The sequence below is a fragment of the Labeo rohita genome, chromosome 19 (assembly GCF_022985175.1).
Source record: "Labeo rohita strain BAU-BD-2019 chromosome 19, IGBB_LRoh.1.0, whole genome shotgun sequence".
NCBI classification, from domain to species: Eukaryota; Metazoa; Chordata; class Actinopteri; order Cypriniformes; family Cyprinidae; genus Labeo; species Labeo rohita.
In genome coordinates, this window is record NC_066887.1 from 23,951,286 (window position 1) to 24,095,464 (window position 144,179).

At 35.6% G+C, this 144,179-nt stretch overlaps 5 protein-coding genes and 1 gene segment (V, D, J or C); 3 read left to right on the forward strand and 3 right to left on the reverse strand.

Annotated features, from left to right (window-relative positions):
* Positions 1-943: 943 nt before the first annotated feature.
* Positions 944-18,242, reverse strand: LOC127182371 (transmembrane protein 74). Of its 2 annotated transcripts, none has more exons than XM_051137657.1 (4): positions 18,191-18,242; positions 16,300-16,413; positions 5,374-5,501; positions 944-4,446 (listed from the first exon to the last, which is right to left on the reverse strand). In XM_051137657.1, exon 4 carries the CDS (start codon positions 4,394-4,396, stop codon positions 3,542-3,544), a length of 855 nt encoding a protein of 284 aa, XP_050993614.1. In that variant the 5' UTR covers positions 4,397-4,446; positions 5,374-5,501; positions 16,300-16,413; positions 18,191-18,242; the 3' UTR covers positions 944-3,541. The 2 variants fall into 2 exon arrangements, with proteins under 2 accessions (XP_050993614.1, XP_050993613.1); XM_051137656.1 differs by lacking the exon at positions 18,191-18,242 and adding an exon at positions 17,120-17,244.
* On the forward strand, positions 17,347-21,967 carry trhrb (thyrotropin-releasing hormone receptor b). The gene is made up of 2 exons (XM_051137655.1): positions 17,347-18,405; positions 19,686-21,967. The coding sequence occupies exons 1-2, from the start codon at positions 17,632-17,634 to the stop codon at positions 20,109-20,111; spliced, it is 1,200 nt and encodes a 399-aa protein (XP_050993612.1). The 5' UTR covers positions 17,347-17,631; the 3' UTR covers positions 20,112-21,967.
* Positions 21,968-34,003: 12,036 nt separating this feature from the next.
* Positions 34,004-59,384, reverse strand: nudcd1 (NudC domain containing 1). Its single transcript, XM_051137567.1, has 10 exons — positions 59,130-59,384; positions 58,607-58,761; positions 55,952-56,140; positions 55,309-55,498; positions 54,254-54,442; positions 46,049-46,256; positions 42,905-43,049; positions 41,752-41,877; positions 34,737-34,893; positions 34,004-34,591 (listed from the first exon to the last, which is right to left on the reverse strand). Exons 1-10 carry the CDS (start codon positions 59,242-59,244, stop codon positions 34,305-34,307), a joined length of 1,761 nt encoding a protein of 586 aa, XP_050993524.1. The 5' UTR covers positions 59,245-59,384; the 3' UTR covers positions 34,004-34,304.
* Positions 59,385-60,388: 1,004 nt separating this feature from the next.
* pkhd1l1.1 (PKHD1 like 1, tandem duplicate 1) lies at positions 60,389-115,569 on the forward strand. The gene is made up of 81 exons (XM_051136317.1): positions 60,389-60,428; positions 60,775-60,888; positions 61,016-61,093; positions 61,224-61,368; positions 62,650-62,752; positions 62,847-62,904; positions 62,991-63,084; positions 63,175-63,228; positions 63,319-63,392; positions 63,480-63,522; positions 63,621-63,691; positions 63,786-63,896; positions 64,075-64,164; positions 64,610-64,875; positions 65,021-65,112; positions 65,237-65,396; positions 65,557-65,692; positions 65,848-65,991; positions 67,385-67,539; positions 67,683-67,793; positions 67,961-68,119; positions 68,226-68,344; positions 70,077-70,240; positions 70,481-70,647; positions 70,855-70,990; positions 72,173-72,327; positions 72,468-72,590; positions 73,154-73,259; positions 73,355-73,462; positions 73,923-74,087; positions 74,897-75,018; positions 75,897-76,029; positions 78,827-79,019; positions 79,179-79,321; positions 79,480-79,584; positions 81,147-81,335; positions 81,990-82,160; positions 82,286-82,503; positions 84,466-85,441; positions 86,392-86,640; positions 87,803-87,952; positions 88,857-89,031; positions 89,861-90,017; positions 90,596-90,752; positions 90,836-91,045; positions 91,373-91,502; positions 91,809-92,050; positions 92,442-92,578; positions 92,835-93,864; positions 94,268-94,459; positions 95,330-95,481; positions 97,175-97,334; positions 97,466-97,652; positions 97,752-97,840; positions 97,946-98,100; positions 98,182-98,311; positions 98,402-98,520; positions 98,689-98,818; positions 99,757-99,930; positions 100,139-100,242; positions 100,335-100,458; positions 101,751-101,872; positions 102,152-102,242; positions 102,711-102,859; positions 102,971-103,093; positions 103,194-103,305; positions 103,393-103,509; positions 103,626-103,791; positions 105,227-105,276; positions 105,894-106,966; positions 107,165-107,243; positions 107,315-107,348; positions 107,777-108,092; positions 109,923-110,103; positions 110,196-110,353; positions 111,753-111,888; positions 112,002-112,343; positions 112,430-112,584; positions 114,586-114,732; positions 114,847-115,000; positions 115,095-115,569. Exons 2-81 carry the CDS (start codon positions 60,822-60,824, stop codon positions 115,307-115,309), a joined length of 13,977 nt encoding a protein of 4,658 aa, XP_050992274.1. The 5' UTR covers positions 60,389-60,428; positions 60,775-60,821; the 3' UTR covers positions 115,310-115,569.
* A 2,223-nt stretch (positions 115,570-117,792) lies between these two features.
* On the forward strand, positions 117,793-120,528 carry gdf6b (growth differentiation factor 6b). Its single transcript, XM_051137302.1, has 2 exons — positions 117,793-118,150; positions 119,311-120,528. Exons 1-2 carry the CDS (start codon positions 117,793-117,795, stop codon positions 120,198-120,200), a joined length of 1,248 nt encoding a protein of 415 aa, XP_050993259.1. The 3' UTR covers positions 120,201-120,528.
* A 21,651-nt stretch (positions 120,529-142,179) lies between these two features.
* On the reverse strand, positions 142,180-142,716 carry LOC127181536 (Ig kappa chain V region 120-like). The segment is given in 2 exon segments: positions 142,180-142,484; positions 142,602-142,716. Coding segments are annotated over 2 exon segments (351 nt in total).
* Between the last annotated feature and the right edge of the window lie 1,463 nt (positions 142,717-144,179).

Here is a 144,179-nt window from a genome sequence, read left to right on the forward strand (position 1 = left end):
GATACCCTTAAGTAAGTGTTCTAACGCAAACAGACACACGAGGGGCTGTTAAAACACTCATGTATGTGCTGTCACGTTGAAATGGGATGAAAAGAACACTGGTGTCAGGAATCTTTGCTGCAGTGCTGGTGTATAGCGAGGGATAATCTGATCCGGCCCTCGGTAAGCGTTTCTTATACGGACCGCACTCCTCAGCAGAAGCACCAACAGAGCCTATTGCTTGCTCAAAGCCTCATGAGCACATTTTTTTTCCCCCTTGACCTGCAACCTGAAGCTTATACGCCTAGATTTTGCTCTGTTGTTAAAATCTTTTGATCATTTAGTCATCCTTATGTTGTTCCAAACCTGTATGACTTTTTTTCTTTACTCTTAAAAACAAAGGTTCCAAAAGGCCCCCGAAACCTTTCAGTCAACAATTCTGAAAAGAACCTTTTAACACTTTTTGTGGAACAAAAAGGTTCTATGGATGCTAAAGGTTCTTTGCCAATTAAGTTGTTAAACATTACTATATATATATATATATATATAATATATAATATTTTTCACAATTATTTTTAAAAAATATATAACTGCAAACAGCGTTTACTGGGATTCAAGCACTTTAAGGCATTTAAGCAAATATTGGAAAATACATATTGTTTAGCAAGTCTGTAACCACCAAAATCAATAATGAAAATTTTTCAAAATAGAAAAAAAAAAAAAAAAAAAAAAGCATTTTTGGCAAATACAGGTAATTTGCCATAAAAATAAGATGTGTTTTAAACATTTATGACTGTTTCTTTATATATATATATCTGTTATTAATCGATTAGATACTATTTGATTTGTATGCTCCCCACCCCCCCTTCCCCACCCACCATACACACACAGACATATGCGTACACACATAGAATCACAGAAACATGAATATATACACAGGAGTTATCTGAATGGACTTGTAATGTTGGCTATTAGTATATATGTTTGTTTGTCCAATCTATATCTGGCACATTTAAATATTGTCACATTCTTTACTGACTATTATAATTTTTTTCTCTCTTTTTTTGTTATATGTGTTATATGTCTAAGGGATTCTGTATTTGGTACATGTAAACATTATCACATTCACTACTTGCATAATAATAATAATAATAATAATAATAATAGCAATAATATTTAAAAAAACATTTATGACTGTTATAGTGCCAGCGGTGGTCCGATCCCCTTAAAACTTTGCATGCTTGTGTAGAATCACTGGTCACACGTGCTTCGCAGGTTTTGTGAAGTTTTGAGTTTTCCTTTAGGCTTTATAGGATTTTGGGTAAATTTGGACAGGTCTCTTTTCTAAATGACCCCGTTATAGCCTCCCACAGGGTATATTTTAACATAATTATTGACCTAGAGAGTCCAGAGAATTGTACTGCAGTGTTTTTTTTTTCCAGATCGAGTGAAAAACTTACGACTAGTTCACAAAAGTAGGTTTTATTATCTTCTTAATCATTTAACAAACGATTTGATTGACAGCACTGGTAGAGGCAAAGTTGTCCATAATGAGGAGTTTTGTCATATGATGAATATCACGCGTATGTGCAGAAAAAAACATCCAACGTATAATCGTTTACACCCTTTGAAAAATGCGATATCACCCCCCAGTGGGAGATTTCTTTCAAATTTCTCTCACACCTTTGGGGCTATGAGTCGAACAGGCCCACTGAGTTTCGTTCTGATCGGCCTCTGTTTACCTTGTCTAACGGGTGCTTGCAATTTGTCAGCCAATGGCGGACATGTTTTTTTAGATATGAAAATGTCCTTATAGACACGTGTGGCACTTTGAACCAAGACTGTGCACACCAATTTCCATGTTGAAAGGACATATGGTTGCGCAGATATAGCCATTTTACTAAAAGTGACCCTCAAAAAAAAAAAAAAAGTGACCCTTTCAAACTTTTTGGCGAAATTCACTGATTTGGTTCCGATTAGATGAAAAAACTAGGACTAGTTCGCAAAAGTAGGTTTTTACAAAAATGTGAAATCCCCAAAAAATTTTCCAGGCTCACGATTGAATCTGATGACATGTGTTTTGTCTGCCACGAGCCAAAGATTCCAATGACATAAGACACTTGAGCCTGCAACTGGTGGTTTAGGAGTTATGGGTAATTTTATTCTTTTGTTCGCTGTAGTGCCCCCGTCAGGCCGATTGGGACAAGCCTTGGTCACATTGTAGGTGGCAAGAGTACTACCATTCCTCCAAGTTTCAAGTCTCTATGACTTACGGTTTGGTCTGCACGATCAGTTTCATGTGGAGATTGCTGATCTGTGACCATTCTAACAATTACGCGCTTGATCCCCTAAATAGTAATAATTATTATTTTTTTAATCCATAAAATGTTGTTTTGGACCAAGTTGACTTCCACTGTATGCACAAAAACAGTTCTTTAAAATATTCTTTTGTATTTTGCAAAAGAAATAAAGTCATGCAAGTTCAGGAAACAGTAAAAGATCTTCAGGTCTTATTTTTGGGTGAGCTATTCCTTTAACATTTTGATTTTAACCTTGTGCAATTGGTTTGTCAGCTGACTTAAATATGAGGCTGTTTCAGGTTAATTCTCTTTACTTGTTTCTGACAGCTTGTGCTTTGGGGGATGAGAACCTACACAATGGTTTTATGTGCCTTTTGCTGCGGTCTGCATTCTGGATTCTGTTCTTTCGGGTCATTACGTGTTATGATGTGTGACTCTAATGGGGTTAGTTGCTATTGGGAAGGAGAAACATAGAGCAGTCATTTCCCATGAGACTCCTCTAGTATGCGGGCACACTGATGAGAGAGAAAGAGAGAGAGACATCTGCTCACACATTTCCTACATCCCATGTGCATTAAAAAGCACAGATATTCTCTAAATAAACTAAGCTCACAAAAATTAGTTCAAAACCTCCCTGGTGTGCATTCATGTTACCTGTGCTGTTGTAAAGCTGTGCATTTTAATGCAAATGCGAATGCAGATATATAGATTTGACTGGCTCCGGAGGCATTGGAATAAATCTTTGTCCCTCCTGATTGGAGAGAGGTTTTCATACAATGACTGATGATTAAGTCAGCTGTCAGACACAGACTGCCAAACCAAGCCCAAATAAATAAATAAAATAAAGAAAAAAGTCTTTTTCTTTTCCATTGTGACAACTGGCTAAAAACGACACAAATGCACATTTGGCAATGTAGCTGAGTGGTCCTATAATAATAAAAAGCCCAAAGAAAATGAGGCTTATATAACTGCATTTGTAAAGCATGCTGTATATTTACATGAACATATGCTTTGCAAAAATGCACAGACTCACACATATATATTTTTCACATAAACAGGACTCAAGTCCATGTTAGTGTGTTACATTTTTTATAGATGTAACATTTAATTGTCCATTAAATCCAAAGCAAAAAGTGTAGAATTTGAACCTGATTGGACCCTTAAAATTACTTTAGTTGTAGTCACGTTTATTTGACTTGGGTTTGAAGTAAATTTAGATGTTATTACATGAACTATTGTTTTTGTAAGAAGCTGAATCAGCTTCAACTTAAGACTTCAACAGGACCTTCATCTTCATCAAGGGACAAAAGCGAAGGAGCACCTGTTGGGCTCGCGCCACTTCTAAAATTCATAGAGCCGTAAAGTCTGGCTTGGTGCTTGGAGTAAGCAAATGCTTGTCTCCTGATCATCTCCCCTTTATACATGGAGATCATCAACAAAGTTGACAGCACCACACCTCCGAGTGTGAGGAGGCACAGTCCTGCAATCACACACCTGTCCAGGTGAGCGCCCACCCGGGCGTTCTCTCTCTCCAAGCGCTCCATCTCCCGGGCAGAAACGGTATCGGGATTCACCTTGACGTCACGTGGAACCGTATAGGAGATGACAACCAAGGAAATCCCAGTAACTAAAAAAGTAACAGCACCTATAAATCCATAATCCACTGACTTCTCCGATGAATCCACCATGAAATCGTCAACTGACAGCAGGGAGCATTCTGGGGCGCCTTCTTGGAGATCTTTGGATGAATTCCAACTGAAGTTGTCATAGTTGGTCTCCTCTGCTAACAGCTGACCGTCTTTTTGCTCAGCAAAGTCAGCCACACCAGGAAAAGCTGTTTCAAACTGCTCGTCGTAACATACCTCAACTTCTTCATCAAATCCCCATTCATTGAGTTTGCAGAGCCGTCCAATTGGCAGAGTCGCTGTCCATGGTTCTGAAAGCCTGTTCGCCTCATTAACATTCTCCTCCAGATACGCCTGGCAGCACTCTTCATTGGAAAGAGCCCTTTCATCTGCACACACTGAGTGATGACTTTGCTGGTGTTTTAGGGACCAGTCAAGGTGATCCGTCTGGACAGCGTCTTGACCACAGAAGAGGACTTTAAGATCAGCCATTTGAACTTCTATTCATGTGTTTGTCTCATAGCATGTTGGCTATAGCATCCCTGCAGTGTAATGAAGAAGACTAGAATTTATACAGGGGATAAAACCATGCAAAAGAAATATTTTTATTAACACAAACATTTTGAGGGGAAACAGCTTAATTTCATGTCTGGTTTATAGTGTAATTTGTCAGAATGTTAATGGCAAAACTGGTATCAACAGAAATAGCAGGTTCTATTGTTTACCTTAAAATATAACATCCTTAAAAGAGAGACAAAAAGAGAAATGTAATGTCTGACCAGATGGGAAGGGGTTGCAACATATTTCAGTGGACTTGGACACACAAAGATAAAACAATGTATAGGTTAGTTAGTAACTAATACACACTGTGTTGTGTTTTAAGCATTTCAGTTAAAACGTCTTTGTCAAAAGATGTTACAATCCATAGCCTACAGTTACAACTCACCCTAGTAACCACACCACTGATTATACTTGACTTTTACATTGTTTACACATAAGTTATACATTTCTTAACTAATTTGAAGCAGGCAAGTCATGTGTGACAATATCATATCAAAGTTTGCATAAAAAACTGAGTTACAAATAAGATTTGTAACACGACGCCTATCCTACACGTCTTATTGTAAAATCGACCTTCGATATTCACAATTTAATAACAAAAATATTTTCAGTTAAAAGGCGAATACTTACTTTCGATGTTTAGAATTAGTATTTAGGTTCATATATCGACCGAAATGTTTTTAAAAGTGCGTTTTAACCAATTAACAATACTTGTAATATTTAATCTGAAGAGCTAAACAGAGCGTGAACAAAAGAATAGTAAAGCGTTTCCTGGTTTTCCGTCTTAAAAAAAAAAAAGTAGTCAGCATGACAAGCACGCGGGAAAAGATGTTGCCCATCTCATATTTCAGTTGTTGTGCCGTCTTTTTTGTCGCCCTAAACTCACAGAAAATAAAGGCATCGCCTACCTTCTCCGAGCAGCGCCTCGCTGGCATTCCTGCAGGGCTAGCGCTCCGTTAATTAAGGGAAGCTCGTCCTGTTCCACCCGCGCGCCGCGCTCAGGTCGCTTCAGTGCTCCGTGAGCCTCTAAGACAAGCTGCACAGACGAGGAGAGGAGGAGAGAAGGGAAGAGAGGGAGGTTTACTAGTGTCGTGGGGGAAATGAAGTCTGATCAAACACTTTCATGCTGTTCTCCTCGTGAAATTTATGTCTGTGACGCACCCTATACAGATTGCATGCCCAAGCTGTGTCCTAAATTAATTATCCTAGAAAATAAACATCATTAAAATTCTTGAAAATACAATTTAGAAAACATCCGATGACGCCAATCCGCTGCAATGAATCTTTGATTGCTTTTTCATAATACAATGGCACAATACACTATGAAATCTCTTATTCTAAATAATTTTGAATGATTTTTTTTTTTTTTTTAAGTCAGTTGTGTATAGACCCAAACCTTAACGTTTTGGCTTCAAAAGAGCTGTTTCCAATGTTATTGCCAAGGGTTAATTAAAAAAAATAGAGTTAATTTATCATATTTATCTATACTGGCTTATATTGTTGTCACAGTGGAACCTGCTTATTACCCAAATATATGGGTAAAACTATTATATCTACACTTATATTTACATATAATTGCAATATGTGTGCATAGGGAAGATCAGTTGTCACAAGAGCTATATCTTTAGACTACATTTTGAGCATATACATATGTATATGTGACACCGGGGCAAGTTGTCACACTTTCTGTACTAAATGTTCTTGGTATGTTTGTTTCATATTTGAAAGTCAGTGTTTCTCAAAGTCTTGGCTTCAAAAATGTTGTTCCCAATGTTATTTCCAAAAATATCCAGTTTATTTAACACATAATGGGGTAAGTTGTCACAGTATAACCTGGTTATTGTCCAAATATATGACTATCAATTATAAATGTATTATTGTAAATTTGAGTATAGGGAATATCAGGCCTACTTGTTGTCACAAGGTCTGTATCTTCAGATTTTGAGTCTATTTGCAATACATGTGCATGTGAGACCGGGGCAAGTTGTCACACTTTTTATATTTAATATTTTTGTATGTTTGTATTTTTGAAAGTCAGTTTCTCACACAATCCTTAAAGTGTTGGCTTCAAAATCGTTGTTTCCAATGTTATTTCCAAAGGGAAAAAATTAAATATGCAGTTTATTTAACACATTTTAACCTGGGGTAAGCTGTCACAGTGTAACCTGCTTATCGTCCAAATATATAACTATTGATCCTAAATATATCATTGCAAATATGAGTACAGAGGTGAGATCAGGCCGACTTGGCACAGGGGGAAGTTGTCACAAAGTTGAAATCTTTAGATTTTGAGTTTACTTACAATACATGTATATGCGAGACCGGGGCTAGATGTCACACTTTTTATACGTTTATATTTTTTATACGTTTATATATTTTGTGTACGTTTGTTTTATTTTTAAAGTCAGTGTCTGGCACACACCTTAAACTCTTGGCTTAAAAAATGTTGTTCCCAATGTCACTGCCAAGAGGAAAAAACATACAGTTTATTAAACACATATTAACCTATAGTGGGGTAAGTTGTCACAATGTAACCTGCTTATTATCCAAATATATAACTATCAATCCTAAATATATTGTTGTAAATATAGGGAAGATCAGGCCTGGAAGATCATACATACACACATTATGACAGTTCAGTAGAATTACTACTGTCTTTTTCTGAACAAGCACAAGCTCATGATGACCCCCTTCCTCTTCACTGGCATGATGCCAGCCAGCATAACGTATGTTTAGGCGGCCATAGGTCATAATTAGAGTGCGCCTCAATGATTTTTCAGTGAAAGCTCAACGCGTACTGATGCAACATTCTGCTAGCGCATTGAATTAAACAAGACTGGTGACATCGGCTGGTTAAAACACATGAAAGACATTGTTATGCTCCAGAGGCTGAAACATTACTAGAGCGTAAACTGTGAAATTGACATTTATGAGAATTTGCCCCCTGTGTGTTCAGATCTTACTGTCTCTCGCTACCATGGGCTACACATTGCATTAGGATGACTTGAGAAAGGAGCAGCAAGTGCACATAGATGTCTCAATAAATGACAGCTGAGATGGCCTCTATTCAAAATCAACCATGGGAGATGCAATGCTCACAGTTTATTCAACAAAGCGTAAACATCACAGAACATTTCAAACAGTCGGTTCACACATGCTTGTAAGCATGTGCTTCATCATAATGTACAGTTGAGGTCAAAAGTTTACATACACCTTGCAGAATCTGCAAAATGGTAATTATTTTACCTAAATAAGAGGGATCATACAAAATGCATGTTATTTTTTATGTAGTACTGACCTGAATAAGATATTTCACATAAAAGGCATTTACATAAGAGACCCAGTTCAAACGTTTACATACACTTGATTCTTAATACTGCGTTGTTACCTGAATGATCCACAGCTGTTTTTTAGTGATAGTTGTTCATGGTGTCCCTAGTTTGTCCCTGAACAGTTAAACTGCCGGCTAATCTTGAAAAAAAAAATCCTTCAAGTTCAACAGATTCTTTGTTTTTCAGCATTTTGTATTTGAATCCTTTCCAACAATGACTGTATGATTTTGAGATCCATCTTTTCACACTGAGGACAATTGAGGGACTCATTTCCAACTATTACAAAAGGTTCAAATGCTCACTGATGCTCCAGAAGCAAAAACTATGCATTAAGAGCCAGGGTGTAAACTTTTGAACAGAACGGAGGTGTACATTTTTCTTATTTTGCCAAAATATCATATTTTTTAATTTAGTACTGCCCTTCAGAAGCTACAAAAGATAGTTACATGCTTCCCAGAGAACAAAATAAGTTACATTTACCCTGATTTTCAAATTTTTTTTTTTTTTTTCCTGATTCTTAATGCATCGTGTTTCCTTCTGAAGCATCAGTGAGTGTTTGAACCTTCTGTAATAGTTGCATATGAGTCCCTCAGTTGTCCTCAGTGTGAAAAGATGGATCTAAAAATTATACAGTCATTGTTGGAAAGGGTTCAATACACAAAAATGCTGAAAAACCAAAGAATTTGTGGGACCTGAAGGATTTTTCTGAAGAACAGCGGGCAGTTTAAATGTTCAGGACAAACAAGGGACTCATGAACAACTATCACTAAACAAACAAACAAACAAAAAAAAAAAAACAGCTGTGGATCATTCAGGTAAAAACACAGTATTAAGAATCAAGCGTATGTAAACTATTGAATGGGGTCATTTTTATACTACTATTATTTTCTCTTGTGGACTATATATAAACATATTTTATGTGAAATATCTTATTCAGGTCAGTACTAAATAAAAAATAACATGCATTTTGTATTATCCCTCTTATTTTGGTAAAATAATTACCATTTTGCAGATTCTGCAAGGTGTATGAAAATGTTTGACCTCAACTGTACATATTGCAGAAAGTGCTTGTTTTCACCTTCTGACATGAACACCTGAGACAAAAAATGAAACAAAACAAAACAAAGTACCTTAAACAGATTTGGAGAAATTTAGTGTTACATCACATGCTCACCAATGGATCCTCTGCAGTTAATGGGTGCAATCAGAAATGAGAGTCCAAACAGCTGATAAAAACATCACAATAATCCACTTGACTTCAATCAATCAATTAATATCTTAAAATAATGGAATAATGGAATTGTTTATTACAAACATGCTGCTTTCCCTTTCTTTAACTTCAAAACTATTGCTTCTGACTAAAGCACATCCATAATTTATAATAACGTTTCCTGACCCGTGAAAAAGTCCATCATCCGTCGTCCACTCACCTTAAAATCCACCAACATATTTGTTTAGAGCTGTTTGGACTGTTTACACTTTTGCTCAATCTGTACACATTTCTCACCTAATTCAGACAAGAGCACTTTTCACTGCAATATTATGGATAAAAGACTCATATTGTAGCTGGGAGCAATGGTTTGATTTTAAAAACAGCTTGATGGAGTTATTTATTACAAATAACACTCAACTTTTCATTTCACAAGACAATAATTGATAAACTGGAGTCGTGTGGTTTACTTGTGAATTATTGTGATGTTTTTATCAGCTAGTTGGACTCTTTTGACGCAACCCATTTCTGACTTGGAATATTAAATATAATATCAACCAAATCACCAATCACTCTAAGTAAAGGAAAAAACCTCCTGACATTACAAGAAAATCAGTGAAAACTTACAACAAAATAAAATTGGCAAACAATGCAGCCATATTAATTATTAATTTCTCAGTGCATACTGGGAAGGTAGCCAATGGGGCTGAATTACAAAACTTTTTTTTCAGCATGAACTATGATTGTTCATAATAGAAAAGCAGCTTTGAGATGCATTACATGTGCTGCTGACAGTTTGTGAGCAATCTAAGAAAACTTTTTTGGGTTATGTTGCGAATTATTTATTTGATCTAAGAATAATCATTTTACAGAACATTGAGAAAAACATGTTTTCCATCTGCACACAGTATGAAACGTGGGATCGTCTTTCAGAATCGGAAATTTATCGTACGCTTGACATTTTTCAACCAGACAGAGAGTTTTATATCCAGCAGCTACTGTCAGTTACATCTTATTTGAGAGCACAATCCTAAAGATTGTTTGGAACTTGTAAGAGTAGGATGTGACACTTTATTTCCCACTGCGTTATGTGTTTTGTTTATCTGCTGGTGTCTGATGTGGCATTTCTGCTGATGGATCTTTTCTGTAATATGGGCTGTAGCAGAGCACAGCTAAGAATAGCTATGGAGGAGCCAGCATGAGACATTTAAGGCTCCAGCCCTTCTGTTCATAAGGGACAGGCACACAAAAGCGACCTTTTGTCTCTGGAAAGTTTTGACATAACCAGATTCATTCTGTGTATGTGCATGTGTGTCTCTCACAATGGAAAGATACATACTTGTGCTTTTTAGAAAGATATCATGTGCTTGCCCTGTTTTCTTTTGTTTTGTTTTTTTTCTGGAAAATATTTATTATGACAGATTTGAGACTGATAAGACAAGACACATTCAATGTACCCTAACTACCCCCAAGGGCCAGGAATAGTAGTTTTACAGTAATATTAGCAATATTAGTGATTGTATTTGGACATGTTACAAATATAACCAGCATTAAAAAAACATAGACACCTCAAAACAACGTGTTTTAGTTATTCAAAACATCTAGGTTTTGATATATAGCCTAGTGTGTAATGACAATGGACTTATTCTTGATACACTAGACTAGCAGCATGATTTTTTTGTGTAAAACATTCATAAAGCCATTCTGACATAAACTTTTGAATTCATGAAAATGTTTGTATTTTCAAAATGTCATCTGGAACGAAAGAAATGTACACCTGCTTCCTACAACGTGTAAATGGTATGAAATACCAGAGACCAGCAATGTAAAGCACCGCTCCAGTTGGACAAGACTTCCACGTTCAGAAAAAGATAGATATGTTTTTCATGTCTGTAAGGCAAGTATACACAAAGTTTCACGCTTAAGTTCACAGATGGGGACGGCAGAAAGTGCCTTCTGTTTACTTTATTTTACAAAAGCACAACATTTCGTTGTTATTGTGAGTGCACACAATATTGTGAGTCTTTATTGATTCAAAAGATGTATTACTTTCATCAGTGTGACCAAAAATGAGGGAGTATTATAAGAGCAAGTGACCGCATTGGCGCCTCCATCTGTAATACGGTGAGCGCGCTACTATTCAGCTTCCACGCTCCGCATAGACACTTCAATAGCGTACATTTTTCTAGGTTAACATTAGATTGAGCTGCCATGTAAAGTTGGTACAACATATATCTTTCAGATGAAAAGCCATATTTGTTGATGAATGATAGGTGAGCGTTTGGATGTCCTGGCCGATGTACTATATTACCATATAAACCAGCTGTTAATGATCTGTCCGTCATGGACTGCATGACTTCGCCACTTCGTGTGGAATTTTTTTCTGTGACTAAGCGACTAATACAATTTTGGTCGACCAAGCCTCTTCTCATCTACTAACGGTTAGCTGACTATTAGGGGGCAGCCCTACTTATAACTGCATTTTAATATTCTTTAATATTCTTCAAAATGATATACTAGTAATATGTTACTTGTTACGTTAGAATCATAGCAACCAAAGCTTTTCAGCTGGAAAAACACTGTGCCAACCAGGTGCCACCAACGCATTCTCAAGTGTCACCACCTGGCCGTTTTCATAATTGCATCTGCCGATTTCAGCTGGCTAAAAACACTTGGTGGACAGACATTAATTGAATATTTATTGATATATAAATATTTGAATATTTATAGATATATAATATTTATGTATGCTAGAGCCAAACCTGAGAAGGGAGTCCAGAAGATTCCACAGACTTCCTGGACACATAATTTATGTAGCTGTGATTCATAGACAGGGATTATTAAAATTGTGAATGAGCATGCAAGCGTGTCCTATTTACAAATGTTTGGAACAGAGTGTTTTTACGACGCATCATCAAGCGGACATATTGGCGACACAAAACCTAAACAATGCCACTGAATCGAATTAAACTGCATATTTAGCTGATTATTACTGCTGAAAATAGTCAATTATCGCCATGTCTTGGGCTGCACTAATCGGTTGGACCAGGAAAAACATTTGGAGTTCTTTAGACTGCCAAAAGTTATAACAAATCAAGGAGAAAAGTGCAAAAAGGTGGTATCTTTACCACCTATTAACTTTAGTTTTTCAAAATATCGCACCCTTTCCTGCTTACTAAGTACTTCTCTATATGATTTAGAGGCTTCTACACATTTTTTTTTTCTGTGGTTTAGACAGCATTAACAGAACAATGTATTCAGTAGTACATTAACTGCAATCCATGCTGTTGTTTAACATACATACAGTATCTATGGTTGTTTACATACGAGTATCTCCAATATGGCCACGCATTCAGGTAATAAACTGACTAAACCATGACGTAAATGCAAACCCTCTGTTCATTAACATATACATAACAAGCGTTTGTGAATCCGGACGAGAGTTTTTGGGAAGGTCTGTTTTACGAGAACAGTACTCAGAGTCTGTATCTACTCATGTATTCACTTAGGTTTAATGAGTGAGGCACAAAGTGTGCATTTAATAAATACATAATAATAAATAATACTAATAGTATTATAAAATAGTAATAATACTGACAAATTCTTAGTTTTCTAAGTTGCACATTCCCTCTTGTAATAAAATAAATGCGCCCAAACTATGGTCATATAAGGGCTTTTTGTAATATGAGAAAACCGCTCTCTCCACTTGCTACCTTTCGCACCAGATCTTGTCAGAGAGTATGTGCAGAAAGATCATTGAGTAAAGAACGGTTACATTCTCAAAACCAGGTTGAACATTTTTTTTTATATACAAGCATTCTACTATTTCTAACCTCTCATTTGCTAGCTTTCATATATGCATATACAGTATATATTTTGTCATTCTTATTACTTAGTTAATATGTATTACTTATTTTACTTAGTTAATATGTAATAATATGAAGTATATTTCATGCTACTAGGAGTACATTTAGTAGAAATATATTTTAATGTATCATGTGAGGTTTTACAACAAATACGCATGAATGTAAGGTTAGTGAATAACTCTACTCAGATGCTTCAGCTATACATTTCTTCATTATGTGCATTTCCAGTTTAATAATATCAACTTTAGCTAGACAAACAATAAGCCAGGCTACATGATACATCATCAAATACATTTTTTGTTGTTTTGGCTTGGTGTGCAAGGGTTTCGTTACGAGGCTGCAGAGCAGTTCTTATACTTTACAAGCCCTCCGGGCTTCCCCTGGAACAGAAAAGGGTCGAACCAGAGAGTGCTGTTAATGTCTGGCCTTGAGTCATGACTCTGGTGGGACTCTGCAAGACCATGCAGGCACTGGGTCTCTGCTTTTGGCTTCACTTATTTCTCCTGTAAATGGCCCTAAAAGAGCCTTTAACTCCAAGACCCACTTTATACACTTGGACCTGTTTTACAACCCAGGCGACAGCTGCTGAATTATTGGAACAGTAACATATTCAGCTACCGATGTGAAGCAATAGCGTAATGAGAACATTAATTTAAAATAAGTGCTTTCTGTTCTAATGATACTACAGTGAGATTATGTTAAATGTTAAATAATTTGCATTACAGCAAAAAAAAAAAAAAAAAAGATTTTTAAAACACAATGGTCATTTAATTTTCTGGCTGGAGCTTTAACATTAAAACACGAGCAATCTAAAAAATAGTTAACCCATGTTAGATCATCTATAGAAAAAACTGAGAGAACAAAAAAACTGAAAATATGCTCAGTTAAGCAAAGAAAAATAGGCCTAATGTCTGTAATTAAGGTCTAAATAATAAAAAAAAATTCAAGCAAGAACTTCTCTATTAACATAGCCAGGACTATCAGACTACTAAAGAAACTGGCACTCATGATCAAAAAAAAAAAAAATTAATTAATTACTGTAAGTACGTATAGTAGTAAGTAGTTTATTTTTAATTTAAAAGTTCTCTCACTCTTTCCTCTTTTTCTGTATCCCATCTCTGTATCTAAGCTGTAATCTAGTTCACAGCTTCTTAAAACTTGTACTGTGTACTCTAAATATTTTTGACTCTTATGACAAATTGCCAACTTGGTATTCCTCATTTGTAAGTCACTTTGAACAAAAGTGTTTCCTAAATGAATAATGTACATGCAAAAGCTGAACAAAATAGCATTTTAGGGTTTCCCTCTGAGCACATGCTAGAGTGAGCAATTTGAATTATTAATTTTTAGATGTACACTTACGGTTTAAGGTTGCTTCTAATAACATCTTTTTGTGAATTTTAAGTATTTTGCAAGCTTAACACTTAAAGTTTTATACATGAACAAAAATGAAATCACACAAAACATCACATCGTTCCTCAAAACCTTCTTTTGTTCTCACTCCAAAATGATGTCACTTCCTGGATTATTTCACATGGAAAATACAAAAATAAGTATATTAAGACTTATTATGTTTGACTTATTATGATGACTGAAATACAAAGATAAATGCTGTCAATAAATAAATGCTTTATATTTTCAGCCTTGTACAATAATAACATGGGTGCATAAACATTGAATTAAAAGCATGTACAGTGCATTTAGGTCTCATTCATGGGCAGTTCCTTTCTTTGACACAAGGTAGCAGCAAAGCACAAAAGTGGAGCTGAATTTCTCCATCCATGTGCATTATGCTGCTTTGCCAGACACTAAACATCATTTGCATTTTAAGTAGTCTTCATTTCACGCATTCTACAAGAGGGACGTAATTTTAAAACGCATAGCATTCGTCAGTCTATGATGGTAAAGATCATTTAAAAACGTCACTATGTTTTAAATGACAGATCTAAGAATACAGATCAATCAATTTGGACATAATTGTGACTTTGTCCCAGCGGTGCCACTCCACCAGCTAATTGGGTTGTGAACTCCTCTCTCCGTTTCCCTTGGAAACAGACCCCTAAATAAATGCTGAAGTGGCTTGGCACGATAAGGTCTCTTCTGTCTGTATGCCATAACCACAGTTGGTGAGGAGGAGAGCTTTTCTCATGTTCATAATAGAGCAACTGTGCTGTCCCACATGAGTCAATTTACTCTTACAAAGAATTAAAGAAACCTTACATGGCTGTTAAAATAGCTGCCAAATGAGTAAAAAATAAATAAAAAAGAGGAAGAGAAAAAAAGAATTATTATCACGATATGTTACATAATCTAATGTTGTTTTTTTAACTATTTGTTCTCATAATTCAATGTGGGACCACAACAGTGTATAAAGAATAAAAAATATATAAATATCCACCTTTTTTTTCCCATAAGAGTGGGCACGGCCATTTGTACATTTTATCGGTCTGGGTTCCGGTCTCATCCGCATCCAGCTATTTTTAGCTGTACAAAACAGCTAGTTTTGCTGCTTGATATTGCAGATTAGTGTGTCTTACCATATAACGTTAATGTATTATCTTAATTGTGAACATACACTGGTTTGTAGTGCAAAGCTGGTGTAAGTGCTTAAGCTGGTTCTTAGGTGGGCATGAGCTGGTTTAAGCTGGTCCTAAACTCAGGACCACTTTAGGACCATCACATGACCAGCTAAGGACCAGCTTAAACCAGCTCAAACCAGCATCCATGCTTCAAAACCTACCAGCATATGCTGTTTTTTTCAATAGAGATGTTATTGATCTTCTCGTTATTTCCTTATAGCAGCTGATGAAATGGAAGTCTCACCCATAGGCTTATTTACACGTTGAAGAAGTAGATAATGTACAAGCTCTGAATTTATTATTCACAAATTTGTCATGCAGACATTTTCTCTCACATGCACCTGGTAATAATTCAGAGACGTGATGTGATTAAATTTCACTGGGCAAATTGAAGACAGCGACCTACGACTGAGAGATGTTTCACGCATTAACACTGTCATTCATGTGTCACCTGGAAAAAGTTCCTGTCTAAGCCAGATGAAAAGATCTCTCGGCCTACATATCATATGCTTAGCTATTTATTTTCTAACAAAGCCTACCTAAAATGAAATTTAAATTGGTTTTGACTAAAGAGGAGTCAATTCTGCACTGAACATTTCTTATTTCTTGGTCACAGTGCCCTGGTTTGTTATATCCAGCTTTTACATTTTATGTGAATGCCTTTTAATCAGTGGAAAATAAAAGCAGTTGGCTCCTCGGGCCTTTCACATTAAATTTAACCATTGTCTCTAATTTATGGATACATTACTTAAACTTTAATGTTTAATAGAATCTGAGAAAACAAATATATTAGCCTTTAAAAGGGATAGTTTAGCTAAAAATGAAAATTCTGTCATTAATTACTCACCCTCATGTCGTTCCAAACTCGTAGGACCTTCGTTCATTGTTCATTAAGATATTTTTGATGGAATCCAAAAGCTTTCTGACCCTGCATAGACAGGAATGCTACCACGTTGAAGGCCTAGAAAGATAGTAAGGACATAATTTAAATAGTCCATGTGATGTGGTTCAACCTTAATTTTATAAGGCTACGAGAATATTTTTTGTGCACAAAGAAAATAAAAATAACTACATTATACAAGAAATTCTTTTCTTCTATGCCAGTCTTCACTGCGCATTCAACCACGACGCAACTCTTTTAATGTTTAAGTAAAACTACATCGAAATCAAGAAAATGGTACTTTTCTACTCAGAAATTGCTAGTAAATTTACTTAGTAAATTGGCAAAAATAGGACAGTTTACATATAAACGTGTCGTAGCCTCTTTTTTTGCACAAGTATTTAGAAACTAATTTTAAGATAAGCCTAAAGTTACACAGATGATCGACAGAAGTTTTGTGTGGGATGAACAGACGCTTGGGAACCGAAGTCGCCTTGAGGTAACCACAGCAACAAGCTACTGAGTATTTTCCGACAACAAAATCTGTCATTGAAATATTTAAAATATGAAAACAAAAATGTACTTTGAGGTGTTTTGTTTAAAACGTATTCAGAACAGCTTAGACTTATCAGGCAACAAATTACGTCAGATTTCCTACTGTCGGAAATTCCTTAAAAGGTCTTAATTCCCACACTTTATACAGATGTGGAAAAAGTAGCCTTTTGTATCCTGAATCAAGTCACAAATGTACATGAATGAGACAGACATAAACAAGTTAAATCTTTACCTTATCTTTCAATCAAAACTTGTGTCGCACTACAGTGACACAGAGTAATAACAGGATCATAAAATCTCTAAAAAATATTAACCAAGGTCATAGAATAATGTACAAGACTCGAAATATTATGCCAGGTTTTACTTGACTAAACTGTATGCGTGCGTAAAACGCCCCCTTTTCTGATCACGCAGCCAAAGGCGAGACTAAATTCAGCACCGTGTTCAGGAGATCCATCATCTGATCTACAGCAACAGCAGAGAGCACATCTGTCTTCAGTCTAATCTATTACATTTAGAGGAGAATCAACCCTGAAAATCGATTGTGTGATTTATCTTATGATTTAATATTGTGGATGAATGTAAATTAGTTTTTTTTTTCTGACGACCAAAAACTAAAAGAACTGAACTAGCAAATCAAGCACAAGGAAAGTTCTAAAAGGGATGAACCGCAGTTAATTATGTCAACTCAACGGAATTATTTTTAAACAGATTTTTGAAAGAACTTTTGGAGAATTTTTGAGAATGGAGAACTTAACATCTCTCAACGAGACTCTTGAAACTTGGACTGACCGCAGTGTCGAATATAAGGTGATCAGCGTCCTCATAGTTTTCATCATATGCGCTCTCGGGATAGTTGGAAACGTGATGGTCATCCTGGTGGTCCTCACCACCAAACATATGCGGACCCCGACCAATGGCTATCTAGTTAGTTTGGCTGTCGCAGACCTGATGGTGTTGATCGCAGCCGGTCTGCCAAGCATAGCGGACAGTTTGTTCGGTTCATGGATTTTTGGACACGCGGGGTGCTTGTGCATCACATACTTCCAGTATCTCGGAATCAACGCATCCTCGTGCTCCATAACAGCGTTTACTATAGAGCGATACATCGCTATATGTCACCCGATCAAAGCGCAGTTTTTATGCACGCTCTCGCGGGCAAAAAAGATTATTATTGGAGTTTGGGTTTTCACGTCGCTTTACTGCGTAATGTGGTTTTACCTGTCCGACATCCAACAGGTGCTCTACAAAGATGTGACTATAATAACGTGCGCTTACAAAGTGTCCAGAAATCTTTACCTACCCATATATTTTTTCGATTTTGGCATCTTTTTTGTTCTGCCTCTCACTCTTGCTACTGTCCTGTACGGCCTCATTGCGAGAATCTTGTTTCTTAATCCTCTTCCGTCGGACCCTAAAGAAGACAAGAACGGGCATGACAACTTTTCCAAAGCTCAAAAGAACAAGATGAAGAATTCGAGCCGCTGTTCCAGCACCACTGCAGCATCCAGAAGACAGGTGAGTGGATCCTCATAAGTATGACAACTTTTAGGTTTGGAAACAACAAAATATGATTTAAATGTAGACACAAATGTTTGTTCTTCATTTCATGAATTCTGCAAATGATTTGTGATTAAAATACAGCAAAACTCTACATTTTATTTGTTTTGCAAGTCTTTTTTGCAGGTTAGATGAAATCATAAATTAGAGGACAGACCAGCCGTCCATATAGATAGACAGACAGACAGTCAGATGGACAGATAGACAGATAGATAGATAGATAGATAGACAGATAGATAGATAGATATAAAAATAGATAATTAGAGGGAGGGATGTACAGACAGAGCACAGAGATAGATAGATAGATCGATAGATAGATATATAGATAGATATAGACAGATAGACAGACAGACAGACAGACAGAGAGAAATGATAGTCAGATAGACAGGTAGACAGACAGAGACAGACAGACAGAGACGGACAGATAGATAGATAGATAGATAGATAGATAGATAGATAGATAGATAGATAGATGGACCGACAGACAGACAGACAGAGATAGATGATAGTCAGATAAACAGACAGACAGAGATGGACAGACGGACAGATAGACAGACAGACAGATAAATAGATAGATAGATAGATAGATAGATAGATAGATAGATAGATAGACAGATACACAGATAGACAGATGACAGACAGACTAGCAGACAGACAGACAGATAGAGAAATAGATGATGGTCAGATAGACAGACAGACAGAGATAGATAGATAGACAGACAGACAGACAGATAGATGATAGAGAGATAGATGATGGTCAGATAGACAGACAGACGGACAGATAGATAGATAGATAGATAGATAGATAGATAGATAGGCAGACAAGCAGACAGACAGACAGACAGACAGACAGATAGATAGATAGATAGACAGACAGACAGAGAGATGATAGAGATAAAAGATAGTCAGATAGACAGACAGACAGACAGACAGACAGTCAGACAGACAGATAGATAGATAGATAGATAGATAGATAGGCAGACGGACAGAGAGATGGATGATAGATAGACAGATAGATGGACAGAGACGGATAGATAGATGATAGTCAGATAGATAGATAGACAGAGTCAGATAGATAGATATAGTCAGACACATAGACAAATCTATCTATCTATCTTCTATGTCCATCCGTCCGTCTGACTGACTATCATGACAAAAACAGATTGTGAGACATTATGTTTTACATTGATCTAACTTATGAGTTTCATAAAACTGTTACTGTGATTTCTTCATAAAAGGTTACAAAAATGCTGGCAGTGGTGGTTATTCTTTTCGCTGTGCTTTGGATGCCGTACCGCACTCTGGTGGTGGTCAACTCCTTTCTGCAAGAAGCCTACCTCGACACCTGGTTTCTGCTGTTCTGCCGCACATGTGTCTACCTCAACAGCGCCATTAACCCTCTTATCTACAACGCCATGTCTCAAAAGTTCCGCGCCGCCTTCAGAAGGCTCTGCCGCTGCGGACGCAACGCCCAGGCGAACAAGGCAGCCTATAGTGTGGCACTAACCTACAGTGTTGCCAAGGAAACGTCAACGGTGGAAAGCACAGGGCATTTTTCAACCGAGATAGATGATTTGACACCGACAGACGAGCTGTTTCCTGATAAGAAGCTTCTGTATCCAGAGGACTGTGACTTTAGGAAGGAGACTTTCAGTCAGGCCTGATAAACTCACAACAGCTACACACACCATAAATCTCTGAGTACTAGCGATCTATCGTAACACTACACATCGAACTGCAGGGACTGCACTTTGAAATATTCACTTTATCTTTATTTAAAAAGTCACAGTCGAATTCATCTTCCTGTCTCGCTCACTTGCCAAACAAGCAACTCCTCCTGAAACCACCATTACAAGTTGCACAGTTGCATTATCTGCTGGAGTCATGATTCTTAATTAAAATCGCAGTGTACTGCATATGTAATGCGAGGTAAACTAAAGTACATATTGATCTGAAAATATCTTTAGGGGTTGCCATTATGATTAATGAGTGGCCTTTTCCCCCTACAGACCCCTGGGAAAAAATGCTGAAACTGCTTTATTCTGCAGTTGCAGTTGTTTCAAGAATGTTCAAACTGAGTTAACTTAGTTTACTCCCACTGTATATAAATATATATTTATATAATACACAATGCTTTCCATCTAAACGTAAAATGGAAGCATAGACAATTTTTTTCAACATTGCGACTAAAATTACCTAAATAAATTTAGACTAGCTGCACGAGCGCCTTTTTATGTAAATTGAATGTAAATAAGCAAATGAACGAATGCATGAATAAAAAAGATTTACATCTAGAGTATTTATTTATGTAAGATGTTTTTAGTCAAGCCATTCTTAAAGCTGAATGTATTTTATGTGCCATAAGCACCATCAACTAGACAGGGTTGCCAGATCTGTAAAACAAAACCAGCCTAATTGCTAATAAAAACTAATCCAATCATATTTTTTTCCATGGTTTTCCATGGTGGAAGTGAGATCACTTTAACCTGTGGGCTAAAAAAGTGTGTGACAACAGTGTAAAAGTAGCCCAATTCCGTTGGAAAATCACAGACTTGACAACACTGCAACTGGAAATGCACAAATAATCACTGTTTCCTCACGTTTCCCCTTGACTGCCATTGGTTGTTTAAAACAAATAGTCCCACCCCAAACTCACACTATTGGTTGAACCAGACGCCAGAGTGTACTGTAAAGACTTTTAGGTGGAATCAACCAATGAATGCCTTACTTATATTTATTAAAAGACGTTGCTCTGCACATTAAACTGATATAGAAAAAATATTTTAACATGTATTTTAAATATAATAAACAAGACACTTTCGAGTACAACTTATATTAGAAGTAATTGAATGTATGAAATAGTCTAATGAATGAATTTTTCACCATCGTTCACTCTCTTGTATCACAAATGGGTAGACGGCATATGATTGTATTTGTGAATCATCTTTGCTAATAAGCTAAATCCTACCACTCATCAAAAGAAGTTGCTTATTTTCTTTATCTTTATTACAGCTGACTGTGTATTCAATTATTCTACATGAATATGTTGTGTTTTAGGTTTGAATATAATATCTTAGTGTTGTTACTGTAAAAAATGCTCTGTTTTGTTTCGATGACTAGTCATTTTTGGTGTCAATGAATAGGCTATTTTAGTGATAGTTTAGTGAAACAGAGGTTTTTAGAAAGTTATATGGGTTTGAATCTTGTCTCTTCACACTGAAAAGTTTCAAGTGTTTTGTTAATGCATATCATATATAATTTTAAAACTCCGTTCTGCCTGAAACAAATGTATAAAGTGTTCAGTATGTTTAATTGTGCTGTAATTGTTGTCTGAGTTTGGTAAATGCTTGCCATTATACTTGATATACTTGAGTATTCTATACGGAATCATTCAATCAAACACGTTAGTATCCATATTATAACTATTATATGTGCAGTTTTGCATTTGTGTTATAATCCAGGGTTTAACTGAAACAGTCTAAACAGATATTTTAAAGCCTCTTTCTGAATAAAATAAATGTACTGGCTTATGAAAGACTCCTTTTTTTTAAAATTCATTATTATGCATTGTCTTATGATAGCGGCGGTTTCTGAAAATCTTTTTTGATTTGCATGAATTTTCAAACAGCGCTCTGCATAATGCTGCGCTGATGTCTAATTGGTCTATTTAAACATAATTATTCTCTGCCAAGCACATTTCTACTGCCAGATGAAGTTAACTTTCAGAAAAAATGCTGCTCCTAAGTACCAGCATTCATACAAAACGCCCAGCTAATCAATTCGACATTGTGGCAAACGGATGAAAGGACAAAGCAATATTTTAAAGACTGACCACCGTGTTCGTATACTGGCAAGCTCAGCAGAAGAAACACATATAAAATATTAAATATAATTCATTAAGTGCAATGTCACCTCAAACCTAGGAAGTTGGCCAGTGACATTCAATACTGTGCCATTTGTCCTTGATTCAGTATATTGGGAAGAACATTACAACTGCATTATCAAATTACATTCTAGTGAACACCCTAGAGATGTTCTTGTGCTCAAGTAGATTTAAAGGGATAGTTCACCCAAAAATGAACATTACCCCATGGTTTACTCACCCTCAAGCCATCCTAGGTGTATACTTTCTTCTTTCAGTCGAATACAATAGGCGTTGTATTTTCCCATTTTCTCCTCCAACTTCAAAAATTATCCTACATCGGTACAGAAGTACCGACCAAGGGTTTACAAAGTGAGCATGCAAAGGAGATCAAACACCTTTTACTAAAAAAAAGGAAAAACAGCGATGTAGGGCAGTTTTGAAGTTGCTTTGAAATTTTAGGTTAAAAAGTATATAAATTGTCTTTTTTTTTTTGTAAGAAAATAACCGATCGTTCGGCTAGATAAGACACTTCTTCCTCGGCTGGGACCGTTTAGATCCCTTTGAAGCTGCATTTAAACTGCATTTTGGAAATTCAAACTCAGGGGCACCATAGAAGTCCACTATATGGAGAGAAATCCTGAAATGTTTTCCTCAAAAAACACAATTTCTTAACGATTGAAAATAGAAAGACATAAACATCTTGGATGACAAGGGGGTGAGAAATCTGTACATTTTTGTTCTGGAAGTGAACTTCTTTAATAAAGGCCATTTGAAGTGACTCAATGAATTTTCGTAAAAAAATATCCATATTTAAGACTTTATTAACTGTAATCTCTAGCTTTCGCCAACTATCGTACACATTCATGAGACAGTGACGTTTCAGCGGATGGCGCATGTAAGCGAGAAGTGATAAATGAGGAAGCACAATGGGCAAAACAAAACACCAGTCATGAATTACACATACAAAACAACGATTTGTAAAGAAAAATATCAGAGATTTCGATATAAGCCAAGAGAAGACTGGTTTTGCTCTTCTGCAAAACCATAAACGCTACACCTAAATCCTGCGTCATCCGTTAGAACGCCACTCTCTCATCAATGTGCGTACGATAGTTAGTGGAAGCAAGAGATTAGGGTTTATGAAATTTTAAATATGGATATATTTATTACACAAACACACTGATTTACTTCAGAAGGCCTTTATTAACCCTCTGGAGCCATGTGGAGTTTTTATATACTTTTTATAATGGATGGATGCACTTTTTTTTGCTTCAAAAGCTCAACAGCTATTCACTGCCATTATAAAGCTTGGAAGAGCCAGGACATTTTTAACATTTTTAAATGCAACTGATTGTATTTGAATAAAGTCGTATACACCAAGGATGGCTTGAGGGTGAGTAAATCATAAGATAATTTTCATTTTTGGGTGAACTATCCCCTTAAAAAATACTGGGTAGGGTTTAATCAGTTTCGGTTTAATCAAATTAAACTTTGACACAAAATTAATCTCATCTAATTCATCTAGTGTTGATTGGACACCATTGTTCTTCAAAATATCTTCTTTTGTATTCTGCAGAAGAAAGTTATACAGGTTTGGGATATGTAAGGTTAAGTAAATTATGACAGAAATTACATTTTTGGGTGAACTATGACTTCTGAAATTTTGAAATGTATAAAGTGCCAAAACAATTTTGCTTGATACAAGTCTTTTGGAAACTTTGCTTTCTGCTCATGTAAAAGGTCAAAGCTATTTTACCTCTTGCAAGTGATACATTTTCTGTTTGTCCCTTTAATTACCTCTGCTTTTACCTTTTCTTTTTCTTCTTTGCACAATATTATCCACATATTATGTCCCCAGTCAGGTAATACAAGATGGTTTTAAACTTTGATTCTGCTTGTAATGAGAGTAATGGCCCTATCATCATTTAAACTTCAAATTATCTCAGACTTCATATCAGAAGTTGAAGTAAATTCGTTGTCAGATTATTCAACTCCACTGAATAAAATAAGGCAAAATTACCACAATTACACAGCATTATGGTGATTGTGTAACCATGACTACAAAACAGCAGCCAAAATATCATGCACACTGACCATTTGATGTCTAGACTTCGCCTAAATTAAAATGTGCCATTTAAAATATCAATTGCAAACACTGACATGCATTTAATCCTGCAAAACAACATCAAAAAAATAAGTGGAAAAACTGAAAAGGCCTGAAGTCAAACTGTCATGCTGTCTTCAGTCAGAATGAAAAGAAAACAGAGCAAGTGACCATCCAGAAATATGAAAGTTACAAGTACCATTTACTTTATATGTAAGTCAGTTCACTTGGTGGAAACATTGGAAAAGGGGACTTACTTTTTCCCTACACTGTAAAAACAGTTTAAGTCAACGTAAAATAATTTGTTACCCTGCTGCCTTAAAATTTAAAGTTCAGTCAACTAAAAAAAGTTTAGTCAACTTGAAATGTTAAGTTGTACTAAGTGACAACTATTTGAGTTGATCCAGATTAAAATTTTAAGGCAGCTGGGTAACAAGCCCAGCTTTTAACCCTCAAACACAGAGACAGCCGCCCGCGGCTAAAAATAACTATTGTTATTAAATATCTGATAACTTTTGAACCGCTCATCCAATCCGAATGCTTTAAAAAGTGTTCTCCGGATTCTCCGCTTTTTTCCTGTTTGTCTCATTTGGATATTCAGATTCTCCATAGTGAACGTGATTACGTCATCACATTTTGATGGCATTGATTGGTCAGAGGAAACCAATGCATTTCGTTCCTCTCAGCCAAGCAGGAACCATTGTTGACGCTTAGTCCCACCCCCATTCCCAGATTGGTTCAAAATGTCATCTATACAACCAATAAACATAGTTTTTGGACTTTTGAACCATCAATTAGCATGTTTCTCTGGAAGTTTGAACAAACTCAAAGTGAAAGTAAAGTACGTCGTGCGTGCATGAAAACAAACACAAAATAGCACATTTGCATGACAGCACTCTCTGAAAAAGCACAGAAAAACACACGACAGAGCACTTTGACACAAAACAAAACAAAAACAAGGATGAAACAGCAGTACATATCCGATTATGCGCTGGAATTTGTTTTCACGTCGCTATGTGCTGTCCAGGTGAAATGCGAATACAGCCAGTGGATCAATCCATTTGACTGTTATATTATGGTAAATCTTCTCATATAGTTTATAAAGATCATTTGTACTGTTTTTTTTTTTTCTGTTGCACTCTGCATATTTTCTCTCATTTTGTGTGTAGTTTGTGAATCATTTGCACTGTTTGTATATGTGCTGCACAAGGCCATTTGTGCAATGTTTTCACTACTTGCTGCACTGTTGTTGCACTGCTTCCGTTTCTTGTTCATACTCTGAAAATATATTTCTCTGAAAAAAACATCACCTTTATTTATTTATTTATTTATTTTACTGTGTTTTCTTATTACATAACACTGTTTCCATTTACTTTACTTTCTAAACATTTTTGAACATCTATATCATCAATAAACTAAATAGACCTCTTTTTCACTGAAAAGCACCTATAACAATATTGTAATAAATGGCTATAACTTGCTTGGGGAATGTTATATGTCCATAAAATTCTATTTTGAAGTGTAAAACAGCCAAATATAACTTTCTAAAAAAAAAAAAAAAAAAAAATCCAAACTTCATGAGTTTCTGTTTGAGTGCATAGTAAAAAACCTGTTGCTTGTGATTTTCTTAAAATTTGGGAAATTCATTAATTCTTAGAGAAGACAAAAGGAAAATTGGGCCTTTGAATTAGTTCTCCTGTTTACAATGATATATAGCACTTGATGCTGACTGCTAGAATAGGTCTGAAACAACAAAGAAAAGTGCAGGCGTGTCAGGTGCCCCGAAAATGTCCTACATTGTAAAAAACAATTTGTTGAGTCAACTTAAAATAATTCGTAACCTGGCTGCCTTAAAATTTTAAGTTCAGTCAACTCAAAAAAGTTTATTCAATTTGAAATGTTAAATTATAAGTGACAACTTAGATATTTGAGTTGAATCAACTTAAAATTTTAAGGCAGCTGGGTTACTTACCCATCTGTTAAGTTTAGCAAACACAAATATCTAAGTTGTTACTTAGTACAACTTAACATTTCAAGTTGACTAAACTTATTTTAGTTGACTGAACTTAAAATTTTAAGGCAGAAGAGTAACAAATTATTTTAAGCTGACTCAACAAATTGTTTTTTATTTTTTAAGGGTTAACTAAATTTTTAGTTTAGTCAACTCAAATATCTAAGTTTTCTTTTACAGTGTACAGTTACTGGTGTGTTTTCTTTCTTTATTTTTCTACAAGAGGTCCATCTCTTCCAGACTGTATCTGATAATGATGACATTTACAAATAAGTAAGCAAAATATTAAAGTGGATATCAAGCATTTTTGTTGCTTTTATAGAAAATATATAGCTTTTGTCCATGAGGAACATACGTGTTAGTTTTCAAAACAGCACGAAGAGATTTCATTGAGCAAAACCATTACTCTCAGCATTGTGCAAAAAAACAGGGTCCCATAATGGTGACCCACTCAGACGTCATCTCACTTCCTGTCCACTTTAATCTGTCATTTGTGAGACGATGGAAAAAGGCCTCTAGTAGACATAACTAGCTTCATGCTGTGCATTCCAACATAAAATCTAGGACAAAAGAAATCTACACACGCTTCAACAACAGCATATATGACCTTCAGAATATACTGTAAATTACACTCATTAAAGCGTAGCTCTAAATATAAACCTACAACCAGCAATTGTGCAACCTGCTCACTATAGTCTTTCTAACAGCTTTTAGACTTGTTGAGAAAGCCATAATTTGAAACATTCAGTTTGATATAATTAATCACTGTGCTACAATCTCTCTGCCCTGCAGACCACACACCTCCTGTCACTGTCCTGCATTCATTATAATGGGAACAGGCTAATTTTGTCACATCCCTTTACTCGCTTGCATACGTAGACATGTAAACCTACCAATGGCAGGTCACATTTTACACCAAAATGTAAACATATTTGCAAATCAAATAATTAATATTGAAATAATAAATAATGTATTTATAAATAATTAATTATCAAATTACATGTTACATAAATTACATAAATATTTATAAATTATGCAAAAAAAAAAAAAAGAATTGACTAAAAATTATACATGTACATTTATATGTAATAACATTTCTTGCAAATAAAATCACAATGCAAAACATAATAATTATTATTATTAAAATAAAGTTTTAATAAAAAAAAAATGATATTATTGATTGATATCCTTAAAACAGCCTTGGACATTGTTTCTTGACATTCATCCAAGAATGTTACATCTCAAGTGGAACCTCTTTAGTGTTTCGGTCTACATCCAACAAGATGCTATTAAAACATTAAATCATTTCATTACACAAAACACTGTGCCAAAGCCCACAGTTTTGTTCAATGTCATTGTTCCCCTTTGTTCACACATTTTCTCCCCAGACGTAATCATTTACAAAAGATATGATCTGTTGGAGGAAAAAAGGACTGTAATTATATTAACTTGGCTTTGGTGTCACCTATAAAAGCTTTGATGAAGTTGCATTCTCTCTTTTTTTTTTTTTTTAACCACAGAACAAGACCTTATTTTATTACACAGAATATTCAGTCTGAAATTAATAGGCCAGAAAATAAGTTGTTCTTGAGATTAATACATCCATTACAGCTTTTTCATACCTCATTTATTCCTGCTTCTCTCTTTTCATCTTTCTCATCAATTCATAGTTTTTCCTCCTCGCTCTTTCCCAAAAACATCTCACATCTAAAATAACAATTTATTATGACATGCAGTTTTATAACCCAGAGCAAATCAGCTCATTTTTAAACCGCAGCCAAAAGTACAAAATAAGAGAGTTTATTTTATGAGCTAGACCACCAAATAACTCAAAGGTCTACTGGACTAGAAGATTCTTGTATATGATTGGCTTGGATTTCTGAGTAAATTGGACATAAAATATCAAGACAAGCACAGTCTGCTTAAATAAGCTATTCTGAGAACACTCATAAATTTCCCCAAGAAGAATTGCTTAATGTAAACCACAGCTCAAACAAAAGATCTCAGAACACTTAAGTTGTTACTTGGAATTGCTACTTAAATTTTAATATTTACAGGATAATTTTTAAGCGCATTATTTAAGCAGACTGTATTCGGCTACTGTTGTGACAAAAATCCAAGCAAATACAAAAAGGCGCACATATTTTTATCCTATGTTATGTATATGATCATCTAGTTAAACCTTATCAAAACTGTGTCATAATCACGTTTTCAACTGAAAGAAGTCTTTTATGCTCATTAAGTCCACATTTATTTTATCAAAAATACAGTAACTTATTTAATAACTGACCACTAATAATTAGAATTTCTGGAGGATCATGTAACACTGAAGACTATGTCTCGATGCTTTCAAATCATGGGAATAAATTACATTTTAAAATACATTTAAACAGAAAACAGTTATTTTAAACTATAATAACATTTCACAATATCACTGTAATTTTGGTAAAAAAAAAAAAAAATCAGCTTTCAGAAACATAAAAAACAGGTAGTGTATAACTATTTCAATGTTGTTTTGTCACATCAATATGGAATCCTGTTCCCGCCACTGAATAATTTTTTTAAAAAAAGGTTATTGCGAATTTGTGACTTTCTCACAATTCAGACTTTTTTCTTAGAAATGCATAATACAAACTCGCAATTCTGAGTTTATATCTCACAATTCTAAGAAAATAGTCAGAATTGCAAGATATAAACTCAATTCTGACTTTATTCTCAGAATTGCGTGATATAAACTCAGTTGTGAGTCATGAAATCAGAATTTCAAGATAAAAACTTTCTCACACTAAAAAAAAAAAATCTGTAAAATTTACTGTAAAAAACGGCAGCTGTGGTTGCCGGAATTTTACCGTAAAAAATACAGTAGCAACATTTTACGTTTTTCACTTAAATTTACAGGTAAATACCGTAATTTCATTAACTGATATAATGTTAATGTACCAACCTACTGAAGTACTGAAAACTGTTTTGTACCTTTGTAATATACTGAAAAGCAGGTGGTGATGAGAAAGTCACACGATGAACCAAAGCCTATCACAAACAGCTTTTAAATATTAAAATATATAGAAGGTGCACAGGTCTCACAAGCACTAAACACCATCACGGTAACACATGAAACTGAAATAATGCAATAAACATTATTTTAACAACATTAGATGTAACATACAACCCTAATGTACAAAACTGCTAAGAAAAAACTAAGAAGAAAGAGTTATTTTGACTAAAAAACATGAAATAAAAAAAAAAAATGTAACAGGGAATTCTGGGAATGTCAATTTATGGTTATTCACTGTAAATGTTACAGTCTTTTACCGTTAACCATTTAACTGTTTTTACTGTAGCATTTTTACAGTTTTTTACCATTAAATTCAGAATTGTGAGTTATAAAGTCCAATTTCAAGGGAAAAAAAGATATGTTCTCAGAATTGCAAGTTTATATCTTGCAATTCTGACTTAACTCACAATTGCATGTAATAAATTAGAATTGCGAGATATAAGCATATAATTGAGAGAAAAAGCTCTCTCAATTCTGACTGTATAACACAATTGTAAGTTTCCATCTTGTAACTCTATTTCTCAGGGTAGGCTATTAAGCAATTCAGAGAAAAAAAAGTCCGAATTTCGAGATGTAAACTCGCAATTCTGCCTTTTTTTTCTTGCGAATGTGCGTTTATGTCTCGCAATTGTGAGAAATAAACTCGAGTTATAAAATTCAATCTTCAGAGAGAAAAATATATGCTTTTATATTTTTGATAATATTGTAAGAGAGATAAACTTGCAATTCTGAGAAAAAGTCAGAATTTTGAGTTTATATCTCGCAACTCTGACTTTATTTCTCAGAATTGCGAGTTAATGTTCGCAATTCTGACTTTATAACCTGCAATTGCGAGTTTATATCGCGCAATTCTGAAAATAACTTGCAATTGTGAGTTTGTAGCTCACAATTCTGAGAAAAAAGTCAGAATTGCGTGATATAAACTCACAATTGCGAGTTATAAAGTCAATTGCAAGTTTATATCTTGAGTTTGTATCGCAAGTTTGTATCACGCAAAAAAATAAAAAATAAAAATAACATGTAAACTTGCAACGGAGAGAAAAATTGTGAGATAAAAAGTCAGAATTAGCTTTTACTTTTTATCCAGTGGCAAAAACGGGCTTCCATACATCAATAAGAGTGAAATATGGAATTTAATAATATCCAGAAGTCTTCACTGCTGCTGGTGTTCATAGCGAGTCCCTGAAGTTGACAGCGCCATAAAGCACAACGCCTACTGAGGTTATTATTTTATTAACATCTCCAGTACCTTCCTTTGAAACTCCACATTAAAAGTGAAGCCAAGCAACCATTTCACATCCAAAAAAGAAATGCATTGCAAAACAAGCATGTTTGCACCCAAGGGTAAGCTAATGGATCCTAGAATGTAATACAGTGCAGTACCTTATCGACTGGCCCTAAGGCTATGTTTGGACACGTGCAGAGCTTAGCGGTTAATTGATGTAGGAGCTTAAAATGAGTTATCTACAGTATATTTCCACTTATAACCATGCTGCTGTTGTTCTAATACTACCGCAGTTTCCGCATGAGACACATCAACTCTCCAGACGAGAGTTTAATCCTTCAGGATTGTTCGGTAATAATACATGAAGAGAGATGCACGTTCAAAGCGTATACTACAGGTGCCGAATTCAAAGAGGGAAAACAAGGGCACACAAGCTGATGCAGTGTTCCCGGGGTGTATAAATATATCAACACCTGAGAGAAGCTCACTCGCTTTGTTGTTAATAAATTCAGTGCGTGGCAAACACGGTGCGCAGTGGTAAGGCACAGACCTCCAAAACGGCTTCCGGAGAATAGTTCATCCATTAAGCAAATGTAGGCTATTTCCTGTTGTTCTATAGTGTCTGGTTTTCTGTTTACCAGTGTCTTGTGACGTCATTCTGCTTCAAAATGACCATGGTTGTTTTGTTCATGAATAAAGAGTTTCTAATATAAAACCACGGAAGGACCTGAAAATGGAAAAAAAAGAAAAAAAGAGAATAAGGGTGCGTTCTTATGAAACATTCTTGTTACTGGGTGGGTATGAGGCTATTGTCACACATCCTTCTCATAAGGTTCATGGGTCCCATATAAAACGGCACTTGAGAAGATGGATCTCATCTCAACCACATAAAGAATCTTTTGAAACCCACCAGTGTGCCTTGAACACACTAGAACACAGGGTACAGTGAAGCATTTTTCATAATGGTCTCAGAGATATTGCAGTTCCAGTATAAAGTAAACGTTTCAGTTTGTCCATAACTGTGCTCTAAAATGCTATTGGCCTACACAAAAAACAAAACAACAAATAATAAAAATGAAAAATATAATAGTTTAAACATTCAATTTAAAAATGTCTAAAATGTACAGCAAAATAGTTCAAAATGCATGAAACGCTGAAAGTCTGATTGCAAACAGCCTTCACTCATGTAAGAGCATCACCTGATACTGACTGTCCATGAACACCACAGTCAGAAAACAACATCTCCACATGCATTACAAGAACGCACAGATCTTCCTCTCAGCTGTCCAGTGATTCTGGTGCAGATAATGAATCCAAACATCACAAGCTAATTTAATCACAAACACATGATTTAATCTGAGGCCTGAACAAATAAGGTTCACCCCGCTAAACAAAACAGCTGAGACAGATCTATCTCCCAGGCACATCTCTTTGGATCCTGACAAATTGTATTTGAAAGGTCTGTAACACAGGGGGGAAAAACAAGCATGCAATAGTCTGAACAGACATAAAGATAAACTGCAAACCCAAAGAAAAACATGAGAGACTGTAAGAATATGTTGTTTGGTGGTTCAGTATATGTAAGGAAATTCTGAATGTAATCATTTTAAAAAATTAATCATTAAAAATCAGTTGATCATAAATGATGAGTAACATTCTCGTTGTTCTTCGTTTTGAAGAACAAAATGTTCTAACCTTTAGTCTAGACGTCTGCCGGAAAATATTAATTGCCATATGATCTTGTGATTTGGAATAAGATAAAGTAATCAGTCACAGAAGAGGGGGGGATGCTGATTTGACATAACGAACCAATCATATTAGAGGGGAATGATTTAATGTGACAATGTTATTTTTGCTGTGTACCTTTCCTATATAAACTGAGATGAGGTCATCCAACCGTTATTATATACTGTTATTATTCAAAGGCATCATCTGGAGTCTGTCTGGTTACTGCTGCACAGAAGGTATTAGGGAACATTAGAGATCTTAATCCTAAAAAGTGATAATGGTCATGGGGGTGAGATGTTGTCTGACTCAGAGCGAGACTGTCTTAGGCGTTGAGCAGCTGAAAGTTCGGTGTCGAGAGACAAAGCTCAGCTTAAGTCAGATGCGTAGGGGAATTTGTACCACAATTTTTTGGCGAGCCAGCCAGGAGTCAAACCTAGAATCTGCTGCAAATAAGTATAACAAATATATTTTTTAAAGACTTATTTTTTAAAATTTTCCCTTTTCTATTAGGTTAGGACAATATTTGGACAGGAAGTGAAATGGGTGAGAGAGAGAGGAGCGGGGTCAGGAAAGGTCAGCGATCTGGGATTCAAACTCGGGATGCCAAGCGCAACAGCACTACGTCATTGCACTACCCATGAGGCTACTGGCACTGATATATAACATTTAAATAATAATAATAAAATAATAATAATAAAAACATTAATAAATTAAAAAAAAATCATTTATTTCATATATATATATTATATATATATATATTTGATTTTATACACACACACACACACGCTTACATAATAAAATGTGACCCTGGACCACAAAACCAGTCATAAGGGTACATTTTTTGAAATTGAGATTTATACAAAATCTGAAAGCTGAATAGATATGCTTTCCATTGATGAATGGCTTGTTTAGTAGGACAATATTTGACAGAGATACAACTATTTGAATAAATGGAATCTGCAAAAAAAAATTAAATATTGAGAAAATTGCCTTTAAAGTGATCCAAATGAAGTTCTTAGCAATGCACATTACTAATCAAACATTAAGTTTTGATACATTTCTTGTAGGAAATTTACAAAATATCTTTATGGAACATGACCTTTACTTAATATCCTAATTATTTTTGGCATAAAAGAAAAATCGATCATTTTGACCCTACAAATATACGTGTGCTACTTAAGACTGGTTCTGTGATTCACGGCCACAAATGCTGAATAAATATATACATTTATGGAGAATTTTTTAACATAATTCAAATGATTGTTTAAGTTATGCTGTTGTTTTACATTATTAAATTATTATTATTTTAAACGTATGAGACAGTAATATAGGCAATTTTCTGAAATGTGTCACACCTGCCTTTCCAATTTTGATGCAGTCTCATGGCATTTGATACCTGTTGATCTTTGACTGCTGACTCATGTCTGGTGAAATAATTACTTTGTCAAAAAGGGTCGCAGGTTTGTTCTGATGGGGTCGTGTTCTGCAGGGAACAAAACAATGGTAAATGTAAATACTTTCTAACTTCTGCATAGATTGTGGTCAAAATGTTAAAAAAAAAAACTAAGAGAGGAAAACAGACGTGGTTTGACATATGCTTATTTATTTTATCTATCTGTTTTACATTCGAATGGAATGCAATGTGACATTCATGCTATAGATTGTGTCTCTAGAGGACATATGAACGTGTTTCATTCTTAATGTTTTACATATAAAGACAAATATTAACATACAAAGACACGCAATACATAAGAGGAGTTCATACCAACTTGGTCTTGAAATATGAGTCATGTCATATGGCCATCAAATGGCTCCTGACCAACCTTGGAGCAGAAGTGTCCATTCATCCAGCAGAAATATTAGACAATCTTAATTGTTCACTTTCAGCACAAACAGGTTGTTTGCTGTCAGGACAAACAGTCTTTCGTTAGTGGCCCTGAATCCAAGCACTGGGTCATGGGTGTCCAGATTGGCTACCTGTTGTTTGGCGACCTGCCCGACCTGCCGACCCTGCTTCCGGTTGAAGAGCACCGTGTCGACCGGCGAGGGCTGCCGATAAATGAACACACGCCTGAGGCACTCACAAAGAGCAGCGTAGGAGAAGTTGGGGGCACAGGTTGCAAACTTTTTATCGCGTTTTGAAGCCTGAACATAACCTGAATGGAAAAAAGAATCAAGATTGTCTGTGTAAGAATAACTATGCAAAATATTTTCTCAATTGCATATTAAACTGGGATAGAAAAAAGAAAGCTGTTTGCCTCTGGTTGTTAAAACACATTATTCACATATAACTGGCCTTACCGAGTGCGTTAAATGTTGAAATGTGCTCCCATATATCGTCCTGGTTGGGACGGGGCTGCCAGAGCAGTGCATCAACATCATGCCGTAAGCAGAAAGCAGGCATCTCAGATGGGTCAATATGCACAGAGAAAAGGAACTGGTGGCTTCCAAGGCTCACCTAAAGTTCAAGAAAAAGCATGTAAATAATTCAAAAAGAAATTAAACAAATAATAATAATAATAATAATAATAATATACACAATGATATCTACCCATTTAAAAGTTTCAGAAGGACTTTTTAACGTATTTGAAATTGGTCTATTATACTCACCAAGGCTGTATTTACTTGATAAAAAAATACAGTTGAAGCAGTAATATTTTGAAATATTATATACATTTAAAATAACTGTATAGTTTAAAATGTTAATTATTCCTGTGTCGGCAAAGTTGACTTTTCAGCAGTCATTTCTCCAGTTGTCAGTGTCACATGACCATTGAGAAATCATTATGATATGTGGATTTTGTACTCAAGAAACTGTTCCAATTATAGTTAGACTTTTTATAAATTCGTCTGGATAATTGCGTAATTTATATATAAACTTAAATGATCTAAAAAAAAGTCTAAAGCACAAGCGAAAGACCAACTCTGCCTAAAACTATACCAAACCTATATTCTCTGTGTGTGGCTTTTAAAGATTTCACACTGTATTATTCTCAATAGAAATGGGGGCTGGCAAGCAGAATGGATATGAATAGATGGTGAATTCTTTTGAGTCAATTTTTTTCATTGTACTGTCTGTCTATTATGCAATCACTCAGGCAGAACATGATATGAGAAAGGAAAAGATCTCCATACATATTCTCATAAAAAGAGCCAATTATGAAGCGCCCATCTGAAACGACAGCAGGATTGAAACGTCAAGAGTAAACAACAGCAATGCAAGATGGCAGCAGCTGTAAGTCAACCAGCATTATCGTCACAGACATGATGTAAAATGTCTTTCTTGTTATGAATCACAACCGTTTTCATGTTGTACTGAAATGATAAGTGTTATGACTTCTCAGTGACGTCTTTGCACCTCTGCACTATGCACTTGCTGGCTGCCAACATCTCTTTAAAAATGCTGTTTTGGAAATCTCATCTTGCACTGCTCACTGGTAACTGCATATTAAATTCAGAGCAGTATGCGGCAGCTTAAATGCATCTTAAAATTGCCACCACTGTCGTTTAGACATAAAACAAGCTGAATTACCTCTATAAACTTGTCTCTACAGATCTGCTTTTGGAATTAGTTTAATTACTTGATTTACCAAAAATATGCACAATTTAGAAAAAAAGTATTCATACCCCTTCATTTCTTTAACGTTTTTCTTTAAACAGTTTTAAATGACTTTTCCCCCCCCCACATCAGTGTACACTCCATAAACCATAATGACAAATCAACAACAGAATTATCACAATTTCTTAAAAATAAAACACTGAAAAAAAGTACATTGCATAAGTATTCATACTCTTAACTCAGTACTTTGCTAAAGCACCTTTACAGCCTCAAGTCTTTTGATGGCAATTATCTGCCATTCTTTTCCTCAAGCTCTGTCAGGTTGGATGGGGGCAGATACACATTTTCAGGTTTCTCCAGAAATATTTGAGTGCATTCAAGCCAAGGCTCTGGCTGTGTCACTCAACTACATTCACAGAGTTATCCATAAGCCACTCTTGTTGTGTGCTTAGGGTCATTGTCACTGTTGGAAGGTAAATCTTCTGCCCAGTCTGAGGTTCTGAATGCTCTGGACTGGGTTTTCATTAAGGCTGTCACAATATTTTGGTACATTGAGCTTTTCTTCTACTCTTATGAGTCCCTCAGTCTGTGTCGCTGAAAAACATCCTCACAGCAGGAGGCTGATACCAGCACACTTTACTTGTGGAATAGCACTCTGCAGGTGATGAGCAGTGCCTGGTTTCCTTCAAACATGATGCTTGAAATTGAGATTTATCAGACCAGACAATCTTGTTTCTCACAATCTGAGGGTCTTTTATGTGCTTTTTTTGGAAATTCCAAGTGCGTTTTCATGTGTCTTCACTGAGGAAAGGATTGAGTCTTGTCACACCACCATAAAGCCCAGATCAGTGGAGTGTTGCAGTGATGTTTGTTCTTCTGTAGGTTTCTCCTATCTCCACATATGATCATGGAGCTCAACTAGAGTGACCATCAGCTTCTTGGTTACCAGTCTAATCAGTCATCAGTTGCTCAGTTTGGCCAGGTGGCCAGCTCTAGGAAGAGTCCTAGTTGTTTCAAACTTCTTCCATTAAGGGTAATGCAGACTACATGCTTCTGTGAACCTACAAAGAAGCAGAATTTTTTTTTTAAACTCTTCCCCCAGATGTGTGGCTTGACGCAATCCTGTTTCTGAGCTCTACAGGAAGTTTTTTGACCTTAGACCTTATATATATTTATTTATTTATACAACTTTTAACCATGCAGCAAGGATGCACTACATTAATAAAAACTGACATTAATAATGACACACATTGCAAAAGATTTCTATTTCATATAAATGTTCTTTTAAACTTTATATTGTCAAATAATGTCCAAAAGTATCATGGTTTCCACATAAACATTAAGCATAAATATACATAAATTAATTAATTAGTACAATATTAAGTTTTCCCAAGACGATTACAGTCCAGGTATCAATTGTCACCACTCATTTTCACTGGGGAAGAAAAAAAAAAAAAAAAAACTTGCAGACAAAGTCAAGTTCTGTGTAATTATGAGGAGATTTTGAAAAGTGTTCCTGTATTGTTTATGAGAGCGAATGTAACTGACCACATCGATGTGCACATTTATGGCGTCAACAGCAGCACACAGAGAGAACAGGAGGACCGATAATGAAACACGTCTTAAAATAAAGGCCCTTAAAACCTTTCTTTCATTATGTTCAGAGTTACACTTGTTACTGTTTGGTCTCTCAGTGAGAGGTCGAAATGTTTATGGCTCTCCACAAATGGGCACCTGGCTGTGCCAGAACTGCTTTACAAGAAAATCACACAGTCTCATGTTTAATTCATGAACGCAGCAGTTGTGAAGAGCTCAACAATAAGGATTTTTTTTTTTCTGTTGGCCTGTAGTTCAGATTTTTACTTGGCATACCAATATTTTCACTAAAAAAAACACTTGTTTGTCAGCCAGCTAGATAACTTTACCTTGGTGTAAAAATTGAAAATCAACAGAATTTGCAACAGCAAATGATTAATACAAAAAATAAACTCATTATTTTATGATGATAATGCTAATATAACTAAGATTCTATTTTTATTATAATTTTCCATTGTAAAAGTTTAGTTACTATATTTACTGATTTTAGTTAGATATTTAGTCATTTTAATTTAATTTAATTTTTTATTTCAGTTTTAGTTTTAGTACATTAATTTAAACTGAATGGAACTAAGTTGACTTTGCAACTAGATGAAAAAATAAGTTAATATTTTTCTAATTTTATATTTAATATAGTATAATTTTATAGTTAATGTTTTTTTTTTAATTTTGGTTTTATTTCTACAGACTACTGTATATAAAAAAATACAAAAAACAAAAAAAATCCCCAGCCTCCATGATTTTAGGTGACAGTTGAAGTGACAGTGTCTCATTTAACCACGTCAACTGCAAAAGTAGCATTTGAACAATGCGTTACTACAAATCTCATGGCAACAAATATTAAAATAACCGTCCATCATCGCATCTCCAGCATAATACTATCTATATTTAACGTATAAGCACTTTGCTTATCTCAAACTGTGGTGAGGAACTCTTGAGATCGCATCTTTCACATATACAGTAAATGTCAACCCTCTCCTTCACTCATTGCCGTTGTGGCTTCGAGTTGAAAGACGAGTGTGTCTCTCAAAGGAGAGGTGCCACTCTACAGGAACACAAAAAGAAATACAAGTTCTTTCAGGTCTGCTCCAGCACCCAGCTGAGGGACACAAACATGCAATCTGAAATCTCTGAAGAGGTCGACACGGGAAAGGCTCTCATCAGAACCAGGAGAGAGGCGGCTTTGCGATCTGTGAGCGAGTGCACTCAGAAAAGGTCAGTGTGTTTCGCTGCATCAATGTAAGTGATTTAGAAGTGAGAGGAAGACAGGAAATGATGGAGGTGGTGGGGGGTGGGGGATTCTATGTGGAATCTTATTCTATGGCAAAAGAAAAAAGTCTGACAGCATTTACAAAATGTACTGCACGTACAGTCAAAACAGAAAAGCAATAAAAAAACTGCCATGAAATAATGATGATGACGATTATTGATGTTGTAGTTGTTAATAATTATAATAATTATACAAAATAAATAAATAAATAAATAAATGCAGAGTAAAAAGCCTTGTATTGAATTTTCTGCCAAACAAATAAATGTAAATGGTAATTTAAGTGTCAAGCAGATTTGCAACCATGTATTCTCTTTGCTTCACCAGAAATGATAAACCTACTATAAATGAAAGACAGAAGATTATAAAAATAATAATTTAACATAGCCTTGTGTCAGCTGTGAGTGATATACATTGGCCTGCACTGTTTGTCCATAATTTATAAATATAATAATAATAAATATATATAGATTAGAAAAATATTATTATTATTATTATAGACTATATATTGTAGATCAAAGCTACATTTTCAGTATCATTACTGCAGTCTTCAGTGTCACATGATCCTTCAGAAATCATTTTGATATGCTGATTTGCTGTTCAAGAAACATTTATTATTATTATTATCAATATTTAAAACAGATGAGTACATTTTCAGGACTCTTTGAATAGAAAGATAGACAGATCAGCATTCATCTGAAATAAAAAGCTATTGTTACATTATAAACTATACCATTCAAACGCTTGGGGGGGGGGGGGGGGGGTTATAGAAATGAATACTTTTATTTAGCAAGGATGCTTTAAATTGATTAAAAGTGATTATAAAGATATTTATTTCTGATAAATGCTGATCTTCTGAACTTTCAATTCAAAGAAACCTGAAAAAATTCTACTCTGTTTTTAACATTACAGTAGGAATAATTTTTTGAGCAGCAAATCAGAATCATGTGACTAGAGTAATGAAGCAAAGACAGCTAGCTTTGAATTCACAGGAATAAATTACATTTTAAAATATAGTTGAATAAAAAAAGTTAATTTAGATAGTAAAAATATTTCAAAATTATTTGGGTTAAAAAAAAAAGTAGGTTTGGTGGGCAGAAGAGACTTCTAGGGTTCCCATACCCTTAAATTCAAGGACATAATGTGGGGACACATTTCAAGTGAGAGCAAGGTTACAAATAAATGTAAATGGTAATTTAAGTGTTACTTTGTAAGATACACTGTTACAACTTTATAGCCTATTTCTTGCAATGTTTCACGGCGTGTCTGTGAAACATTAAGGTACCATAGTAGTAGTTTCGTACACATGTGAACGTACAACACACAACTCAAATCAAGAAAGCTAGTATACACAGGCCACAAGTGTTTGTGAAATAACACATTAGCGGACTAGAGGGAATAATAAAATATGGAATTTTTTTCATAAAACTTCTTTGCACAAAATAAATAAATTCAACCACTTTCAAGGACCTGTATCTATGTATGTCTATTTTCAAAAACTTTCCAGGACCTTGTTTTTCAGATTCACAAACTTTCAAGAATTTCAGGTAACCCTGGACTTCTTCAAGAAACATTAAAAATCTTTTCACTGATAGTGTATAATTTAAATACGTAGTTATGTAAAATAGTTAATTTTGCTTGCTGGTTTCTCTAAATAAATTAATGCGATTAACTCCCCTACTATTATTTTATATATTAAAGACTAAAGAACCCCTGGATTTCAAAAGATATGATTTACAAACTATTCATAATCAGGTGTAATTAGGCTTTCATTCTGTCTTGAACGAACAGGTACAGCATACTTAATTCACATGCTAAATGAATAGAGTGACATGGCTTGATTAGCACATCTGCGCCTATAACAAAAGCCACTATTTGAGGACTTTATTTCTTACAATTAAACACTGAGATTTCCAGCATGAAAGAGCTGTTAAATTCCTTAACCATCATAATATTACTGACTGGGTGACTGATCCTTTGATTGCATGTCAAAGACACAGTCAGTGCTAGATTGTGCAGAACATTCAAGTGCAGGAATGTTACTCGCAGCACGAGACGCCAGAAGAGAAAAATCAATATTGTGCTTCTGCACTCACACCCTCTTACAGCACAGTTTAGTTCAAGATGCATTACATTTCAACATGACAGCACAGATCCTGAGCCTCTTCTGGGAACTTAAACAAGATAACAGTTGCGATAGGTCAGTAGGAATTCAAACACTGATCTAAATGCAATGAAATCTTTAAGATCACGTCAGAATAATTATTATTATTTTTTTTTAAAATCAATCTTCTTGGGCAGAGCCGACTTGTCCTGTAGGTGATATAGAGGATTGCTCAGAACACCATCATGCTGGTGGTCAATAATAAATGAACAGTAATAAATGACGAATCTACAGATGCGAAGATGTTTAATGGTCAAATTAGGCTTAATAATGGAATGTGTTCATTAAATGCCATCTATTTCAAAGTAAAATTTGGAAACCAAAAATCTAAACATGCCTAAACAAATGGTACTTGTTGTTTTTACATGTTACTGGTTAAAATAGAGCAATCACAGTAGTTTAACCATGGTCTGGACCAGGGTTGCCAGGTTTTCCCAACAAAACCTGCCCTATTACTAGCCCATTCGCTTTTCGGGGTGTAAAAAAGGTTTTTGGCAGGGTTTCCCTGGTAAAATTTGCAAAATTTGCAGGGGCTAAAGATCACTTTATTGCGGTCGCTTTAATCCATGGACATGAAAAACAATTCAAGGCATCAGTGTTAAAGTAGCCTAATTAAGCGTGAAAACCGAAGACTTGGCAACACGAGTCTGGACGATAACTACAATTACAGACAACATCTGGACTTTGAAGCTCCGTCCAGGCCAGCCTACTGTATTTTTTATGGCCTTACCACATTGGTGGGCTTCAGAGTGGCACCATCAAAGCGCATCAGTGTAGAGCTGTCCTCTGGAAACATGTCACAGTCCTCCAGTTCCTGGGCGTTGCAAGGAGGCTTGTCCTTCTCTGGGTTTGAATTCTATGAAGTCATGTAAGAAATAAATAATCAATATTTAGAAACTTTTCCCACTGTCTGTTTTTTCTACTTTTTAAATACATTTTATTAGGGATGTACTGATGCATCCAGAGCAGGTTAAAAATAGATACAAATATGTGACGATTCGAATTGGTTGAGAAGTTAAATGAATTGCGATACAGTTAGAAGTGGGAGTTTATATGAATGTATCTCTGAGGGGAAATTTCCTTTTCTTTTTCATTTCATCTTGTCTTTGTATAACACTATTAAAGTACATGCTTTGTTTACAGGAGTAGCAAAGTAAAGCTATATTTTCGCTGTTCCATAAGCGCCACCTGCTGGAAGAGAGTGAATTTGCATACTCATTCACCCCGTCTGCTGCTTTTGTTTCGTTCAAATGTTTTATGTAGTAAAGATTCACAAACCTAAAGTCAAACCACTCTGTTTTTGCTTAAAATTTCAAAATTATACAGTCAAATTTAAAATAAAAACTCACCATTTTTGTTTGGATTGTGATTAAAATACAAAGTAAAACAGAGTAATACAGAGTAAAATACACAAGCAAAGCCGCTTTTTTTTTTATTCTGGGGAGATTTCTTTTATTTGTGTTTTTATTTACTTGTTTTTAGATTGGTTTTAAAACTTTAATTTAAATGTGTTATTTGACATATTTCAATTTCACAAAGAAATGTGCATTTTGTCCAAGCAATAATAAAAGGACACTTTTTCATTTATATAATTTGTCTTAAATCTCATTTTCTTTAATTTTTATATTTTTTTTAAATCATGAGAAAATCATATTGTGAAATCAGTACCGTAAATTGTATTGAACTGTGATTTGAGTGAATCGTTAACATCCCTGTTAAGTATTAAAAAACTATTATAAAAAATGAATGATTACATTTAAAACTATGATAATTTAAACAAATGTGAAAAACAAGACTTATTTATTGTGTAAAAATTATTTATATAAAGTTAAAAAATAAATGGTGCTTTGTTACACCCCCAAAAGTTAGTGAAAGAAACTGACCAGGTCTTCAGCAGTGAGATAGGAGAGTCTCTGTTGAAGCTGTGATTTTTGTTCATCATTCATTAGATATTCTCCTCTCCGGTCTCCCAGAATCACCTCGGACCACAGTGGGCCTTCACTTCGCTTCTGTAGACTGACCTCCAAACTACACAAACAAAAACTCTAAATAATAATCACACATAATTTTTTACAGTGTAACACAAGTGAATCATTCAAACTTCCTCAGTACTTCTGGAAAAAGTTCAAATGATTTCCTATCAATTAATAAAACAACATTTTTTTTTTTTTTTTTACAGTGTAGACAGTTCCTGTTATAAATGAAGGACTTCATCAAAATTAATTCCGTTTTTCCCTTTGAACTCGGTGTACAATTAAGAATGGAACATTTCCAATATATTCCACTGCATTTGATAAAAAAACGATTCCTTTTGTATATTCCATTATATTGTATATGGCTTATAATGAGGAGCGCTTTGGGTTCCCATACAAATGCAAATGACAGTTACATTGACTGCAAAAACAACAGACAGAAAACATAAACACATGTATAAACACTCAAATCTGAACTCAGACAGCGTCCGGCTCACACACTCAAGAGCACAAGAGGGGCCATCAGGGGCCTCTTATTAAAATCAAGGATCTGGAAACACAGCCGAGAGGACAGAGAACAATGCGGAGGGAGGGGTTGTTTGCGTCTCAGGAGGAGGTGGTGAACGAGACGGGAGGTGATGTTTATTAGAAAAAGGAATGGACAGCGGATGAACGGAAAGGATGTGAAAATTTAAATCAGATGAACAACTAACGCTCGAATCATGTTTCTGAGAAATGACTATTTTGTAAAACCGTTCACATCTCGACTCGTGTGATGAATGTGTACGGAGGCACAGTGGCAGCTCACACCTCTCATAAACATACAACACTGTGGGCGGTTGTTCTCCATATGCGTTACTTCGGCTCAGCGCTTGCCAAAATCCTCTTGTGCATATACACAATACATTTAGTCCTTGCCAAGACATAATGTGGAATATCAACAGTTCATAAGCTTTTATAACATTTAGAAAACTGCTGAACGCAACTTTCAAGAAATCACCTTCATCTTGTTCTAAACCCGTATGACTGAAAAAGTCATACGGGTTTGGAACAAGATGAACACAATATAAGATGTTCTTTTCTATACAGTGATCAGCTCCAAACAAGCACATAAAACTGGTCTTTATGATATTAAGGACTTTGTTCAGTCATGCCAGTAGTTCAGAATTTTCTTTTCTTTCATGACAAAAGAATGTTTTAGGTTTTTAAAAACGTTGGGGGGGAAAAAACATAAACTTATGGCCACACATTAACAATTCTTTCTTTTTGAAATTAATTTTTTTATTTCCTTGTTTTAGTTAAATCATGAAAACAAATTAGTACAACATTTCAACGATTTGCCGAAAATGAGAGAAAAAAAATTATAAAATGTGGCCCCATTTTAATTAAAACAACAAAACAAATGAACTAAAGTGGCCACAATTTAATAAAACAAGGACATGCATGAATAAAATGTGACCATAATTTAACTAAAATAAGAAAAACAAATAAAGCGTGGATTTAACTAGAGCTGTCACTAAAGAATATTTGGTAATCGAGTAATCGGTTGATTATTCTTACGATTAATCGAATGATCTAATAATTATAATTCATTTTAATTATATTTTTAAAATAGACCTACGCAAACAATAGCCAATAACAATTAGGCAATAACAATTAGTTCAAACAAAGTATAAAAAGCAAGTAATCATATGTTTTTATTGACCAAAGCTGTTAAAATACATAATGTATTATAAACAACAGAACTAATGTACATTACGCACTATAACAAATGACAGTAGAGGGCGCCAAAATGCTGTGGCCACTGTAATTTCTTAAATATGTGGATTTCAAAACATGCTAACTAAGTGTGAAGTTTTGAAGTTTTATTTTGAAATTGTGATGAACAGTTAGCATATTAAGAAAGATGCTGATGTACTCTCCTGTTTTTAAATGAGTTTATAAATGATTTGCCTTACAAATATGATGGAACAGCATTCCTAGATGAATGTTATAATAAACCCAAACTCACAGCAATATGCAGAGATGGAGTTTGAAAAATTAAAAGGGCAAAATATTTTGACAAACTACAATTAATAGGTGGTTAAGACATGTACGAGCAGTATTAATTAAGATATTAGCCTAATATTTTACCCGGAAATTATAAGAACAAACAGGAATGTTGTCAGGATTCTAGCCCTGGAAATCCTGGTTCCGCTTGGCCAACCACAAACAGCCTCTGTTCCTCAGACAGTTTTTTGGACTCTTCTCAATTTGTTATAACTTTTGCCAGTCTTTAGTATTCCAAATGTTTTTCCGGTCCGACCAATTAGTACAGCCCTAAAAAATGACAATATTTGACCATTTTCAGCAGCAATAAACAGCAAAATAGTTTTGTTCGATTCAGTAGCATTGTTTATGTTCGATGCCACCAATATGGCCGACTGATGACGCTTCCGGTATTTCGCTGATTACTCGACAGCTGAGGATTTTTTAAAATCAGGTACGCAAATTGAATCAAGGAATCATGACAGCCCTAGATTTAACTAAGGCAAGGGAACAAATTAATGAAAAATGGCAATAAATTAAAAATTGGGCAAAGGAATGCTTAATTCATGTCCACAATATCAAATTTTTTCAAGCATGGCGTGGGAGGCTACACATCACTTTCCAGTTCCAGCATTTTCAATTCAAAACATTATCATGGATGTGAGATTTGAGTTATATATAGATTTCGATATAAAGTTATTCCTGTCTGACACTCTGACACAAACCTTTCATATGGCTTTCGAAGATTTATAATTTAGTGCATTAAGGTTTTTTTTTTTTTTTGTCAGGATACTTTTATCATACTTTACATGCAAAAGATCTCCTTTTTGTGTTCTACGAGCAAAGTCATACAAGTTTGGAATAAGATCAGGGTGAGTAAGTTACTATGGAATTTTAGGGTAAAATTATTCCAAAAACACAAGTTGCTCCAAGAAGATTATTCCACATGACAGTTGCAGTGATAAACAATATTCTAATATAAGTTCTATTCTATTATAATTCAAACTTCCGCCTATATCTTTTTACCTCTTGTCATCTTTAATGGTCCAAGCACTGGCCTCAGGATCTACAGGAGCGAACAGTTGCCCGTCCAGCAGCGGTGCGTAATCTCCTACTCTGACACGTAGGCAGTCCACGGTGAGCTTGAAGCGGATGTCATCTTTGGTGGTGCCTTCAGGTAAACGCACAGACACGGTCACATCCTCTTCTGTTTGCTGCCAGAAGTAGATGGGATCTGTGATCAGAACAATGGAAGAAGTGACACCTGATTCAAAGCAGATGTTTACGAATGAATGCATAATTAAATTACTCTGCTATCTGGTAGACCTTCACATGATTTGTTCGCTTAAATTAATAAACGGGTAAGAAACACTACAGGCAAAGATTTTCTGAGTAGGCTATCTTCACTGTAAAAATAAAAAAGACTAGGATGTATTTTATTATGCAGGCCTTTATGTTCAATTCCATTGTCTATTCCTTCCGTAACATCATTCAGCCAAGGTGAACTCTGTGTGTAATACAAAGTATGATGAGTTCTGAGAATTCTAGGTCACTGACGCTACTGAAAAAAATGACAAATTAAACCCGTATGCATGCAACCCTGTGTAACTGTGTGGTTTTTTATTTATTTATTTTTTTTAAGCAATGGAAGGCCGAACCCTGCAAGCCTTCATAAGAGCCATTTGTTGAGAACATTAGTGCTCTGCTCTGTCTTTTGCTGCTGAGTTTGAGGTGTAGTGACTGTATACTATAGCAACAACCCGGCAACTATATTGTTATAAGTTCAAACCCACCAACATGGACACTACCAATGTCCATGTCCTTGGTAGTTAAGCACAAATTGGGTTAAGCACATTGGGTTAAGCACATTTGTTTGATTATAGCACCAAATTGGGTTAAGCACATTTGTTTGGTTATAGCACCTCTGGTGGTGGTTTTAGGAATGAAGTTACAATTATTTACAGTTATTTATAAGGTTTAATCCAGTAGGTAGGGTTGCAAGCATCCTTATTTAGTAAGCAGGCAAACCTTTGTATCGATAAACACTACAGTTCAAAAGTTTGGGGTCAGTAAGATTTTACTGGAAAGAAATTATAACTTTAATTCAGCAAGGATGTATTGAATTGATCAAAAGACATTGCCAGCAAAGACATTTATAATGCTACAAAATTTTTCTATGGCAAAAGGTCTTTTGAATTTTCTGAATTTTCTTTTGAAAAAATCTAGCATGGTATAAACTAAAATATTAAGCAGCACAACTGTTCTCAACCTTGATAATTCTAAGAAATGTTTCTTGAGCAAATCAGCATTCATGTGACTAGCATAATGATTTGTCATCAATAATTTACATTTTAAAATAAAACTGTTATTTTGAATCGTAACAATATTTCACAATATTGAGATTTGAGAACTACAGGGAATTTATTTCGATCTAAAATTATTCCTGTCTTTTCCTGAATTAATTTTTTTGTTTGTTTGTTTGTTTTTGTCATTTTAGGATAATTTTTGGACTTACAAACATGTAAATCACTGTTAAGCTTGAACATTGTACAAAACATCTCCTTTTTGTGTTCTACAAACAAAGTCATACAGGTTTGGAACAAGATCAGCAAATTACTATGAAATTTTAGGGTAAAATTACCCCCATAAACACAAGGTGTTGCCCCAAGGAGATAAGTCTTGATAAGCATAAGAGACTAAAAAAATTTACTGACCTCAAACTGTTGAACAGTACTGCACAAAACCAATATATTTTGGGTGTTTATGCATCTTCATAGATCTGCATTTACCCTAATAAACAATTTTACAGATGTTACAAAGTAAAAGGTGAATTCACTAACCAGTTGTCATCTTAATCACCAACCACTGCAATCCAAATTTAACAGGTGTAATGCACTAGTTAGCAATATTTAAATGAAATGAATATTCTTCTTTTTAGTACAAACATGCCTGCTATAGGATGTGCCTTAATCTGTGGCGTTTAATAGAATTTTATTGGAAAACATGGTTGTGTACATTTTCTATTGATCACACTGTCATCCAGGTAAGGCAGTTGAGCGTACTTCGCATTTTAAAGAGCTGATTCAGGTGTCTGGATCACAGTGATGGAGTGATGCTGTACAGTCTCAGTAATGTCTGCCAGATCACGTTAGTCTGCGGCATCTTAAAGTGGCACTCAGAACAGACCCGAAACATAGGTAATTTCCTACTGCATTAGGCACAGATTTTTAGCCGTGTTTCCTATTTTACTTAGCGAACTGGGTGATACAGCTACAAATAAAGCAAATGCTAAGATACAACTCTATTGATCTGTCTTCTTCAATGAGGAATTAAGCATATGGGTGAGACTTCCGGTTCATTATCTGCTATAAGGAAATAACGAGAAGAACAACAACGTGCAGTAAATGGTAAAACTGTTTGCAGTACAAACCAGTGTGCTCATAATTAGGATAATATATTAAAATAATATGATAAGACACACCAATATGCAATATCAAGCAGCAAAACAAGCTGTTTTGTACAGCTAGCTGGATGCAGATGAGACCGGACATTAGTACCATAAAATTTACAAATGGCTGCGCCTGCTCTTACAGGAAGAAAAACGTGGATAAACAAGCTCAAATTTGTTCTTACGGAGTTCAAACAAAAGTTTGTGGCAGTTGATCTCTTAAGCAAAAAGTGAAGGTGAAAAGAGAGGCGGATAAGGAAATAAAAGAAGTGAGACATCCTGAGAGGTCGGAGTCTCACCCACTCAGTCTTAGCTGTGCTGGCAAAACCTTATTAGTGAAATTGGAACAATTTTCTCAAGCCATAAAGCTGCTTTCGAGTGCAATGAGGAGTGAGAGCAGTACGCTCATTATCTTCTTTTGTTGCAGGTCTAGTCAACTCGTGGCCCAACCGGAATCTTGCTGGGCAAAACAGGATAATGAAGAGAAGGGCAATGATGTTCTGTGACACTGCTGAATCACTCTGTGTGCATAAGATGGAAAACAGGATTTTGCTCTTTTGAGATACAATAATTCGATACGTTATGTAGACACGATACAAAACTTCCTCCCAGATTATTCATGGAAACTAAACAGCAAATATGTTTGGAAAAATTCATGGTTGTGATGTCACAGCCATGAGCACATAAGCATGTACATGCATACATTAACATTTAAGTATATAATAATTACTCACAATTAAAGTAATTTACATAATAGAAGTTTTACAGGTACAGTAGCAAAAACAGGACTTTTAAATTTGTAAGGAACAGAAACGGTGAAAATGGTCATATAAAATTAAATTATAGTAGTTTGGGATTTAAAAAATGACTAACATTAATAAGTGAACATACATATAAAATACTGTGAATGTTTAAAATACCGTTTGTTTATAATGTGACATCACATCCACGATAACATCAAAATATGCTGCCCATGTTTCATCACTGCATGTACAAAATAAAAGTCTTACATGTTTAGTTCTAGGGGGTAAAGAGAGGGCAAAACGGTCATTTGTTGATTTTGGGTGCAAAAAAAACAAACAAATCTGTCATATAAAAAGAACTTAAGAAAAAAATGTAAAATATGGCCAATTTACAGGAATAATTCACTCAAAAAACAAATGGTCAAAGTAAACTAAATCATGACCATATTGGGTGCATAAAAAGAATATCATTACTAAAAGGAAAAAAAAAAGATTCTACAAAGTGTACAATATAGGCCATTTACAATAATAATTCACTGAAAAATAAATGGTCATAAAAAAAAAACTAAATCATTTCCATTTTGGGTGCAAAAAAGAACAACATCAGGGAAAAAAATAAAGTGCTACAAAGTGTAAAATACAGCCAATTTATAGGAATATTTCACTAAAAAATTAAAAGGTCAGAAAACTAAAACAAAAAAACCCTACATTAAATAATGACCATTATGAGTGCAAAATAAAATGAACAGCATCATTAAAAAAAATAAAAAATAAAAACTCAGGAAACATAAAATACTACAAAACTGTAAAATATGGGCAATTTACAAGAATGATTCACTCAGAAATTAAATGGTCATAAATTAAATAATGACTATTTTGGGTGCCAAATAAAAAAATAAAATAATAAATAAAATAAACAAACTCTTCTGATCTTTTCTACATACACAAAACATTCATTTAAATTATCATAAAAACCTAAATCATGACCATTTTGGTTGCAAAAAAGAATAACATTAAAAGACCCCCAAGGAAAAAATAAAATGCTATAAAGTGTAAAATATAACCAATTTGCAGAAATAATTTACTCACAAGTTAAATGGTCAAAAAAAATTGACCATTATGGTTGCAAATAAAATTAACAAATTAAAAGAACTTCAGGAAAAATAAAATGCTACAAAACTGTAAAATATGGCCAATTTACAAGAACAATTCACTCAAAGATTAAATGGTCATAAAATCTAAATCATGACCATTGTGGGTGAAAAAAACAAAACAAAAAACATTAAAAGAACATCAGGGAAAAAATAAAATGCTACAAAGTGCAAAATAGAACACATTTACAGGAATAATTCACTAATTCGTGAACATTTTGGCTGCCAAATAAAATAAATAAATAAATAAATAAATAAACAAACAAACAAACAAACAAACAAACAAACAAATAAATAAATAAATAAATAAATAAATAAATAAATGAATAAATAAACACGTCTTATCTTTTCTACACACAAAAAACATTGATTAAATGATCATAAAAAAATAAATCACGACCATTTTGGGTGCAAAAAAAAGAACAGCATTACTAAAAGAACTTAAGAAAAAAATTCTGTAAAATATGTCCAATTTACAGTTGGATTTACAGAATAATTCATTGACCAAATTAAATGGACATTGAAAACTAAATCACAAGCATTTTGGCTGCCAAATAAAATAAAATTATAAATTAATTAATTAATAAATACATTTTAAAAAGAATTTTCATTTTTGGGTAAACTATCCTTGTCTTAAGTATGTTGGATGTTTACTGCTCTTAAAAAGGGTGTTTCAAGCAGTGTGTGAATGACACACTAATATAAAATCGTATCGATTCTGTATCATCCAGAAAGACTTGTAATTCACACTGCATTGATTTCCCCAACCCTCTCATAACAGTGTTCACTGTATAAGCTTTGGTTTGTTCATGTACCCTTAAATCAACGCACCATCAACAGAACATCAATGTCTGGCGTACATGTGACCATTAATAGTCTTTTGTGGTTAAGGAAGGTCGACCTCTCTTTTTGAAACAAGCTAATGCACCTCCATTTTATCCGCCTACCAATGGAGTCTCTCAGAACTCTCAGCCTCTTGAAATGGGAGAGAGAAAGAGGAAGAGGATGAGCCGAGATCACTCCTTTATGTCACAGAAAAGAAAAAAAAAAAACTCAAAGGGTGCACAGGAAACAAATGGCCTTCTAAAAGTTCCCTTTCTCACAGGTTTTAAAATGACTAATAGGAAAGAGTACAAACAGGAAATGAGAGAAAGAGGACATTAAGATAAATTAGATTATAAATAATTTTCTGTCGATATTGGTTTTATAAGCTTATTGTTTGGTGATTTCAATCACTGACTGTTTTAGCTTTGTTAGAAAGGAAGCACGTAAACACTTCACTTCAAAAACTCATTTAAATGAGGAAATAAACAAATATTTGACTGAAAGGGACGCTATCGTCCAAGTCTGAGCACCTCTAATGAGGCAATATTTGCAATTAGCACTCTCTGACATAAAGAAAATGTCAAACACTAATGAAAATGAGCCACTACTTAAAGGAGAAGTCCATTTCCAAAACAAAGATTCACATATAATGTACTCACCCCCTTGTCATCCAAGATGTTCATGTCTTTCTTTCTTCAGTCGCAAAGAAATTACGTTTTTTGAGGAAAACATTTCTGCATTTTTCTCCATATAATGGACTTCTATGGTGCCCCGAGTTTGAACTTCCAAAATTCAGTTTAAATGCGGCTTCAAACGATCCCAAATGCAGTTGTAAATGATCCCAGCCAAAGAAGAAAGGTCTTATCTAGCGAAACGATTGGCTATTTTCATTTCAAAAATACAATTTAAATACTTTTTAATCTCAAACGTTCGTCTTGCCTTTCTCTCCCTGAACTCTGTGTATTCTGACTCAAGACAGTTAGGGTATGTCCAAAAACTCCAATCGTATTTTCCCTCTCAACTTCAAAAAATATTTCAAAATCATCCTACATCGCTGCAGAAGTACTGATACAGTCTTTGCAAAGTGAACATGCAAAGAAGATCAAACACCCTTAACAAAAAAGATAAAACAGCGATATAGGACAATTTCGAATTTGAGGGAGAACATGAGATGGGAGTTTTTCGACATACCCTAACTGTCATGAACCGGAAAAAAACAGTCCAGGCAGAGTAAGACAAGATGACATTAAAAAGTATATAAATTGTATTATTTTTATTAAAATAACCAATCGTTACGCTAGATAAGACCCTTCTTTCGCGGCTAGGATCGTTTGAAGCCGCATTTAAACTGCATTTTGGAAGATCAAACTCGGGGCACCATATCAGTCCATTATATGGACCGAAAAATGCTGAAATGTAGGGATGGGCGATATGGTCTCAAAAATGTATCACAATAATTTCTGGTATTTATTGTGATAACGATTTCAATGACGATAATTCAGGAAAATCCTGTTTCTTTAGAGAAAAGTATTCTTTCCTATTTTTACCCAAAATAGGGTGTTGTGGGCATTACTGAATACACACGTTATGTAATGACTGTTTAATTCACTGGAATGTGAATTCAGTTATTTGTACTTTCTATACTGGAAACTCCTAACATTAAGACGAATTTCTTGTGTAAGAAACACACTTGGCACACCAGAAACTCCACATATGCTTTATAGTAGAAGTAATAGTACTGACAACGCTTCAAGAATCTCGAATCCGCAGATAGAGAAATTTTAACTGAGGAAACTATAAGACAACAAACATACGATTGCTACAATATATGGTTTGTCTGTGTTCTTCAAGCAATCTTGGGTATTTTTATTTTTAAAGATTAAGTATATTTATAAAGCAATGCTAATCAACATTGCCTTTATAACACTATAAAATAGTATGATTTCCGCCTCATTTGATATGAAGCCACGTCTGATCGCAAAAGGTTATTTCAAACACTTGACTATGTAATGAAGTTAATTTGGAGAAAAAGCATGTCAATAAATAATATCTTTGTTGGACAACAGGTTTGTAAACAGGCTCAAACACACACAAAACTGCATCGCACACTTGCTACTAGTACAGTTAACGTTATTCAAGGCTCAGACCGATTTTTGTCGCACTGCAGTTTTGACCAAACCAGTTTCAGATTGGAGCTCTTCATTTAGCAATATAACGTTACTAGTTTTACATCCATCCTTTAGCATATCACTCTATACTTTCACACACAGAAATGTGTCAACAACTAGACTTTATCGTTATTATCGCGGGAAGACTAATTCTTATCATGGGGAAAAATTTTACCGGTATATCGCAAACGATAAGGTATCGCCTATCCCTACTGAAATATTTTCCTCAAAAACATAATTTCTTTACGACTGAAGAAAGAAAGACATGAACATCTTGGATGACAAGGGGGTGAGTACATTATATGTGAATCTTTGTTTTGGAAGTTTGACATCTCCTTTAATTCAGTATGACCAATTACACGGAAGATATAAATATTATAACTGTTATGACAGCGTCCTATACGATCGCAAGAAAAACATGCTGTTAATTAAGCTTTGTTTTGTCACATCGAACTTGATGTATATAATACCAGCCGATCAATAGTTACATAAAATAAACCAGCCTACTTTACCTAAATTTCCTAGCCAAAAATGAAAAATGAATTCAACTGATGACCACTGCTGTGCAGAAGCGCCTGGTCCTCTCCAGTCCTCATCAGAGTCTATTTGAGGAATTCTATTTGAATGAATCTTTCTGATGTTTCTATGGATACAGCAAGCCTCTGAATCATTTTCTGAAAGTGCGCTTCCTCAAGACTGCAGCACTCGAGAGTTTCCAGGCTGATTGGTGACTACTTCAAATGTCTTTTCTTACAGGCTTTTAGAAGCGCAACCTAGAGTGAAATTTTACTTTCAGGAAGTTTAGATGAATATTCGGGACTATTTCAAATCACACAGTTTTGACTAGCATGTTTATGACAGTATGACCTTCTGTTTGCCCGGCCATTGGTTCTCACCTGAGTTCTCCACCTCCATATCCTCAGCAGGTGGCTCTTCGAGTGGAAGTCCGTCCACCTCAGTAAAAGCGAAGGGTTTCTCAGAGGCTACACTGATTCCTTTACCCTGAGGCTCCACGGCAGCGTAGTGCGGGACGGACTTGCCCTTCATCACCCTCCTCTTCCTAACACCATACTTCCTCTCCTCATCTGCAAGAAAGAAAGCACTTTACTAGCTGTATTTTTCTTTGTTCCAGTTTTTTTCCTTTTTTTATACACCAACATGTTTGTCTGTGAAGCCAGAATGTGACGTGCCCAAAACGCAGACACAAAACAAAAACATTTTACTATTGTTTTCTATATTGATATTAATAATCATTATTACAATATAATGATCAATAATCTACAATAATGATTTGTGTCATAATATTGCAGCTCTATGAGCTCCTTTTTATGTATAACTTAGACAGGCTACAATTTTAAACAGTCTATAGTTATTGACAACAGTTAAAAATATTGATTAATGTAACTGGGTAAATTCAAGTATTTGACATTAAAGAAGCCCACTTCCAGAACAGCAATTTACAGATAAACTGCATTTTGGAATTGTTGTTCTGGTAGTGGACTTCTCTTTTAAAGACAACATAGTATAGTGATTATAATACAAAGATGATTATAAAAATTGCCCACACGAATGTAAAAAAATGCCCTTGGAAATAAATACATGGGTAAATATTGCCCCTTAATAGAAAAGTTAATATGTGACCCTGCTGTCATTATATAATGATTTTCAAAATGTCCTTAAAAATGCTTTAATTTAAATTATTACATTTCACTCAAACTGTTAATAACATAGTGATATAATTTTATTATAACATAACTTTTATATATTATTAAAAATTTAAGTAAAAATTTGAATAGACTCTGCTTATAAAGATAAGCAAACTACTTTGTTTTTGTTTATTTATGGAGAAAAAATGACTGAGAAAAATTGGTGCTGCAGTAACAGGTTTAAAAGCTGCAGCTCAGGTTTAAAAGGAGGAGCAGAAATAATTGAACAGCAGGGAGACACTCACTCTCACTCTGGCCAGCAGAATTGTCCACAGTGATCCACTCCAGCGAGATTGAGAAACCGCTGCCTTTGGTATCAGATGGATCTTTCTGGACTCTCAGAAGTAGCACTTCAATGGTATGAACATGAGAGTGCACATGAGCCAGGCTGTGAACGATGATAAACGGCTCTCCCAGACGCTCGCTGAACATCGGCTGGGAGTGAAATAAAACAGTATCCATGCAAAATATGCATCTCATATGCGGAGAAAAACAATGCATTTTCCAAAATGTCGTAGGATTGAATGCAGAAGAATTAAGCCAACAATTAAAGAGTTTGTTTGCAAAAACAGATAACTCAGTTTTTAACCATTTTCAAAAATCATGTTTTTTTCATTGTACATTCCAATAAATCTCAGTTAAACTGCAGTTGGGTTATTTTGATTAGGTAAAAAAACGAAAAAAACAAACAAAAAAACAGCTAACTAACACAATAAAACACAACAAAACATAACATAATTAAAAAAAAACATGATTTAAAAAAAAAAAAAAAAAAAAAAAAAAAAAAAAAGGAGTTATCTGTTTTTGCAAATAAACTCTTCAATTATAGACCAACAATTTGATTAGCAGGAACTGTTAAGCCAAAAAGCTGGTTGATTTTCCCCCTACCTCCCATTTAATATGTGAACTCTCTCCTCTCTTGCTGGTGCGCAAAAGGGTCAACCTTCCGGTTCCGTCGGAAAGCGCGGCCCAAGTTGCGGAGGTCAGGCTCAGAGAAGCACAGAGCTGCTCTCCCTCACAGGAGCTTGGGTCCGATTCGAAACGGAACATCTCACGAGGTTTGCCCAAGGCTGTGTCCTGGAAAAACATCAATAGGCTCCTGTCAATCGTTCAGTCACCTTGACTATCATTACACCATCAGAAAACAGAAGTCTGAGCATTTTCTTGCAGACATGATTAAACTGTGCATGTATTTTGGAGGCTCATAATGTTGCAGACTGTAAAAGAAAACGCATGTGCTTACAATGGGGAACTTTCACGGATCCATTAAGAATGCGAATAACAACTTTCTGGTTACCAGTTCAGATGAAGTTCAGTTAATTAAACTAGCAAGTCAACAAGTTAACATCGACTCAAATCCTGTGAAATAACTTCTTTTGTGCACCTATCTCACAACTATTATGTCTTTTCATGGGCTTTAGGGTCTTTTAAACAACATCTGTGAAACAAATGAGACATCAGCCAAAGAAACAATTTAGAAACGAAACTAACAAGTGCCACATAACCAAGTCTGCGTGTTCCTGAACTTCAAAGCCAGCAATTTAAAAAGGATCACAATGAACTTAATAATCATCAATTACACTCTTTATAAGGTAGCAATTTTTTCCAAAGAATTAGGTAGCAATTGGCCTTTGGTTGCCATGGAGCTTGATGCACACATTAACGGCGATCCGTCTCGGTTTTCACTTCTTTCCCAGAGGCGAAATGCCCCCTGTCTAGTACCTTTGAGAGAACACAAACAGTCCCCAAGGAGAGATAATTGCAGTATGTTAACTGTAATTATAACGCAACAGGCACATTTCATAACGAGAAATTTCTTAACCCAGCATGTCAGTAGCAAGAATGACAAAAAATTACAATCAGCAGAAAACATAAACTAGCTCAGAACAAAACATTCTGTAGAGACGCTGAATTTCATCTTATTATGCATCTGTGAATTTCCTCTTATTATGCATTTGTTTGATTCCTTTCAGACTGTATGGTAATGCTTCTGAAATCAAACTCCATATAAAACAACTGAAAGAAATTAAGAAAAGACGGAAGTAGAGATGCAGTAATATTGAAATACTATTCCTTTATCTAAATCATTTATCAATAAATTAAAATGGAAATACTAAAACAAAAAAATATATATATTTGTGACCCTGGACTACATAACCAAATCATAAGTAGCACAGGTATATCTGTAGCAATAGCCAAAAATACACTGTATGGGTCAAAAATACCAATTTTTCTTTTATGCAAAAATCATTATGATATTGAGTAAAGATCATGTTTACTCAGAAGATATTTTGTAAATATTCTACTGTAAATATATCAAAACTTATTTTCTGATTAGTAATATGCATTGCTAAGAACTTCATTTAGTTGATTTTTTCAATATTTAGATTTTTTGCATCCTAGAGATTCCAGGTTTTCAAATTGCTGTATCTCAACCAAATATTGTCCATAACTGACCATTATGACTGGTTTTGTGTTCCAGGGTCACATTTTAAATTATTTAATTATTAACATTTTTAAAGATTATTTTTTTTTAGTTGAAGGTCATCTAAAATATTATTCTTTCTTATTAAATTTTATTCTAGTTATTTTACGTTTGTATAATTTTAATGGAGATGTCTTTCATTATTTAAAAAAATAATAATAGATGCTTCACTATTCAAATGTGGCCTTTTATGCAAAAGAAAGTGTACACACATGTACTACAGTACAATACCAATGCTAAAAATAAAATCAATAAAAATGGAAACACTGTACATTATGTTAGTACACTGTGAGCACTATAAATTGCTTTCTATTATTTATAAAATGATTGTGATTTCCATCAAATAAAGAATTAGATTAACAATCAAGATAATAAGCACATAAATATTTAAAATATTTTGTTTATTCTTTTGACGCTGTTAAGCTCAATATCAGATCAAAATCTTTTAAAATCAAAAGGAAATCTTCTACCTGGAATCCCTGACACTACTATAAACCATTAATGCCCTCTGCTGGTAGAGAAAAACTAGAAATACTGTAAAACTACACAGTTTATTTTCTAATCCAAAACATTCATATAAGAGAGGGGTTGACTCTAAGGTTCTTCCCATCGCCCAACACAATATTCAAAAAATATACATTTTCTTATTGTACTTCTGCTTTTGTTATGACAGTGTTGCTTGTCTTTTTTTTTTATTAACAGAAACTGGGAGTGTTAAAATATTAAATGAACAAAAAAAGGTTAATTTTATAAAATCTTTAAAATTCAAGAGGCTGATGTTTTTCATAAAAAAATTGTTATTAAGGGAATACAATTTCATTTTACATTTTGACAATTAATACAAAATGAAAACAGTTCAAAAACACTATATAATTTGAAACATCCTCTGGCCTCTGTTTTCTTTCTCTGAAACTTACCAAGAAGAATGCTTGTGTATTTATAACCGACACGTCTATTTTGAGGGAGAAAAATAGTAGAAAAATGTGCTCTGGGGTGGAATTTCATCCAAATATGTGGCCACTATAACCTATATTTCAGAAAAACATTAAGAGACTCACCAGTGTGACTGTTAGACTGAGAACTCGGCACTTGCTGTCCACAAAGTAGACGCTGTCTTCATACCAGGGGTCGATATGGAGGTAGTTGTACATACCAAATGCTCTCACATGATCCAGGGTGTACTGACTGTCTTTCAGTTTAACCTCAGCCACAGCTGAAAGAAGACACATACATGCATAACTGATGGGGCAAATGACAACAGACTTGGAGAAGGCATCCCAAACCACAAAGAACAAAATACCCCGTCACCCGTGCCCAAAAAACAGCTTTGGACTAACTTTAAAATTATAAATAAGATACACACATCTGGTAGTTTATGAAGAGCAATGCACATGTTGTAGAGCTGCATGTTTAGGACTGTTACTGACAGTGTAACGTTAGTTCACAGTGTAACTAGTTCACGACAGCTAGTTGGTTTTGAACAATGTTGTTTATGAGTTTGTCACGTTCGGGATTAAATAAACGCGTACAAAATAAATAAAAGCAGACAATACAGCAGGTTAAATAAAGCTATTTTCTCACCTGCGTCTAGTTCTACATTGTAAGTAGGGATAGAGTCCAGTGAAAGCCTGTAACTTTCAAAATTGGGATCCAACAGATCTCTGTTTACCTTCAACGAGCAATTTGGTAAAGCCATATTTCATTAAAATTATATTTCAAAGAAACAGTATATAACAGTTTAAGGATTCCAATAAAAACAATATTTAACGTTGCTAGTAACAGGAAATAAGCTGTAACTGTAATGCACGCGTTTCCTACGTGTCGACCCGGACTAGTTTTCAGACGGACCGACCGCATACGATTCTGGGAAATTGAGTCTCCGCGGGTTCCGTTTATATATAAAAATAATTTAGAATACAAGTTATAATGAATTGATATAATAAACTGTATTTGTTAACGTTTTATCTTTTACTTGTGTACATCTAAAAAGATGTAACCGTGAACATTTGTGATTTTTTTTTTTTTTTTTTTTTTTTTTTTTACTGGTAGCTACTCAAACGGTAGCCTACAAAGTAAAATAGCCTGTAGTCTGTCTGTGTTTGTTAATGCTGGATAAAAGTACATTTGGCATAAACAATGACAACGCAAAATTTTCAAGTATTTCAACGCTGGTATTTAGTAACTGTCATAATCTGTAAGTAGCTACATGACTTATTTTTAAAATGTCAACACTAACTGCAAACAAGAAAATAATGAGTAGCCTAGGCCTATATATGTATTAAATGTACATTTTATTCTAATTATTTAATTTGTGTAATTTTCGTGGAAATATCTTTCATTCTTCTTACAGCACAAATACTGCCGCATGTTTCCCTATTCAAATTTAACCTATTTATGCAAACGAAAGTGTTCAGGTATACTTTACAGTACAACAAAGATGAATAGAGATCACTCTTTGATATAACTAGCACAGCAAGTTACTGCTTTTTAATTCAACTAAATCTGTAATCTTCATGCCATCATCTTTTAGGTTATTCAAAAGGATGAGCCTACGTCTATGGGAAATCAAACAGTCTAATATTCAAGTTTAGCCACCACAGAGAATATCAAAGTAAAGTTGACATTAAAGCCCAGAGATCACGGCATATTACAAAACACGTGTTATCTCTGAAGGTTCAATAGTTTGTTACGGAACACTGGAAAACAATAAATGCCTCTAGTAGAATGACAATAATGCATGATCACCTGACACACAAAGGTGAACGAAAAAAAAAAAAAAAATGAGTGTCCTCTTGCCACCCTGTGGGCAGGTAGTATAAAAAGAGCGAGCTCTTTTTAACAAATCAACCACTGGTGGGTTTCAGAAGGAAGCTTTAACAGGTATGTGAGTCTGAATTATGATCAGTGTGAACTTTTAAGAAATGTTTCTAAATTTCTATCATTTTCTCATTTAACAATCTCTGTTAAACCATCTTTAATTATATATAGCATTTATTTATATATTCAGGGTATATAAATGAATGTATATTCATTAGATATGCGTAGTCTATATTTATTGAACATTCAACATTGCGAAACACGTTTAAAAGTTAATTTTATTACTGTTGACATGTTTCGTTTTTTTTTTGACATACAAATGACAAGTGTGCCCACATATGGTATGTGTATATTTTTTATTTATTTATTTATTATTATTATTATTATTTTTTTTTTTTTTTTTTTGCAGAAGGGATACAATAACTTCAGGTGTCTTTGCTTTGTGAGTCTGTCAGGATGCGGCACCTGCGCCTGCAGCTTCACCTGTCGCTCACTGTTTGTATTTTACTGTGGAGTTCCGCAGGTACGCCCTGGCTTGTATTCTTTTAGTAATTTTAACGGTTTTGCGTATTTAATATCATTGTTGTCATCCTAAAAACGTGACAGAATAAATTTTAGTGACTGTCCTCTGCTAATCTCCGTCCTGACAGGAGCGCAGCGTGTCACCAATGTGACCCCAGTGCTCGGAAGCCTCAATGGCGGAACGAGACTGACCATACAGGGTCAAGGTATTAAAAAAAATGTTTTCTTAACTAATGTGTTCTTACATAAATACCAACATTCTGCAATTTAGGACATTTTGGCTATATTAGGCTACGGCTTAAATGTTTCTAAAAGCGTTGATTTTTTCCCCCTTAGGTTTTGCTCAAGCCAGTCAGTTTAATCTCAATGCCAATGACCCAAACATTGGGAACGCAGTGACACTGGTGTCGAGCACCAGATCTGTTCCCTGTGATGTCGAGAAAGACTCCACTCACTCTACTCAGATCACGTGTTATACAAGGTAAATAATCAATCACATACTGTAAACATAGTCGTATTCATTGCACTGTATTCAGTAAGTGCACCACTCCTAATAATATTTTTAACATACTCAAATATGAATACAACGTAGGGGAAATTAGGGCTATATACTAATGTATGAATGCCAGTTGTGAGTAATTTCTAAAACTGAGGAGAAGTGAAATAATTAGATCAACCTCTGTTAATCAACCTCAGGATCAGGAAAAGTTTTATCTACATGTCCTGTGGGAGAAATTGTGGAAAAAAATGTCTTTTTTTATGTTGTTGCAAACCTAAAAGACTTGCTGGTAACACTTTAGAATACAGATCCATCATTAGTGAATAACTACACAGGAACAAATGACTAATGCACTATTAACATTCTAGTAACTACTATTAACTAACGTGAAATTCTGATTAACTGCAAAACGTATAATTAATTCTTAGGTGAAGATCATAACCCACTAGTAATGACTCGGGTATTACCAAATACTTCAGAAGGAATTACTAATTATTTGGATCCGTATTCTAAAGTGAAGATCATGATAACTCCTTAGTAATGACTAAAGTCATTAAAAACTATTGAGGTTTTTGTAAGGTTCTGGATAGTTATACTTCCAATGGCTTTGGTAACACTTAAGTTAGTTTCTTGTTAATCAATAGTAGTTACTAGAATGTTAATAGTGCATTAGTCATTTGTTCCTGTGTAGTTATTCATTAATGACGGATCTGTATTCTAAAGTGTTACCGAGTTCTTTTCTTCTGTGGAACACAAGAGCATTCCATTTAGTTTATACATTCCAAGATTTCTAAACAGCCCAAAATTAAATAGTTCATTCAGTGGAAATCACCCCAGTCCTGCAGCTCTCAAATCTTATTTGTGCAATTTGAAAATGTGAACATTTTCATTTCTGCATGAACTTTTCTTTAGTGTTATTCCAAGTTATTATATTAATTTACGTATTACATAAAAAATTTTGTTGCATTTTTAAATTCCATTAAATGTTTATTATAGCAGTTTAAAAGGTAAAATCCTGTCATCATTTACTCACCTTTATGTCTTTACAAACCTGTATGATTTTTTTTTCTTCTGTGAAACATAAAAGATAATCTGAGAAATTTCAGTATTTTTTTTTTTGTTCATAAACTATCCGTTTAAGACATTGCTCTGTCTGTCTGTGATATGAAAATTTAATTTTCTTTGAACTAGCCACACTGCATAATGTTATGTAAAACATTGATGGCATGTGATTCTCAAAATTCCATATTGCATCATGTTTAGAGCTCTGCCAGAAGATAGCTATTTGGTGCGGGTCAGTGTGGACGGCGTGCCAATTCCTTCAAATCGCATTTGTAATGGATGGGCAGGGTATTGCATGTTCTATGTAAGACAAACTTCATTGTGCTGCTTATTAAAACATAAAACTCCTATCCTGTCTGCAAAATGTTACAAATTATTTACCAAAACTGTTTTCACAGCCCCGTTCATATCGTACACCCAGCATTCAAAGTATCCGTCCACTTTCAGGTCCCCCAGGTGAGGTTGTTTGGTTTTTATAATTACTCTGTGCTGCTTTGGTTTACAAAAACGACATGTTTCATTTAAAACTGAATAACCTTTAGGGACTGTGGTGACACTGAGGGGAAGAATCTATACTGACGTATATGGAAGCAACACAGACAAAAGTTCAAATGGCCTGAATGTGAGATTTTTAAGGTCTGTATTTATTTAATACACAGTGGAAAAATACAGCTGAATTGTAAATCTATTCCATGTCTTGAGATAAGGTGTGTTTATTTTGAACAGAGCGTATATGGGGGGCATGTCTTGTGAACTTCTGAAACCCAATTCAGATGAAAAGTAAGTATTTTTAAATTTGGTTACAAACAAAAGTTAACATTGTTACTATGCACGTACCCTCCGCAAATACACATTATTTTTTTTTTTTAGGTATGGCCTCTATTTGGATACTGTGACTAGCGAATGGGGATATATGAGCTGTAAAATGACTGGGACATATGTTGGTAAGGACATGTCAAGATGTTTAAATTAGATGTCAAAAATTATTCATTCACTATAGATTTGTTGGATTAAGTGTCGTTGGTTTTCAGGTCATCACAACCTCAGTTACATTCTCGACGCTGAATATGGGAGGTCAGCGGAAGTTTGATTTTACTTTACTAAATTTTACATAAAAGTCTCAACATTTTGTTGACAGAAAAGTATACAAAATACATATTTTTATTTTTCAGGAGCTTGCCCAACTTGGGGGTTTTCAGCGTGTCAGCACTGAACAAGCTTTCCATGTTCCAGACATATGCAGGTGCGAACAATTTACTCTTCTTAAATAATGTGATTGCATGTAGAAAATCAGATATTTTTGAAAAACTTGGCCTGCGTGTGATGGTTATTTTCAGAGGTGACAGGAGTTTCTCCCTCTGAGGGCAGTGTACTTGGTGGCACATTACTGACCATTCAGGGACGCTACTTTGATGAGACGGACAAGCCAGCTATGGTCTTAGTAGGAGGTATTAATATAAAATATACATAGTATATATATAAAATATATAATTATAATTATTCAGTAATTAAATATATACATAGAAAATAATAAAAAATATTTTTATATGTAAAAGTCATTTTATTTATTTATTATTAACTAAATGTTTTTTAATTATTTTTTATTAATATCTTTTTTTTCCTCAGGTCGTGAGTGTCAGATTCAGAGCGTTTCAAATGAGAAGATAATCTGCATAACTCCTAGCTATGAAAGAACCAATATGACAGTGTTTCCAGGTGAGAACCTTATCTGATATCAGATCTCTTATGATGACGTAAATATTTCTTTGCATGACAGTGGAATTCTGCATTTCATACGTGAGAACACTTGTTATGTTAACCAAAACCATAATCCTTGTTTGTCACGTAGCCGTTTTCTTAGAATAACACTGCATATCAGAGCCCATCACATATTTGAGACAAAGACGCCTGGAGTTTCAAAAATACCTTTGAAGTCCTTTCTTTGATTATGCCATACATGCATCTAAACTTTACAAATGATGAATATTTTTATTAAATAAATAAATAAATAATTGTTACATAAATATAATATGTGAAGTAAAAGGGTTTGACAACAAGCCTTGGTCTCTTTATATACTATTTATTAAATTACATTACATTTAAAACAAGTTTTATAAACAGAATTGTGCTTTAATGGATTCTGGTTAAATTGTGTTTGTAGGTGGAAGAGGATTTAAAATGGAGATGTGGAACAACTCCACACCGTACCTTCTAGAGGACGTCCTGAATTATAATTCCAGTAGATCTGGATATTCCGTCCAGTGGATCGATTCACTGTCCTATGTGTGGCCCAATGAAATTGATAACTTTGTGGCACGACTGAGTGGTTTCTTTGTTCCGACGGAGACTGACAACTACTATTTCCGAATCAAAGCCGACGATCGGTGCCAGCTGTATTTCAGCAAGACAGGTTTTCCCAAGGATAAGGTACCTGAATGACAGTAAAATCAATAAACCATTTCAGAATTTCAGTAGTTATCTATGCATATAATTAAATAGAGGTTAGTAACTTACAAGCATGTTTATATATCCTCTTTTTTTAAACTTAATCACAATTTTGTTTTGTTTTTAGGTCAGGATTGCATATCAGCCTTACTATACAACCAGTTTTTTCACATACAGCTCCCAGATGTCACAGGTCATGCGCTTGGAGAAGGGAAAACCGTATGTTTTTCAAATAATACATAATGATCAAAAGTCATAAATGTACTGTATACTCTATAAACATATCCCAATCTTGGATCTAAAATCATTTTCCGCACACAAAACATCTTTGAATGTGCTACAGGTACTACATTGAGATTTTAGTGCAGGAATATGGAATCGTAGCATCAGTGGATGTGGCTTTTTTCAAAGAGATCAGTCCTTTCACGGCCCAGCAGACAACAGACGCTGTTAATGAGAAACAGCAGATTAATGCATACTATGATGTACTACCTGAAAAACAGGTAGGTGAACTCACAGGAGCATTTTAGGAAAAGATTTTCTAGATAAGATAGAGGGAAGCCTTTGAAATTCATTTTTTGCATTACACCGGTAGAAACTCAAGAAGTCTCTATGGAAATCTCTACCTGTATGTGTGTATTTTTAAATTCTTTGATGTTTTAGGTGGTTCGCTTCGAGGGATGGACGCCAGTAACCCCTGTCAATGAGGTGCAGACTCTGAGAATCAGCAGCAACTGTTTCTCTCTGAGCAACTGTGAAAACACATACTACTTTCTAGCATATGGAGGTCTTAAAACAGGTGCAATAGTTTACATAGTTCTATGAATGTGTGTTTGATGAAGCTAAAGGATCCTTCTAATTTTTGCATGCACACTTCTGCACTACCTCATCACTAGATGAGTTCTTTTTTTTGTATGTTTGCAATGTTTACTGGAATTGCTTTGCATGTTATAGGGCCGATCCCAGTTAGTGCTTCAGCGATGGAGTTGCAGAATGCTTTGAATGATTTGTGGACGATTAAACCAGACAGTGTTACAGTCAAAAAGCAAGAACTGGACGATGAGGCACTGTACAATGTGACATTCAACTCTAACAGAGGTGAACCTAAAAAATGACCTCTATTCTTTGATTTAATACTCTGGTGTCTGTCTTTAAAACGTGCGTTAACAACCAATTAAAGATGTCACTAAAAATATCAACTGTAAAATAAATAAATAAATAAAATTTCAAATAGAAAATGTATAAATGCTTCAGTTAAGACCTAATGTTTTTACTTAATAACTGGCTAACTATAATATGCCTAAGCACCTTTCTGTATATTTTGAACAATTAATTTTAACAGGGCAATGTGTGTAATACTGTAATATGTACACTGTAAAAATAAGTGTCATTTATAATAATAAAAAAAATAAGTGTAAAAAAAATTACAGTAAAATGCTGTTAATTGTACAGTTTCTAGAAGTAAAAAAAGCAAATCAGCATATAATTTACTCAAAAACTGTAAACTGATATTTTACATTCAGGATTTCTTGTTTGTAAATTGCAGTTTTATACTTTAAAATGTAGTTTTCTGTATTTTGTACAAAATTATTCTGGCAACCACAGCTGCCAAAATAATTTTTAAAAACTACTGTTTTTTTTTTTTTTTGTAAGGAAAAATAATAATTTATATGATATATGTTATATAATTTATATGGTAAAATATAAATTAGGATTTAATTCATTGTGAAAAATATGCCATGGTGATACTATATTTTCAATGTGCACTTTTACATGTAAAACAATATAAAAATAATGTTTTTGTTAGTAAAAAAAAAAATACCAGCCATGTATGTTATAATTCACAATAAAATGAAATAATTACGTTATATATATATATATATATATATATATATACATGTGACCCTGGACCACAAAACCAGTCTTAAGTCGCTGCGGTTTATTTGTAGCAATAGCCAAAAATACATTGTATAGGTCAAAATTATTGATTTTTCTTTTATGGCAAAAATAATTAGGAAATTAAGTAAAGATCATGTTCCATTAAGATATTTTGTAAAATTCCTACTGTAAATATATGAAAACTTAATTTTTGATTCGTAATATACATTAAGAACATTATTTGAAAAACTTTAAAGGTGATTTTCTCAATATTTTGATTTTTTTGCACCCTCAGATTCCTGATTTTTAAATAGTTGTACCAAATATTGTCCTATCCTAACAAACTATACATCAATGAAAAGCTTATTTATTCAGATTTCATATGATGTATAAATCTCAATTTTGAAAAAATGACCCTTACGACTGGTTTTGTGATCCAGGGTCACATATATATAATATAGATAATAAATATAATATATAATATAACATATTTTAGTATATAGTATAGTATATTAGTATATTTTTTACTTTACTTTTTATGTTGCTTCTGAAGTTTCCCTGCACATTTAACAGTATTATTAATATGTTTTCTAAAATCTTATAATTATTTCAGGTAACTTTGAGAATCTTGAAATCTTTAGCATGGACTCCAATACGAACATCACAGTTAGTGAGGATGTGAAAGGGCAGGCCAGCTTGCAGACGTTCACACTGCTGTGGGGTGGAGTTCCATCCCTCCCTCTGCCTTTCAATGCTTCTGAAACTGAGGTTTTTCTTTGTTTTATATTTCTTAATGTTTACCATAGAATAAAATGGTAGCTTTTACAGTATTATGTACAAAACCTTTCAAATGCTCTTCTGAAATATCCCTTTTCTACTTGAAAGTTTGCATCCATTTTTTTTTATTAAAGGTACGTTCGGCACTAGATACAATGGTCACCGCTAAATGTCCAGCAGAGATTCCAACCACGGAGAATACTAATGTGAAATTTTTCAGAGATTATGAGACAGGCACCACAGGGGTAAGCAAAGCTGCAAAAGCACATGATCATGTATGTTTTATATGCATCCCTCAAACAACCTATTTCAAGTCAAGTTAGCAAAATGACATTACAAAGTTCTAACATGGTAAACATGAATCATTTTGTTGAAAACATCACCTTGTAGAGATTTCTCCTTGTCAAAACAGTTTTCAGGTGATCTAAGCCGCAGAGGGGTCCAGGTCAATGATTCAGAGGCTTTCTGTGGCCGCTGGTCTCTGAAGAACCCAGAGATTCTGTTCGATGCCAGTGACGTCACAGCATTAGGAACGACCTACGGTGCAGTACCACTACAAACATACAAAACTGTAAGCATGGTCAATACCTCAATATCTTCAGAATGTTTTTTTTTCTTTATACAGTACATTTCTAATGTCATCCCACTTCCCATTTTGTAAATTAATTTTATTGTAGCTTTGCTTGGCCTACAAAGGGCGTCTGGTGAATGAACTGGGAATTTTGTTCAGCTACCAGGGGAATACTTTGCGACAGGAGAATATACGTATCTCTGTGCAATTTGATTCAGCGAATGAGTAAGTTTAATCTACTGAATAAACAAAGTTACTTATGGAATCCCATTTCTCTTTCTTTCCATTTTTCTCGCAATTGCGACTTTTTATCAAAAAAGTTAGAATTTAGAAAAGTTAGAAACTTAGAAACTTGCATTTGCGAGAAAAGTCAGAATTGCTAGTTTATATCATGCAATTCTGAGAAAAAAAGTCAGAATTATGATTTTGTCTCTCGCAATTCTGACTCTATTTCTCGCAATTGTGAGTTTTTAACTTATAATTTTAAGTTTATATCATGCAGTTCTGAAAAAAAATCAGAATTGTGAGATATAAAGTCAGAATTGCGAGAAAAAAGTCAGAATTGCAAGATATAAACTTGCATTTGTGAGAAAAATCAGAATTGTGAATTTAAATCACAGTTCTGACTTCATTTCTCGCAATTGTGAGTTTGTAACTCGCAATAGTAAATGTATATCATGCAATTCTGAGAAAAAAAGTCATAATTGTGCATCTGTATCTTGCATTTCTGACTTAACTGACAACTGAGAGTTTATATCACGCTATTCTGAGGAAAAAGTCAGAATTGTGAGATATAAACTTGCATTTGCGAGAAAAGTCAGAATTGTGAATTTGTATCGCAGTTCTCACTTCATTTCTTGCAATTGTGAGTTTGTAACTCGCAATAGTAAGTGTATATCATGCAATTCTGAAAAAAAAGTCTGAATTGTGCATCTATATCTCACATTTCTGACTTAACTTGCAATTGAGAGTTTATATCACGCTATTCTGAGAAAAAAAGTCAGAATTGTGAGATGTAAACTTGAAATTGCGAGAAAAAAAAGTCGGAATTACGAGATGTAACTTGCATTTGCGAGAAAAGTCTGAATTGCCAATTTATATTGCAATTCTGTCTTCATCTCTCTCAACTGTGAGTTTGTAACTCATAATTGTAGGTTACTTTCATGCAATTCTGGGAAAAATCAGAATTATGAATTATATTTATATCTCGCAATTCTGACTTCATTTATTGCAATCGTGAGTTTGTAACTCGCAATTGTAAGTGTATATATCATGCAATTCAAAAAGAAGTCTGAATTGTTCATCTATATCTGACTTAACTCGCAATTGAGTTTATATCACGCAATTCTGAGAAAAAGAATCAGAAGAGTCAGAATTGTGAGATATAAACTCGCATTTGTGAGAAAAGTCAGAATTGTGAGTTTATATGTTTGTAACTCACAATTGTAAGTGTATATCATGCAATTCTGAGAAAAAAAGTTGGAATTGTGCATTTAGGTCTTGCTTATTTCTGACTTAACTTGCAGTTAAGCTTATATCATGCAATTCTGAGAAAAAAAGTAAGAATTGTGAGATATAAACTCGAAATTGTGAGAAAAAAAGTCTGAATTACGAGACATAAATGCACTTTCGAGTTGTTTTCTCAGTATTGCGTGATATAAACTCACAATTGCGAGAAATGAAGTCAGAATTGTGATTGCGACTTTTCTCGAGTTTATATCTCACAATTCTGACTTTTTTATATCATACAACAATGACGAAAAGTGAGAATTGTGAGATAAAAAGGCGCAATAACCTTTTTTACTTTTTTACTCAGTGGCGGAAATGGGCTTCCATAGTTACCTGATGTCTTTCCTTTAGAGGATTTGTCTTTATCGCATACGCAAGAGCAAAATTAAACCAATATCAAGGTCATTATGTTGTGGGTATAAAGTAACACTGACATTGTCATTCTCAGGTGGAACTACAAGTGTGTGGATCTCCTGAGCTCCATACAGGCAAACTACATAGGCACCGACTACAAACTACTTAGGTTCAGTGTGTATGGAGAGAGCGTCAACTCCGTTTACTTCATAGACGCTGTTCACCTTGGACGTGAAATAACTGCTTTGGATCCTTATGGTGAGTAGGAGTTATGAATTTGATCTTGAATTATGTAATTTAAAAAAAAAAACATACAAAAAAAAAAAACTGACATGAATGTAAAACACTGGATAATGCTAATTGTATTATATACTTGCAATGTGTGGTTTTTTTTATAATTTTAGTATTAAAAACTTATTTATTATTATTTGAAACATATTTTATTTTGAAGTGATCCTTTTAAATTGAACATTCTATTTTCTCTCACCATATGTTCAGTTATAATCCGCAGAAGAAGACCACCTGCTCTAGCCAGTTCAGGACTTTTCTTTTCAAGCATCATTGTGCGCAAACAAGCAATTGCTTCACAAGTCAGCTACGAGATCACAGCGACACCTTACTACTGTGGCTTTGGTGTCCCACTGTTTGAAATAGGTTTTCTGAAGGTGAGTTAGTTCTCATGAATTCAAAATGAAACTCATACTACAAAGACTGTCTTAAAATGACAAAACTTCTTGATCTCTCTGATATGAGTGATGGGTGACAAGAAAATACTTTCCTGTCATAAGATAGTTTATCACTACATCTCGGAATTGTTTCCAGCAGATAACTGCAGAATCGTTGAGTAAGTAAGCTTCATTTTTGTCCAACAGAAGATGCCAAACAGAACAGAGGACAGACTCATCCAAAGCCAGGGGAATGCCACCGTCAACATTACGCGCCCTCAAAAAGCCAGCCCACCTCTTACAGGAACGTTTGACGTTGAGTTCTCTGGCCGACGTGTTGAAGGTAATCATGTTATTTGTGGTTTACCTGTTACATTCCTGTGGCTGCACAACAGATTCTTGCTGACAGACACAGGTGACATTTGACTCTTGAGTCAAGGGGCAAGAAAAAAAATGGGGTGAAAAAAGCATCAGATAAGCTTCAGAACAAAGCCCTACCATATTGCAACACACCAAAGCAGTCAATGCAGCGCAGTTGAGAGTAACTTAAAGAGGTTGCCAACATTTACTAAACTGTGGATGAGCTTTTGACTCTTTTTGACTCAGCTGGAACAGTTCTGCTTTCAAGAGCATGCAATAGTAGGTGCTTTGCTTGCCGCAAAGCACTGGCAAAAGTTATTACCATGAATGTGTTGAGTGGAAATATAAGGAGATTTTTGAATTATTCATTAATAAACTAATGTTTTCTGAGTCAGTGTCGCAAGGATAAAGTTGCCGATCCTGACTCGCCATCTCTCTTTGGATGTGACTTTACAAAGAAAGGCATCTTTACAGATTACATAATGAAAGAGTTTTTGTTTTTGATTTGCTTTATTTCGTTAAGTTATAATTAAGCTTTCTATAGATATATGTATCATGTCTGTGAGGTATGAGTTTTGGTTCATTTTTGTGAAGCGCTGGGCTCAGACTCAGGCCGAGAATTCTGATAAACTGACAAGGGCCGGGCGAAGAACGAATCCAGCATAAATATGCAGATGTCATCCCGAAACGAATGTTTCATACAAATTCTGAATGGATTATGAAGTGCGCAAAACTCGCTCTCTTTATTATCACTTAAAAGCATCACTCATCTCAGTTCATCGCAATCTCACAAGTTCTGTTATAATCAATGAAGCTCTCTAAACTACACAATGAACCCTTTATTTACATTGTGTCTGCATTTAGTTAGTCGTGAGATAATTCACGAGCATGCAAAACTGCGCTTGAAAAAAAATGATCCGGCGCTTTCAGAGGTGAGTGAATTCTGACAAACTAAAATGTTTCTGATTGGCCATTATGTTCAAGAAATCAGCAGATATGTCTGCATTCCTCAGCGCTGCAAAAACAAGTTGCATTGTTTGCCAGATCTTCAGTTTTTCAGTCTTCTTTTGCTTTTGTTTGAGGGTATTTAGCACCATCTAGTACCTCGGTACAGCCGGGCCTGACAAGCTTGGCTGACATTAACCCCCCGGTGTGTGTTTCTCAGGCCTGGCAGTAGACATCAGCGCTGCGGACCTGCGATATGCACTGCAGGGGATCCCAGAGCTCGGCCAGCTGCAGGTGGACAGATATGGAGACTGTAAGGGCTACTACTGGAACATCCAGTGGCTCACCATGCCTGGAAATCAGCCCCTGTTAAAGGCAAGAAAGTGTTCAGAGTGCTGGTACAATAAACCAAGGTTGACAAGTCTGTAGGGGAACTGGTTATGTGATGTGAATTTAAATAAATGTGATTAATTTGAAAAAATGGCTGATTAATATTTTTTGATAATGTTAACCAGATCAATGCTTCCAATGTGGTTGGTGTGAACCCTTCAGTGAGATCACAAAAGATAGAGCAAGGAGGCCTCTTCAAACAGAGAATTATGGGAGACTTTCTGCGTGTGCCTACAAATAAACCACAGGTGCTTTTCTTACTCATTGCTTTTACTGTATATTTATGTTTGTCCAACATTGGTCGCATAAATCAAGCTTGTTTTTTAAAGGCTTTTCATCATGTTACCTGATGCCGTGCACCGTGCAGATTTCAATAGTGCTCCGTAGTGGGTCAGTTGAAGGGCCTGTCGGTTTGTGTTGCTCTGTTTGAATATCGTCTGTTCAGGGGATTTTGCATTATGGGTAAACTAAAGAATGAAAGGTTCATTCGTATTATTACAGACAGACAGGTGTGCATTCTGTAGTCTGAATGCGCATGATCCTATGAATTTTTTAAACCAGTTTTTCAGTACGATATACAATGTATTACATATACAAGAATAAACATTAAATAAAAAAAAAACCCAAACATTTAAATCACTCTCAGTGTCTTATTAATGTACATTTAGCATGGGATTGCTATAATGTAAATGTACACTTAATGTCCAATGTCTTGTGTAAAATCTGGATCCTGAAGCAATACCAGTTGAGAAACATTTCTTTAGGATGTCTAATAACTAAAATGCACATTCCTGTGCTTATTATCTTTAAGGTGGAGGTTTTCATCAATGGTATTCCATCATGGTGTTCAGGGGATTGTGGTTTCACCTGGAGTCAGTCAAAGACCCCAACAGTGACTGGAATCTATCCTATGCAAGGTGGAGTAAATAATCAAGTCTTTCATATAAAAGATATAATCTCCATTCATAGTGGTATTTAGTGGTTTGTATTACTAATATAACTTCTTGTTCAGGGTCCAGCGGTCTGGGAACAGTTCTTACCATAACTGGATCCGGTTTTGATGGTTCAAACGTCACTGTAAAGACTGGAGATGTGGAATGCTCTATTCTACAGGTTACCAGTAAGTCAAAACATAAACATACCAGTAAGTCAAAACATAAAATCTGTTTTCCTCAGGTGAAAACTGCATTCAGATGACGTATCACTTTTAATAAAAGAGTGTAAACACATAGCATCTGAGATTTTTAAGAAACATGATATAGTTTACTCACCCTCATGTTGTTCCAAAGCCAAATATGACTGAATTTCTTCTGTGGAACACAAAATTAGACATTAAGAATTGTACTAGTCAAGCTTTTCCATGCAGTTACTGTCTATAATACATGTGACACTAAGGATTTAAAGCTTTAAAAGTATCATACAAGTGGTTCACACTGTATTCCTTTGTATGAGAAAATAGAAAGAATTGTTTAATGTTTCACAAAAGAAAAAATACAAGTTTACAGTGGTGATGTGACGACTGAATTTTCATTTTATGCATTATTTAAGCAACCATTTGAAAAAAATGTTTTGTGTTTCAGATACTTCTATAACCTGTCAGGTCGGTCCTGCGAGTGCAGGTGTACAGCCAGTCTCTCTGAGTTTCTCTTCAGTGGGAAATGCCCAATACCAGAATGACAGCAGCTTTATCTTCACACATCTGTTAGGAGTGACCTCTATAAATCCCACAACAGGAAGTGTAGCAGGTACACACAGCAATACTCTTCACTACAGACAGTAGTGTAGTAGTGTCAGAAGTTTAGGACACAGAATAGGACACGTTTACACAGTAGCTGTTTTATTTCTTATTTAGATTAATGTATTTGCTTTATTTTTTTAGATTAACTTGTATTTTTAAAGCCATTGTTGGATACCAGTGTTTCCTGCCATAACTGTGCAAAGATTTGATTTAAAAAAACATTATCATAGCTATTAAACTATTTCTTGTTGTGGTTTTAAATCTTTATTTAACCTCAGAATGATCTCAAAGTAAGTGTGATTTTGTGGTAACTGAGCTTTAAAATTACATTTTTATAATCTTAATATAAGTGATGAAGGATTTCAAAAGTCTTACAGAGTTGAGTCAGTGAGTATACTGTGCGTTTAAAATAATTAACAGTTAAGAGCATTAGAAATTCAAAAAAAAAAGTAATCAAAAAGTAATCAAACATAATCAGTTACATAAAGTAATTGAAAAGTTACATTACTTATTACTTTCTAAATAGGGTAACTTGTAATCTGTAACCTATGACATTTCCAAAGTAACCTTCCCAACACTGTACATAACATACTGTATATTAGTATACAAAAGTCTAGTACCACTAGAAAAGCTTCTTGTTTGTATAATTAAATGCTTTTTGTTATCATTCAAAAATTATAATAGAATAATATATATTTGAACAAAACTGAGCTGGCGCATTACTCTTAGGACTTGTTTTGTCCAAAACCTGCTTACCAATGTTAGCCCAACATATTTTACAACTATTACTTGATATTTTTCTGTATGTCTTCACAGGAGGGACGATTCTGACAGTGACTGGCTATGGATTCAGTAATAATACTGCAGTCACCATTAACACTCAGCCATGTAACATTATAGAAATGCAACTTTCCCAGTTGAAATGCATAGTTCCAGCTGTAAGTAAAGAAGTAGAAAAGGTTCTATTTTGTCCTACGAATGAAAATTAGAATGTAGGTACGAAAAAACCTGTATTTATAAAAATGGGCGAACACGGTTCTTACGCACACCAGTAGGTAATCATTGTTGATAAACCCCACGTTTTTAACTACCGTGCTTTACACGTTTTTAACTACGTTCATGGTCGTTTGCATTCAGAAACGCCTCCAATTAAGTAAAGAAAGCCATTCTGTGCTTGCACTAAACGGATCAGTGCGCTCTTTAAAAACACATTCTCTGCACAGCGCATGGTTTGCCATATCTTCCAGCAAATCAAGATCAGCCATGGACTTCCCAGCTGTCTTTTATAGCTTTTCCCACCAATTGTGCAAATGTGTACCTCGAAATATGAGATTATTAATTGAGTATTTGCAATTAAAGGACACGGGACACACGTGGCGGCACTTTCTTTTTGTAGTATTGCCATTCCACCACTAGATTCTCTGCGTAAGCATGCTCAGAGTTGTGCTTACATTTACACACATTGCTACACAGAAGTACAAGTTGGTACATCCCACACTTTGCGTGAAACTGTTCTTATGCACTCATTACGCACACATCTGTGCGTAGGTACTGTTGATAAATGAGGGCCCTGATTTCCCATGCAGGTTTTAAAAATAGCCAGATTTAAAATCCAAGATGTGTTATACACCTTTTTAAATACATTTTATAATTAAATATAACAGCTATTATGAATATTTTATTAGTATTAAAAACAGAACTCTTCAGGTTGAAATCACTAAAACCCCCACTTTAAATGTTATTTCATTTTAAAATCCCCACATTTGCATGTAACAATGGACCTTTTATACTTTTATGAATCTTGTGTATAACACAGGGCTCAGAAGGTGAACAGAGAGTCACATTAACTGCGGCAGAGATGACAGCAGTATCAGATGGCTTTTTCACATACAGCAACAATTTGACGGCCATAATCACATCTGTGAGCCCACAAACTACAACAGTATTTGGTAAGATATTAACCTCTGTGTGTTTTCAGAGGCTTTTACCTAATTAAGAATGGATATGGGATGGGAATTAAACTCATGACCTTAAAACATTAAAGAAGCTGGGACATTTTCTAACTATAATACTTTGCAAACATTTGACCCAGAGAGTGACATTGACAAGCACCCTGAATTGCTTTAGATGTTCAAATATGTTTTTCAATACCTATTCATTTTGTCAAAATTGGTGCTCTATAGTTGGTCGTATTCTATGTTTGCAAACAGCCGACAGCTGATTGTATTCTGATCTGAGATTAAGCCGTAAAATGATACTCCGTCTCCTGAATATATTCTATTTTTAGAATAGAGTTCTTTTGCCTTTATTCACAAGAATGCAGAGTAGTACATGAGGATTACCGAGCTTTTAGAACAATCAATGATTTAATCCTTTCAACACACAACGTTTAACAGCATTCATTTATGCGTCGCTAAAAAACAAGTAGTCAAATCCAGTCTGATTAGTCTAACTTTGGAGATGGAATGGTGCCGTAATTCTGAGTCTAAAATTAACTTTTGCCACACCTACCAAAACAATTTTTTTTGGCCATAAAGCTTCTATGAAAATGTAAAAATGAAAAAATGAATGAATTCATTAATAAATATTTTATATATATATATATATATATTTTTTTTTTTTTTTTTTTTTCACAATACAGTGCCCTCCACTAATATTGGCGCCCTTGGTAAATATGAGCAAAGACGGCTATGAAAATAAATCTGCTTTGTTTATCTTTATAATCTTACATTTAAAAAAAATCACAAAATGCTAACCTTTCATTGAAGTAAAACAATTAATATTGGGGGGAAACTTACGTTATGAAATAAATGTTTTTCTCATATGCATGTTGGGCACAATTATTGGCACCCTTAGAAATTCTAATGAGTAAAATATCTCTGAAGTATATTTCCATTCATATTTGCATTTATTTAGCACACTAGAATGATATTGTTCAGCAATAACTTCCTGTTTCACAGGATTATAAATATGAGGAGCACAAAGGCCAAATTTCCTTAATCATCCATCACAAGGAATAAAACCAAATAATATAGTTCTGATGTGCAGAACAAGATTGTTGAGCTTCACAAAATAGAAAATGGCTGTAAGAAAAGAGCTAAAGCATTGAAAATCCCAATTTCCATCATTAGGACAATAATTAAGAATTCCAGTCATCTAAAGATGTTACAAAAACAAAAATACCAACAGATAAAAAATGTAAACCTGACTGCATCTGTTAGAAGTTCTGTAATGAACTGTGGTTGGATCTTCCATCAGGACAGTGATCCAAATCAAACATCAAAATCAACGCAAAATGTGTCACTGAGCATAAAATGAAGCTTTTGCCATGGCCCTCCCAGTTGCCTAACCTCAACCCTATAGAAAATGCGTGAGGTGAACTGAAAAGAAGCACCAGCATGGAGCTGGGAAACTAAAGGATCTGAAGAGTTTCTGTATGAAGGAATAGTCTCTGATCTCTTGTCAGGTGTTCTTCAAACTCTTCAGGCATTAAAGGAGAAAACTCAGAGCTGTCATCCTGAATAAAGGACGCTGCAATAATTTGGTGCCAATAATTGTGGTCAACATGAACTAAAGAAAAACATTTATTTCATAATAAGATTTTCCCCCTGATTTCCACAGTTTTACTTAAATGATAGGTTAGAATATTGTGAATTTTTTAAATTAAATATTAAAAAGATAAACAATGCAGATTTATTCTCACAGCCACCTTTGCTCATATTTACCAAGGGTGCCAATATTAGTGGAGGGCACTGTATATAAACCTTACACACCATCTGCCTTAAATTTTATTATATTCAGTTCCGGAAGAAAAAAACTTCATGCATTTTAGATAAAGCCCTGATGATTAATTTTTCCATCGAGGAGGAATTTGAAAAATGACGCTCGAGTCACAACATGTGCTCTTTATCAACTGTTTGTATGTTTGTTTGAATCAGTAATATCTGTTAGATCAGAAAGGGTATGACTGTGATTTTGTACAATGCAGTCTTTGTACAATGCAATACACTGTCTTTTGGTCTCTTTTTTTAATAAAGCTACCTGCCAAATTTTATTTACTTACTAAAAACAAATCTTACTCACATTTGGCACTTTGCGAGGATCCATTTATGTCCCTTAATTTAGGAGGAAAATATTATGTCTTTGTATTAAATCACCTGCCTTTATTCCAAATAGCCTGTGGTCACTTATACCCTTCGACCTGCTGATAGCAACAAAAAGCTTTCAAAATGTACGTGACATGACAAGTAAAAACTGTCAGTATAATTAACCTTAAAAATGGGTCCAACATACAATTAGTGAATTCCACTGCTTGTATATTCAGATAAACACTGGTTAGCGTCTGGTCTTAGAGATACTTGATAATAAAGATGAAAGTCATGGGAAACAAACAAACAGGTAAAATCACATTCAAGTGTCAAGTGTCTCTTTCCATCCCATTGTTCTGTACATCTTGGTTACAGCTGTAAACCCCCATATGGCTTCCAGACAAACCTCTGCTGAAAGTTTTTTCAGTTCTTTTGTACAGGCCAGATAATCGCACTGACTTTAGCTGATGTCACGCAATCTAAAAAAGCCGGTTTGGCTGCGGTAAAAGACAATCAACTGCGTGATGGTTCTTAAAAAGACAAAACACTGCAGACAATAAACAATCAATTTCATATGTGTCTTCCTCATTGCCCCTCACAATCTTACTGGAAAAGCAACTAATTTGACCTCATTTCCATTTTATCTTTTGTGATAAAGGACTCAGGATTCTTACCATCTTGGGCACGAATTTTGCAGAGCAGGCTAATGGCAGCTCTGTTTTGATTGGTGAGGCTGATTGCAAACTGCAGCAGTGGACCAATGAAAACATCACCTGCCTGTTACCCGCACTCCCCCCAGCTGAATACAATGTCCGTGTGAGAGTCGGAAACCAGGGTTACCCCCTAACCAGGTCTTATATCACTTACTGTACATCATAACATCAGATTTCAAACTATCATATCAACTATCATATCATGCTACAACTGTAGAAAACCATAGAAACAATGTCATTTTTAATCAAAATTGAGGCTTTTTACAGTGATTTGATATTTGTTTTCTTTTTGTGCAGTGATGGTGTTAAAACCACTATAGAGTATGTTCTAGAGGTGACTGGTTTCTCTCCATCTTTGGGATCATTGTACGGAGGAACCACTGTCACCATTTCTGGCTCTGGGTTCAGCCCTGTCGCAGCAGACAACAATGTGACTCTGGGTAAGACAAGACTACAACAGAAAACTTTCCTTAAAATATTCCTCATGCTTACTGTGAAAGCAATGTTTTCACAACTCTTTACCGAAACCAATAATTTCCAGATCATTAACTGCAGTCATGGCTGTGACCTTTTGTAACTGGTTGTTTTTTTTATAAAGGAGACAGACAATGCAGAGTGACAGCTGCTTCAGATCATTACCTGGAGTGTGTGACACAGTCTAGAGATAAAACATTCACTGTGACTAACCAAGGTTTCCACCCCGGTAATATCTCTTTGCTTTCATCTCTTTTTTTTTTGTCACGCACACAACACCTGAAAACATCAGAGATGGGAGAACAATGGCTATCAGCACAATGACTGTCTCATGTCAAAGACTTAGGAAATACTAGAGATGCCAGCAAAATAGCAGGATTCTCTACAGCACTGTTTAAGTGGTGTTTTTTTTACTGCTTGTTAAGACCCAAGAAAATCTTTTGTAAGTGTTTAAAGAACAGCATACAAATATCGCTGTGAGCTATAGTCCTAAACCGGATCCGCACAGACATAATTTAGTGAAATCAAGTTAGCAGATTTACAAAGAAATCTGAATGACGGATACCAGAATTCTATGTTTCCTCTTGAGTGTTTGATTAATTAATAGTTGCAGAATGATGTTTGTTACCAATCAGACTCTCAGATGTGTTTAATATTCTGTTTAAACTTCCTTGCATAAGTCTTTAAAATGCAAGGAAAAAAAAATGGAAATGGAATTTAATGGAAATTAATAACATTTTAAAACATAATGAAAAATTAGTTAATGTATTAACTAACATGACTGAACAATGAACAATACATGTATTACAGTATTTATTAATCTTTGTTAACGTTAATAAAAAGACAGTTGTTCATTGTTTGTTCATGTTAGTTCACAGTGCATTAACTAATGTTAACTAACACAACTTTTTAATTATGCATTAGTAAATGTTGAAATTAACATGAACTAAGATCAATAAATGCTGTAGGAGTATTGTTCATTTTTAGTTCATGTTAACTGATGTAGTTAACTAATGTTAACTAATGAACCTTATTGCAAAGTGTTACCAAAATAAATTAAATAATGGATAAGTGATGAAAATGTTATATAATCCTAAAAGGTAATCAAAAAGGGATGACAAACAACATCTTAAAGTAATAGAAATATGTCATGGAAGTAAATAAAATATTAAAAGGTTACGAAAGATTCCTAAAAATAAAAATAGATTAAGAAGTAATGGATATTAATAAAATTAAAAGTAAATGTAAATTGTCATGTAAAAGTCATGGGGAAATAAATGTTCAAAATATTTCTTTACATGCAAATTACTATTTTTTTAGGTGCAATCTATGAAACGATGGTAACACTTTGCAATAATGTGTCATTTGTTAACAATAATTAATGCATTAACTAAGCTGAACGAACAGTGAACAATACATTTATTACACTATTTATTGATCTTTTTAATTCTTAGTTAATGGTAGTTAATAAAAATATACTTATTCATTGTTTGTTCATGTTAGTTCACAGTGCATTATCTAATGTTAAAAAACGAACTTATTGCATTAGTCAATGCTAAAATTAACGTTAACTAAGATTAATAAATGCTGTAGAAGTACTGTTCATTTTTAGTTCGTGGTAACTAATGTAGTTAACTAATGGACCCTATTGCAAAGTAAAACCAAAACAATTGATCTAGTCCGGAAAAGTTAAAATGTGGGATCCCTATATTTTGTGTTATGTCGTAAAATGTGCATTTTTATCTACATTGCATCCACTTGCATACAGTTAATTACATCACCTGTTTGCAGTGTATGGTCAGGGTTATGCCTGGAGCCCTTCTGCGCTTATTGCCTCGGTGGGAGACACTGTGGTTTGGCGCTGGGACGCACCAGCTTTTGTGTCTGGTCTGGGCTACAGGGTCTTCAGTGTGTCCAGTCCTAGCAGCACAAACTATGACGGCATTGTTTTCAGCAGTGGAAACACCCCAACTGCCAAAGGTACGATCGACAACAACAACTACTACTACTGATGCTATCCAATAACCTGTTAACCTTGCCCATTCTAATTTATATTAAGCATACAAACAAAACTACACAAACTACTTGTGAGAACATTTGCCTGAGTACCACTTTGAAAATCATTGTCTAACATTGTACATTGTCTAGTTCATATTAAGAGACCCTATGTAACTACATGAATCAAAACCAGAGTTTATTAATGTTAGCATCTACATAATTACCTTGTATATTTATGAAAAAAAAAAAAATATATATATATATATATGTGTGTGTGTGTGTATGTATACACATACACACACACACACACACACTTTTAATGGCTACCAGCTGACAAACCATGCAGACAAACATTTAGTTTGTGAGCGTGTCAGTAAACTCAAGATGTCTGCGCTTTACTTGGCTACATATAATGCCAACATAAGTACATATCAGTCACTGTGTAGAAAACAATGTACTCTACTATTTTGTACCTTACAGTTAGACAACAATTAATTTGTGGCATGCCTTTTGCCGTAAATGTAGAAGCCTGTATTCTTGTAAAGGAACTAAATAAGACAATGAGAGTTGGAGTCGGTATGCCAGTTTGTTTGAGGAACAAAATCTGACACTATTGTGCATGTGTTTTACCATAAGGGTTTTTCGCTTACCGTTTCACGTCTCCTGGAGTTTACTACTATAGCAGCGGTTACATCGACTCTGCCAACCAGAAGACCCTTCAAGGAGTGGTGACTGTTATGCCACTAGAGGAGAGCACTGTTGAGCTTCAGGTGTTTGTGACAGGAAAACAGGCCTCTATGAATATAGGTACAAAGAAAACACTTTGATAAATATTTTCATATCAGAATACTAAAAAATTACGAACTTCAGCTTAAGTAAATGAAGAAATTTGTAGGTGAATCCATTATAATCATCTTTTGTGTCCTCCCCAGTTTCAGGACAAATTAACTCGTCTAACTCCACATGTGTGGCCACTTCTCACTGTTTCCGAGATCAGCTGGAATTGAATGAGACTTCAGACAATCAGTACTTCAGTTTTACTTCCTGTGCCACTCCCACTGTGTATGATATCACGCCTGACTATGGCACTACACATGACATCATCAGAATCAGTGGATCTGGCTTTAGCAGCATTAACTGTGCAAACGAGGTGAGCTGTGATAGGTTACTACTGCATGCGCATTTAGAGTACACATATATTTTTTTTGTCTTTTATATATCATATAGTTTAGCAATATCACACAAGTGCTGTTTTTTTTCCCACAAATATCAGCACGACTGCAAATGTGATGATTTTATACTGTGTTGGAATAAACAAGTTAATAGTAACTTACAATTTAGACACAATACTGCCTTTTTTGCTCTATTTCACCAACGAAAATAGTTCCAAACAAAGCCACAGCAGAACTGCAACACACAGCAGAGATTCATTTCTGAATGAATCAGTTCTTTTGAACGAATCAGTTAAATGGATGACTCAATGAATCACTTATTTATAGTGACTTGCTGCCACCTAGTGACGTTTTTAGTTTCCTATTTAAAGTATTTCATTTTCCAGTATTTCACTTTTTATTTTTAAAAATAATTTTATATCAACATTTAATATTTTATTTTTAAAATATCCAAAAAAAGAGAAAGAAAAAACATGCATTTGTAATTAGGTTAAATGCATTTATGTCAAATCTGAACTGCATTAAACAGTCTGTTAAATGCATCTCAATGGCACTTCTGATGCCACTTCTGTCACCTGCATTGCCATGACAGATTTTGTTGATGATGCATACAACTAGGTTAGAAATATTGCCCTTATAAAGATAAAAATGTTCCCAAATACTTGACAGATATCACTGAAATCCCCCCAAATATTATATTATCAACCAGTAAAAAAAAAAAAAAAAGTCATATATTTTTGTTATTAATTACAATACATATAGAAAACAACAAAGAAAAAATAAACACATTAATAAAACATACTTACATTAAGACATACACATACATTTTTAGCAAAATATGTTTTTTATAGTTAGAAAATATACAGATAAATACATAATTACATTTTTTTAAAGGGGTAACACTTGACAGTGTGTCATTTGTCAACATTAGTTAATATGTTAACTAACATGAACAAACAATGAACAATGTATTATTACACTATTCATTTGTTCACATTAATAAAAATACAGTCGTTCATTGTTTGTTCGTGTTAGTTCACAGTGTGTTAACTAATGTTAACAAACACAACTTGTGACTTTAATGCTGCATTAGTAAATCCTGAAATTAACAGTAACCAAGATTATTAAATGCTATAGAAGTATTTTGTTTATTCTTAGTTCATGTTAACTAATGTGGTTAACTAATGTTAACTAATAAACCTTATTGTAAAGTGTTATTGTAAAATTACTTTAGATTTCACAGTAAAGGCACATCAGTTACATGAAAGTTTATATCTAGGAATAAAAAAAGTATACAATTACTAATTAATCTAATTAATTATAATAGTAGGTAAACCTAAGCAAAATGTAGGTAATCTGTAGAATTTTTTTCAAAAACATTTTTGTTCTACTTTATCGAATCTGACATATAAGAGAATAATTAAGATAGATAGATAGATAGAATTGCTTTAAATATCTCTACTAAATTTCATATTAAAATAAATGATTACATTTATTAAAATTGAATATTAATATTTAAAATTAAATTTAGAATATTTAAATATTTAAATATCATACTATAATAACTATATAATACTTGAGGTAGGTAAAATACTCAGATATTCAAGGTACAATCTTTGAAAACAAGTCTTAAAATTATTTTGTGTAATTTCTTGTTCTAAGGATTTTTAAATAATGTTACTGGAAAAATGACTGAAAAAAGACAACAGGCAAATTTCTACTAAGAAGTTTTGCAGTGGTTGAAGTTCGAAAATACTGTATGCCTGAAATCACTTACAAAACCTGTAAAATAGACCACATTCCAGAAGACTTAATAGTTTTAAATATGATCCTAAGATCCATTCTGTCTCCGATATTAATGTAAAAACTATGCATAATGTAATATGTAAAAGGTCCATAATTAAACCATTTAAACTTTTTTTTTTACTTGGTAACCAAAGGTCAAAGTCGGAGATTGTCCATGTAATGTCATCAACAGCACCTCCACTGAGATCAACTGTCAACTCAGTCCTGACAGCAGAGCACCAGTGGGCATTCCCTTACCTGTAACTGTCCTAGTCAACAACATTGGCAGTGCCATCCTAACCATGCCGAAAGAGTACGACCGAAGATTTGTGGTTCTACCGGTGGTCGATTCCGTCTTTCCCTTGGTGGGCAGCACTACAGGCAACACGCGGCTCTTCATCTCTGGTTCTGGGTTCTCAGACGGTTTGATTACAGTAGCAGGCATTCCATGCAACGTGGTTTCCATAGATTACTCCCATGTAGTGTGTGATACCTCGCCATCTGAAGCTAACAGGGGAGGTGTTGTATTTTACGCCAACTCCATCTCTTCCTCATGCAGTTTCGATTGTACATTCCAATACTCAGGCTCCATTGCACCAAACGTCTCCACTGTGCTTCCTAACTCAGTCAGTGGAAACGCCACCTCTGTTGTGATCACCGGCAGTGGATTTGGGAGCGAATTTGCTGATCTAATAGTATCTGCAGCCAACATCCTTCTGGATGTCACAGAAGTCACCAATAGCAGTATCACCGTTTTAGTTGGCACCCTTCCAGCTGGTACACACGTCCTAAAGGTGGTGGTGATGAGCAAAGGTCTCGCCACAGGATATGCCACTCTGACCAGCATAGCACAAGCCAGCATCAGCCCAACATCAGGCAGTATTGCTGGAGGAACTCCACTCTTGATCACAGGAAATGGATTTGTGGCAGGAAATACAACTGTGATGCTTGCTAACTCCCCCTGCAGGATTTTAGATGTCACTCCAGATACAGTGAGGTGCATAACACCTCCTCGCACAGAGGGACCGGTGGTGGTAAATATTAAGGTGTCTGATGTAGTTTATCCACCTCAGAGTTTCAACTACTCCAAGGAACGAACTCCAAACATCACCTCTGTCAGTCCTATAACAGGTATGAACAAGGATTACTTAAGGGTTATTTAAGGATTACCCTGTTGAAAACATATTCTGGTTAGGTATGTTTTGAAGCATGGTAGCTGGTTTGAGCTGGTTTAAACTGGTATTTAGTTGGTCATGAGCTGGTTTAAGCATCTGATCATCTTAAACCAGCTTAAACTAGCTCATGACCAACTAAAGTCCAGCTTAAACCAGTTGCTATGCTTCAAAACATACCTAACCAGCATATGCTGTTTTTTCAACAAGGTAAATATTATTGCCAGAAGTAAAAAGCTAAAAGTGGGCTATAAACAAACTACACCATAGTCACATGATTTCAGTATAAACATTGTTAAGCTTCCAACAACACTTTATTTTTCAAGTTTGAGTTAGAATTGTTTGCAAGAGCGTGAGTACAAACTCAATGAGGCTTTAAAAGTGAACTAGTGAGTAGATGAGTTTACATGTTCACTGTGATAGCGTTTAATGTCCCTGATGTCCTCTGTTGTCCTATTTAGTGACTTGTGAGTAGGGATATCAAACGATTAATTGCATCCAAAATAAAAGTTGTGTGTGTTTTCAATGTATACATGTATGTGTGTTTATATATACATAATAAATAAACAGTACAGTACACACACATATATATTATGTAAACACAAATCTTTCTTTTGGATGCAATTAATTGTGATTAATCGTTTGACAGCCCTACTTGTGAGGGGCTATTACTGATGTATTTTATGTTGTAGAATAAACTCTGAAAATATCTTGAGCTTTTGTTAACCACTGTCCTCATTTTAAGCATTTAAACAAAAGCCAACTGATACAGGACAATGTAACCTGTGTGCTAAAATGCTCACTTCTGAGTTTTGGCCTACAAATATGTCATGCCTTCAGCATGCTATTGAACTATTGTATATCACAACACATCATAGTAACACTACAGACATAATCCTTTCCTTGCAGGTCCGGTTGGAACAGAGATCACTGTCACTGGTTTTGGATTCGGCACAGATGCAGCACTTGTCTCCTTAGAGATTGATGGCGTGCCCTGTAGCGTGTCATCTGTCACAGATACACAGTTGTTGTGCAATGTTGGTGAACATGCTGGAGGAACTTTTCCAGTCATGTTTCACCATAATGTCAAAGGTCATGCCTTGACCCGATCTGTCTTCACCTATGAGCTGCTGTTGACAGGGGTCACACCGAATGAGGGTAATCAAAAACACTTTCTCTAGGGTAAAAGTTTTGTTGATATGGACAGAATCTGCATGTAAAATGTTACTAGACAAGGTTAAATCTCTAGTTAAATTGCTTATACAGTTGCTAGTTCCAGTAAATACAATTTAAACAAATCAAATACTTATTTTAAAACCTTTTTAGGGTGACATGCAAAAACAGTCATTATTTAGCCTCACATTAAATGTTTTACTTTGCCTGACCATCACAATTAAACATATTTAATAAATCTTAAAGGTACAGTAGCATAAACATAAGTTTTAAAGATACAGTAGCATAAACATGGCCTCTGTTAATGTATCAGATTTCTAATAGGCATTTTGGTACTTTATTTAAATAGAGTTTAGGCTACATTTATTTGATTAAAAAAAAAATCCAGTAAATGCAGTAATATTTCGAAGTATTATTATAATTTAAAATAACTGTCTTCTATTTGAATATATTTTGAAATACAATTTTTTCTTGTGATGCAAATCTGAGTTTTCAACATCATTAATCCAGTCTTCAGTGTCACATGATCTTTCAGAAATCATTCTAATATGCAGATTTGCACTCAAGAAACATAAATTATTATTATAATTTTGAAAACAACTTTGCTGCTTAATATTTTTGTGGAGACTGTGATACATGATTCTTTGATGAACAGAAAGTTTAAACAGCATTTATTTGAAACAGAAATATTTTGTGACATTATGAATGTCTTTCCTGTCACTTTTGATCAATTTAATTTTTGAATGGTAGTGTATAGTACAACTCCAGCTCAAATGAACAAGGAAACACACTTAATATATTTTGTTTTTTAAGGTAAATTGAACTCTACAACACTTGGCCACAAATCTGTCACATTTATCTGCAAACATGCACAGGTTGTGTGCGTCATCATAAAAAAGCAAAACATGAACTTCCAGTATGTTGTTTATGCATTTACAAGATGATCAGTCTTCCTGTTCAGCTTCCCGTGTTAAACATTTTTCATATTGTCATGACCATGAAGTTTGTTCTAGTATTAATAAATATGTAAGTTGATTTTAGGCACATCTACATCATGAATCAAAACACGAAATGCCTTTCTAAACTTGATATCACATTCAAATGGTAACAAGATACTACAGGACATCTTTGCTTTGTTTTGCTGTAGGAAGTTATGCTGGAGGAGCCATTGTTGCCATTCAAGGTTCTGGATTTGACCCAAACAGCACCAAAGTCCTCATCTGTAACAGACCGTGTAACGTGCAACTGCTGAGCTCTACGTCTACCCAGCTCAACTGTGAAGTCCCACCTAACAATGGCATGTATTATTTAAAAACTGCTGCGTATGCGTCTAGAAATGTTCTGTTAGCATAACATCTTAACCCATTTATTCCCAAAAAAATTTTAGACATGAAAATATGAAAATGATGTGTCATTAGTAGCCCCTTAAAATAATCAATAATTATTTTTTTGAATTTTTTATGGATAAGTGCATTATATGGTTGATCACAATTCTGACCGACTGGATAATGTGTATACTGAAATAAAATTATTTTTGCAGTCATGAAAATTCTTATACATCTCAGCCCAGTTATTAACCCATTTTAAACTGTTTCATCATGGTTATTATTGTACATAAAAACCCTGAATAAGTATAGAAATATATATAAAAAATAGTTATTATCCCCCCCAGTCACTATTGTTGCCATCATGTCCACACTCAACAAAACTAAATAATTGTGAATTCATACATTAATACTAAACACCTTAAAGATAATGTGTACCAAAAATCTTTATCATATCTTTATGTTAATGCTTTATTTGCTTTGGAGCTTTGATGCAGCCATAATCATCTCATGGTGCAAACAGATCATAAACTGCTCTGGTCATGTGAAACTGCAAATATTTTCCATATTTGCAAAAAATGCACTAAAACACCAGTCGGTAATATTTTTAGAGCTTTATATATGAAAACATTCTTTACTGTCATTATTGTGTCTGGTGGGATTAAATTGGATATATCGACATGCTTCTATGTCTGAGCAAAGTTCCCAGAACAGACTTTTTCCTTGAAAGCAAGACATGCCAAGAATGCTTTAACTGACAGAAGACACTGAGAAATAATGATAAACGTGACAACACAGGTCTCTAGGTCACCCATTCACAGATGAATGGAGATGAAATGAAGAGCTGTTCTTAATGAACTCTTTTGCCTCTTACAGGAACTGAAGCAGAGCGAGCCTGCACAGTCATTGTGATGAATGGAGGCAATGCTGTCAACCTGACCAACAGCTATACTTACAAATCTTCTCTGACCCCAGTTATTACTAACGTGACGCCACGCAGAGGAGGAACTGCTGGAGGCACCAGACTCACGATTACCGGCTCAGGTTTCAGGTGCAAAAAAGACCAGAATTACATTGTTTTGAAATTGATTGTCTTTCAATCATGCTTCCATGTTTTCTGTGGCATTACTGTTACTTAGTAAAACATTTCTATGCATTGCACAGTCAATACCTGCATTATTTACTGTATACACTATTATAGTTTTTATAAATAAATGACACAAAAGCACATAAAAATTAAATTTAAATTAAAAATTAAAAAAAAAAAAAAAAAAAAATATATATATATATATATATATATATATATATTTTAATTTAAATTTAATTTTTATGTGCTTTTGTGTCATTTATTTTTATACGGGTATTTAGGTTTATTTTAATTTCATTTTTAGTTTTTAGTTATTTTTAGTTAATTTTAGTGTTTCAGCTTGAACCAATGTAATTTTAGCTTAAATTGAATTAACCAAAATGTTTTTAAGTTTTAGTTTTAGTCAATGATAATAACCCTATTTAATACAACTAAAAATTGTATCTAGATTTTTTTTAAAAATTGTTAAAACAATAATTAAACCACAAAATTGTCTTCATTTATTCACCCTCATGTAATTCCAAACCTCCAATACGAAAAGCAACTAAACGTGAGCTCAGAGCAACTAAACATTCCTAAACATTGAAAGTGAATGTTGACAAGGCGCGGCCTAGCGCTAAAAGAACAAAAAAAACAAAACAAATACTATCAGTACTACGTAAGCAGACCATACAGTTTGTACACTATGTCCTTAGAGTTACAAAGCCTCAGATGAGGAAATTATAGAATTTCCTAAAAGAATAGCAGAATTTCTCAGTTTCACCATCTTTTCTCTTCCCTGTCTCACCTGTAGCTCAAATGTCAATGAAATCTCTGTCACAATTGCTGGGTCTGTCTGCGATGTCCAGTCAACCAGTGAGACACAAATCATCTGTGTGACCAATGCTCAGCCCAGATCCCAAGAAACTCAAGTTCGCATCCAGCTGGGGAATAGAGGAATTGCCCGAATGGTAAACATGATATAAATACCAAGTTCTGTTATTAAACTCTAGATGGCGCAAACTGATTGGTTCATGTTGCATACACAGCCAATGAGCTTGCTGCTTTACATTCAGAGTTCCTCTAAAACCCTCCACCTCCCCAGCTCCACCTGTATAGGGGTGCTGTGAGTTATTATATATAATATTTGTGCATCATCAGTATGTATGATTATATTCACAGCGTTAAACTATTTGGCACAAGCTGATTGGTTCATGTTGCATACGCAGCCAATGAGCTTGCTGCTTTACTTTCAGAGTTCCTTTAAAACCCTGTATAGAGCTGCTGTGAGTTATTATATATGCTATTTGTGCAGCAGCAGTATGTTTTAATAATCACATTAGCTTATTGGCATATGTATTGGCAATAATCTACAACAGCAGCAATAATCTATTCCACCAACAACACATACATTAAAATTGTCATATCCATTACCATGCTAAAATCTTCAGAGAGTTGTCATGATATAAATACAATTATTACAAGAACAATTATAATAATAATAAATAAAATTGATTCATCTGCTTGGAATGTCTCTCCTCCCTCACAGGATAATGCTTCTTTCTTCTACATTGATGTGTGGTCGTCTCCCTATACATGGGGTGGTCTCTCGCCTCCTGAGGAGGGCATGTTTGCTGTAATCACTGCTGGCCAGACCATCCTTCTGGACACAAGCACACCAGTCCTTAAGATGCTCCTAATACAAGGTATGTTCATTTAGACAAATACTATCCTCATAAACAAAGCTTTGACACACTCACAGTTCTGTGAATATCCGTTTTCTGTTTAGGGGGGCGACTGATTTTTGATGAGGCAGATATTGAACTACAGGCGGAGAATATTCTGATCACAGATGGTGGAGCTCTGCAGATCGGAACAGAGCAGGCGCCCTTCCAGCACAAGGCCATCATCACACTGCATGGACACCTGCGTTCAACAGAACTTCCTGTCTATGGCACCAAGACCCTGGCTGTCAGAGAGGGGGTGTTGGATCTGCATGGTATGTACTATAAATGAATACTTGAAATTATATGCATATCCATAAACATTATTATTACTATTTGTTTGTGACTTGACTAAAGTGACAAATCTCAGAGCTAAAAGGTCACAATGTCAGAAACAAAATCTTCTTTAGAAAATGACGTAATCTTCACAAAAATAGAGATGACCTACATATCACTTGCAGAAGGCTCAGTTAAGTCAGAAAACCCCTTAGGTGGGCTTCACAGAATTGCTAAATTTCCCTGATACAGACACCACAGTGTTTAATCACTCCCCTGCAGTGAGAGGTTTTGTTCAGGGTTTAACTTCAATCCCACTTCTTCAGGAATCCCTGTCCCTATTACATGGACTCGCCTTTCCCAGACTGCACAAAGCGGTTCCAAAACGCTAACACTGATGGATGCCGTCACCTGGAAGACTGGCGATGAAATTGTCATCGCTTCCACGGGGCACAGGTATAGATGCATCGCCCAAACATACAGCGAAACTCAGGTTTCAGGTTGATTTGAATGAAGCCACTGACTTACTAGAGAAACAAAAAAATGCAGTTGTTCTCTATAAAATGGTACCAAAAGAACAAAATAAAGTTATAATTTATAAACATTTATTTTTTTAGCCAGTTTTGTACTGTTTAAATTCTTGCTCAGATTGTATATACCAAATGCTATACAAATATCCTTATAATGATGCTAAAAATTAAATACAAGATGTCAGTACTATTGCTAATAATCTAAAATATGTTGCTTTGATGGAATCCACAGACACAGCCAGAGCGAAAATGAGTTGATGAGAATCGCCTCAGTTTCAGCGGACGGAAGGACCCTCACTCTGACCGAACCACTGGGATACACTCATCTTGGTGTGTCTGTCACGCTGCCTGATGGGACAGTTTTTGAAGGGAGAGCAGAGGTGGGCCTTCTTACCAGAAACATTGTTGTCCGTGGATCCAACAATGTGGAATGGAGCGATAAGATTGAAGCTTGCCCTGATGGATTTAACACAGGTTTGAATGTTGTTTCCTCAGCTGTGGATGGAAAGACAGACTGATAATCATGTTGTGCACACAATCATGTAAATTCCTTAAAGGGATAGTTCACCCAAAAATGAAAATTATGTTATTAGTTACTCACCCTCATGTCGTGCCAAACCCGTAAGACCTTTCTTCATCTTCAGAAAACATATTAAGATATTTTTGATGAAATATGATAGCGTTGAAAATAAACAAAGTTTTATTTGGAATGTTTGGAATGATATGAGGGTGAGTAATTAATGACAGAATTTTCATTTTTGGGTGAACTATCCCTTTAACATTAATAAAAGTCATGTGAAAGTAATTGTCAATTTTATTGACTTATATTGAACACATGACTCAATATACTTTTTTTTGCTTACAGGGGAATTTGCTACCCAGACTTGTTTCCAGGGTAGGTTTGGAGAAGAAGTAGGAAGTGACCAGTTTGGTGGTTGCATCATGTTCCACGCACCACAGCCAAACCAAAATCTGGCAATTGGCAGAATTGAATATGTTGAGGTAAATGTTTATTTTGTTTCAAAAACATGTTTCAAAACCCTTGGAAACCATTAATGGTATAGTCCACCCAAAATGTAAATTCCATCATCATTTACTCTTCAAAATATCCTCTTTTGTAAGACGTTTTAGAAGTAACACAGGTTTGTAAGGACATGAGGGTGAGTAAATGATGACAGTGTTCATTTTGGTGTGAATCTATTTAAGACGTCAAATATTTATGATAAATGGCATTATGTTTGTCATTGTCCTCTTTTAGCTCTTCAACGTTGGACAGGCCTTCCGCCTGGGACGCTACCCAATCCACTGGCATCTGATGGGTGATGTTAAGTTTAAGTCGTACGTGCGTGGATGTGGCATCCACCAGTCCTACAATCGTGCCGTCACCATCCACAACACCCACAACCTGCTGGTGGAGCGTAATGTCATCTACAACATCATGGGTGGGGCTTTCTTTATTGAGGATGGCATTGAGACTGGCAACATCCTGCAGTACAACCTTGCGGTATTCGTAAAACAGAGCACCAGTTTACTAAACGACGATGTGACTCCAGCTGCATTCTGGGTCACCAACCCTAATAACACCATTAGGCACAATGCTGCGGCGGGTGGAACGCACTTCGGCTTCTGGTATCGCATGCACGATCGTCCCGACGGCCCTTCGTATAACCCCAACATCTGTCAGAAGAGAGTACCACTAGGACAGTTCTTTAACAATACAGTGCATTCGCAGGGCTGGTTTGGCTTGTGGATCTTTCAAGAGTATTTCCCCATGCGTACCGGCAGCTGCAGCGCCTCAACACCAGAGCCAGCAGTTTTCCGTCGCCTCACCTCCTGGAACAATGAGAAAGGTGCCGAATGGGTGAATGTAGGAGCGGTTCAGTTCAGCGAGTTCCTGATGGTCAATAATGAGAAGGCAGGAGTGGAGACCAAGAGAATCATCCAGCAGCACGTCAGCGGATGGGGACTGGATGGAGGCGCAGCTGTAGTCAACAGCACTATGGTGGGCCATGTGGATGAGCTGGGACTGGGAAGCAACTACTGCACCGCTCGTGGTGTTATCCTGCCCCTGGATGATGGTATGAGTGTTATCAACACCAAGTTTGTGAACTTCGATCGTTCGTCATGTGCTGCAATCGGGGTGGCAGAAATAGTCGGAACCTGCATGTTCCGCTGTGGAGGCTGGAGCGCAAGATTCAGCAGGATCCAATACTATCAGTCCCCCAACAAGGCCTGGTTCAGATGGGAGCATGAGGTGGCACTTGTAGATACTGATGGGTCACTAACAGGTATAGAGGCATTAGATAATACAATATTTAGCTTAACAACCCTGGTGAAAAAAACAGCATATGCTGGTAGGTATGTTTTGATGCTGGAATGCTAGTTAGGTAGGTTTTGATGCTGGTTTATGCTGGTCCTTAGCTGGTTTAAGCTGGTCCTTTGCTGGTCATGTTGCTGGTCAAGGACCAGCAAAAACCAGCAAAGGACCAGCATAAACCAGCTAAGGACCAGCATAAACCAGCAAAGGACCAGCTTAAACCAGCATCAAAACCTACCTAACCAGCATTCCAGCATCAAAACATACCTACCAGCATATGCTGGTTTTTTCACCAGGGAAACAACCTCAAAACACTGCCAAAACATTGGTAACAAATAAATGATAGAATATAAATATTTTCTGTTTCTGAAAAGGCAATGTTAGCTACAAGGTGGTACCAAGGAGTAACCTCCTCGACCCAAGACGCTGCTTCCCAGGAACAGAATGGAGCGTTGGTGTCCCTGGTGCAGTATGTGACAACACCATTAACTTCCACCGCATGGTCGTCGTCAATGCCGCACCACCTTCACTTCAGTCTAAAGATGCCATTCTAACCAACTCATATGGTAAGGTGAAATAATCAACTCTGGCCAGTTGAGCTATGAAAAAAAATGTGCATGCATTTGTTTCTATATAATGCACTCTTACTGCATGTACTTTCCTGGCTACATTCTTTGGTTTCCAGAACGTTCTGTGAATGTTAGTTGATGGGGAAAAAACATATTTTTACATTTAAAAAAAATGCAAGAAATTGTATTTAATCTTTTAACTTGAGAGACCAGTTTTTAAAACACTATAAGTGCGCTTTCATTACAGATTTTTTTTATAAATGCGGTATTTTCTAAATGTTGATAAAAAAGAAAAATTGCAAAATTATGGCAATTCCATTAACCGATGTTATGCAACAAAAATTTATATATTTTTCCTCTCACGATAAGTCACGACAACCGATGTTGGTAGGTTTAAGAGGAATATACTTGAGAATGGCCACGTATTAAGTGTTTCTGGGACGTTATAGTACATTAAAGGATGATCATGTGGCTTTTAGTGTATGTTTCCATTGCAGTTCCTGAAATATTCCTTTTTAGAATTGCCTAAAAAAAAAACATAATGCAAGCGTAAAACCAAATATTTGGGAGTTTTTGCGAAATTGACGCATATCCATTGGGCATATTTTTGATTCGCAATTTCAATTTGCTCAATTTAGAGGGTAATGGAAACGCAGATAGTGTCACGCTGCAGAAGATGCAAACACAATAGTCAAACAATTGTCAAAATCTGTCTAGTGCATGTTTACATAGAAAAACAATGGAAAAGCAGAGCTGTGGAATACAAAAATGCATTCTCGTGAACGGAACTGGCCCTCCAAAATGATTCTAAACTGAAAAACATCTTGGCTAGCACAGTTTATCTCAATGTCATATCATTCTCTTTAGGAACATGTGTGCTTCCTTTCCTTGAAAAGCTTGTGACCCACTCAATGGGCTGGATGGCAATGGTGCCCACAGGCCAAACGTACAACTGGTACTTTAATGGTGCTTCCCAAATCACGAACATTTCATACAATGGAATGGTCTACGGCTTTCGGGTAAAGTGTGCACATTACAAATTACTAAATAATTCAATGTACATTCAAAAGAAAAGTTCAACATTTACTTAACCCCTTATAACCCATTTCAAGTTTGTCTGTGTAACACAAAAAGACAGTTTTTTAAAAGTCTTTACAGCCCTTGTCTTGCAACAATAGTTCATAATGATCATGCCACAAAACGTACTCCATATTCTATTTAAAAACTTTTTGATGCCTGGGATTAAAAAGAACATGCTCTATATTTTGATGTATAATGACATTTAGAATTTTTTCTAATATACATTTGACGTTTTTATGGACAACATGTTGTTTGTAACATTAAATGATTCATTTAATAATTTAATTAATTTAAGAATTATTAAAGCATTTATGTCATTGTACCAAAGCCAATGTAAATTATTAAAATATTATCTATATTTCCAACTTGGGTTATTTGGCAACCCAGTGCTGGGTAAATATTGGACAGAACACTATTTTGACCCAGCTGGTTAGGTTAAATGTTTTTACCAAACATGCTGAGTTATTTTATTTAAGTCATCTATTGTTTAAAAAATATTATATTGCTGGTTTAAAATGGACTGGAACTTTTAAAAAAAACATACAGAATTTCTAGAGACGACAGCAATAATCAAAAGATGAACATTTATTATTAAGCAAGAACACATGGACAAAATAAAGATGAAATTAATTGAAATTATTTAGGTGAATACAGCATAGTTTACAATATTACATTTTTAAACTAGTTTACATATTTAAACTCGTTTAACAAGAATTTTAGACATCAAAATGTAACATTTAAAAGTAGCATTGTAATTTTAGTGTATTCAACCGTTCTCTGTAATTGCTTTTTACCGAAATATCGCTAATTCTCGTGCCAGTGTGTCACCGAAATCTGAGCCGGTGATGGGCTGCTGTTTGCTGGGGTATCTGTGAACTTCAGACCGTGGCCTCGTGTTTCACTCGTAGCTGAAAGTTGCTGTGACTGACTCCAAAACCTGCCCATAAACAAACAGTACTGACAACACAGAACATATTTTAACATCAAATTAAATTAAACTCAGTACTATAACGAATAAAATCCATTTATTTTATGTAAGGCAAAAGGTGTTTCCATCATGCAAAGTGACTGACATCTCGTCCTTATGTTGCGTTGTGTAAAATAATACAATTTAAAGAACAGTAAAGACTTTATAAATTAAATTAAATATATTTCACTGAAGAAGTGCACCAAATCGGCGGTGCTGAGAACTGCTCTCTTCTGTAGAGGACTCAAAAAGCCCATGCTCTGACTGTAACTCAGAAGCTGGGATGTTTTGTCAGAGACAGGCTTAACCCAGCATTTGGGTAGAAAAAATAACCCAGCGTTAAAAATGACCCAGCAACTTATTTACAGAAAAACTACCCAGGATCTGGGTAAAAAATATTAAAAATAACCCAATAAAATTACCCAACGGGCTGAACCCAGCAATTAGGTTAAAAAAAATACACCTGAAGAGAAACTTTCCCGTTGTAAAAATTATTGCATTTTATATTTTAATATTATATTTTTAAACATTAAGTTAACATTTTCCTCAGTTTGAAAACGCCTGATTTGAATTACAAAGCTACTGCATGACCTCAGAAGACTTAAATGCTAAATTTGCAATTTGTGCAACATATGTTAATTTTTTTCTCCCTTTCTCCATGACAGCCAGAAAATTATATTATAATCAACCACAACCTGACCCAGGCACCTGACCTGTTCCGCATTATAGACAACAGAAATGGATCCACCCAGCCCCTGAACCCTACTGCGAATGTAAATGGAGACTGGTACTTCAACCAGACATCCAAAGACCTCTATTATATGGGTAAAACTTCTCATCTCTTCACCCAAGACATCTATGCTATCTTTGTATTTAAATAGAACACACATCATGCTGCTCAGTACAGCCCAAAGAATTATTATTAAAAGATTGAGGGTTTTTTTTTTTGTCTACAGTGTCTGGAAGAGACCGTGTGAATAGCCGGAGGAAGAGAAACAGCGTGGACCGCTCAGTTGTAGACAGATCGCTGGACTTCAAAGTGTATCAGTGCTATTATCCCAACTGCATCCAACCTCTCCCTACGCCTGGTCCTGTAGTCACTACATCCAACACATCCAATTCAACCAGACCTGCAAACTTCATGTATGTGTATGTTACCACACACACATGATTTTGTTTTCATTTAATAATCATATGATTTATTGTATTTATTGCTGATAAAACGTATCATATTGGGTTTAGTCTCTGGTCAAATGAATCATTTTGGAGGTCAAGCTCAGTGAACAACTTCAATGTACCACAAGAAGGCTCTGATGTGATTATTCCAGCTGGTAAGCATCTCTAATGTCACAAATCCCATGCAAAAATATGGTATGCTATTTTCATTAAACTCTAACCTGGCTAAAGTAAATACAATGTCCCATTCTGTCCCAAAGGCATTTGGATGGTTATGGATGTTGTGGTCCCCTCTCTGAACAAACTGAAAATAGTTGGCGTTCTGGAGATTCCAGACACAAACAATGGCACTTCTACCAGAAGCGTTTCTCAATATAATAACGTTGTTCTGAATGCCACATACATATCCATTCAAGTAAGTACATGACTACATTCAAATTGCCGTAGACATCTTATTAAATGCACTAATTCTCTCTGTACATGTTCACTCAATCAGGGTGGACGTCTGATTGCTGGCTGGCCTAATGAACCCTTCAGAGGTCAACTACAAATCATATTGAGAGGAAGCCATTCCACACCAGACTGGCTATTACCATCTGGACCAAACCAAGGGTCCAAAGTGCTGGGTAAGTGAACATAAGTATACATCAGAGACTTTCCTAATAAATGTTCGACAACGTAAAAGTGTTGATTTCAGTGGAAACATTGTCTTTTAGGTGTGTTTGGATCTCTTGACCTCTATGGCATGCCACACAACGTGTATCACACTAAGCTTGCTAGGACATCCCAAGCAGGAACCAGCAATGTTTCACTACAGGAATCTGTTGACTGGAAGGTTAGAAGCTTTCTTAAACTGATTTAAAAAACAAAACAAAACAGAGTGATTTAGGAAACTATAACCTGCTTGTGTGATATGCCGACACCATTTGGACTCGAGGCTCAATTTGTGCTTTGAACCGTTATTCACTGTGTTTGAATAAAAAAAAAAAATTATTACCTCCAGGTTGGGGATCAGATACTGCTGTCCACCACCAGCTATGACCCTTGGGAGACGGAAATCCGCACCATCACTGCAATCTCAGATTATGGCAGCACACTGACTCTGGACCAGCCTTTATCATACACACACATTGGTTAGTCCCCATTGATCCATTATAAAAATAATAGGCATTGTGCTGTATTAATAAGCTGTTAATTACTGTTCAAGGCTGCATTTATTTAATCAGAAACACAGTAAAAAAAATATAGAAATGAATACTTTTATTTAACAAGGATGCTTTAAATTGACCAGAAGTGATGATAAAGACATTTATAATGTTACAAAAGATTTCTATTTCAGATAAATGCTGTTCTTCTGAACTTTCTATTCATCAAAGAAACCTGAAAAAATTCTATTCATCTGTTTTTAACATAATATTAATAAATGTTTTTGAGCAGAAATCAAATATTAGAATGATTTCTGAAGGATCATGTGACTGGAGTAATGATGCTAAAAATTCAGCTTTGAAATCACAGGAATAAATTAAATTTTAAAATACATTCAAATAGAAAACAGTTATTTTAAATAGTAAAACTTTGTAAAAATAGTCATTAGAATTAGTAAAAATAGTCAAAATTTTACTGTTTTTGCTGTACTTTGGATCAAACAAATGCATGCTTGGTGAGCAGAAGCGACTTTTAAAAACATTGTAAATCTTACTGTCCAAAAACTTTTGACTGGTAGTGTATTTTAAAAATGTTACATTATTTTTTAAATGTTATATTTTTATATTTAAAATAGCTGTGCTGCTTAATTTTTTTTGCGCACACCATACAGTTTTTTTCAGGATTCTTAGATCAACAAAATTTAAAGGAACAGTATTTAAAATAAGATAAAATAAAAATCTTTTGTAAAATGATAAATGTTTCTCTTGTCACTATCTATAAATTTAGCGCATCCTTGCTGAGTAAAACAAATAATTTATTTACAAAATATATTACTGACCCCAGACTTTTGAATGGTAGTATATAATTAAATAATTGTATTAAATAAATGCATTAGATTTAACATTAAATGTATCTGGTCATATAGGGGAGAGCTACAGTGTGCCAGGTACTTCAAGAAGTTATCAGCTTGCAGGCAATGTGGCTTTACTGACAAGGAACATCAAGATCGTTGGTCAAGAGTATCCAGAAATGAACACAGAGTCTTATGGGGCCAGAGTGCTGGTGGGAACCTTCTTCAGTGGAGGAATCACTTTCAGAGGTATACATTTTATAAAATTCTCATGTTGGGCCTCATTCTTGAAATAAATGCATTAACCTGGAAAAAAATAAATATATTGTTTTATATAAGAAAAAAAAACAACTTCTGTGCAATTGTATTTAAAGACTTTCATGTCAATAGAATATTTTCACATAGCATCAGCCCTTTCTAGCAAAGTGTAAATAACCAAATGATACTTGTGCCATAGGAAAAGCCCAGATCAGAAATGTTGAATTCTACCACACCGGGCAGGAGGGATGGAATGACGTGTCAGATCCACGATACTCTCTGGTGTTTTATGACTTAGGAGGGGTGAGAGAAAGTCATGATTCAGTAAATGTCCATTCCTGATCATCACATTCACACATGTTCCTGTCAACAACTTATTGTCACAATATTTTTAGGTGGATGGTGAATCTTACATCAAAGGATGTGCTTTCCACAATGGCTTTGCTCCTGGTATTGGTGTTTTTGAGACAGATGGACTGAGTATAGAAGACAATGTGATCCATCACACGGTTGGAGAAGGTACACATTCAGAAGGAGCTTTGCTGTTAAAGGGGTCATCAGATGCTAAGTTCACTTTTACATGCAGTTTGAACATTAATGTGTGTTGGCAGTGCATGTACAAATCCACTCTATAATGATAAAAATCCATGCAGTGGTTTTTAATTAATCTGTAAAAATAATATTCCCTTTTTCAAATCCAGCCGTTCTCAAATGCCTGTCATTGTGGCGTCACACCCACAGAGGCCGCTCCCTCGATAGTTGATTGACATGAGCGTTTTACCTCAGATCTACTGTCAGTGTCCGTCCTCTTTGTTTCATTGCCAGAGCAGGGATGTAAGTTAGACAAGAATATCTCTGATTGAGCGATTGAGGTGTTGTGTTGCCGGATGTAATAATAAACATAGTGGTCGTCATTTACTCCTGACATCTGAGCCGCTGAAGATGCAGTTGATTACTTTTGTTTGTGAAGGGAATGCCCATATAGTGGACTTCAGTTACAGTTTCAATGCACATTCAAAGGGGTCTACACCCAGCTGAGGAATAAGGGTCTTAACTAGCAAAATGATCAGTCATTTTCTAAGAAAAATACAAATGTATATACTTTTTAATCACAAATGTGCATCACAGAGCCAGTGAAAAATGAACATTTGTGGTTGAAAAGTATATGTGACCCTGCACCACAAAACCAGTCTTAAGTCGCTGGGGTATATTTGTAGCAATAGCCAAAAATACATTGTATGGGTCAAAATTATTGATTTTTCTTTTATGGCAAAAATCATTAGGAAATTAAGTAAAGATCATGTTCCATTAAGATATTTTGTAAAATTCCTACTGTAAATGTATGAAAACTTAATTTTTGATTAGCAATATACATTGTTAAGAACATTATTTGAAGATTTTTAAAGGTGATTTTCTCAATATTTTGATTTTTTTGCACCCTCAGATTCCTGATTTTTAAATAGTTGTATCTCGACCAAATATTGTCCTATCCTAACAAACCATACATCAATGAAAAGCTTATTTATTCAGCTTTCATATGATGTATAAATCTCAATTTTGAAAAAATTTGTGATCCAGGTTCACATATACATTTTTATTTATTTAAGAAAATGACCAGTTGTTTTGCTAGATAAGACCCTTTGAAGCTGAAAAACCTTAATTTCTTTTTGACTGAAGAAAGAAAGACATAAACATCTTGGATGACATGGAAGTAAACTAGTCCTTTAACACAGGGGAATACTGTCAAACAAAATGTGATCATTATGCCACAGGATGATATAACTTAGCACTATACCATTCTAATTTCCCAGGGATCAGAATCTTGGGTGACAGAAATGTGGTCCGAAGGAACTTGGTTACAATGACGCTGTGGACTGGATCATACAACGGCAGAGCGGAGGAATTTAACTTGCAATGGAATGCAGGCATTGAGGTACCCTTTTTACAGAAAAGTACTATGATCAGATGGTAATATCATTGTACTTTGTTATCTAACACAATACACAATGATCGCTATTTCTACCATGTTATTTAAATGGTAATTCAAGAATACCATGGTGCATGTCCAAAAAACATAGCGTTATCATGGTATATGTCTAAAAAAAACTCCACAGTACTTTTTTGTTAGTGACAATAGAGGAAAACATATTTGCTGAATAACCATCAGTAAATACCAGACAAAGAACTGATGTTTCATTATTCATTGTTCTAGGTTATTGAGGCAACAAATGTGATTCTTCAAGGGAATATTGTTGCTGGCTATGAACGAGTGGGATACCGAATTAATGGAGAAACATGTCCAGGTACATAAAGCTTTGTTTTAAAGGATAAAATAAATTGAAAATTTTGATAGACAACGACAGTGTTCATATTAAGGTGTTGATTGCACGGCTTAAATACTTGTTTAATATTCATTATGAATGCACAATTATAAAAATGTGGCTGATACCGGTAAGATGATAAGTATTTGCATGACCAATTACCAATAAATGGCAGACATTTCAATTCTATACCATTTTGTCTAAATTAAAAATTGACATTACAACATTATAATATACAGTATAAAATATAAATTGATTACATTTAAGTCTTATTACTTACTACCTATTAGATACTGATACTGTATTAGACTAGATACATATACTGTTAGATATTGAAAAAAGTAATCTAAATGTAAAAATACACATACAATACCAATATCTTGTGCATTCATAATATGAACCTTTCATGTTCAGTATTTACTGATTCAATTATTTCAACAATGTCAAAAGAATATCCAAATTCAGTGGCGCAATGGAGTGAGAATGAGGCGCACGGCGGTCTGTATGGACTCTACATGAATAAAGACGGACTTCCTGGTTGCTTTCAAATTCAGGGATTCACCATCTGGAGGAGCTTTGATTTTGGCATTTATGTTCAAGTATGATAAATGAACTAAATACTTCTTACTGTAACTGCTAGTTATCTAAATGCCTTATACTGGTCGGGTGATTATTACTGTTTTTAATTAACATTCTCTCCTCACTTCCAGGTATCCATGAGTGTGTTAATTTCTAACGTGAGCCTTATTGATAATGGAATGGGAATCATGTCTCTAATCTACAGTCCTCCCTCGCTCAGCCACTTATACTCTGACAAAACTGTCCGCGTACAGGTGAGGAAGCACTATATGTCTCTTCGGTCAGAACTAAGCAAGCATTCTGTTCTATGCTGTTCATTTTTTTGTTACATTTTTTTTTTATTTATCCATCCAGGGTGCCCTGATTGTGGGCAGCAGCCCCAACTTCACCTGTTCTGACAGTCTGTCCACAACTACGACTTATGTTAGTCTCAGCAGAATTCACAAGGCCCCACGCCCTCCTAATGGTATGACAGAATCCATTCACTACTAAATAAATTTTATATAATTGATTCATTTTGTGAACTAATTCCAATATTTTTTGTGTTCAAAAGGTGGAAGGTCTGGAATTTGCTGGCCGACGTTTGAATCGAGCCATAACACCGGACCACAAAAACCACTCACTGGAACGATGAGCTACAATGCCATAGCTGGTCTAATGACAGTCTCTGGTGAGTCTGATTCCCTCAAAATGTGCATGAGTCGCCAGTTTAAAACTTTCTACAGTTGATGAAGATGTCATATAAAAAACTGTTAATAAATATCAGTTTTCTCTTTCTGATCCCAGACACAACTTTTGTTGGGTTCAAGAATGTGTGCTCAACAGAGAGAAATTTCATGTTCATGACCAACCCGGGAAATGAGGATCTACAACATCCAATCAGTGTTCAGAGGATTTCCAAGATAGACAGCACAGAGGACTCACTAGCGTTCATTCATCGGCCTGATCTAGGGTAACTGAACACAGCTAGCAGAAAAATATATGGGTTTTCTCTTACACAGAATTGCACAGAGAGTTATCCATCACAAGCCACATCAGTATCCTGAATACAATAGCATGTCACTATGAATTCACCATGTTAAACAGTATTAATAGACTATATGTCCAAAAAAATATCAAATTCGTAATCATTAGTTTATATATTTATGCATTACAATATGTTATAATATTTTATAATAATATAATACAATTAATTCTATACACTAGCAGTTAAAATTTTGGAATAAAAATGATTTTTTGATTTACTATTTTTGATAGAAGCCTCATGCTCACCAAGGCTGCTTTTATTTGATCACAAATACAGTGAAAACAGTAATATTATGAAATATTACAATAAAAACTTCCTCCTATTTTAATATTTTATAAAATTTAATTTTCTCCTGTGATTGCAAATCTACATTTTCAGCAGGCATCACTCTAGTCTTAAAGGGATAGTCCACCAAAAAATTAAAATTACCTTATGATTTACTCACTGTCAAGCCATCCTAGGTGTATGTGATTTTATTCTATTAGACGAATACAGAGTTATATTAAAAAAAATGTCCTGGCTCTTCCAAGCTTAATAATCGCAGTGAATGGGTGTTTAGATTTTGAAGTCCAATAAAGTGCATCCATCCATCATAAAAAGTACTCCACACAGCTCCGGAGAGTTAATAAAGGCCTTCTGAAGTAAATCAATGCATTTGTGTAAGAAAAATATCCATATTTAAAACTTTATAAACTGTAATCTCTAGCTTCCGCTAACTGTCATGCGCATGTTCACAACTGTGGAGCAAATTAAACACCGGTCATGAATTAGAAGTACAAAACGAGGATTTATAAAGATAATTGCTGGAGAATTTCAATATAAGCCATGTGGAGACCGGTTTATCTTTTTCTGTAAACAAAACTTGTTTGTGAGACTAGCATATCTGCATCCTGCGTCATCGGCTGGAACACCACTCTAGATCACTTTGCTTCAGAAGGCCTTTATTGACCCGCTGGATCCATGTGGAGTACTTTTAATGATGGATGGATATACTTTATTTTGCTTCAAAATCTCAACACCCATTCACTGCCATTATAAAGCTTAGAAGAGCCAGGTCATTTTTAAATTTAACTCCGATTGTATTTTTCTGGATGAAGAAAGTCATATATACCTAGGATGGCTTAAGGCTCATCAAGTCATGGGGTAATTTTCATTTTTGGGTGAACTCTGCCTTTAAGTTTTACATCATTCTAATATACTGATTTGCTGTGGATATTCTAATGTATTCCATATTTTCTATATTCTAATATGACATTTTACTAAAAGGATAAAAGACATCCTCAAAGGTTAACTTAAAATGTGTACATAACATTGCATTAGGATAAAAGTGACTGATTTATTTCTTTCTCTTTTATATCAGCAAGGTGAACCCTTCAGACTGTGTGGACATGGACTGTGACGCTAAGAAGAGTTCCCTTTCGAGGAACTCGAACTGCGTCCTCTAGGGGGCGCTAGGGGGACGCCGTCAGCGTGACCCGTGTCTGAAGTATATATACAAAACAACAACAAAGTTGGCCGGCGACAGCCTATGACGTCACTGCCGGCGCGACTCGTCGCTGCCGGCGCGTCACTACCGGTGCGACCACAGTATAAAAGGACACCGGTAGAGCAGGACGGCCTCTTCTTCGTCTTCATTGACTCTTTGTCTGGAGTGTGTAGCAAAACGGTAAGAGACCCCTTTTCTTTGGAAAAATATGGCTAGCACTAGTAAGGCGTTTAGAAAGTGCGTGGATCCGTGTCCTCGTTATTTGACACCCGATGACACGCACGATCTTTGCGTCTTTTGTTTGGGCGAGGAGCATGCACGCGACGTCCTCGAGGGGGCAGTCTGCGTGCACTGTGAGCTTTTTCCCATGAGAAAGCTCCGTTCTCGTCTGTCTCTCTTCTCGAGGGAAGAGGGACAGCCACCTGTTCCCCGTGGCTCAGGACCCTCCGCTGCTGAGGCACGGAGAAAATGAGCTCATGGGGATCCCAGGTGGACCTCGCTGACGAGCTAAAAAAGGGACTTTCCCTTTCACGCGCGTCAGTCGCGGGCGAGGACGAACTGCTGGCTGACGATGATGTTGTTTCTCTTACATCATCCGATCCAGCAGCTAGTGCTCTGTTGGGTCCTTCCCAAGAAGAGCAGGAGATGTTGGAAGATGAGGAAGCTGAGGCTGAACCCTTTCTAATCTCCTGCCCTGCATACGAGGAGCTGTTGGAGGTTATGGATCGCGCCACGGTAAGGCTTGACTTGCCGTGGAAGCGAGCCAGAGAGGTGGCGCCTCGGGGTCGTCTCGATGAGCGCTATCTTTCTGATCATAACCTCCCGGCCCAGGTGAGTCTTCCATTCCTTCCCGATCTGCATACGGAGATCGAGAAGGTATGGAAGAGGCCGTTTTCCTCACGCATCCATAATTTTCCGCACTCTAATTATGCGAATATTGAGGGGATGCGTGAGCACGGCTATCAGAGGATGCCACCTGTAGAAGAGACGCTGGCCAGCTATCTCTCTGTAGGTAAGGCATCTTCCCTGAAGACTCCCTCCCTGCCATCCATTCCCCTTCAAGTAACATCTCGTTTGAATGGCAGGGCGTATGCAGCAGCAGGTCAGGCTGTGGGTGCGTTGCACACTATGGCGGTGCTTCAAGCCTACCAGGCTGACTTGCTGAAAGATCTGGATAAGGGTCAGGGTCTTTCCCCGGACGAGGTTGCTGAGCTGCGCCGCACCACGGATCTCGCTCTCCGTGCCACCAAGCAGGCCGCCACTGCCATGGGCAGGTCTATGGGGGCCATGGTGGTTACGGAGAGACATCTGTGGGTGAACTTGGCTGACCTCGGGAAGAAAGAGAGGGGCTTTCTTCTCGACGCACCAGTCTCGCCTTCCGAACTTTTTGGTACCTCCGTTGAGACGGTGGTTGAGAAGTTCAGGGAGGCGGGGCGCGCTCAGCGGCCTTCAAAACCTTCATTCCACGAAGGTCCAGATCTGAGCCCGAACAGTATGGGGGTCCTGGCCCGTCTCGTTCTGAGGGACGAAGACAGGCCCAGAAGACTAGTGTGGCCACTCGCGCCCCTCCCCCACCTGCGGGTGGTTCCGGGAGGAAGCGTGGGTCTAGAGGAGGTAGACAGGACCTGAGGGAAGTGATCCAGACGAGACAGCGTGCTCGCCGGGGTCAGAGTAGAAGATAGCTTCTGCTTATCTTCCTTTGGGGGCTCCTGTCTCCCTCCTCTTAATTCCCCCTTCATATTAGTCTCTCCACCTGACTGAGGTTTGGTGGTACTTTTCCTGCGCACCCCTGCCGGACCTATGATGTTTTAGGTTGGCTTTTTTGTTAAAAAGCAACTTTTACTGATGGTCTGGCTCGGCCTTTCGGCCTCCTCTCAGGAACCATGGATGGGTGAGTTCGATCCATTTTTCATGTCTAACTATGAATCATATTTCTAGCTCAGTGGTCGCTCCCCTTTTTAGGGTTTCTAATAAGCGATCTCTTTGAGGTAACCAGGTGAGTGCTGTCTTCCCCTACGAAAAATGAAAGCAGGGTAGACAGCCCATTTTTTATGATTTGCTGTACTCCCCTATAACCTGGTCTCTTCTTAATCTCTCCCGACAGGTCATAGTAATGGTCTAGATGGTTTCTCAGAAGGATTTTCTGAGTCTTCTGGAGTTATGCGCAGGAACCATGGTGGGGTGAGTACGACTCATGTTTAATGTGTCTACCATGCTGTATACAATTGGGTCCTGTTTTTGTGCCTTCCTTGGTAGGTCCTCTTCGAGCACCCCCCTCTGATCTTCAATCATGGTTATGGGCTGCTTGCCTGGGTCTGCCTCCCGTTTTCGAATAGGAAGCTTTCAGGTTCCCTTTACAGCACTGAGAAAAACTAGGACTTCGGTCCTACGTCTGGGTAAGCTCTTCAGAATCTCTTTTCACAGGGAGCTCCTGGACATTTTGGATAGACACATTGACCACCGGGTTAAGACCCTCTGTCTTCATCCTGCCCTGAGGGGCTTCGGTTGCGGGGTTTCCGCCCTTCACACAGACCTCCTACCTATGCCATCTGGTGATCTAGCGGTCGCCCCCCTCCGAGGAGTGGGCTTGGTCACGCTATTTCACTGTTTCTCAAGTCAGAGCTGTTTCTGTGGAAACCCTCTGAGTGCTCCGAGGAGCCTTCAGCTAAGCATTCTTGGCCCTTGGTCCCAAGGCTCTGCGGGTCTTGGTAGAGCAGGGCCCGTGCTTTCCATCGAGGAGGTAAGCATAGGTCTGTGTGGGGTGAGAAGGGCTTATGCCCCTTGAGAGGTTACCCACAGAACAGCCTGAGGGCTGGGGATGTGACTGCTTTCTGTGCAGTCTTGTAGAGGTGGCTCCCCGTCATTTCTGATCCCCGTATCTCTTCCTGGGAGTGTGCGACGATGCTCCCCTTTCTGCGGAAAGAGTTTTTGCTAGAGTTCGTCTTCCTTGGAGAGATCAGGTGTCCCTCCCATGTCTCGGGAGTGGAACCCGGTCTCGATACACTACCTTTCCTTGGTACGTATATCAGCTTCAGGGCAGTATTATTAGACAGTTAGCTGCGGCTACTGCATAGGGTGCTCCCCTCCCATCGAGGGTTTACCTGAGCACTGCCCCATTGGGCAACTGAGGTTCACCCTTACTGCCTTCCCCAGGCCAAAGGGAACTTTCGCGGGTCAGATCTCATCCAAGGCTTCTGTACAGGGCACGGTGATGCTCCCCTTTCTACGGAAAGGGTCTCTGAGCTCGTCCCCCTGGGGGATCAGTGGCTCCTCCTGTCCATGGGAGTAGAAGCCTGTCGCGATACACTGCCTTGTCCTGTGTGGCTAAGTGTATCGGCTCTTGGCAGTTTTAGTGGATAGATAGCCGCGGCCTCTATCTGCTTGGCATCTTTGTGCTCCCCTCTCCTTGAGGGTTTTGCTTTGAGCTTTGCCTAATTGGGCGGCTAGATGCGCCCCTACTGCCTTCCCCTTAGAGCCTTGTTAAGCCGGCAGTGCTCCCCTCACCCTGAGGGTCTTCTTATTCCACCGTTTCTCAACGGTACGTCTAAAAATAGGCCCACATGTTTGTGGGCGCTTTCTCAAATCCATGTATATGGTAAGTGCACACGTTAACCTTTGGGCACTTTTCTAAAATCCACGCTGTGGTATGGAAGGCACCGGTGTTCTGCGTCCATTCTAAAATCCTTTATGGTAGGGATTCACGCGCTATTGCCCGTACCCTTTCTCGAGGTGGTCTAAAACCCGGTCGTCTCGGGTCCATCTCCAGAGCTTCTGCCAGGCTAAAAGAACGGTTTTTACGCGCCCTAGTTCCGGTGCGCATTTTATGCTCGCTCAACCGGGTTGAGCAGGGAGTTACCACTTGCGTTCTGTGTACGACTTCTGAGGGAGTCGTGCAGGGCTGCAGTAGCCCCTGTGTGACAGGCCAACCTGGGTATCCTAGGCTTCTGGCCGTATCCCCTTAAAGGAATACTTTGTTTCCAAGCTTGGGCTCTACCCGGGCCGATATCTGCCCTACAGGTAAGTTGGGTATGCAGCCTAAGCTCTGGCCGTAGGGGATATGTCACTGACAGCCATCACTTTATCCTAGGGGCGACTCCCTTAAGGCCTAGGGAGTTGGTACTTAGTGCCTGTCTCTCCGGAAGTCAGGCACTCCCTCAGCATGGCAGCGTGGGTATAACCGTTCCCCCTAGCGCCCCCTAGAGGACGCAGTTCGAGTTCCTCGAAGGGAACGTCTCAGGTTACGTATGTAACCTTGGTTCCCTGAGAAGGGAACGAGACACTGCGTCCTCTAGGCTCGGGGCCATGCTTCGGGATGTGAGCTTCAGACGAAGAAGCGGCCGTCCTGCTCTACCGGTGTCCTTTTATACTGTGGTCGCACCGGTAGTGACGCGCCGGCAGCGACGAGTCGCGCCGGCAGTGACGTCATAGGCTGTCGCCGGCCAACTTTGTTGTTGTTTTGTATATATACTTCAGACACGGGTCACGCTGACGGCGTTCCCCCTAGCGCCCCCTAGAGGACGCAGTGTCTCGTTCCCTTCTCAGGGAACCAAGGTTACATACGTAACCTGAGACGTTTCCCTGTATAGGTGTGATCAGAGACACTTGTACGTACATGAGCACCTGGCAGAGCTACAAGTGCTTTGGGCTCAACTACAAGATGCTGGTCATCGAGAGTCTGGACGCAGACACAGAAACCAGGCGTCTTTCACCTGTAGCCATCCTGGGGGACAAATATGTGGATTTGATAAATGGTATGATTCTTAACTCCCCTCGTATTGCTAATTAACATCTAAACAGAAAAATGAGTGTATTTTAAAAACTTACTGTGAATATCTTGTCACAGGTCCACAAGACCATGGCTGGTGCGCCGGCTACACATGTCAGAAGCGGGTATCTCTATTCCACGCCATTGTTGCAACCAATAAGTCCTTTGACATCTTTTTCTCCAGCACAACACCACAGAAGCTGAGATTTATGTTGCTAAATGCTGGACCTACAGAGGTTAGTCAGTAAGATAGATTATACAGTACTGACAGTAGACAAAGCATTTACAGGTCATACAAAATATAGAACAATAAAAGGTGTAGTATATATATATATAAAAAGATTGTCTAAAAATATCTATTATATGTACAGTCTTATGCAAAAGTTTGGGAACCCCTTGCAGAATCTGTGAAAATGTGAATAATTTTAACAAAATAAAAGATCATACAAAATACATGTTATTTTTTTATTTAGTACTGTCCTGAGTAAGATAGTTTACATAAATACTTACTACTGTGTGTAGTTACCTGGATGATCTACGGCTGTTTTTTTTTTTCTTTGTTTGTTTTGTGATCCGTGTTCATGAGTCCCTTGTTTGTTCTGAACAGTTGTAAACTGAGCACTGTTCCTCAGAAGATCCTCCAGGTCCTACAGATTCTTTAGTTTTCCAGCATCTTTTGCATAGTTGAACCCTTTCCAGCACTGACTGTATGATTTTGAGATCAATCTTTTCACACTGAGGACAACTGAGGGACTCAAACACAACTATTAAAAAAGGTTCAAACATTTACTGATGCTCCGGAAGGAAACACGATGCATTAAGAGCCGGGGGGTGAAAACTTTTGAACAGAACGAAGATGTCCTAATTTTCCTTTTTTTGTTGAAATATAATTTTTTTTTTTTCCATTTAGTACTGCCCTTTCGAAGCAACAAAAGATACTTGCATGTTTCCCGGAAGACAAATAAAGTACAATTTACCTTGATCTTAAAATTGAAAAAGTTTTCACCCCCCGGCTCTTAATGCACATTTTCTTCTGGAGCATCAGTGAATGTTTGAACCTTTTTTTAATAGTTATGTTTGAGTCCTAATTGTCCTCAGTGTGAAAAGATGGATCTCAAAACCATAGCCACTGCTGGAAAGGGTTCAAGTATGCAAAAGATGCTGGAAAACTGAAGAATCTGCAGGACCTGGAGGATTTTTCTGAAGAACAGTTCTCAGTTTAACTGTTCAGAACAAACAAGTGACTCATAAATAACCATCACAAAACAAAAAACAATCATAGATCATCCAGTTAATCACACACAGTATTAAGAACAGTATTTGCAGGGGGTTATTTGAATAATTTCAGCTATTTTTTTTGTATTGTGGACTATATGTCAACATCTTTTATATAAAATATCTTACTCAGGACAGTACTAAATAAAAAATAACATGCATTTTGTATGATCTCTCTTATTTTGTTAAATTATTCACATTTTCTGCAAGGGGTTCCCAAACTTTTGCACAAAACTGTATTATATGTTGCTATTTTTTTGTCTTATCTTAGATAATAATACAATATACACTATAGACAATAATGGATTTATTCAGTATACTAAAACACTGTACTCTACACTGATCATCTTTTGTCTTCAGGCTGTCAGGGTGGCTGTATTCTACTCAAACCCTCAGCGGCTGGATGTGTATGTAAACAATAGTTTGGTTGGTCCAACAAATGCTCAGTGGAATGCAGACAAAACAGACTACACACTGCGTGAGCCAACTTACACAGGTAGAGTACAGAATGATAATGCATGTTAATCCAGCTCCCCCTGCAGGCTAGAAGACCAAAATCTTTTCCAACAGATTATAACTCCTGTTTTAAATCCTTGCTGTGCTCCTCAGGGCAATACGTTCCCAGTTTCAGCTCCAGTCATGGCTCCAACTTTTTTGACCAAGACTACAAAATGTTAAACATACTCGTTCGTGGCTCAGAGCCGGTTGAAATCCGCACCTCTCCAGTTCTGTTCTTGGCCTTCAACCTCCCGGCCATGACTGAAGCGGAGTTCTTCGGGCCAAATTTGGTTAACAATCTGGCTTTATTCCTGAAAATACCCCCGGGCATGATTCGAATCACCAAAATCGTCCGTGAGGGAACTAATGCAAGAAGACGGCGCTCGACAGGACTGACAGTGGAGGTGGAGATCAGAGAGCCTCCTGTGCAGACGTCCACCAACAACGGCACTGGTTAGAGCAGGCATATGTAGTGTATTAAAAAAAAATGATAAATAAATTGTACATTTACAAATTGTATATTTATATACTGCCTGCAGAAAATGAACAACAGTTTGAGGTCCTGAAGAACATTGCTGATGATCTGGGCCGTGCTGCTGTCTCTGGCAATCTGAGTCAATCCATCGGCTTTAATGTGTCATCCCTGGGCATCATCCCTCCTCCTCCTTCTTCTAGTGACCCAACCTGGAATGAAGTAAGATGTTAATCAACTCACGTGACCAAACTCAATAAGATTACATGTTGTTATGATATCAAGCAGCATTTAGAAATGATATTTAAAGGGAAGCCCAGGTATTAAGACTTGCATGGCTTAATATAACGTATATGATGTCTCTTACTGAAATATGTAGTAGAAAACCCATTAAAAATTCATATAATTTAAAGGAGAAGTTCACTTCCAGAACAAAAATTCACAGATAATTTACTCAACCCGTTGTCATACAAGATGTTTGTTTCTTTCCGTCTTCAGTAGTAAAGAAATTACATTTCTTGAGGAAAACATTTCAGTAATGTTCTCCATATAGTGGACTTCTATGGTGCCCACGAGTTTGAACTTCCAAAATGCAGTTTAAATGCAGCTGAGAAATAAGGGTCTGCGAAGTGATCGGTTATATTTGGTTATTTTCTACTTTGTCGTTTTACCTTTTTTTCTAAAGGGTGGTTGATCTTTGCACGTTTAATTTGTAAACACTGGGTCAGTACTTCTGCAGCAATGTAGGATGAGTTTAAAGTTGGAGGAGAAAATGAGATGGGAGTTTTCCAACATATCTTAACTGTACTGACCCGGATTACACAGCGTATGCATCTGCATCACAGAGCTAGACAAGATGAGCATGTGAGGTTAAAAAGTATATAAATGGTAAAAAAAAATGGCTGGGATTGCTTAGAGCCCTTTGAAGCTGCATTAAAACTGCATTTTGTTCAAACTGCAAGTTCAAACTCACAGGCACCATAGAAGTCCACTATATGGAGAAAAATCCTGAATTTTTTTTCCTCAAGGAACAGAATTTTTGTTGATGGCCCCATAGTCCAGAATATGTATAAAACTTTGTGGATTTTTAAATAGTGTAAATCTTTCATGGGTTTTCTACTTTTCTACTTTATATTTCAGTAAGAGAAATAATTTACATTATATTAAGCCAATCAAGTCAAAGTTCTCTTCCAGAACAAAAATTTACGGATAATTCACTCATCCCTTTGTTATCCAAGGTGTTCATGTTTTCCTTTCTTCAGTGGATAAGAAATTATGTTTTTTTGAGGAAAACATTTCAGGATTTCTCTCAATATAGTGGACTTCTACATGAGTTTGAACGTCCAAAATGCAGTTTAAATGCAGCTTCAAATGGCTCCAAGGAAGCTAAGGAAGAAGGGTTTTATGTAGCAAAACAATCAATTATTTTCTTTAAAAATTGACAATTTATATACTTTTTAACGTGAACTCTGTGTATTCCGGTTCAAGACAGTTGAGGTAGGTTGAAAATCTTTTCTCATTTTTTCCTCCTTTCTACATCGCTGCAAAAGCACTGACCCAGTGTTTACAAAGTGAACATGCAAAGATGATCAAATGCCCTTTACAAAACAAGGTAAAACAGCGATGTAGGAAGTTGGAGAAGAAAATGAGTTTTTTGACCTACCCTAACTGTCTTGAACAGGAATACACAGAGTTCACACAGAACTAGAAAAATGAGCATTTAAGGTTAAAAAGTAAATAAATTGTACATTTTTAGGAAATGACTGATCAGTTCGCTAGATAAGACCATTCTTCCTCGGCTGGGATCGTTTAGAGCCCTTCGAGTCTGCATTTAAACTGCATTTGGAAGTTCAAACTTACTGAACTCCACTATATGGAGAGAAATCCTGTAATGTTTTCCTCAAAAACATAATTTCTTTACAACTGAAGAAAGAAAGACATGAACATCTTGGATGACAAGTGGGTGGGTACATTATCTGTAAATTTTTGTTCTGGAAGTGAACTTCTCCTTTAATACCCAGGGTTTCCTTTAAAGGAATATTCTGGGTTCTGGGAATTTTCTGTAACACCATGACCCCTAAACCTACTGTAAAATGTATGATTTAACCAGCATTACAGGTGAAATAATACTATACATAACACTAAAATGTAAGTGCCTTGTTTTTGTTTTGTTTTAGTTTTTTTTTTAAAACACCTCATTTTAACTGTAACTCTCTCTCCCAGGTGGCCACTCAAGAAGTGACCCGTGAAGACCAGCAGGTGGAGACAGTCAGGACAGTATCGTCCCTGGTTGTGGTGGTCGAGCCCGTGGCGGGATCATCCCCTGGACCCCTCAGCGTGCAGCCCAGCATCATGGCTGTGGACACAGCGGTGAGACAGACACTTCCTGATTTTATTAAGAACACCTGAAACGGTCATTTTCAGGTGATTACTAGGAAACTGCACCTGGTACAGAGTAGGAAGAGCTTCTTTGTGTGTTTTCAGGGTGATTGCGTGTCTGTGGGTGTGACGAGTCTAACAATGTCAGCTGTGCTCAAAGATGCTAATGGAAATCAGACAGAGGGACTTCATGGAAACACCACCATCCCATTCAGCGGCTGCTGGGCCAATTACACTAATTTAGCCATTTTTACAAGTGGTAGGTCACCTTTGTTACACAACATTTTTTTGGGGGGGTTGCTGTCAGTTGTTACTGTAAGTATTTACCTCAATTTCTCTCCCCGTTTTCACAGGTGAAAACATGAAGTTGGCCTTTACTCTGAATGAATGGAAGGCTGAGTCCAGAACTTTCTCACTCAGAGCAGCTACAACGCCATCTCCTGTGGTCGTCACCACGGAGGATGATGACAACCCCAGCATCTTTGACTCCAGTCCAGCTGTCTTGTCACAGTCTGTGTACCTGCTCATGCTGTTGAGTGGTCTACTCCTCCTGCTTATGAGACCCTAAATAATCACAACACACAGTGCACTCTTATATTATATTGTCTTCTAATCATTTACCTTTGACTATAATCTACTATTGTTTTCCCATATGATCATTATCAATAAGCTACAACTATAAATTCTGAGCACATTCACTCATAATAACTGTAGAACAAAAAACAACTGTTACTTTGAACAAAATCAAATATTTAAATCCATTACTTTCAACTAAATTATATTTATATGCTTTCTTATATGCTTAATAAAATTTCAACTTCTTGCATAGTTTGTCGTTTTTCTGTATACACTTTGCCCCATAGTTGGCATTTTGGATAAATAGCTAGCTTACCAATTCAGGGTAATATTTAGCTAAATGATTTGCATGGTTTTATATGTTGCTAAATCAACTATATGCATCATAAATATTTTTACACATGGATAAATTTGCTTTGATGTAACAGCCATTACACCTGTTATGCTAAAATTTTATTTTGACAAGCCAAAAACAGTTTTTAAAGTAAATGGGCGCCTTCCACTCCTCCCATGTGTTTCTCCTTTTCACAGTCTGGCAGAAATGATGTGTGATTCCAAAATACATGGTCACATTACAGTAAAGGTGTACAGATGGAAAGATACAGTTGAGGTCAAAAATTTCTGAATCATTAAAAATGTTAATTACTTTACCAAAATAAGAGGGATCATACAAAATGCATGTTGTTGTTTATTTAGTACTGACCTGAATAAGATACTTAACATAAAATATGTATACATATAGTTCACAAGAGAAAATAATAGTTGAATTTATAAAAATGAACCAGTTCAAAAGTTTACATCCTCTTGATTCTTACTACTGTGTTGTTACCTGAATGATCCACAGCTATGTGTTTTTTTTTTTAGTGATAGTTGTTCATGAGTCCTTTGTTTGAGTCCTTTCCAGCATTTTTGTGTATTTGAACCCTTTCCAATAATGACACTATGATTTTGAGATCCATCTTTTCACACTGAGGACAACTGAGGGACTCAGTTTCCAGCTATTACAGAAGGTTCAAATGCTCACTGATGCTCCAGAAGGAAAAAACGATGCATTAAGAGCCGGGGGAGAAAAAGTTTTGAATTTGAAGATCAGGGTAAATTTAACTTTTGTCTTCTGTAGCCTCTGAAGGGCAGTACTAAATGAAAAGAATATGATATTTAGGCAAAATAAGAAAAAATGTACACATCTCCATTCTGTTTAAAAGTTTTCACCCCCTGGCTTTTAATGCATGGTTTTTCCTTCTGGAGCATTTGAATCTTCTGTAATAGTTGCATATGAGTCCCTCATATGCAACTATTACAGAAAATTCAAAGAATTTGTGGGACCTGAAATTTTTTTCTGAAGAACAGCGGGCAGTTTAACTGTTCAGGACAAACAAGGGATTCATGAACAACTAGCACTAAACAACAACAAAAGAAAGAGAGAAAAAAAAAAAAAAACAGCTGTGGATCATTCAGGTAACAACACAATATTAAGAATCAAGGGGATGTAAACTATGATCGCACTTATTTTGGTAAAATAGTTAACATTTTTAATGATTCTGAAAGGGGGATGTAAACTTTTGACCTCAACTTACCCACTGGCTCAACCTACCCCTCTCTCCCCTACTACATACGAAACAGGACAACTCAGTCATTTAAAAAAGTAAGTCTTAATCATTTAAATTTTACAACATTTTAAATCAGCCTTCTACATTTGAAACGTTTTTGAATAAAAAAAAAAAAAAAAAAGTTAATTTCATGATATATTATGTATTCATAAAGAAATAAGTCTTTTCCCCAAAATACAAAAATAAAATAGTATATTAAACTTATTCGACAACTGGAGGACGATTAGATTGCTTATAAAATAGTTTGCCTTGTTAATGCAATATTGAACAAAACCTTAAGACTAAAACGCTTGATTCTCATGTGAAACTCGCTCGGGAAGAACGAAAGCAGTTGCACATGATGACCACTAGAGGGAGATAATGTACACAGCGCTCAATCCTCACACTTCCACCTGCCGAACTTTTGGGGAAAAACAAACATTCACGATGAGTTTAAAAGGAAAACAAATTAAATATCTCCTCTTCTTTTTTTTTTAAACATGTGTTTTGTATTTTACATAGCAGGTATATCCGTATTTTATGTGGTTCGTTATGTGGGATCTTGGTTCTAATAATAAAAACTTACACATACATAAATACATTCTAAATTCTAAAACATTTACAATACTCGCAAACGTTCTACTGTTTAAAATCGCGCGTATTAAAATGATTCAGTAATGCAGGCCACTCGGATCATCCGAAAGGTAGGAGGCAGATGTCTTTAAAGTCTTGTTTGGATTGAGTTGAGCTAATAATGTCATGACGGTACTTAAGGAGGCTGTTCTTCAGAAGAGCTGCTCTCAGTCTGCGCTCCTCCACACACACATGTGATGTGTTCGTGTTTTTCCCAAGCAGGTCCTTCTTTTTCTTCTTGTGCATTTACAAGATGTGTTCTTATGGAGTCGCTGGGGTATTTTTTATTTTTACGTTACTTCTGCAATTTCTTTGTGCTCACTCAATAAATCCTCTGTTTCCAACCGCATCCAAAGGCATGAAAGTGTCCAAGTCTGTTCCAGCTGACGGCCACAGGAGAGCCAAATACGGCAAAAGTATATTACCAGCATCTCCGTTATCAGGAGACGTACAGTCACAGCGGGCGATCAAGGATGCAATTGAACCTCATGATTACATGATTTCCATCTACAAAACCTTTTCCGCGGCTGAGAAACTGGGACTGAACGCGAGTTTTTTCCGCTCGTCAAAAGCAGCAAACACCATAACGAGTTTCGTGGACGAGGGTCAAGGTTAGTTATTTCCTTAATTATTTAATATCAGATTTTATCAGTGGCTTTTGTTACGAGTTTGTTTCCCTTTTCAACAAGTGTCAGAATAATTATACGTTGGAGAGGAAGGAAAAACACTTTTTACATCGTACACTTTTAACTATCCAGAAAGAAAGAGAGAACAAATTAAAAAAAAAAGTCTAGAATTAATGTTTTTTTTTTTTTTTTAAAAAAAAAAAAAAACCTAATATAACAGTTCTAGTCATTCTTTAAGGATTTAATATCCGTATATGTGACTCTGGATCACAAAACCAGTCATATTTCAAATATTTCAATTTTTCAAAATTGAGATTTATACATCATCTGAAATCTGAATAAATAAGCTTTCCATTCATGTATGGTTTGTTAGGATAGAACAATATTTGGTTGAGATACAACTATTTGAAAACCTGGAATCTAAAGGTGCAAAAAAATCAAAATATTGAGAAAATTGCCTTTAAAGTTGTCTAAATAAAGTTCTTAACAATGCATATTACTAATCAAAAATTAAGTTTTCATATATTTACAATAGGAATTTACAAAATATCTTCATGGAACATGATCTTCACTTAATTTAGTAATGATTTTTGCCATGAAACAAAAATCAACAATTTTGACCCATACAATGTATTTTTGGCTATTGCTACAAATATACTCCAGCGACTCAAGACTGGTTTTGTGGTCCAGGGTCACCTATTACCCCAAATATTTGTTTTTCAATTTGTGTAACCTTTCGTTCTTTTTAATCTAACATAAAAACAAAAGGCAATCAACCGAGAACGATGGAAGGAAAGAAATTTCACTCTTAAAAATAAAGGTTCTTAACTGGCATCAGTGGTTCTATAAAGAAACCTGAACATCCATGAAACCTTTCAAATGCAGAAAAGGCTTCTTTAGATTTTTAAAATGTTCTTCAAAATGGTTCTTTTAAGAACTGTTCACTTAAAGGTTCTTTAGGGAACCAAAAATGGTGGTTCTATGGCTTTGCCACAAAAAACACCCCTTTGGAGCATTTATCTTAGTTGATTGAAACATTATTTCTTCTTCTACGTTCACACAATTTCTCTCTTTATGCCTCACTAAGCTGACTTTGTAAATACTGTACAGCCACTGTCACTAAACATTTGTGCTCTTTGTTCCAGATGACCTTTTGAACTCCCCACTGTGGAGACAGAAATACTTATTCGATGTATTGACTCTTTCTGAGAACGTGGAGCTCTTGGGTGCTGAACTGAGGATATACACAAAGATCTCCGGAAGCTTCCGAGCATCCGAGACGGGCCCAGTGGAGATACAGCTGCTATCCTGCCAGTCGCACGTCATCCTTGATTCCAAAACCTTGGATCTGGAAGATGCGCATAAACCAAAATGGGAGGTTTTCGACGTATGGGAGATTTTTAAGGAACGTCAGCGTCACTCTCACGGGACGCGCTTCTGTTTGGAGCTCAAGGCTACGCTTGATAATCCTGAGCGGGAAATCGACTTGCAATATCTTGGATTTCACAGACATGGCCGGCCGCAACTAAAGAAAGCCATATTGGTTGTTTTCACAAGGTCAAAAAAGAGGCAAAGCCTCTTCTATGAAAAAAGGGAGAAGATTAAGATATGGGGTCTGGATAGTATTGGAAAGGAGAAAGGACCTCGCTCGAAATCCCGACGGAGAAGACGAACCACTTTACCCAGCCGCCATGGCAAGAGGCACGGCAAAAAGTCCAAATCCAGGTGCAGCAAAAAACCCCTGCATGTGAATTTCAGGGAGCTAGGATGGGACGACTGGATCATCGCTCCTTTAGACTATGAGGCCTATCACTGTGAGGGCATGTGTGACTTCCCTCTCCGATCTCACCTGGAGCCAACAAATCACGCCATCATACAAACTCTCATGAACTCAATGAACCCCATCAACATGCCGCCCAGCTGTTGCGTCCCGTCCAAACTGAGTCCCATCAGCATCCTGTACACAGACGCAGGAAATAATGTCGTATACAAACAGTATGAGGACATGGTGGTGGAGTCCTGCGGCTGCAGGTGATTTTGCTCTGCATACTAATGAGGAAATGTAAATGTGTGAATAACTGTCTGACTTCCTGATATGCCTACTGAAGCCTTAGCTGACATGTACTGTAAAATCACATCTGGAAATATGATTTTGGACTGGATTTGAGCTCAAAACACTGTTACATTACTCTGGGTTCCATTTCACTGGGTTTTTCTACTTCAGATTGATTGTGTGTACAAGACAACTTTATTCCTACTACACAACATAGCTGCATTTTATGGACTAATATGTAAATAAATGATTTTTTTAATTGTACAGGTAAAAATCTTAATTTATGTTCAGTTACACTAAGTTATTTTAAGTGCCATCATTTATTCAGTAATAATATTTTAGTTATTGTATCTATCTACCTCATTGTACAAATTATGTTACCGTGTAAATGTCTTTCTTTGAGAGATTAACATCATGAAAGGGTTTGTAAATATTTTATAAGTATGAACCACATTATTCATTCAATAAAATATCACAAAATTAAATATATTTGTTAAATATTTCTTCTTGAATATTGCCTTTTTGTTATCAGCTGTACAAATATTAAACTGGATTACTATTAGATGCATAATGATAACATGGTAACATTTTAGTACAGGGAACAATTCTTACTATTAACTACCTATTATTAACATATTGGCTGTTTATTAGTACGTATAAAGCACCTATTCTGCATGACCATAGTCTACATTCCTAATTCTACCCTTAAAATAAAGTGTGACCAGAGTAATTAATGTTTTATAAATTAGAATATTTAATAATTTGAAAAATAATTGTAATGTATACACTTTTATTCATCAAAAACACATTCAATTGATTAAAAGTGACAGTTATAATGTTACAAAAATTTAGATTTCAAATAAACTTACTATATACCAAAGAATCCTGAAAAAATTGATTATGATTCTCATTAAAATATTAAAAAGCACAACTGTTTCCAACATTGATAATAAGAAATGTTTGTAGCATTTTAGAATGATTTCTGAAGTTCCATGTGACACTGAAAACTGAAGTAATGATGCTGAAAATTCAGCTTTGCATCACAGGAATAAATTACATTTTAAAATATATTCAAACAGAAAACACTTATTTTAAATATAATATTTTACTTTTTGTATTTATGATCAAATAAATGCAGCCTTATATATATACACTGCCCTCCAAAAGTTTGGAGTTTGGGGTTTTGGACAATATAAACAGTTTATACATAGAAAAAAACATAAATTTTCGATTTATCAAAATATCCACCATTAGCAGCTATTACAGCTCTGCATAATCTGCGCCCAAATTCATTGTATTCTAAACTTAATTGGCAATCAATTGTTGAAGCTATTAATGTGTGCTGACCCAAAAATCTTTTAAAAACCAGTAACCAGGCATCACAGCTGGCAAAGGGCCAGGTCTGACTTTGACATGTATATATTGCCATTATTATGTAATCAAAATGTATTATTGCTGGTCTTCAATGATAATGTCAAGTTACTTCAATGTATTTGCACCAAAAAATGATAAGGATTTATGCTGATATTGTCCAAAACCACACTTTGACAGGGGTGTTTCCAAACTTTTGGAGGGCAGTATATATATATATATATCTCTCTCTCATGTAGTGATATAAAGGGATATAAACTTGCAATTCTGAGAACATATCAGATATCTCACAGTTCTGACTTTTGAGATATAAACTTGCAATTGTGAGTTATAAAGTCTGATATGTTCTCAGAATTGCAAGTTTATATCCCTTTATATCACTACATGAGATATATATATAAATTTGGATAATTTGGACAATTCTAAAAAAAACAAAAAAAAAAACAAAAAAAAGTTAGAACTGTGAGATATAAACTTGCAATTGCGAGAAAAGAGTCAGAATTGTGTGAAAAAGCCAGATTTGCGAAATATAAAGTTTCGAGAAAGGCAAAATTGTGTAAAAAAAGTCTGAACTGCAAGATATAACTTGCAATTGTGAGAAAAAGACAAAATTGTGAGATATAATCTCACAGTTGTGAGATATAAACTCACAATTGGATGAAAAAAGTCAGAATTGAGTGAAAAGTCAGAACTGCAAGATATAAACTCACAATAGCAAGAAAAAAAGTCAGAACTACGTGAAAAAGTAAGAACTGCGAGATATAAACACACAATTGTAAGAAAAAAGTCAGAACTGCGTGAAAAGTCAGAACTGCAAGATATAAACTTGCAGCTGCTAAACAGTCCAAATTGTGAGATATAAGCTTGCAATTGCGAGAAAGAAAGTAAAAAATGTGAGAGATAAACTCACAATTCTGACTTTTCTCGCAACTGCAAGTTTATATCTTTCAAATTTACTTTTTTAAATAAATGAATAGTTCACTCCAAAATGAAAACTTTGTCATTATTTACTCACCCTCATTTCATTCCAAACCTGTACATATTTTTTTTCTAAGATATTTTAAAGAATTTTGAAAAATCTAACAGTTGTTGGTCCCCACTGAATTTCCTAGTAGGGACAGAAATACTATGTAAGTCAATGGGGACCATCAACTGTTTGATTGCCAGCATTCTTCAAAATATCTTCTTTTATGTTCAGCATAAGAAAGAATCTCATACAGGTTTGGAACGATATGAGGGTTGAGTAAATAATGACAAAAATATTCATTTTTGGGTGAAGTATCCCTTTAAATAAGTGTAGATAAGGAAATAAAAATGATGTACTTGCTGTTAAAGTTAAAAATATACACTACGCAAAAATGCTATGATTTGTAGACTCTTAACAGAAGTGCAGCTCCCTATTCTCATCTTTCTACACCAGTACTGGTCTGGGTTACACAGTGAGAACGCTAACTGACAAGTGGGCCGGGAAAGAGTAATTCAAAACTGGGTCTACTCAAGAGAAATACCCGGCACCCTGCTTTCATTTATGCCAACCCGAGATACAAAGATCCAAGTAATCTGTGTACCTTCCCTGTAAAGAGCTGAAGGGAGATAATTGCAGTGTTTAGCAAAGGTGAAAACGGGGTCAACAGACACTCAGCACAACCTTCCCTGGGTGGCCTGTGTGTCTACGTGAATAGAGAGGAACACGTACACACACACACAAACGCACATCTATTGGTAAACGGAGAAACAGTTGAACGGCTCTGACCCCGCTACCAAAGTTGCATTCATTCTCTGTCTGGGAAAAGACAATGACAAAAACCAAGGATGCCAACTTAAGATTAGGCTTGCTTTTACCCCGAGGTCAAAGGTCAAGCATCCTTTTGTCTCTCGCCACTGTGTGCGTTTAACACATCCAGTAAAGAGAGAGGAAGCAATCAACGCTGCAGAACAAGGGAAAGGAATGTGCGTGATGCTATTACACCAGTTCTCTGTCTCTCTGACACATTGTCAGTCCTCGCTCGCCCATAAAACACATGAAGATATAAGACACACAAGCAATGAGCAGTGCCACGCAGCTGTTGGACAACAATGGACTGGAATGTCGTGTGTCTCTAAAGGACATCTGTGGATGAACGGAATGCTATGATTCAGTGATAGAAGCAGTGAATGTTATCAAGTCACATTCTGCCATTCATTTATCAGCACTTTTTAGTACAGTCGTAAAGTTTAGTTTCCCAAAAAGGAAAATTCTGGGCCTTGGATGTTTCAGTTGCACTGCCATCTATGCAGGGTCAGAAAGCTCTTTCATCAAAAACATCTTAATTTGTGTTTTGAAGATGAACGATCTTACAGGTTTGGAATGACATGAGGATGAGTAATTAATGACGGAATTTTCATTTTTGAGTGAACTATCCCTTTAAAGTTAATTACAACAATAAAAGCGCTCTAAAGTTCTAAAATTAGCTAGAATTGAACAAATAAAAGTAGGCCAGAGACTTCATTTATGATCTGATCTGATTCTGTTACAGTGGCTCATAGTGTCATTAATTAGCCTAGCTTAACCAGTGACACACACATTGCAACTGCTGTGTTTGTCAAAACTGTTTGCACTGATTCAGTCCTTTGTCTTGTGTGTTTGAGGAGACGCAATCTTATGTCAAAGAGTCAAACGCTAGCGACCTACAAGTCAACTTAGCGGATGGAGAGCTGAGAAAAGACATTTGTAAAGTCAACAGCAGAAAGGAAAGTGGAACGGTGAGTTTAGATGGTCGGGCAACACTAAAAGAATGGAAGGGTACAGGTTAATCTGCTCTACTTAGCCTCTGTACACAAACCACTGGTGAAGGATTAGGTTGGTTAACCCAACGCACATTCATCAGATCAGTTAGCAGACTGTCAGATGAACCTGTAGCACTTGATCGCAATGTCAATGGCCAACATGAGCTTGTTTTTTGTTTTTAGCTTGTTATGGGACATACTAAAACTTTATTGCTCTTAAGTAAAAATCTAAGTTAATTTTAAGCAGGTGTAATATAGTGCGAGTTGGCCTACAAATAGTTCCACAAAAATATTAAGCAGCACAACTGTTTTTAACACTGATAATAATCAGAAATGTTTATTGAGCACCAAATAAACATACTGTATTAGAATGATCATGTGACACAAAGACTGAAGTAATGACTGCTGAAAACTTAGCTTTGCCATCACAGGATTAAATTAAAATTTTAAATATTAAATAAAAATTAAAAATGTATGGAAGCATGTTTCTGCCACAAGATAAAAAAAAAAAAAGAAGTTATTTGCGACTTTTTTCTTGCAAAAAAGCAAAAAAAAACAACCAAAAAAAAACAATCAGAATTGTGAGATACAGACTTTCTCATAATTCTGAGTTTACAGCTTGCAATTCTTAGTTTTTATCTCACAATTCAGATTTTTTTCTCATACTCTAAATTTACGTCTTGCGATTCTAAGTTAATATTTCATGTTTCAGATTTTTTTTCTCAAATTCTGAGTTTACGTCTTGCGATTCTAGGTTTATATCTCACAACTCAATTTTTTTTTAGATTATATCTCACGATTCAGATTTCTCTCAAAATTTCTCACAATGAGTTTCAAATTCTGAGTTTACGTCTTGCAATTCTAAGTTTATATCTCACAATTCTCAGAATTCTAAGTTTATCTCTTGCAATCCTTAATTTATATCTCACGATTCAGATTTTTTCCCTCAAATTCTGAGTTTATGACTTGCGATTCTAAGTTTATATCTCACAATTCAGATTTTTTTCTCAAATTCGATTCTCAAATTCTAAGTTTATATCTCACAATTCTGATTTTTTATCTCACGATTCAGATTTTTTTCTCAAATTCCGAAATTCTGAGTTTATGTCTTGCAATTTGTAGTTTATATCTCACGATTCAGATTTTTCTCAAATTCTGAGTTTACGTCTTGCAATTCTAAGTTTATATCTCACAATTCTCAGAATTCTGAGTTTATCTCTTGCAATTCTTAATTTATATCTCACGATTCAGATTTTTTTCTCAAATTCTGAGTTTACGACTTGCGATTCTAAGTTTATATCTCACAATTCATATTTTTTTCCCCAAATTCTAAGTTTACACCTTGCGATTCTAAGTTCATATCTCATGATTCCAATTTTTTTCTTAAATTTTGAGTTTACATCCTGCGATTCTGTTTGTCTTACATTCAGATTTTTTTTCCCACAAATTCTGAGTTTATGTCTTGTGATTCTAAGTTATATATATCTCACAATTCTCAGAATTCTGAGTTTATGTCTTGCAATTCTTAGTTTATATCTCACAATTCCGTTTACATCTTGCAATTTTCTCTTTTTATGTATCTGCCATGGAATAAAGAATTTAAACAAACTGTGATGTTATATATATATATAAACTTACATAAAACTATGGAAGCTTTTTTCCGCCATTGGAATAAAAAAAAAAAAAAAAATGTATTGTGATCTTTTTTCCCCATGGGAGAAACAGACTTCCACAGAAAACAGTTATTGTAAATTAAATAGTATTTACATGTTGTTGCATCGTTAGCCTTTTTTTGTGGGACATGCAAAGGTCATTATTACACTTTTGTAAAAATATGTGATTTGAATCAGGTGTGAAAGTGCACAAATTGGCCTGTTCAAAGATCCAACTTAGCTTTGAACTAAAGTCCTCCGAGGAACATATTCTCCACAAAGCAAGACAAAAAAAGATTCTCAGCAAGGTTCTACAGGTCACCACCGATCCAACAGCTCTGCACCATCTATACAGGGATAAAGCGAGATGTGCAGATGTTTGAAATAGGTAGCGCTCAGGAACATATGGCTTTGGTTGAGGCTACCACGGTGCTTCGCATACTGGGTTTAGTTATATGTGGATTAGGCTACTTAGCGGACGACTCTGAGTCAATGCTAGACAGGTCTGACCCCGGCTCATGTGTTTTGACTGAATGATAATCAGACCTCTGGACTTCTTTTACACATTAGAAGCAGAGTTGATATGACAGGGGCTGCAGTGTTCCTTTACAGTGGTCCAGTGGAGAAAATGTGAAACAGATGAGGGGAGTCTACAGTGAGGCTTTCTCTCGCCCTTAATTAAAAGTGCCTGTCGAGGACGTTTGGAGAGAGTTCGGCTCCCAGATCATTGCGGCATTTGCACATCAAAAGGAAATGACACTGGACACAGGGTTACCCATTAGCAAAAGAGTTTTATACAAAGATCACAGGCTTTCATTTGGCAGTAATGACCTACAGATTGTCTATCCCTAAACGTCCTTCACCTTGTCACAACAAGGCCCAATCGCAAGTAAAACAGCAGGTTAACCAACTCAAAGTCCTTTTATCCAACAGTAAGACCTTTCTGTGATGTCATGGCTGGTGAGCGTAGTTGTGCAGCTCTGTAATGGCAATTCTTAGTATACACTCAACATGGAGTCCCTGAACTCTTAACAATATTTATAGTACAGGTCAGAGCAAGTGGTTTTCCCTTAGGATTTAATCAAGATCCATATTCTGCAAACCAAATGTTACTTTAAGGGATGCACCGATACCACTTTTTCCAGTACTTGCCCGATACGGATACTTTTATTTTAGGTACTTGCCGATACAGAGTACACTGTAAAAAACAATTTGTTGAGTCAGCTTAAAATAATTTGGGCTGCCTTCAAATTTTAAGTTCAGTCAACTCAAAAAAAGTTTATTCAACTTGAAATGTTAAATTATACTAAGTGACAACTTAGATATTTGAGTTGACTGAACTTTTTAAGGCAGCAGGGTAACAAATTATTTTAAGCTGACTCAACAAATTGTGTTTTTTATTTTTTACAGCCATACCAATATTTTCATTGTATTGTCACATTTTTAAATTTTGGGTACAGAAACCAAAAGAAAATGTATATAGTTAGTTGGTTAACTTCATTTATCAAATAGATACAGTGAAACCAAAAAAAATTCAGACACCTTCAACATTTCTCGACAATGAAGCGACATTAATTTAAACAGACATATAAAATATTATAAAAGTATTACAAATAAATGCTGTTATTTTACATTTTCTATCCAAAGTACCATTCAAACATTTGGGATCAGTATTTTATTTTATTTATTTATTTATTTTTAAGTCTCTTATGCTCAAAGTTCAATTTATTTGATCAGAAATACAGAAAAAAACAATATTATGAAATATTACAACATAAAAAAGTTACATTTATTTGATCAAAAATACAGAAAAAAAACAATATTATGAAATATTGCAATATTAAAAATATTGAAATATAATTTTTTTATTGCAATTATAAAATTTATAAAACAGCAGTTTTCTATGTTAATAGACTTTAAAATATAATTTATTTCTGTGATGCAAAGCTGAATTTCTATTAGCCATTACCCCAGTCTTTAGCGTCACGCAATTTTTCAGAAATCATTCTAATATGCTGATTTATTATCAATGTTGGAAACAGTTGTGCTGCTTAATATTTTTTTTGGGAAGCTGTGATTCTTTTTTCAGGATTCTTTGATGAAAAAAGCTAAGAAAAACTGCATTTATTTAAAATAGAAATCTAATATGCAATATTACAATGATTTCTGAAGGATCATGTGACACTGAAGACTGGAGTAATGATGCTGAAAATTCAGCTTTGCATCACAGCAATAAATTCTATTTTTAAAGTATATTAAAACAGAACAACACTATTTTGAATTGCAATAATATTTTACAATATCACAGATTTTTTTTTTTCAAATAAACAACCTTGATGAAAAATCCTACTGATCCTAAACTTTTCAACGGCAGTTTTATGGGGATATAAAACTGAATAAACAATAATAAAACATGTTTCCCGAGCACCATCAGCATATTGTAATGATTTATGAAATATCGTATGACATTGAGAACTGGAGTAAATGGCATACTTTCTATAACATATTTAACAATATTATATATTGCTGAATATTAATAGTATTATATTAGTATACTATTCCAAACATAACCATGTCACCAAAGAATTCATTTCTTGCATACCAATGAGACATTTAAAAAAAAATGCTACAAAAAGAGACCCTAAAAGCTATATTAGCATCTGTGAGCACTATTATAATATCCTTTGATCACTATACAGACCTTCAAGATGTTAGCATGAATTACATGCCACAAAAGTAAAACGGAACTTTATGGTCAATAAAAATCAGCAAAGTGTTCATTGATTGTGAAACCCTCAGTCCTCTGGAGGAAACCCAAAACCTGTCCCGTTCTGCTGGGCCAGTCGAGTGTCTGAATCTAGGAGGAAAAGGAAATGTGTTATGACATGAAGAGGGTGGAAAAGGAAGTGTTTTTGCATTGAATTAAATAGGGGGAGGGGTTTTTAAAAGTTTGATTTACCTACACACACAAAGATCCACACATACATACATAGACGCACTCTTGCCCACATAACGGCGGGCTAATTCTTCTGTAAAACCTGCTTTGTCAGATACTTTCTTAATTCCAGGTGTGGAATTTCAAGATTTCCACCCCCCCCACAAGAGACAGGGCCTTAAATTTTTTAAAGCATGTTCATTTTTTCTCAATAGAAACCCCATCATACAATAAAGCCTTTTTATTGTAATATGAATCATATGTTACTTATCAAGTTAATGGGTAGCAGCCTTCTCTGATACAGGCTGGGTATCTCTGGCCATCTTATCTACAAAAATACACTGATAAAACATATAAAGAGCAGATTTCAGCAATCTCGATAGGTCAAGAACACATGAAAAACATGCTTCCAATTACAGCTCGCAAACTGCCTCCAGGAGGACATTAAGTAAGGAAGTGTACAAAGGATATGATAAAAAGTACTTTAACATCTTGAACTTCGAAATCTTGGATAAAACATCTAAGCAAAGAAAATAATCTTGTTTTAAACGGATAAAGCTTGAAGTATTGAACTTTTGGGAGTTTTTACATACAGTACCACCCTGTGTTTTAAATCACAAACTGATTGTGTGACTAAAATAGTGTTTTATTTAAGAATCCAGCTTGAGCTTGATCATTCCTTACCCTGGAGAACTCTGGGAAATATTTATTTATAGTTGCTTTAGTTACTTGTTACTAGGTTACTAAAGAAAATTAATGAGAGCCCACAAACTGTACAGAACGCAGCTTCATATTTGCATCCCTTTCCATCAAAATGCATATTAGTGTCAAAAAATATTTGATATGGGCCACTAGTTCACGCAAAAACTCCATCATACTTAATACTTTTTTTTTTTTTTTTTTAATATTCTGAAAGTAAATATGAGATGGGGCTTCAAAATGACAAAAAAAAAAAAAACCCTATAAAATTGTAAGAAGTTTCTTCTAAAGCCTTTATGTAACCACTTTTATAATCCATTTATGCTGATTTTGCATTTATGTGTTTGAAGCTTAAAAACTCCAGTACCCATTTACTTAATGTAACTGCTTGGAAAATGAACAGTACATAATTTCTCCATGCAAGTTTCACAAAAAAAAAAAAAAAAAAAAAAAATAGAAAATCCTACAGATTTGGAATGACATGATGACATAATTTTAATTTCTGAGTGACATTTAAAGCCTGAAATACAACCCAAAAAGAAGCAGGATATTTTCTGAGTTTCTGAGCTGTGGAAAATTCAGACACTTTTAAAAAGCAGCTAAAAATGTTATGTTTTTCCAACGTAACTAGATCTCATCTCACACAGGAAAAGATAGCAAACCATTAGGTCTGGGTAAAAAAAAAAAATACAGATTTTGTGACTTTATACACGTATACCAAATTATATTGATTCTTAAATCCCAAGAATCAATTAGCCTGTTTTTAGTTAATAAACGTAACATTGTAGCACACCTCCCATCCAACTAATCGTAATAAGCTTTGTGCTTTGTTACTTTTGATATGAAACAAAGTCTCAGATTTCAATTTCTGTCCATTTTATTATAGTATTCGCACATAAAATACTGTTTTCGTGCTGTTTAATGTGGAGTGACAGATCACTGTTGCGCCTCAGACCGTGTGACTGATCGACTCCTCTGCTTTGAAACCATTTCAGCACAAAAAAACATGAATAAACATCCGAAGGTATGTTAAAAAAAAGAGTACAACTTACCGAAATCTGTACCCTATCTCATGTAATCATTCAATCAAGTGTTTCAACCGTGGAAAGACGTCAATAAAACTTATAAACAATGTCATGTAACGTCACATTTACCTCAGAAAAACATATTCGGTGACCATACGCTCGGTAGTCAGCTAGTAAAATGAACTCCAGAGAGGAGAATTTTGCTAAATATACAGTTTCATGCAAAAGTTTGGGAACCCCTTGCAGAATCTGTGAAAATGTGAATAATTTTAACAAAATAAGAGAGATCATACAAAATGCATGTTATTTTTTTATTTAGTACCGTCCTGAGTAAAATATTTTGCATAAAAGATGTTTGCATATAGTCCACAAGACAAAAAAAGCTGAAATTATTAAATTAACCTGTGCAAAAGTTCGGGAATCCTTGGTTCTTAATACTGTGTGTGGTTACCTGGATGATCTACAACTGTTTTTTTGTTTTGTTTTGTTTTGTGATGGTTGTTCATGAGTTTTGTTTGTTCTAAACAGTTAAACTGTTCTTCAGAAAAATCCTCCAGGTCCTGCAGATTCTTCAGTTTTCAAGCATCTTTTGCATATTTGAACCCTTTCCAACAGTGACTGTATGATTTTGAGATTCATCTTTTCACACTGAGGACAACTGAGGGACTCAAACACAACAATTTAAAAAGGTTCAAACACTCACTGATGCTCCAGAAGGAAACACGATGCATTAAGAGCCGGGGGTGAAAACTTTTGAACAGGATGAAATTTTTCTTATTTTGTTGAAATATATTTTTCCCCATTTAGTATTGCCCTTCGAAAGCAACAGAAGATACTTGCATGATTCCTAGAAGACAAATTAAGTACAATTTACATTGAGCTTTAAATTCAAAAAGTTTCCAGGTAAGCACACACAGTATTAGGAACCAAGGGTTCCCAAACTTTTGCAGGGGATTATTTTAATCATTTTAGCTATTTTTTTGTTGTGTGGACTATATGTAAACATCTTTTAGGTAAGAAAATCTTACTCAGAACAGTACTAAATAAAAAAATAACATGCATTTTGTATGATCTCTCTTATGTTGTTAAAATTCTTCAAATTTCAGAGTTCCCAAACTTTTGCATAAAACTGTATGCACCATATAACATATTCATCATCATTTTTAATGTTCTTCAATATTTAATTTATGTTGGAATAAAATCGTCATTTTTTATGATAGCCACCATTTAAATATGTATATTTCAAAAAAACGAATTTGAGTAGAAATATAACTTTATTATTATAAATCTTCATTGAGTGTAATTTAAGCGTTTGTATACAAATCAGTTAATTTTAACCTTCAATATTATAGTAATGTAGTACCAACTGACTCTCATGTATAGAGATGTAAAAGAGATTTTTTTTTCCTTGAGAAAATTTGGCATGTACTGTACGTGATATATATCTAAAATAATTAATATTGAATCGAATCGCAAGCTTGTGAATCAGAATCGAATTGTGAAATGTGCATCAAAACCCAGCCCTACAAGCCATCAAGATCATTTCTTTACACTTAGATCTGAAAACAGCCCTAATAAAACACTAATATAAACCTCAAACTTGTCTTCAACGCCACATTATTGTTGGTTAAATATTATATTAAATACAACACTGGTGGTCAGCCAATCAGCAACATTCCTAAACCAAACAAAAACACTTCCAAAATGATCATGTCAAAATGAACTTGAAAGGCAAGCACATTACACAATACCTACGCAGACGCACGGAGTCATGCATGCACATGCACACAGCCAGAGCAAAGACAGAAACTATTTAGCATGCTAGACTGACCACAAGGTTCAGGCTCACCCAACTAACCTCTAGGTGTTGATTGCTCAGGGGGACCTGATCTTGGATCAGGGAGGCCATTCCCATGAAGATTTAAGTATACACTTGAAAGCCGCTCCAACAGGTCGCTTGTAGAGGGTCAGGGGTCAATTGCCTGGCGGTGCTTAATGGTAGCAAAAAAAACTTCAGTCATCTTAAATGGGCCACAGTGAAGCTTGTGGCCCGCGACTGGAGGAATTCAAGGAATTTTGGGGGTTAAAGTGGTGCCATGAGGTGGCAGACACCGACACGGGGCTCTGGAAGTTGGATACAATGTCACCGCCTCACCATCACTCAACATTAGCCACCGCTCTTTCAACACCTTGTCCCCGCTGTGGGTATTAACCGTTGTCAGTTTACAGAGAGGAAAAAAAAAGCTTGATGCGCATTAAAGCGACGATCATCTTTAGAGTTGAATATTAAAATTCGCTGATATGAGGTGTAGCTAAATCTAACTTTACCACTGAACTACTTCAAACCTGAAGTAATTAAGAATGGAGCTCCATTTTGGGTTGAGGAGGTCTGAATACAAAACAGGCACTCTGGTGGATTACCTAATGTTATTTTCACCTCTGTTATTTGAGTGCTTCTTAAAGCTGTGAAAACATATGTCATCATGCCGCCAGGGCCAAATATTGTAATTATTTTCCAGAGAAAATGACAATAATTATTTTTAAGTTTGGATTTGCATAAGCAATCAAATGGAAATGAAATATTCTAGAACGTTCTCTTACTTTAAAACTCTTCCTTTGACATCACATTCTTCTTCTGAACTTCAGAGTCCACGCACTCACCTGGCTGACACCGCCAACGTGTTATTTCCTCCCTGAGCTCAAACTCATGATCTAACGACCGCCTTTGGTCCAAAGTCAACACTGAGCAGAACTTGTCAATCATTTGATCCACTTCATTGGCATCGAGGCTTGATTGGGCACAATTAGCCCTTAGAAACAAATGACATCAATCTGCCCTGGATTTCCATTGAGGGAGGCTGATTATTTGCTTTAACCTGGAACGCTGATTTCATTTTCACCCCTCTGTGTCCCCTGGGGGATTAACAAACATTGGAAAACATGTACGACTGACATAAGATCCTTTGGCCTTAGCTAGAGAAATTTTCAAATGCAATTTGGCTAAACCCAAAGGGAGTCCAACCACACAACAATTTTGGCACAGCTAATACACTGCCTCGAGATTTATTTCAGTTTTTCTATGAGCCGCGTAACACAGAGGTACCAATTGTCAGTTTCCTGTCTGATACGTCTACATCAGAGAGACCACCATATTATGACTTGCTGTGCAAATTAGCATAGATCAAAATATTGTTGTATCTGTCGACAGACATAAATGGTAAATTGAAGGGATAAAAGTGAATACGTTTAAAATTATTTAAAAAATTATTTATGGTATTTATTAACATTAATACATTAAAGTAGTGATGGCATGGATTTTTGTATATATATATATATATATATATGTTCCTTGAAGTTTAATTAGTGCCTTGCATTAGTGCCTTTTCACGTTTTATGTTGCAACCTTATGTTAAACTGCTTTAAATTACTTTTTTTCCCCCACATCAATTTACACTCCATACACCACAATGACAAAGCAAAAAAACTGATTTGTGACGACTTTGCAAATTTATTAAAAAAAGAAACACTGAAATAAGCACACTGCATAAGTATTCATACCCTTAACTCAGTACAAGTCTTTGTGGGTATGATTCGACAAGCTTTGCACATCTGCATTTGGAAATTATCTGCCATTCTTCACCTCTCCTTCTCTGTCAGCTTGGATGGGGGCTGGACATTTTCAGGTTTCTTCAGAAATATTTGATTGTATTCAAGCCAAGGCTCTGACCACTCCAGGACATTCACAGAATTGTCTATAAGCTGTGTGCTTAGGGTCACTGTCCTGTTGGAATGTGAACCTTCTGCCCAGTCTGAGGTTCTGAATGCTCTGGACTGGGTTTTCATTAAGGCTATCTCAATATTTTGGTGCATTACGCTTTCCTTCTTCTTTAATTTTGGGATGATACTCTGCAGGTGATGAGCAGTGCTTGGTTTTTTTGCAAATCCCAAGTGGGTTTTCACGTGTCTTCACCGAAGAGAGGATTGAGTTTGGCCACACTGCCATAAAGACGGGATTGCTGGAGTGTTGCAGTGATGTTTGTCCTTCTGTAAGTTTATTCCATCTGCATATATGATCATGGAGCTCAACTAGAGTGACTATCAGCTTCTTGGTCACCAGTTTAACCAAGCCCATTCTCCATCAATTGCTCAGTTTGGCCAGGAGGCCAGCTCTAGGAAGAGTCCCAGTTGTTCCAGAAAAGGGTCTCAGAAATGGGTATGAATACTTATGCAATGGAATCATTTAAGATTTTATTTTTAATAAATTTGCAAAGATGTTACAACCTGTTTTGTGCTTTGTCATTATGGTGTATGGAGTGTAAAGCAGTTTAATATAAAGCTGCAGCCTAAAACATGAAAAAAAATATGAAGGGGTATGAATACTTTTGCATGGCACTGTATACTGTTAATGTTAATAAGTTTTTGCTCAAAAAAAATTATTTTCCACTCTCATTCTGACCCTCAGTCTAAAACGACCTGTTTTAAGGGGTGTGTCCTTTAAGGCTTGTCAGAATCGGCCACTGTTATGATTGGATAACATCATTGCACAGGAAACAATATCAGTGCCCCCTTGCTACTGCATGTAAGTGTTTTGACAACATGATAAAAAAAAACAAAACGTTAATTTCCAAACAAAGTATTATGAAATCATTTACTTACAGTTTATGATGCAGCTGCAGTCAAATCTAGTACCGCTTCATCTTTCAAAAAATGTTTCTTTGTGAACTCTCCATGACACTATGCCTCGTTTACAAAACAACATGCTCTGAAGTCCGAACAACCCTCAAACGCAATTCGGGATGCCATTAGAAATAAACTATTATGTTCCTTATGCTGGGATCCAGATGTTTAAACCAAACATGTCAAAGCAAAAGTTTTTTCACTCCATTTGTCCATTTGACGACAGACTCAAGCGAAATGCGAATGTGTATCTATATGCTGTATCCAATGTAGACAAGGTAGTGGCAGCCATAGTAACTTCTATTTGCTTTTGACGCGTGCCACATTCAGTGTAATCAAGGTCAGCTGTTAGGTAACTGAATACCAGTGGGCGGGGCCTATGGTGAGAAGACAACTATTCGTCGATGCCTTGCTCTGGAGGCAGTGTTTTTACGCAAATGTTTGTGCCCGGGTGATGTCATCTTGCACCCTAGATCCAAATGAGCCATTTTTGGAATGTGATTAAATACAAGCCTTGTTTATAATGAGGAGGACATTTTAAGCTATGAAACGTGCAGGATGTTTTAATAGTACAAAGACCTTTTACATGTCACAAGATCAAGGCAAATTACATTTTTTGTCATGACCCCTTTAAGTATAATAAACTATTAATTAATAAGATTTTTATTTCTTTTTACATTAATTAGTTTTGTAAATATATATATATAAAATTACTGTTTAAAACATTATAAATTATATATATATATACATATATATATAAAAAAGTATAAATTAATCTAGATTATTAATTCTTAAAAAGAAAACTTTCTTTTATAATGCCTAATGCATTACCTAATGTTAACTATTTGCACTGCAATGTGCTAGCAAAATTATCTGATATACAAACAAAATCGCATATGGCACTATTTGCTGAGAAAAACTCCCAATTAAAAAAAAAAAAAAAAAAAAAAAGCACTGAATAGACAGAAGGCATGAATAATTGCTTAAATTATCATCACATTATGTTTTTAAATTAATCATATTAAATTAACGGCCCTAATTTAGAAGAAGCCCTAAACAAACTAGGAAAAATCCAGGTTTAAACTTACTGGCCGTCATGCAAACACTCAGAAGTTTCATGTTTATGTACAGGGAATTACTAATGGACCATGGTCCATTAACTATGTGGATTTATTTCCAACCACGCAGTGTTATGAAAAGGCCAGCACAGAGGCTCTAAACTCAGGCTGTGGTACTTTTTCTGTCAGACAGCGAGACTACATTTACAATATTGACTCTTTGGCTGCATTCTGTTACTGTAAAGAGGACACTGGGTTATGGTAGAGACATACCAGAGTAACTGTAAATAAATACAAACACACAAGACATTCACACCGAGCTCTGAAAATGTGGGCAGAGTTCCCTGCGGACAAACTTTACGATTAACAGTAGCTGTTTTGCACATTAGATGTTTCACCAGTTATTATAACACTTGTTTTAACTGCATAAGCAGAATTCGCCTGGTATATTAAACAATAATTTAATATGCAAGACAATAAATTTTAATATAGGAAGTTATTATGCAAGAACACTAACACTAAACATTTTGCTGATGCATCACTACCATTTGGTGAAACTTTTACGTCATTCACACTGAGCGTTCTTATAAACCACCAGTCAGACGATTCGTGTTTATTAGGCGATGATGCTCGGGCTGAGAGCGGGAATTATGGTGATGACCACACCCCCCGGCCTGTATGAGGGTCTGTGTGTGGGTGCACTGACCCAAGGTAACCCACGGCTGTGTTCTGAACTCTAAAGGGGAGGTAGATCAGAGCTGGTAATCAGAAGCTCAGCTGTAAAAGTCCTAATGAGCCTCAGAGGCAGCGGTAAAGCAAAGTGAAAGTCACCTAATGAGCCAAGAGTAATCTACGCCTGTCCCATAACGCCTAGCATAATAAACTTTACTACTGACTTAAGCTATCAGCCTGCAACAGAAAAATGTGAGTCGTGTTTTTGACAGGCAAACACTTATAATGCAAGCACATTAACCCAGTATCACACTAGCTTTACCATCAGCGAACTGGATGGTTGTGTATGGGATGTTTGCTCTTCTTCTCCCAGAATGGTCTCCCCTCCTACTGTGGCAGCCAGGCTCCAGGGTAGACAAGCGATCTCAACTATTCTTTTATTCTGTGCTTAACCTCAACTACGACAATAAAGCTCTGTTTGCCTATTCACCCGCCTCAGTGTTGAACCTGATAGCACTTCAAAGCCCCACACTGGGGACAGTGATTAGATGCTTCAGGGTGCTGCTTTTCACTGGGCATTAAATGCCAGGGCTGTGTTTTACCAGGTGAAGCATTAAAAAACACATGAATGTCTTTTTACAAATTTAAAATAAACTGCAACAGACTCAACAGACAGGGTTATTGACAAAACAAGGACTCAGGACAAAAAATAGACATCTAAGTGATGTAATTTTCATGAAGTGTGCAATAAAACAACAAACTTCAAGCCTCCAAAAAAGATGACAGCTACAGGAGGCAGGATCTGCGGAGCCAGCTAATAAACAAAGAAGTAGTTTACTGACATGCAATGAGCAATAAAAATGATGACAGCCATAATTCTATTGATATCACAAGGCTGTGCAATGTAGAAAGACTGTACATCACATTTAAAGATGCATTGCAGTATGTGATTTCTGTGCATAAACAGCACTAAACAAAACTGAACACTGGTTTTTTGAACACTGCATCTCCCATTGTTTAGAAAAACACGAAGTACCACCCAAACTCATTCAAATTGGTTGAGCTAATGAAATTTCGGGCTGCTCAAACAAACAGAACAATACTGAAAGCATCACAGAACAAGAGGGCTTTTTCAAAACAGCCTTCTGCAGTAGTATGTACTATGTATTGCGCATATCGTACAGTTAATCATTTTCTGTATGCATGATCTAAGTTTGCCAAAATGCTTACTGTATCACACAATGCAACATAACTGACTTTCCTTTTTCCACTGAGTGCAATTAGCATTCCTTCCTATCATCTTCCTAAACTCTCAAAGAAAAAAAAAAACAAACAATTAGTGAGGTCACCTGTAGCATACTACTGCCTGAAACATTTTTTTGTGTGGAATAAACACTATTTCACATAGCCTAGTACTGTTTAAATAATTTGAACAGTATTTCGCATAACGTGTATACTGCACAGTACCCAGTAAATAGTAAGCTTATATTCCCATTTTAAACATAATCATATAGTTTTTACACTTCTCAGGTTTACATGGATTCATTAAGCAGATGCTTTTATCCAAAATGACTCAAATTATGATGATTACAAGCAACTTGTCATATACACAATGCCAAAATTCAGATACAAGCTGTAATGACTTATCTGTCTCTGCACATCAGTCTGAGATAGGACAGAAGTCCCTGAGACTAAAATATTATACACCACAACTTTAAAACTTCTCCTTCATTTAATGCCACCACTGACTAATATAATGTGAATAGTGCACATCAGCACAATGAGATAACTCAGGTGTTCTCAAAATAACATAATTTGTAAGCAATATTCAATTGTTGAATATTACATGATCTCTCAATTTCACCTTGTAGCTGTAGTAACATTTAAGACTGCACACTATAGTAGATAATCATGGACAAAAGACACAAAAGCATCACTGATTTGCACGGTGCGAGTGCCCCCTAGTGATTACACACACAATGTCAACTTAATTTGCAACTTCAATGCCAGGTTTCACAGACAAGGCTAACACCATAAGATACGTCAGCGCAGGTTTCTTTCAGATAAAACAGCTCAGACATGCATTTTAGTCTGGGACTAGGCTTAAGCCTTGTCTGTGAAACTGGGGGCAAGGTCACAAACTATGAAACCCGCTTTAATAATAAGGCCATAATAAGACAATCTCTGAAGCTGTCATCTATCCTGAAAAGGATGGAGCTACACGAACGGAAACGAAGTAGGCTGTTGTAGCCCATCTGTCTGTCACAGCTGCATTTGTGAACGTCAAATACTGACACCTTCATTGTGGCTGGCAAACAATAGCTGCAGGTTTTGTATCAATTCAGGTCAATATTCACAGCATGCAGTGCTTTTTGTTATAAAAAAAAAAATATCCCGCTACTGTTCACTTAGTGAGTAACCGTCCAAACGATTCAGTGGAACGAAAAGATTAATCAAGTTGTTCATTTGCGAATTATGTATCGTTGGTTCTAACTTATTACGTTACGTTAATCCATTGTCAACAGCCCTTAAAACTGATTCGAGCTCAGTGACAATGAAAGCGTCAGATATTTTCTTTGAACTTTGATTGTGTAACATCCCTGGTGAAAAAACCAGCATATGCTGGTAGGTATGTTTTGATGCTGGTTTATGCTGGTCATGTTGCTGGTCAAGGACCAGCATAAACCAGCAAAGGACCAGCTTAAACCAGCAAAACCTACCTACCAGCATATGCTGGTTTTTTCACCAGGGATGAATCGGCCTAAATGGGGAAACGTTCACTCTTCTCATTTTCTTTCTATTTATGATTCAGAATACAGCTTACATAAATAGCTGTTGTAATGATCAACAACTGTCGGTTAAACTCACCGATTTATGATTCAAAAACGCTGTCCATGTGTTGCTTATGCAAAACTAGTGCTCTTTACAGCTGAATAGAGTTCATATCACTAAACAGCCAAGTTTCATTGAGGTCACATGCTTCAAAGGTGTATTTTCTGGTAGCCTCAAAATCCAGTAGAGGGCAGTAAAACATTACACGTTTCTTTCATTGAGTTCGGTTTTATTAGCCATTGGACATAATACATACATAAATTGATTTATGTTGATACATAAATTTGATTTCCAAGATAATAATAAAAAAACTAAAAAAAAAAAAAATACATAATAATAATAATAATAATAATAATAATAATTAATTAATTAATGAAATAAGCACACTCCTTAGTGTAATTGACCCGTATTTATTTGATATAATTTATTTCAGGTTCATTTTATAGTGAAAAAATACAAATATTAATAATAAAAATAATAATAATAATAAAAATAATTAATTCAGACTGTATTCTGGGGGAATATACTTCTCTTTGAAGTTATACTATTTTCAAAGGTTGGAGGAGGTGATGTTTCGGTCACTAATATACAGAACTTGATATGATATGGATAAATGGTAACATTTAGATTGCAGAGACAACTACATAAGAAGATTTAGCAGTTTGTTTTTCTAAGATGTTAAAAAAATCTGCTTGTCTGCTTTGTGCACATGTGAAGCATACAAGTACAAATGATTTGTCTGATGATAATTAGATAATTAAAAGCAGGATTTCCAGTGATGATTTTGATAGGGAACATCTAGATTGGAAGATTAATTAATTATTATTAACAAAACAGTATCTCATTCCAAACCCCTTTTTTGTTCACACTTGTCAGCAGGTCAGAAGATTGTCATTAGGGAGGTTTTTGTACAGCACATTTTCAGTGTGTGAACACCCATTTGTCATTGATCTTATGGACACTCATACAGTAGTAATCAGTAAAAGCTTCATTGTTGTATAATATACAATCAATACCCGTAACAGTTGTCAGCATTTGTTAAAAGTGTTCACAGGACTATAAACACTCCCAGAGCACTGATGCATGAGCTGCCGATGCAAAACATAATTACGGTGGAAAAACCCATCCTGAAATGAAATATCTTCTCACAATTAGCTGTGTAATATATACATATTTGAATTATAAAGTAATCATATCGTTTAATTAAACATTGTCTGGTTTTCCCAAAAAAGTCAGGAGATTTTTTTGCAGTGAATGGAAATGAATTATTGTGGTGGATAAATTATTGTGGTGATAAAAGTAAGTGCAGAATGAAATAAGAAAATGACCAAATATGGACCTGAATAGATTAGGTAGCAATGCAGCATATTTAGAGATTATTATTATTATTTAGTTTCCATACTGACTGCATTGATACTGTGTAAGACTATAAAAGCCAAATACAATTTAGATACAAAAAGATAAATAAAATATTTTATGTGAAGTAAATGCCTAAATATTATTTTACATGCAAATACTGATGTAATTATTATTATTATTATTATTTTTTTTTTTTTTACATTGATTAAAATGTAACTGGTTTATTTATGTAGCTTTATCTGAATGCTTTTTACTATCAGCTGTAAATAAAAAATTGGTTATTGTCAGTGTCAGTTTTAGTGCAGGAGGTTTTTGTACAGACGTTGATTGGTTTTGTATCACTGTGGTACACATTCGGTTGAGGCACTTGACACACAGCAGTGCGATGATGACCAGTGAAATACACACATTGGCACACTGTCCTAAATCAGCCACTGCTCAACAACCAATCTTTCAGGCTGTTAGTGTATTGCTCATATATTCTTATCTGTTGTAACTGATCAACTGCAATTCTATAAATGTTTTGTTGATTGCTTTATTCTCGCTGCTCAAATATAATACCACTTTTATTGTTTGTAATTCTTTTTAGGATGTGTGATAGTATTTGAAAAATCTAAAAGTATTTGAAAAATCACAGTGACAATGAGATGATTTTATTGATTGCTTTTAGCTTATTTTACTTAGATTATATAAAAAAAATCGGGCTAATAGTCTGAAGTCTTCAAACAGGCGTCATTCTCCATTTTTGAATGAAAAAATTAATTGTTTATCACAATCATAGACAGTGTAGATTGATTAAATATTCTGCTGATATAATGGAATTCATTTCTCGTTTAATGGAAATGAGTTCAAAGTTACTGCATGAGTACATTCACTGTGTCGTCTGACTGAGGGAGGTTTTTGTACGATGCTGTTTCACTGTGTGAACACTCTACTAGAAGCATAATACCCCATACAGTAATAATCTCCTATATCCTCAAGCTGGACTCCACGTATGTTCAGTGTAAATACATATCCAGAATAAGTTCCACTGAACCGATTTGAAACTCCAGATGCAAGGTAACTTGTTGTGTAGATCAGGAGTTTAGGAGCTTTTCCAGGTTTCTGCAGATACCAGCTCACGTCATAACCCATTCCAGAAGATGTAGTGCAGCTGATAGAAGCAGATTCACCTGCTTTAACAGACAGAGATTCAGGAGTCTGGACCTCTTGATGAGACACTGAGAAAAAAAAAGTTAATAGTTAATAGTTAATAGTTAATAGTTACGAGATAAAACTATTAACACAAACTTTGAAAAAAGAAACAACAACCTGATAATATAAAAATAACTTTTTACCTTGAGCAAGCAGACCCACTGTAGCCACAATTAGTAAAAGAGACATGATTGTATTGTGTGTCAGTGACTCTCTGAACACACACTGATCATCAGAGGAGTTTTGTGTGTAAAGCAGTAAACATGCAAAACAATCACTACACAACAGACTTCTAACCAGTAGGGTGCTGAATAATAAAAAAGACAAAATTCTGAATTAATCACATCTTAAATGTGAACCAAAAAAAAAAATTAATTTAAAAAATATATATAAAATAAAAATCATCAATTTTAGAAAATATTCTTTTCATACTGTAGATGTTGCTTTCAGAAAAATATGGTTGTTAAATAAATGACAAAATCCACCAGTATTTCATTAAAGATATCTAAATGATGGAGAAACATTCAAATATACATGCTGTACAAAATAGGGGAGAGCAGGGACGGTTGCAACACTTTTTGTATTTCCTTTAGTTTCTCAGAGACTGTAATTGTAATGCAATAAAGTCATCTGTCATCTGTCATCTATTCACCCACATTGCTGCAACATGTGTACATATGATAATATACGTACAATTACCACTTGAATAGACAAAGTGAAATGTTGCAACTGACCCCACAACAGGGGACAGTTGCAACATTCATTAAAATAATTAAATCATTCTTAAATATCATTTTGCAGTTTCTTTATTTTATTTGTGAACAGACAGGGTCCTCAATAAGGTAAACTGGCTGTATAAAACCAAAGAAAAGTAATTGGAAAAACATTCTCAAGTAATAAGTAGACATTTAACCTATTCACTTAAATAAAAAAGGAGAGGTACCTAACTATTGAAAGGGGTTCATAATTAATCCATAAAATTACAATTATGTAATGTTATGGCAAGCTTTTAAATCAATGTTGTGGTAAAGGACAGCACGTTGTGATGGTTGCAATGTGTTGCAACTGTCCCTACTAATAGCTGTGATAAAACTTGGTATATTAGCTTGACACATTATCATAGACACATGCTAGCTATGCCTATGAGAAGCTCAGAAAACACTGATTAAAATGTTACGTTTTTACAATACGTCACACAAATAACTTAGACACTATTGTAAGAGTTTAAATTGAGTTTAACAGAATTGTATAATTACAGAGTTTATGTTGGAAAAATAAATACTGATGTTATATTTGAATATTTAATGTTAATTCAGCAGTATCCATTTTGTGTTGTTGGATATTGTTGTGAGGACTTTTATTTTGAAGAGGAAGAGAGAAGTTGAGAGAGAACGGAATAAAGGAGTGATGGCGTTAAGAAGAGCTCGTTCGTGTCTGAGGGTTTTATTTTATTAATCTTCTAACTTCCTCAGTCTTAAAGCCCCGAAAGCACCCACAAACAAGTATTACACTGGTGGCAGCGGTGTTTTTCGTCGGACATTCGAGTTTCTTTTTATATACGCATTCAGTGTGTACAGCGCGGTGTGCCGTGGATAATTTTCAGTGATGTCGGACGAGGAAGCACAAGCATCGCGGGAGCATAATGCTCAAGCCTCGCTGCCGCGCCGCGGACAATCCTCTCCGAGAGACATTCCATTACCACCGCCATTTCGCAACGATGG

Coding starts and splice junctions, on each gene's coding strand:
- nudcd1 (XM_051137567.1), bottom strand. CDS start 59,244: ATGGCTTTACCAAATTGCTCGTTGAAGGTAAACAGAGATCTGTTGGAT. Junction 58,762..59,129: donor CAATGTAGAACTAGACGCAG/GTGAGAAAATAG, acceptor GTCTTCTTTCAG/CTGTGGCTGAGGTTAAACTG. Junction 34,592..34,736: donor TTCAACATTTAACGCACTCG/GTAAGGCCAGTT, acceptor TTTTCCATTCAG/GTTATGTTCAGGCTTCAAAA.
- trhrb (XM_051137655.1), top strand. CDS start 17,632: ATGGAGAACTTAACATCTCTCAACGAGACTCTTGAAACTTGGACTGAC. Junction 18,406..19,685: donor CTGCAGCATCCAGAAGACAG/GTGAGTGGATCC, acceptor TCTTCATAAAAG/GTTACAAAAATGCTGGCAGT.
- pkhd1l1.1 (XM_051136317.1), top strand. CDS start 60,822: ATGCGGCACCTGCGCCTGCAGCTTCACCTGTCGCTCACTGTTTGTATT. Junction 60,889..61,015: donor TTTACTGTGGAGTTCCGCAG/GTACGCCCTGGC, acceptor CCGTCCTGACAG/GAGCGCAGCGTGTCACCAAT. Junction 94,460..95,329: donor CATTCTAACCAACTCATATG/GTAAGGTGAAAT, acceptor CATTCTCTTTAG/GAACATGTGTGCTTCCTTTC.
- gdf6b (XM_051137302.1), top strand. CDS start 117,793: ATGTGTTCTTATGGAGTCGCTGGGGTATTTTTTATTTTTACGTTACTT. Junction 118,151..119,310: donor TTTCGTGGACGAGGGTCAAG/GTTAGTTATTTC, acceptor TCTTTGTTCCAG/ATGACCTTTTGAACTCCCCA.
- LOC127182371 (XM_051137657.1), bottom strand. CDS start 4,396: ATGGCTGATCTTAAAGTCCTCTTCTGTGGTCAAGACGCTGTCCAGACG.